This window comes from Phyllobates terribilis, unplaced genomic scaffold (assembly GCF_046119375.1).
Source record: "Phyllobates terribilis strain yellow unplaced genomic scaffold, ASM4611937v1 Scaffold_4__5_contigs__length_816908805, whole genome shotgun sequence".
Taxonomy (NCBI): domain Eukaryota; kingdom Metazoa; phylum Chordata; class Amphibia; order Anura; family Dendrobatidae; genus Phyllobates; species Phyllobates terribilis.
In genome coordinates, this window is record NW_027362764.1 from 784,016,335 (window position 1) to 784,160,513 (window position 144,179).

Consider the following 144,179-nt stretch of genomic DNA (forward strand, 5'->3'; position numbering starts at 1 on the left):
CTGTTAGTTTTTTTGTATTGTGTTTTGCGGTCACGTGACCATCTGCCTATATATTCCATCTCCGCCCTTCTGGCTTTGCTGGGCTTCAGTGTTGTTTGACTGTCTTGCTAGTGTAGCGCCCCGAGGGCTCGGTTGCTACAGGGGTATTGCACCTCAACCAGAGGTGTGATATTCCACTCCCAGGTAAGGATGGAGTGTGGACCAGGGCTCAGTTAGCTGCAAGCACACACTCACCCCATTTCTGGGGTACAGCTCGACGGTGCTCCCAGATGCGGGCACAACTGACCATGTCCCTGGCTGGAGTCGGGAGGGGGGAGAGAACCCAGTGCTGTAGGAGCAGAAAGGGGACGGTTTCTGGAGCATAGGAAGGAGCTCATTGGGTGCAGGTCACCTGAGCTCAGACACAGAGAAGCAGATAAAAGGTGGGAGCCATCTTAAGTCGCGGAGCAGAGCAGAGTAGCAGTTCAGTCAGAGCGGAAGGTAGAGAGAGCTGGCAGGGAGCCGCGGCTCAGCCTGAGCTCAGCTCCACGAGGCAGGCCTAGAGAGAAGGCCGGGGCCAGAGAGGAGAAGAGAAGAAGGAGAAGAAAGGAAGGAGAAGAGACAGAGGAGTGGAAGGGCTCCAGAAACAAGAAGGCAGAAGGGACCCTAAGAGTGCAGAACGGCCAGCAACCGTTGCAAACCCCATTATATCGGGTGGAAGGGTCAGGCTGTGAAAAGGTACCGGATCCCTAAGTTGGTGGAGGCGAATCTACCCTCAGCCAAGAACCGGAGGTTGTGACCATTTATTGGTGCGACCCCCTGCTAAACCTGCTAGGAAGGCACCATATAGGATAGCGGGAAGTGAAGGCCAACGCTTACCCGACACGGTCCGCGGTAGCCGGACAGAAGTCAGGACACTGGTGGGGCACAAGAGGCCAGAGAAAGGACAGAAGGGAGTCCTGTGCCATACTCCTGAATTGCCTGGGGGTTGACTGAACTCCTCACCTGGTGGACGCAGCGCGGCTCGGGCAGTCCTTGCTGACAGAAGTGACTTGAATAACAACTGCACCATCACCCCCAGCATCCACTTACACTGCCCTGAGGCTACACTCTTCCCGTGGGGAGTTATCCTACCCCTGTGCTGCACACCAACACCAGCCTCAGCGGTTTGCCTCACTGCGGCGGTTATCTCTGACCACAATCCACGGGTGGCGTAGTCGGATATTTAAAGCACTGATTGATAGACTGCCACAACTTGGTCTGACCACCCTGAGATTCGGGATCGGGTTGCCACTACTACCCCCAGCATCGTACAGAAGCCCGGTTCCGGGTACCCCACGGCCCAGGGGGCGAGTCACTAGCCTCGTGCTTCGGTGCCTATCTCTGTCAGTTCGCTTGGTCCTCTGGGACCTCTAGTACTTTTTGTCAGTTTGTCTTTTGTGTTCTACAACAACTTCTGTTTAGGAGGTGTCCCATTTTTGTTCCAGTCTTTAGTTCTTTTAGGGACCCCTCCCTTAACTCTATAGGTCTTCGTTCAGACTAGCCGAGGACGAAGGCGGGTTTGTTCACTAGGAACAGGCAGCCCGCTACATCGTAGGGATTCAGCTTAGTCTTACTGTAGGGACAGCTTTTCACAGGAGGTTTCCGGATAGGCCTGGGCCTGGAGGATCGGGAGGATCCTCATAAAAGAGGGGGTACTGTTAGAACCCTCCTGTTAGTTTTTTGTATTGTGTTTTGCGGTCACGTGACCATCTGCCTATATATTCCAGCTCCGCCCTTCTGGCTTTGCTGGACTTCAGTGTTGTTTGACTGTCTTGCTAGCCTGGTGCTTCGGTACCTATCTCTGTCAGTTCGCTTGGTCCTCTGGGACCTCTAGTACTTTTTGTCAGTTTGTCTTTTGTGTTCTACAACAACTTCTGTTTAGGAGGTGTCCCATTTTTGTTCCAGTCCTTAGTTCTTTTAGGGACCCCTCCCCTTATGCTATAGGTCTTCGTTCAGACTAGCCGAGGACGAAGGCGGGTCTGTTCACTAGGAACAGGCAGCCCGCTACATCGTAGGGATTCAGCTTAGTCTTACTGTAGGGACAGCTTTCCCCTATCTTTCCTTAGTTCTTGTTGCAGATCATAACAGATTCACCTGTAATTAATTGTCGGTGCCCATGTGACATGAATTAGCCAATGAATGATGACTTCAGTGTTTTAAAAAGCCACATGGTAGGCCCTGTTCCTTTGTCACAATGGTGAAGACAAAGAACCTGTCTGAGGACAACATAACTGCTATTATTAGCAAACACAAGACTTTCAAAGGATATAAGGCCATCTCCAAAGACCTTGGTATCCCAGTTTCAACAGTGCGCAATGTTATTAAGAAGTTTGCCAAGCATGAAACCATAAAAAACCTCCCAGAATGTGGGGGAAAGAGGAAAATTGACAAGAGATGTCTTCAAAGGTTTGTGCGATGGGTGGAAAAAACACCACGTCAAACATCCAAAAACCTGAAGGCCGTCCTGGAGCAGTCTGGGGTCATGGTTTCAACAAGTACCATACGCCGCACACTACACGAAGCAGAGCTTTATGGGCGAAGGCCAAGGAAGAAACCATTGCTGAAGAAAATACATAAAATGGAACGACTGATCTTTGCCAAAGAGTACCTTGATAAATCACAATCCTTCTGGGAAAATACTCTGTGGATAGATGAAACAAAATTAGAGCTTTTTTGGAAATGCAAAGCAACAGTTTGTTTACAGACGAAGCTTATAAGGAAAAGAACACTTTACCAACAATTAAGCATGTTGGATGATCCATAATGCTGTGGGGTTGCTTTGCTGCATCTGATACTACAAAGAAAAAACCTGGGAGTCTGAACTGAAACGTTCCAGGTTTTTTCTTTGTAGTCTAATGTGCATTAGTGCATATAAGGGTGTGGCCGCCCTTTTTCTGAGCTGGAAGGTTCATTCTGCCTCTCAGGTCCATGCTTCTACTAAGGGTTCAGTCTCTTTGCTCTTATCCATATGTATTTCACTTGACAAACGGTAAGGTTTTAATATTAGAGTTAGGACTGTCCCATAAGGGTTGCCGTGATATGGTGGGATGGCTTTTACATTATTTTGATCAAAATTTATGTTAACTAAATACCCTTTATTATTTATCATTATTTTTATGCACTTTGCGATTTATTCATTTACTTTTGGGTATTTGTGTATTGTGCTTTTTTCTTTTGTTTTTTTTCTGTCTAATGGCCATATGTGAACATGCATTTACATTTTGCGTGCACACCAATTTACGTTTCAGTTCAGACTCCCAGGTTTTTTCTTTGTAATTAATACAGCAGTCAGTGTATCTTATGTGATGTATATACAGCAGTCCCAGTGTATGTGATGTATATCCAGCAGTGTCAGCATCTCCTGTGATGTATATACAGCAATCTCAGTGTCTCCTGTGTGATGTGTATACACCAAACTCTGTGTCTTCTATGTAATGGACTCAGTATTAGGAACGTAACACTCACTCACAGGTAATGGACTGATGAGGCCACAGCTGCTTCCACTATTAGGCCGGTTTGTGAGGTACTCACAGTGAGCCTATGACATATGCACCTCTGAGTCCAACGCATGGAATATATGTATTTACCCCCGTACGGTATTGCCAACTTCACAATAACAAAAGAACTACTAGCTTCCACCACCAATCATTTATACAGGCTGATTGGACACCCTTTACAGGTAGTGTATAGCTTCAGGGGTGCGGTTTACAGAGCAAGGGGAACAGAGCTATTCAATTTTATATATTTAATCCAGAAAGATAGGCAGTGTTTATAAAAAAATATACAAGATGATACAAAATGGGAACAAAACAATACAATTACATAAAATAAAAAGGAATAATGAAAGAAAATTACTAAACCTGTGTCACAGAAATGGCTCAGAGCTTAGAGGAGGGAGGCGCCCCTTAGGAAAACGAACAGAACTACAGCAAGCTGTACCTTCCAGAACTGACAAATGACCTAATCCCAACTACTGCTTTCTATTAGCTCAAAGCTACGCCTACCCACCTTCTCTTGATGAGCTGAAGTGGGAGCTGATTGTGGGATGTGCCGGGTCTGTTAGAATTTTATGAAGCCCCCAACTTACAGGATATCTTTGCCCCCGGAGGTTCATATTTCTTATTGTGATTTTACCTTTATATAGGGATCAAACATGGTCTTGTTCGCACCATCTATCGGCCCGTTATTAAGTTGGAGGGGTTAGAATGGCTTTACAGTGATGTGATTGAATGCGTCATGTTTGTCCCTTCGCCACAAAGCTGAATATACATCTCCCGTAAATATCGGATCAATGTAAACCCCAATATTCATATCTGACCACTGGCACCGGCCAGGCTGCAAGAAATCCTTAGATCTAAGGAAGCTCTATCCTGAGGGGAAGCCTACTTCTCCTCCTATGCGTAAACAAATCTCAGCCTCATTGTCTGTTTTCCAAAGAATCTCCTGTTTAATTACCTGAACACTGCAGGGGACCATTCCTTCAGTGGAGCTGGAGGTGTCAGTTCTCTTTCTCATTTCCCTTGTTTTAATTAGTCCCTCTGTTCCTCGTTCTAATTAATCCCAGATGTTCAATGTGAAGAGGGATACATCCCCTCTCTGGAGATATCTTATGGTTTTTAAAATTTTTCTCTATGACATATACACCAGTCCCAGTTTATCCTATGTGGTTTATATACACCAGGCCCAGTGTATCCTATGTGATGTACATACAGCAGTCTCAGTGTCTCCTATGTGATGTAAATTCACCAATCTCAGTGTCTCATATGTGATCAAGTCAAAAACCGCTATGTGAACACAGCTTGTGGTGACAGCTCCTATGTAATGACGATTGGCAGTGCATTTACTCTTTTTATATTTCTGTATCAATTGGTTCCAGCTCCTGACAAGTGGTTGATTAATTGAAGGCGATGCAATCACACAGACACATTGCCCTTCTCTTTCCAAAAAGTTCAAGTGTTCAATTAATTTCCCCATCAGACGGCAGTAATTCCTCTCCCCGGGGAAAAAAGGGTCAAAGGGAAATCGCTAGGAGATATTTTCTTTTTTTGGCCAAAAGAACGTAAAGTATTTGTGATGTAAGTAGTGAGAGACTGAGGAAACTGCAGATGAAACTGCTACAACTTATGTATATTCCGCTATGTAATTATATATGTATATGCTATATACTACTATGTATATCATATATGTACAGCCGGTATATCCTGCGCATCTTAAATATATACAGCAGATATAACCTGGGTATATTATGCATATAATTACATATATAGAGCTGGTATAACCTGGGTATATTCCGCATATAATTACATATATAGAGCTGGTATAACCTGGGTATATTCCGCATATAAGTATATATGTACAGCTGGTATAAACTGAGTATCTTTTGTATATAATTATACATGTACAGCTGGTATAACCTGGGCATCTCCTGCATATAATTATATATGTACAGCTGGTATAACCTGGGCATCTTCTGCATATAATTATATGTGTACAGCTGGTATAACCTGGGTATTGTCTGTATATAATTATATATGTACATCTGGTATAACCTGAGCATCTCCTGTATATAATTATATATGTACAGCTGGTATAACCTGGGCATCTCCTGTATATAATTATATATGTATAGCTGGTATAACCTGGGCATCGTCTGCATATAATTATATGTGTACAGCTGGTATAACCTGGGTATTGTCTGTATATAATTATATATGTACATCTGGTATAACCTGAGCATCTCCTGTATATAATTATATATGTACAGCTGGTATAACCTGGGCATCTCCTGTATATAGTTATATATGTACAGCTGGTATAACCTCAGTATCTTTTGTATATAATTATACATGAACAGCTGGTATAACCTGGGTATCTCCTGTATATAATTATATATGTACAGCTGGTATAACCTGGGCATCTTCTGCATATAATTATATGTGTACATCTGGTATAACCTTAGCATCTCCTGTATATAATTATATATGTACAGCTGGTATAACCTGGGCATCTCCTGTATATAATTATATATGTACAGCTGGTATAAACTGAGTATCTTTTGTATATAATTATACATGTACAGCTGGTATAACCTGGGCATCTCCTGCATATAATTATATATGTACAGCTGGTATAACCTGGGCATCTTCTGCATATAATTATATGTGTACAGCTGGTATAACCTGGGCATCTTCTGCATATAATTATATGTGTACAGCTGGTATAACCTGGGTATTGTCTGTATATAATTATATATGTACATCTGGTATAACCTGAGCATCTCCTGTATATAATTATATATGTACAGCTGGTATAACCTGGGCATCTCCTGTATATAATTATATATGTATAGCTGGTATAACCTGGGCATCTTCTGCATATAATTATATGTGTACAGCTGGTATAACCTGGGTATTGTCTGTATATAATTATATATGTACATCTGGTATAACCTGAGCATCTCCTGTATATAATTATATATGTACAGCTGGTATAACCTGGGCATCTCCTGTATATAATTATATATGTACATCTGGTATAACCTGGGCATCTTCTGTATATAGTTATATATGTACAGTTGGTATAACCTCAGTATCTTTTGTATATAATTATACATGTACAGCTGGTATAACCTGGGCATCTCCTGTATATAATTATATATGTACAACTGGTATAACCTGGGCATCTTCTGCATATAATTATATGTGTACATCTGGTATAACCTGAGCATCTCCTGTATATAATTATATATGTACAGCTGGTATAACCTGGGCATCTCCTGTATATAATTATATATGTACAGCTGGTATAAACTGAGTATCTTTTGTATATAATTATACATGTACAGCTGGCATAACCTGGGCATCTCCTGCATGTAATTATATATGTACAGCTGGTATAACCTGGGCATCTTCTGCATATAATTATATGTGTACAGCTGGTATAACCTGGGCATCTTCTGCATATAATTATATGTGTACAGCTGGTATAACCTGGGTATTGTCTGTATATAATTATATATGTACATCTGGTATAACCTGAGCATCTCCTGTATATAATTATATATGTACAGCTGGTATAACCTGGGCATCTCCTGTATATAATTATATATGTATAGCTGGTATAACCTGGGCATCTTCTGCATATAATTATATGTGTACAGCTGGTATAACCTGGGTATTGTCTGTATATAATTATATATGTACATCTGGGATAACCTGAGCATCTCCTGTATATAATTATATATGTACAGCTGGTATAACCTGGGCATCTCCTGTATATAATTATATATGTACATCTGGTATAACCTGGGCATCTCCTGTATATAGTTATATGTGTACAGCTGGTATAACCTGAGTATCTTTTATATATAATTATACATGTACAGCTGGTATAACCTGGGCATCTCCTGTATATAATTATATATGTACAGCTGGTAGAACCTGGGCATCTTCTGCATATAATTATATGTGTACATCTGGTATAACCTGAGCATCTCCTGTATATAATTATATATGTACAGCTGGTATAACCTGAGTATCTTTTGTATATAATTATACATGTACAGCTGGTATAACCTGAGTATCTTTTGTATATAATTATATATATATACAATTACAGCTGGTATAACCTGGGCATCTCCTGTATATTATTATATATGTACAGCTGGTATAACTTGGGTATCTCCTGTATATAATTATATATATACAGCTGGTATAACCTGGTCATCTCCTGTATATAATTATATATGTACAGCTGGTATAACCTGAGTATCTTTTGTATATAATTATACATGTACAGCTGGTATAACCTGAGTATCTTTTGAATATAATTATACATGTACAGCTGGTATAACCTGAGTATCTTTTGTATATACTTATACATGTACAGCTGGTATAACCTGGGCATCTCCTGTATATTATTATATATGTACAGCTGGTATAACCTGGGTATCTCCTGTATATAATTATATATGTACAGCTGGTATAACCTGGGCATCTCCTGTATTTAATTATATATGTACAGCTGGTATAACCTGGATATCTCCTGTATATAATTATATATGTACAGCTGGTATAACCTGGGCATCACCTGTATATTATTATATATGTACAGCTGGTATAACCTGGTCATCTCCTGTATTTAATTATATATGTACAGCTGGTATAACCTGGATATCTCCTGTATATAATTATATATGTACAGCTAGTATAACATGGGCATCTCCTGTATATTATTATCTATGTACAGCTGGTATAACCTGGGTATCTTCTGTATATAATTATATATGTACAGCTGGTATAACCTGGGAATCTCCTGTATATAATTATATATGTACAGCTGGTATAACCTGGTCATCTCCTGTATTTAATTATATATGTACAGCTGGTATAACCTGGATATCTCCTGTATATAATTATATATGTACAGCTGGTATAACCTGGGCATCTCCTGTATATAATTATATATGTACAGCTGGTATAACCTGGTCATCTCCTGTATTTAATTATATATGTACAGCTGGTATAACCTGGGCATCTTCTGTATATGGTATATGATTATATGATATATATATACAGTATATATACACTATTGCTATTTATTTATTTATTTACCGCCGGGTATTTGCTCATTTTGTTTTTCTCTTAAGTTTTGCCTGTTTAGTGGCTAGTGTGAACATGCGCCTACACGCTGCGTGCACACCAACTTATGTTCCAGTTTGTTTCTTTAGGTTTTTGTTTCAGGTTTTTGCACTTTGTGCAAATAATGGTGTGGCCTCTCTTTTCCTTGAGCTGGACATTACATCACAGATATATCTAGGTTTTCTGGCACCCGGGGCAAGAATTCAGTTTGGCGCCCCCCCCAAGCACATAGGGGATTTGCACACTTAGTCACGTGCCCTCAAGCTGCTCTCCCTTAGGCTGTGTGCCCACTATGCATTTTTTAAATGTTTCCGCAGTGGCAATTCCGCTGCAGAAACGCTTAAAAAACGCTTGGTAGAAGGCCTGCCATGTTCCCCAATGATAATCCGTATGTACTGTGCACATGCTGCGGATTATCATTGTGGAAAAGAACGCAGCACTACCAATTATTTTGCGGAATCACAGCGTTTTCGCCGCCATTGACTTGCATTGGAACGCATGACATCTGCATGACTGGATCAGTAGATGCGGAATCCATGCGTTTCAATGTGCGGATGGTACCCGGGTCTGGAGGACAGGAGACTCTCCTCCAGACCTGGGTAACATAGTATCTGTAAAAAAAAGAATGAAATGAAAAATATACATTATACTTACCTTCTGATGGGCCCCGATGTCCTTTTCCGATCCGTCCTGGCTTGCCGGCAGCTCGCGATGGTCTAAAAAGGACCTGCCGACGTCAGTGGTCGCATGACCTGTCACATGACTAAAGGACATCGGGGACCATCAGAAGGTAAGTATGATATTTATTTTTTTATTTTTTACCATTCTTTGGATTTATATAGTGTGACCAAGTTATTAAGCACTTTTCCAAGTGATGCTAAAATCGCTTGGAAAAGCGCTTGATAACCCGCATGCGGAAATGCATGTGAAGAACGCTTCATTTCCGCATGTCCCTGGCAGAAAAACGCATGTACAATCCGCATGTACAATCTGCATGTACAATCCACATGCACAATCTGCATGTACAATCCGCATGCACAATCCGCATGTACAATCCGCATGTACAATCCGCATGCACAATCTGCATGTACAATCCGCATGCACAATCCGCATGTACAATCCGCATGTACAATCCGCATGCGTTTTTTTCTGCCAGGGAGATGCAGAAACGCTCAGGAAAAAATCTTGAGCATTTCTGCATCGTGGGCACATAGCCTAATTCTCTCAATGTTCAGTGAAAAACAGAGAAGCAGGAAGAGAAGCTCGTTGTCAGGTGACCGTAAGATTGAAAATCTTATCATATGTGAAGTGGCCGTGTGATGACTGCTGGAACCTGCAAGCAGAGCTGGATCCTGACAGTGAGGATATTACACGCTGTTAGGATTGGCTACAGGGCTTCATTTTATAATTAAAGGGCTCGTCCAGGTTTGAGATGAAAGTCTCCAGTCACTCTAGGTGACTGAGGGATTCTGAATTCTCACAACGCATGCACTGCACACTTTTAGGATTCTCCCTTGCACAAGTATGCAATCTGTATACATCTGGCCACATTCTGACTAGACTTGTCCAGCCTCGCTCAATTCAGACATGTCTAGTCGGCATGTGACCGCATGTATGCAAATCGCTGGCACCAGAGAATCCTGACAGCGTGCAGTGCGCACTGTGAGAAGTCAGAAGTCTACAGTCACATAGAATGACTGCAGACTCATCACAAACCTGGACAACCCCTTTAATGCTCCTAACATAAATAAAAATATGAAAATTAGTATCACAAAAAAAATTTACATCCAGGTATCTTATAGATGATGTTGTCTCTGGAGTTGTTCTCTTTCTTTTCTTCATCTAGTCCAGACGCCATGATGACTTTTCTCATCCACAGCTCGTCTCTACAGCCTTCCATTTTCTCGGGTCTTCTGCAGCACATCTCGACACAATGCCCTTAAAGATACAGTGTCAGTATAATGCTCCTGAATAAAAATATTTGCCCTATGCTGAGCCCCTGAATAAATAATTGCCCCTCATTATATTCCCTGCAGAAAATATGACCCCCGCACGGTCCTTCTTATGGTACATGCCCTCCTCACTGCCCTCTCCTTACCATAATGGGCCCCCTTTTCACACTATCCTCTCACACTGGATCCCCCAATAGGGCCCAGTCTAAACTGTGCCCCCTCATCACACTTCCCCTCCTTGGTATACTGTCCCCTCCTGGCTGTGCCCTTACACTGGCCCCCATTCTGCTTACCCCACACATTACTCAGTCTCTATTCTATGCTCACTCACACTTTTCTCTCCTCATACTGTCTCCTCACACTATTCCCCTCAATAGTTTCCATACTGCCTCCTCACACATTCCCCCGACTCCCCATACTGTGTCCGCACTCATCCCATCACCCTCACTCCCCATACTGCGTCAGCATACATTTTCCCCTCGCTCCTCATACTGTGTCGGCACCCATACCCACACTCACCATACTGTGTCTGCACCCATCACCCCATACACGCCCCCATCTCACCCCTTGCTCCTCATATTGTGTCTTCAAATTTCTCCCGCTCCCCATATTGTGTCTGCACCAGTCCCTTCTTTGCTCCCCAAACTTGTGTCCTCAAATCATCCCCGTTACACTGAATCTCCCCCACCACAATAAATACCCCCCTACACACGCAGTAAATACCCCCCCAACTAGTAAATACTCCCCCTGCAGTAAATACACCCCCCTTCAGTAATTATATACCCTCTGCAGTAATTATACCCCCACTGCAGTAAGTACACCCCCCTGCAGTAATTATATCCCCCTGCAGTAATTATACCTCCCTGCAGTAAATACACCCCCCTGCAGTAAATACACCCCCTGTAGTAAATACCCCCCCTGCAGTAATTATATCCCCCAACAGTAAATACATCCCCCTGCAGTAAATACACCCCCCTGCAGTAATTATACCCACCTGCAGTAAATACACCCCCCTGCAGTAATTATATCCCCCCTGAGGTAATTATACCCCCCCTGCAGTAAATACGCCCCCTGCAGTAAATACACCCCCCTGCAGTAATTATACTAGTAGTGGGGTCCCCGCCTGGGGTACTGCTGATTTTTACCGGACCCAGCCGGGCCATACGGTATGTCCTTCGGGGGTGTGTCCTCGATGACGCGGTACACTTGCAGGGCGTACCACCCGCGCTCCCCGTGGTGACGTGTATAGGTGACCCTGTCACCGGGGTATAGATTCCGGTCGGGATGGCCCTGTTCCAGCTCGGGCTCCACATCCCGCCGGTTTGCGAAAATGTCGCGGGCAAAGTTAGGATCTCTGATAAAGCCCCACCCAGCCTTCAGGTCAAACTTTACCACGAGTCCTTCCTCGCGGGGGCTGGGGTGGGCAGACTCCGCCTGATGAACCTGAGCCTTTGCGGCCTTGTTCCGGGCCTCCAGACGCTCACATCGCACCTGCCGTGCGTGCCGCTCCTTCTCAAGCTGCTGGACCTCCCGCCTGCAGAATTCCTTCCTCTGCAGGGCTTCGGCCTGGGTCTCCCGCGGGAACCCCATCAGGTCCCCCCCCCCGGTTGTCCCAGCAAAATTCCACTCCGCTGGAGTAGACAACCGGGGGCGCTGGTGTCGGAAGTAGCAGGCACGGCTGCTGGTCCTCGAACCGGGCGGACCAGTCGAAGGCCGGCGCGCCGTACACCCACCGGGTGCCGGAGGGGGAGGCTCTGGGATGGCGTCAAGTAGAGGGCCCCTGGCTTCGGCGCCTGGGAGTGGAAGCTCCTGGAGGGCAATAAGTGGAAGGTCCTCAGGGTCAGCGCCTGGGGGTGGAGGTTCCGGGCAAAGCAGCTGCTCCAGAGATGGCATGGCGGAATACGGGGAGTGTTGGTGAAGGAGGCCCAGGAGTAGGTCGGCGCTTGCAGCGCCCGGGACTGGGGAACTCTTCCTACCTGCTCCTGTGCTGTATCTGGCCTCCTGGTGCTCCTCTGGCTCCGCCGGGGCTGGGGTGCTGCTGCAGGCATCCGGTGCTGCTCTCCGCCGTGCTGCCAAATTCTCTAGCAGCTCGCTCCTCCATTTAATGACCGCTGCTTGCTGGGCCCGTTCCACTTGTTGGCTCAGCTCCAAGACTTCACTCTGGAGGAACTCCGTGTCCTCCGGGGACAATTTTCCGGCTTCTCCCTCCTGGGTGAGGGGAGTCGCTTGCCACTGCAGCAGGCCAGAGGCGGAGGTTTGGTCCTGGCGTCCGTCCATGCTGGCTGCCGGGTGCTGTCTGTCTAGACTGGTTAAGACCACACCCTGTCTCCATTCCTTCTCTCCTCCTCCTCTCCTCTTTCGGGGGCGGTCCCATGGCAATCTGCTGTCGGTCACTCCTTGCGACGTCCTCCTTGCCTTGACAGACACATCTATGCGGACAGTTACTGTTGCAAGAGGCAGGGTGTGCTTTTGGTGCCATTCTGGGACCCGGCCCACGATGGGAGGTACCATATTGTTGTCTTTGATCACGCACAAAATGGCGCCCGTTCTTCTGGGTCGGGCGCCACATTCAGTATCATAACACAGTTCTTTAGGCACACTTTACCCGCCGATAACGGGTTGGTCACGTATCCAGAGGTGACGTGCCCCCAGGGCCGTGGGGTACTCGGCAGCCGGGCCTCGGTGTATGCCGGTGGGGGTTATCACGGTGGCTGGTCCAGTCCGTGACCCAGGGCGGTCAGTAAAAAGGGGAATTTATAGGGGATTTGGAAAGTTTGTGACGCCACCTGTGGAATGCGGCAAAAGGGTGCCGTCACTGCGGAGCAGTCCTCTGGAGCTGGTGTTACGGCAGCAGGGGTGGTGTGGCTCTCCACAGGTAGAGCTAGCTCCAGGGCAGTGTAAGGCGGTGTAGGTTGCGCTGGGTGTTGTAGTGTGATGCCTCTACTCGTAAAGCCCGTGTTTTACCCTGGGTGTTGGGGGACTCGGTGTCGGGCCCCGTGATGGAGAGGTGGGATGCAGCCGTGGCCCAGGCCCGACCCATGCTCAGGGCCGTCACATTAGAAAGAGATGGTATGGGCTTGTCCGGGTTGAGAGGCTGATTAACGACTACGTCACCTGTGTAGCCTGGTGAAGGGTCACCAGCGCCGCTACAGTCCGCTGAGTCCTGGTGGTACTGCAGCCAAAGTTCTTACTACTCCCCACAGGCGGAGCAAGGCCTCAGGGCAGAGGGACAGGAGGATGGGGGGGAGTAGTAGTAGAGGAAGAACGGAGGCCGCGTCGTGCGGTGTGGCGCAGGAATAACAGTCCGGAGGCCATAGGGGTGAACTTCCAAGGCTTTACTCACATAGCTGGCAAAGGAAGGCGACTCCCTGCTCCCCGCGGAGTTCTGCGGTCACCAGGGACGGGGGTCTGACAACCTCCGGGTAAGTCCAGCATTCAGTCGGGACCCTACACCAGAGTGTTCCAGAACTACAGACTGAATCCTTTCCTGTCCGTGTGTGTGCGCAAATAGGCCGGGTCTCCCTCTGAGCTCCTCTCAGAACAAGGGTACGGGTGGCAGCTCCGCTCCGTCCGTTACCCGGTGGGATCCTCTGGGCCTAACCGGGCTTTCCCGTCCAGGATGTAGAGTAAGAAGGTCGAGTGTCGGGGGCCGGTACCCCTCTTGCAGCCGGAGTCCCTCTGAATATATCAGGTTCGCGAGGACAGGTGGCGTACACCGCTCCGTCTGCATCCTGCCTGGAATCCATTTGCTACGGAGCCACGCTCTTCTTGATCATGGTCCTTGGCCGGGTTGAGACATTCCTTGTCTACAACCTACCTCTCGTCCCAAGACTAGGGTACGAGGGCTGTGTCCCTTGCCGGCGCAGGCCCACACAGGATCTGCGCTCCCGGAGGGAGGTCACATTACACACAGTAGTCTGACAGCACAGTACGACCAAAGACCAAAAGAACTTGACTAACAAGGACGAAGGACGAAGGGCCAAGATCAAAGATGGCTTTGAATTAAATATGAAATCTAAAGTGTAACTAACTTGTAAGTCCTCCACCCTCACCCACTAACTGGTTCCTACCACTTTGTGTTCCCCAGTCTCCCTGTAACCAGGGGAGCAGCACCTAGTGCACACTAGCTCCCTCTGGTGGAGAAGTGTAGTGTTGGATGCAAAAGGTTGGGTCACGACTATCACACTGGCCTTACCTCAGAGGAGGAACACCACACTCCATTGAAGAAGTGCAGAATCCCTGTGGCCGTCGAACCCTCAGGGGCGCCACAGTAGTGCCGGGAGGGAGAGATGGCACAGATGAAAGAAGGGACGGAGGCAGTACGGTGCAGTCATCCGAGTCTTTACTCACAGTTCTCATGACAGTTCCACTGGTGCACTGTACAGGTGTCAGCCTCCCACGTCGCGCTGCGTTCACCAGGCCGGGGTTCAGCACTTCCTCAGGCAGATCAGGAGTACCTGGCAGAACCCCACTTTCTTGTGTTCCTAGCTAGACCGTCTTCACGCTGGGTCTTTCTCCCTCCTGCCCTGCGCTTCCCACTCTCAATCCTTCTCGGGTGCTCTGAAGTCCCTCCTGTCTCGTCGGAGTTCCCGGACCTGCTTGACCCTCACGGGGATTAGAATGAGGCTTCAGCAACTGACTATATAAGCCAGAAGCCTCCGGTTTTCCCAGCTGAGACGTAGAGTAGCACGGCTGGACCAGGGGCCGGTCCCCTTCTTGCGGCCTACGATCACTCTGTCTTCTGACAGATGCGGGGCGTACAGGTGCACTCGCGGTACCCCCTAGGATCCCTTCTTAGAACGGAGCCTACTCCTCTGCTCCCCACCTGGGCCTCTAGGACTGGGACCTACTTGTGGAGCAGAGCTCCTAAGGATACTCTGCTCCCTGACTGTTCTCCACTGACTCACCTACTAACCCGCCACCCTAAGATGGCTTCCCTTTATATACCTCCTTCTATAGTGCTCCCTCAAACTTCTTCCTCCACCCGCAACCACTACTAGTTCCCCCTACCTCTGGGGTCCCCCCACTCCAGCCAGGGACAGGGCTCAGCAGCTGCGCACATGCATGTTGCCCTTCCAGCCGACCTGGAGCAGTGTAGTGTTGAATGTGAATGTTGGGGTTCCGGGCAGCACTCCCTCCTTATCTGAGAGAAGGAGACACCACACCTCTGGGTGAGGTGCAGTACCTCTGTGGCGACTGAACCCTCAGGGGCGCCACAATTACACCCCACCTGCAGTAATTATATCCCCCTGCAGTAAAAACACCCCCTTCAGTAATTATACCGCCCTGCAGTAAATACACCCCTCTGCAGTATATGTACAGCTGGTATAACCTGGGCATCTCCTGTATATAATTATATATGTACAGCTGGTATAACCTGGGCATCTCCTGTATATAAGTATATATGTATAGGTGGTATAACCTGGTTATCTCCTGTATATAAGTATATATGTATAGGTGGTATAAAATGGGTATCTCCTGTATATAAGTATATATGTATGTGGCGCCCCTGCGGGTTCAGTCGCCACAGAGGTACTGCATCTCACCCAGAGGTGTGGTACCCCACTCTCAGGTAAGGATGGAGTACTACCCGGGACCCACACACTTGCATCCATTACACTCCACTTCAGAGGGAAGGGCGAGATTGCTCCTAAGGGAGAGCACAGTCCCTGGTCCCTGGCTGGAGGGTGGAACCATGTAGTGGATGTGGGTGGAGGAAGAAGTACATGGGAGCACTTCAGTAGGAGTATATAAAAAGGGGAACCATCTTGGGAGAGAGAGTCCAGTCAGAGAAGACAGCCTGAGGAGAAGGAGTAGGAGCAGGAGCTCTACAGGAGCTCTGCTCAGAGGAGCGGGCCTAGTGAGAGGCCCAGGAGGACTGGCAGGACGAGGAGGGGAGCAGAGGAAGGCTCCAGAAGTGAGGGGATCCCAGGGGCACGGGAAGTTCAGGAAGCCACCTTTGCGCCCGAATCTACAGGAACGTGGAGGGATCAGTCCGCAAAGGGCACCGGCCCCTAACTAGTGGAAAACTACAAGGCTCAGCTAGAAACCGGAGGCTTCTGTACTTTCAGGGTGCAGTTGCTCACAACCGCAACTACATCGCTAAAAAGGTAGCCACATAGGATTCAGGGGACTGCAGCTTGCCCGCCAAAATCCGAGGTTACCGGCTTGGGACACTGGTTGTGAGGTGCAGAGCAGGAGGGTGAGAGCCAGCGCAGGAAGACGACCGAGGAAGGCACACAGAATGGGGTCCCGTTATGTACTCCTGAAACACCTGGGAGTTTGCTGAACCCCTGCCTTGGTAAACACTGGACGGCGTGGGAAGTTACCCTGGTACTGGGAACCTGGAGTTCAACAACTGTGAGTAAACCTTGAAGACTGCACCCCACTGTGTCCTAGAATTATTATCTGCACCATCCCATGCACTACACTTCACAGCAACATCTACCTCATCAATCATCACTGCACTGCCCTGGAGCTTAGCTCTGCCTGTGGAGAGCTGAACCAACTCTGCTGTGTCACCATCAGCTCCAGAGGATCTGCACCTCAGCGGCGGCTCCATATAGCCGCATACCACAGGTGGCGTCACGAACATTATGTATAAAAACTTTATTCCCCTTTTACTTTTCCCCTTTTAATGACCACCCTGGGTCACGGACCGGGTCACTGCCACTGTGACATCCCCCAGCATCGACCGGCCTGGCTACCGAGTACCCCACGGCCCAGGGGGCGCCTCATGTACAGCTGGTATAACCTGGTTATCTCATGTATATAATTATATATGTACAGCTGGTATAACCTGGATATCTCCTGTATATAATTTTATATGTACAGCTGGTATAACCTGGGCATCTTCCATCCCCAGGAATAATCCCCAGGAATAACCTGTAAGAAGATGCATCAGATAAAGAGATACTTTCTGTTCTGTACAAGGAGTTTTTCGTTGTAGACTCCATCATTTTTCCCTCCAGGACAATTGCCATTTTGTAATAAGAGCAGAAAACTCCTTTTTCTGTACTCTCGATGTCGAGCTTGATACATGACAGAGGATAAGAGGTGACTCGTTCGCTGACTATGATAACAAAACCCGGATTTGTAGAATTTAGGCTTGCCAGCTGCAGTCAGTCATCTGTAAGCAACGGAGAGAAAAAAATAGACATTTTCATCTAGAGGCCAAAAGGCATCTTGTTTCTGAAGCGTCCTCCAGCGTTCTGTAAAAAGAAACATTTATTGGCAGGACGGTTTGTTGAAAGTCTATGGAAAGGCCATTGCCTCCATTATTCCCAGCCTCTCATATGATGACATCCCGGATTATTCCACTTCTCCATGTATGGTCACAGACCCAGGAGCCAAGGACGAGATAAAAGATCTTCCATTCACACTGGGGTGATTATGGAGATTTTAGGAGCTTCTTGTGTTGATTTCGTGAAGTCGAGATGCATAAAGCCCATAAGGTGGGAGCTCGTTCATTAAAGGTTTCCAAAAATAGAGAAAAAATTGCAAAGGAAATGTCATCAAACGATGCCACTTTTTGAGCTTAAAAAGCACCATAGTGTTGGCCAACATCTTTCTGGATACGAGAGTGTACCTTAGCTCGTAAAATTACACGGTTGACTCTGTAAGATGAAAGACTATTACTGGACATCTCTTCTTAGAAGTTATCTCCCATCATCTGATCATTACAGGTCTGACTCCTGTAAACCCTCATCAATCAGCTGATGTGGTCGGGTCAAGCTCTGTGTAGCCTCTCGTTTCTACTGCTCCATTAAATGGTGTCCGTTCATTACATGGTCAAGTTTACTCTGCCAAAGTAGAAGTTGCTCTTTTTCCATCAGCTATTTGTTTTGGCTCTTAGATGGCACCATCTTCTATATAATCTAGAAATACGAGTAGGCAAGATGGAAATTGGGTTCTTCACCCTTTCGTAAGATTATGTCCATACTGGTACAATTGAATTCCGCCATTGACTGCAGTGGTACTTTTTGGGTTTGTCAAATTTCTATTGTGTCTGATAATCTGCCTTGAAATGCCTCTCATTGAGGCGTTTTTGAAACCATTAGGTTTTATTTTGATCCAGTAAGTTAATCCTTCATGACTTGAGATAAGTGTCAGCCTTGATCCAGTTGACTAAAATATAGACATCAGTGTGTGACAATGTTTCCAAGCCTCCCTACCATTTTTCACCCATCTGCCCCATAGTAAACTTGAGGTGAAGTTTTGAGGAACTAGCAAAGTTCATTGGCGTATCTACCATGGCAGCAGTTATAGTAGTTGCTATGAGGACTGTGATCTCAGGGGGACGCACAGGACCACTGGGGGACATGCCCAAGATTTTTTTTGCGTGTTGCCCCAGTGAGCAATGTCTTCAAGATACTGATATAGCAAAGAACATGGGCAGAGAACCATCGATTCCCTTCCCCAATTTTTTGTCTTGTAGACCACAGGCTGGTTTGGAGCTTATGGGAAACTGGGAACAAGCTGAAGATGTACGCGACCCAACAAAGACAGCACAATGACGTCACTGCATCCCATTGCCTGCGCCTCGTCGCTGATGGTGCAGACATCTTCTCGTCACGGTAATACGGCTTGGTAAGTATAGTAGTAGTTTAGAAATAGCAAAACAACTTTTCGTGAAAATTTAAGTTGAAATTTCCTTATAAAGCCAGACGTGTGTTTGGGATAAATCTATGTGTCTCGTACTGGCAAAAAAAATTACATGACCTGATATCATTGACTTGCCCCCCTGGGTCGTGGGGCACTCGGAACCGGGCTTCAGTGTGATGATGGGGGTAGTAGTGGCGACCCGGTCCCGTGGCTCAGGGTGGTCAGACCAGTGGTAGTCTATTATGTGCTTTGCAGTGTCCGACTACGCCACCCGTGGATTGTGGTCAATAAGAACCGCCGCTGCTGAGCAGACCTCTGAGGCTGATGTTGTGAGGGCAGCAGAGTGTAGTATAACTCCCCATGGGAGGAGTTTAGCTTCAGGGCAGTGTAGAGTGATGATGGTGGTTGTGGTGCGGGGCGCCCCAGTACTAGTAGTGCTGACGTGGTGAGAAAGCACAGAGACAAGGTGTTGCAGTTCAGGTTCTTTACTCACAGTTCTCATCCAGGTCACTTGTGCACAGGTAGTACCGTCAGAGCCGTGCTGCGTCCACCAGGCAGAGGGCTCGATCAACCCCAGGTAATTCCGGAGTGTGGCACAGGACTCCCTTCTATCCTTTCGTCGGCCGTGCCCCACCAGTGACACTACTCCTGTCCAGCTGCCTCAGATCTTCTCCTGGGAGGGCTGGGTGCCCACTTTCCTGACTCTATGTGGTGTGCCTTCCTAGTAGGTGTAGTGGGGGGTTGCACCAGTAAATGATCACGACCACCGGTTTTTGGTTAAGGATTAGTCACCTCCACCAACTTGGGATCCGGTACCCTGTTCTGCCAACCAGTCACCCGCAATCTCCTGGGTCCTTAGGGTTCCTTCTGCCTTCGTGTCTCTGGGCCCTTCTACACTTTGGGTACTTCTCTTTCTTCGCTGTTCCTTTCTGTTTCTGTTCCTTTCTGCTGGCTCCGGCCTCCACCCTAGGCCTGCCTCGTGGAGCTGGGCCCAGACTGAGCCACAGCTCCCTGTCAGCCCTCTCTGGCTGAACTCCTTCTCTCACTCCACTGACTGAACTGAACTTCTTCTCCTTGAACCAAGATGGTGCCCATCTTATATACCTTCCCCTAGTGTGTGAGCTCAGGTGACAAGCAACCAATGAGCTCCTACCTATGCCCAGAAACCGTCCCCTCCTGCTCCTACATCACTGGGTATTCCTCCCCCCTCCCCACTCCAGCCAGGGACATGGTCTGTTGTGCCTGCATTACTATATAAATGGGAGCACCGTTGAGCTGTCCCCCGGAAATGGGGTGTGTGTGATGCATGCAGCTAACTGAGTCCCGGTCCACACCCCATCCTTACCCGGGAGTGGAATATCACACCTCTGGCAGAGGTGCAATACCCCTGTAGCGGCCGAACCCTCGGGGCGCTACATTCCCCCCTGGTAAACCACAGCACGTCCTCAGGCTGGAAAAGAGTAAAGACACTTGATTACCAGACATGCAAAACTTTTTCAAAACATTTCTACATTAGAAAACGGACGACATTGTTCAACTCCCTTTATGGGAAACACTTTCCTCTTTTTCAACAATTTTCTTTCATTAGATATTGTCAATACTACCGGAACTCTTTTGTCATATAAAACATCATATAAAACATTTGTATTATCACCTAGCAGCATATAAAACTTTTCCATATAAAACATTTTTAAGTAAAAGATATTCTTGGATCCTGGCCGCGGTGCAACTTGCGACCGGGTGTTAATTTTTCTTTTAAGTGCAAAAACGTCAGCAAACTTTTAAACGTGAGGGACTCTGTGTCCCGAGGTAGACGTTGCAGTTTTTTTATAAAACCAGTAGGGGGCGCTTTAGGAAGCGCAACTATTTACAGGGACGGCCGCTCTCAGTCCTCGGCCAGTTTGGGAAGGGAACGGCTGTTCTCAGTCCCCAGCCAGATTAAGAAAGAGGGATGGCTGTTCTCAGTCCTCAGCCTGATTTAGGAAAGGCGGCAACTTCGACAGGTAACAGTCCCAACGGGGACCACACTCTCAGTGGAAACAGTCCCACAACAGTCCTTATACGCTGACGGGTAACTATTTACATAGGCACATTTTCTCCTCCTTACTACTGACGGTGTCCTCCGTATGCGCCTTGTTCCTCCGGGTAATCTTCTGGCCCGTCCGGACCCTCTTGACTCTCTCCGTAGTGGTATTACAGCTCCTCCTCTGTGAGCCGGTGGACGCGGAGGGCGTACAACCCCTTTGCGCCGTTGTGCCGGGTGTAGGTGACCACGTCACCAGGGTACAGATCTCGTCCGTGATGTCCCTCTGGCAGGTGGCTCTCGACGTCCCTTCGGGTCACAAAGATGTCGTCTGTGGTCTCAGGATCTCTGATGAAGCCCCAGCCGTGCTCCATTTGAAACTTCACCACGGTCCCGGTGGCTTGGGGACTGCGGGCGGCTTGGGGGTCCTGTCGGGCTCTCCTCTTTTGCTCCGCACTCCGTGCTTGGAGCCGCTCCTCCCTGATAAGCCGCTCCCGCCGCTCCCTCTCAAATGTCGCCAACTGCTGGCGGCAGGACACCAGTCGACGGGCTGCGTCCGCCCAGGTTTCCTGAGTGAACCCCATCAGGTTTTCTCCAGTGGGGTCCCACTCGAACTGGGCGTCCTCCAGCGGGGGGATGGGTTATCTTTCTGGGCTCCGGAGCCGGTATCAGGGGTTCACGCGGGGGCTGGTCTCTCCATGGGCGGCTGCTGATCAGGTCGGCCGGCCATACCAGGGGCAGTCCATCCGGGCCGGTGTGCTGGGCGAACAGATCCGCGCCCAGGGGTAGTATGGCAGGGGGCCCCGGTTGGGGAGCAGCGCCCGGGGGCACTCGGCCTTGCAACCAGGCCGGTGGTCTTCCGGTCGTGCCCGGGAGTGGCGCAGTCAAGGAAGGGGGCGCTGGTGAGGCAGTGACGCCCGGTGCACTAGGCCTTGCGACCAGGCCTGTGACGTCTGTCTTTCGACCGCGCCCGAGGTTAAAGGGCGCGGGGCGGGGCGTAGCCACGGCTCTTGCCGCCTGAGGCCTAGCCGGGAGTAGCGGAGGCGCGGTGGCAGGTACGGTTCCAGGGGCTTCGGGTCCCGCTACAGGAGGCGGGGGCAGGCTTGCGGCCTCAGGGCTTAGGGTGATGATGTCCCCATTACTTGCCTCGGTCTTTGTGGCCTCCTCCGCGGCTTCGTCCTCGGCCACCGGTCCACCTTCACCGCCCTCGGAGGCAGGCGTGCTGCTCGGCCCTGGTGACGCCTCCTGCTGGTGGGTTACAGGCTGCCGGGCCAACTCCTCCTTCCACCCAGCAAACACATCCCACTGCGCCCGGACCATCCTCCGGTCCAAATCCTCCAGCGCAGCTCGCGCACACTCCAGGTCCCTGGGGAGCTGTGCCAGCAATTCTGTCAAGCTGCATGGCGGTTCAGCCTGCAACAGGCTACGGACCAAGGTGCTGGTGGTGTTCGGTGCTCCTTCCATTCCCGGGTGCGGTATGTCCAGACTGATCCAGACCGCACCCTGCCCCACAGTTTTCTTCCCTGTCCGCCCCCATTGGGGGTGGTCTTGGGGCCATCTGCTGACAATCACTTTCAGGGGCAGCCCCCCCACGTTGATGAACATCTCTACAGCCGCACTCACGGCTGTTGGGGGCGGGCTCCTTCTTTGGCGCAATTCTGGGACCTGGCCCACGATGGGAGGTGGCTTCCTGTTATCTTTTGGCGCGCACATAATGGCGTCCGTTCTGCTGGGGCGGGCGCCACCTTTAACACAGTCAACTTTCAATAAAACAGTCTCTTTCTCTTCAGGCACGCAATACCCGTTTGTGGCGGGTTGGTCGCAATCCTGCCGACTACGCCAAAGCTGACTTGCCCCCTGAGCCGTGGGGCACTCGGAACCGGGCTTCAGTGTGATGATGGGGGTAGTAGTGGCGACCCGGTCCCATGGCTCAGGGTGGTCAGACCAGTGGTAGTCTATTATGTGCTTTGCAATGTCCGACTACGCCACCCATGGATTGTGGTCAATAAGAACCGCCGCTGCTGAGCAGACCTCTGAGGCTGATGTTGTGAGGGCAGCAGAGTGTAGTATAACTCCCCACGGGAGGAGTTTAGCCTCAGGGCAGTGTAGAGTGATGATGGTGGTTGTGGTGCGGGGCGCCCCAGTACTAGTAGTGCTGACGCGGTGAGAAAGCACAGAGACAAGGTGTTGCAGTTCAGGTTCTTTACTCACAGTTCTCATCCAGGTCACTTGTGCACAGGTAGGACCGCCTGAGCCGTGCTGCGTCCAGCAGGCAGGGGGCTCGATCAACCCCCAGGTAATTCCGGAGTGTGGCACAGGACTCCCTTCTATCCTTTCGTCGGCCGTGCCCCACCAGTGACACTACTCCTGTCCAGCTGCCTCGGATCTTCTCCTGGGAAGGCTGGGTGCCCACTTTCCTGACCCTATGTGGTGTGCCTTCCTAGTAGGTGTAGTGGGGGGTCGCACCAGTAAATGATCACGACCACCGGTTTTTGGTTAAGGATTAGTCACCTCCACCAACTTGGGATCCGGTACCCTGTTCTGCCAACCCGTCACCCGCAATCTACTGGGTCCTTAGGGTTCCTTCTGCTTTCGTGTCTCTGGGCCCTTCTACACTTTGGGCACTTCTCTTTCTCTGCTGTTCCTTTTCCTTTCTGTTTCTGTTCCTTTCTTCTGGCTCCGGCCTTCGCCCTAGGTCTGCCTCGTGGAGCTGGGCCCAGACTGAGCCACAGCTCCCTGTCAGCCCTCTCTGGCTGAACTCCTTCTCTCACTCCACTGACTGAACTGTACTACTTCTCCTTGAACCAAGATGGTACCCACCTTATATACCTTCCCCTAGTGTGTGAGCTCAGGTGACAAGCAACCAATGAGCTCCTACCTATGCCCAGAAACCGTCCCCTCCTGCTCCTACATCACTGGGTATTCCTCCCCCCTCCCCACTCCAGCCAGGGACATGGTCTGTCGTGCCTGCATTACTATATAAATGGGAGCACCGTTGAGCTGTCCCCCGGAAATGGGGTGTGTGTGATGCATGCAGCTAACTGAGTCCCGATCCACACCCCATCCTTACCCGGGAGTGGGATATCACACCTCTGGCAGAGGTGCAATACCCCTGTAGCGGCCGAACCCTCGGGGAGCTACATCATCACTGTGGGGCAAGCAGAACTTAATGTCTCCATGCTGCCTTTGGTTCCTGAGCTTTTTCTGTTGGTGGCTTTCACATTTCCAGCCCCGATTGTGGTCAAGTCTCCTGTGTGGATCCTCCGGCTGTAATTCTGGTTCCAGGTTTGATCTTGGAGTCAAGGCTTCTTCTCATTGGGTTTGATATTGATCCATCTCCTGGCTTTAAATAGTTCTGAATTGGTGAATCCAGTCTGGCACCAATTATTCCCAATAAGGATTCTGGTTCTACCTACTTACCACCATCACTGTTGGTAAAATATGAGATGTCAAAACCCTTCCCCGGCAGGAACACTAACTGGCGATCATCAATTTTTGGGCAGGGTTATACAAAACCCATTTTTTTCAGACTGGGACATTCCCGAATATATTAGGATTGTTTCCAAAAAATTCAGGACTCTTTGAAATTACGGATTGACCTCACACAACTTTATTATGTCATCATGATGGATGAGTGACTACTAGATGTTTGTGTAGCTGGCTGGGTGGTTGTCTCGATGTTTTGGTGGATGCTGACTGCCAAGATCGATGACTGTGAAAGTAAGCGAATAGTGAATTGGTGGATACTTGAATGCAAGATCCAGTGTGTGGCAAGTGCCTGACAATAGGTGTTTGGATGACCGAGACTTGGTATATGGATTAATGAGATTAAAATATGCTATTAGGAAAATGTAGCATCACACTCAGATTTCAGGAGTCTGACGTCACTCTTTCCTTGTCTGTAAATTTCAAGGAACATCTTCAGCGGCTAAAATCTGTCCAGTTGAGTACAGTAAACGGACATGGAGGAGAGATGCAACTGCAGCTTCTCCCTCTCTGCATTCTGTGAGAAGGGAGTAAGGTGGAGACGTCTGATTGGCTCAGAGCACAGCTCTGACATCACAGCACAGCTCTGACATCACAGCAGGAAGTGCTCGCCTACACAGCACACATGGAGAGAGAGAGTATGCATATTTAAAGGGAGAGGAAGACCCCAAAACACAGGATAGACACAAGACCCCAGGAACTGCCTGTCTCATCTTACCCATCTAGTGCACAATGTTCATTTACCCCGGAGGAACGTTACACAGCGAGCCACAAATAACTTCTTTTTCCTTGCAAACATCTAATTTTTAGCATGTCAGAAATGTATAATATACGAGCCAAATAAAATATCCAACGGTTTATTGATTCATTACAAAAATAGTAATGTGTCCCCTCCGGTAGCCAGGCGAGAGCATTGGGAAACAATGGCAGAGGAGGGGACATGACATTCATTAATGATCCATGACTTTTCTCTAAAACTATCCCAAAATAATGTCTTTTCCCATAAGATTCTGTCGTCCAAGCTGTAGATGAGGAACGCTTCATCTGGTGTCTGAGGTATACAGGGAGCGTGTGCCTATGTATATTGTAGGTGGCTGCTATAGGAGACTTCCCATCCATCACGATGAACGCCGACAGATGGCACACAACAGCCGAGGCCACCATTTGTTTCCAGAGGTTGTCATATGTCTAAGCCGAGTCCTTCCATAGTCCTTTTCACATAAAACCCTGCCCTGTAGTAAAGCAGGGTCTAGTTGCCCTTATCCCCCACAAGGTAAAAATATTTTTCATGCACAAACCAATCAAATCCCGAAACTGCTGCGACTTTTATATTTTGTAATTTGCCATCTACTCTTTCTGATCTATAGGTTCCCCTTCATAAGCATTCTGCCAGCATCATAGGTGCAGAAACTTCCTTTCCCTCGCTTCCCCAGCATGCATTGCTACCACTATTGTCCAATAGCTTCCCTATCTTTAAAGGGAGTCTCCATCAGTGGAAGTCCAACACCGGCAACCCCTTCCTGATCAGCTGTTATTTGTTCCGACTGTTACTGGGTGTAAACCCTTTGAATGGTGCTGGAAAGCTCAGCTCCGCTCAATGTGTGGTCGCAGCAATGACTGCAGAGCAGCTCCAATGCAAGAAAACGGACAGCGTTCTGAAGTACCCGGACATGACTGACTGAATGGAGCTGCGACGTGCAACTCGTCCAAAGTGTTTGCAACTGGCAGATGCCAGAGAAAATAAAAGCTGAGTGGGAAGGGGGTAATGTGGGTGTCAGAGCCACCACCAATATGATATCGATGACCTATCAATATATTCTGACCGGACGATCCCTTTAACTGAAAGCGATTAGTTATGACTCCATGCACTGTGATAGCCAAGAGATCCGGAGCAGAGAAACACTGACTTGTCCCATTACCGGCAGAGAAAGAAGATGCCTCCACTCCATGTCGTCCTCCTCGCTGCCTCTGCTGAAGAAGGATTACACTTTACAACAGGCAGTGACCACCTGTGGCTGCACTTAAGGGTTAAGACAACGTCATATTGAAATTGTGGGATTTGCAAATTGTACGTTTATCACATTATCCATCAAATTAGACTAAATTGTCTGTACCGGGTCCATTCAAGTGCTAATGTGCATTAAATATTATGTGATGAGACCAACTTCTATGGGGGCTTAATAGTAGTCGCATTGTCTGAACTTGACCATATGTTAGACCATAAATGTAAAAAAGTAAAACGGGAATATTCAGTTCAATATACAATATGTGGAGAAAAGTATCAGGGCACGTGTTAATAAATTAATTCAGGTTTCTCATTCTTAGTCCCATTGTCTCCGGTGTATAACATCAAGCCCCTCCCCCCGATGTACAATATCCGGCCCCTCACCCCCCAGTGTATACCATCCAATCCCATTGCCCCCTGGTGTATAACATTTGCCCCCTTGTCTCCAGTGCATAATATTCAGCCTCCTGTCCCCAGTGTATAACCTCTGGCCCTCCGCCATGCCGTCTGCCGTTACTACCATGTGACAGCGGCCGGTGGTGCACAGCTCCCTGATACCAGCGCGGTCATGTGATAGGAGCCACCGGGGTAACAAGTCCGTCCATGACATTTCTATCTCCTGGATCTTCCCCCATCACCTGTGAGTGATATTACTGAGGAGTGGAAGGAACCGCAGCAACTCAGCCACGAAGTGGAGACCTCGTAATATTACAGAGCAGGGAGGCCGAGTGCTGAGGAACAGAGGGCAGAAAACTCACCAACGCTCTGCTGACCCCATAACTGCAGAGTCCACACCTCCTCTGGTATCAGCACAAACCCTGCGCCCCCGCCGGGAGCTTCATGGTCGAGCAGCTGCATGCAGCCGTACATCACCAAGCACAATGCCGAGCGTCGGATGGAGTGGTGTAAAGCCACCACCACTGGACTCTGGAGGAGACGTGTTCTGTGCAGCTACGGATCACACTTCTCTATCCGGCGTCTGATGGAGGAGTCTGGGTTTGGTGATTCTAGGAGGACGTTACCCCCTGACTGCATTGTGCCACTGTACAGATGGTGGAGGAGGATAACGCTATGGGCTGTTATCAGGGGGCGGACGCGGACCCTCAGCTCCAGGGAAGGAAATCGTAATCATCAGCACAAGACATTGTGGACAATTGTAGCTTCAGCTTTGTGGGAACAGTTTGGGGAAGACCCTTATCTGTCCCCCATGACGGTGCCCAGTGCACAAGCTCCATACAGACACGGCGGGGGAGTTTGGTGGAAGAATATGAGCGGTCGTCTCACCCAACAACTAGAATGGAGATTATAAGCCCAATCTCTCCCCAACATCAGGGTCTGACCCCACAAATGATCTTCTGGATGAAGACATAAAAATCCACACAGACGCCTCCAAAATCTTGTAGAAATCCTTTCCAGAAAAGCGGGAGTCGTTATATCTGCAGAGGAGCAACGCCATATTTATGGATGTAGGATGGGGGTCCCAGAGGAGGATGTGGAGGGGGCAAATGCTCTATATGCGGAAAAGTATGTTGCAGGCAACTGTCTTCATGGGCTACAGCTTCTCCTGCTGATGGACCTATGCCTCATGGATCTCTGTTTTCAGGATGTTCATCCCATGTGTAGGAAACTTGGGAAATGTGATGGAGGGACTTGAGTTATTGACTACACGGTGCAATGTGTCCATTCTGTTGCTCAGTCAGTGATTTGTTGTTGGTTTCCATGATGTGAGGCATGATGGGTCTCCCCGGACTCGTCACTCCATCTGTCTGACCCTTCAGAGATATAAATCGCACCACTACAGCGTGCCAGTCTATAATCTCATCCACATGTATGGGGCCCGGAAATGGATGGCTTCTGTGTATCTCACCTGCAGGAAGGAGAGAGGATTAGATACATTCCCATATTTATACCTGTGTTCTCATGTGTCCTAATGTATCAATGTGTATAGCCATAGGGAAATGTGGGGCAGCAGGACACCCCCACCTGGGCAGCAGGACACACCCCCATCTGGGCTGGGCAGCTAAGGACACCCCCCCCATCTGGGCAACAGGACACCCCCCCTCCCGTCTGGGCAGCTAAGGACACCCCCGCCGTCTGGGCAACAGGACACCCCCCCCGTCTGGGCAGCTAAGGACACCCCCCCCCCGTCTGGGCAGCTAAGGACACCCCCCCCCCGTCTGGGCAGCTAAGGACACCCCCCCCCGTCTGGGCAGCTAAGGACACCCCCCCCCCGTCTGGGCAGCTAAGGACACCCCCCCCCCGTCTGGGCAGCTAAGGACACCCCCCCCCCCGTCTGGGCAGCTAAGGACACCCCCCCCCCCGTCTGGGCAGCTAAGGACACCCCCCCCCCCGTCTGGGCAGCTAAGGACACCCCCCCCCGTCTGGGCAGCTAAGGACACCCCCCCCCCGTCTGGGCAGCTAAGGACACCCCCCCCCCGTCTGGGCAGCTAAGGACACCCCCCCCGTCTGGGCAGCTAAGGACACCCCCCCCGTCTGGGCAGCTAAGGACACCCCCCCATCTGGGCAGCAGGACACACCCCCATCTGGGCTGGGCAGCAGGACACCCCCCCCCGTCTGGGCAGCCTAAGGACACCCCCCCCGTCTGGGCAGCTAAGGACACACCCCACATCTGGGCAGCTAAGGACACACCCCACATCTGGGCAGCTAAGGACACACCCCCCCACCTGGGCAGCTAAGGACACCTCCCCCCCGTCTGGGCAACAGGACACCCCCCATCTGGGCACCGGGACACACACTGTCTGTCTGTCATTTTTCCATCCAGGTGTAATTTTTGTACGTGGCTGCTCAGTGTTTTGATGTGAAATGAGAAAAGCAGATGTTAGATCTCCAGGGATCTTAGAATTACTAATACACCACCCTAGACCACCATTAATATTAAGTATTATCTGCTAAGACCTCCAGAAAATTTACATGAATGATGGAAAAACAGTATGGGTGGAATACATGTACAAAGTTGGCAACATTTGTATAATTAGGGATGGAGGATGATCTCGATCGTGGGCCCCAACACACCTAGAAGCCCCATGGATGGACGGAAGGGGTTGGTGAAGCACTGAAGACTTGAGCAGTTTGGGGAGTCTACTTAAAGTGTTTTGACTGCTCATATGAATGCAACCTATTATTCTCTGTTATCAGCCATATTAGGCTGGGGAGAATAATTCCCAGTGAAACTAGGGCAAAATCAATAGCAAAATCTATGTATAACCCAAGCCATGGAACCATGAGATGCCAGGTGGAGTTTTACATGTGGGCATTGACCTCAATCGAAAAAAAGTGTGACTTTTTTTTTTGCCCCCAAAACAGCTCCACAATTGTCTATTGGTTGTGTGAGATTACAACACAGCCCCCTAAATTGTAATAGAACTAAGTTGCAATACCAAAACACAACCCGTTGACACCCTATAAGTGGACAATCATAGGTGGAATGTGGAGTAGACTGAACCGAGTGGGAACTGCTTTTTCTTGGTGGTCCCCCACTCTATTACAATCCAAGACCATCCACCCAAAAACAACTAACCATTGGTGACCAGTGGAGTTTGTGCGCTTCAGATTTGCAGGACCAAATTTATCGGTCACATCAGTAATCTGTGGTCGCCGGACAGGAGCCCTAAGAATTGTCTTCTACCTCCCGGCATCCGCAGCTTTTCTTTTGATTAGTCGTCCTGCCACAACATCATCATTGCAGCGTGATGGACATGTGATGTCAGGCCAGGCCATCTAATCTAAAGAAAAGGTTTTTTTTTGGGGTGGATGGTCTTGGGACTTAATAGAGTGGTGGTCCACCAAGAAAAAGCAGTTCTTACTCTGTTGGAGTCCGATTGGGTCCAAAAAAAATCGATTTGCACCAATTCTAGTATCAGGTGAAGGAAGATTTTAAAACCAAAAAAACGTCAACAATCCATCAGATGGATCACCAGTTTCATATTTATTCATTTATAGTCACCACTGCATTGCACATCATAAGTGTAGCGTCACCGCATGGACAAAAGAAGATCTTGCCATTTCAGGACAGAAGCCCGACAAGAGAAAAAGATGTACTTTATAAAATCCATTTCCGCATGAAAGTAAAAGAACGTGTACCCAACGTAGGATTTCCTTATTAGCCACTGCAGAAAGTAGGCTGTAAAAATTTCTGAATCAGAAAGGTGTAATACTCCATTATCCCTGCGGGGGCACTGCAGGGCAATTTGAGTACTTTCCGCTTTTTTCCAGCTGATCGCTGGAGGTCCAAGGAGACAAACTAAGATCAGTTTATGGTCTGGGAAACTTTCTAACAAAAAAACAAACAAAACTGCTTCTTTAATTTTTGCAAACTAGTCACAGGAAACTCAATGAAAAGCTTAACTGCAGTAATTCTGCGATGTGTCATCACTTATTATAATCAGATGACAAGTATCTCTGCTGATCGCGTAGACGCTGATGCCGGGCGTGCTGCTGCCTCCTCGGGTCACATAATTTAAAGCTTTGCTGAAAACTCATAGGGAATTCCTCTCCACTCGTCGCTCATGAGTTTTCCATATTTGTCCAGGCTGTAGCTTATATAATCCTCGTAATAGGCAGTAAAGGTTAGAGCAACCTGACACCACAGCCGAGCGATTTATTGACTTATTTGGCGCAGTGATTGCGATATATGTAGATCCTTCATCAGGCTCCGAAACCAAACACAACTCAATAAGTTACGGATAAAGTTCTCGGTGTCCTCAGTATTATAAAGACTTGGATAGAGAGTTTGCCGATTAGTGACCATCTTAGAAGGAGTTTCCACCTGACTTAGAGACCTGTCAGGTGTTTTCTAGCCCCAATCCATACAGTTCTGCCCCAATTCTTTCTATGTTTCTAAGCCCCAGGGGGTGGCCTAATTTTGCCAAAACAGCAGGTATAATGCAGTCTGCACCAAAAGCAGATTACCATTCTGAAGTCAAGTAGGTGGAGACATGCCGAGAAGTCAAGCTTGGCATGCCCTAATTCCTCCCCAATCTTACCCTGAAGTCAGGGTACATCATCTTCAACCTTTCATACAGGGTCTACTCTCCTCGATTCCATACTCTACATGTCCTGGAATTAGACTTCAACGCGGCATCGCGAGGTGACAATGGAAGAACCAACCGCTTAGATGCTGCAGCCAGTTTTGACCACGGCATCTAGGGGGTGAAAATGCCGGGATCGGAGCAGCTTTGCTTCCACCATGGTTTATCGGGACACTTGGAAGTGCACACAAGAGCAGTATGATGGACATATCTCCGACCCACTCATTGAGGATAAGTCCCAATCTCAGATCATCAGGCAGCAATTTATTTCTTGGAGACTTCAGTTGACAGTGGAGAACTTACCTTCTGGTGATACCTGCATGGTCCTCTTGGCAGTTGTTCGTATCCACCCAAACGATGAGTGGGCAAGGAGGTCAATGGAGCGAGTGTCGGAGAAGCCATCCATATCCTCCTCATTCATTAGAGTCCTGGCGTTAGAAGAACACATCTTACCTGTAATAGAATTAGGAATAAGAAATACATTTCTAAAGTTGAGGTGACGCTAAAAGATGAATAGAAGTTGACGCGCGCAGAGCCAAAATGTGAAGGGTATCCAGTTTCTCCTTGTGGAAACCACCAAGCTGGTGTAGGGAGACTTAAAATGGAAGCATTCATCAGAAAATGACTGTGAAGACACGGGTCGTCACAATGACCTATTGTTTTGAATCAAGATTTTGTGTTACATGTAGTTCTTAAACATTTTTGGCCTTTTTTTTATATCATTATCCTTATTGGAAAAAAAACAAAAAAATACAAAATAAGTTATGTTGCATTTTTCACATTTTCCACTGGAGCTTTTTAGACTCTTACATTCTGTTCAGGAAATGCACATGTATATTAGCTACAATATACTGACTCTGCCACTAACGTTTATATTGAAGCATCTAATGAGCGTGTGCAAAAGGACATTGTGAAAAGAGGGGGAACTGTGACATCACATATTGTGATTGCTGGATCCTTTGTTATTAGCGATGTTCACATGAAGTTTTTTGATAATTTTTTGGAAAAGGAGCTCTTTCAAATTCCTCCGCAAAAACCACAAAACTAATCAAAAATGTGGAGTTTACACTTCAAAAACTCAGCAAAAAGACTCAGTGGGGACACATTTTAAGACCTTATGCACATAGATTTTTTTTAAGTGGATCCTCTCCAAAAAGTGCTTTATAAGCTCTTGGAAAAAAAAATCTTCCAGTTGATTTCCATTTAGCTTTATATTTTTTTTCTGAAGAAGTTTTTTTTTTAAAAAAAAAAAAAAAAACACCTGGTGGAGAAAAAAAGAAAGTGAATGTCACCTCTTTGAAGTGGATTCTGAAATCAAAGTGGATTCTCCAATCAAAAGGCTGCACAGAACATTTCAGGAGAAAAAAAAACTCTTCCAAAAACCTCTTCAGAACAGTTTCAGGAAACAAAAAACTCCAAAATCTCCCCCCAAAAGGATAGTTTCCTGAAGTGGTTTCGGCTTGGAAGAAGTGTGTTTTTTTTAACTCCTCAAAAAATTTTGTGTGTTCAGAGCCAAATCCTGCCTCTGATAAATGAGCCTGCTGAAAAAGTTTCCTGGAAAGACAGGAAGTATAAGGCTAAAATAGTCCCAGTGGCCAATGTGAAAATTGCAAGATTACCAATTTTGTTTTTTAATAAAGATCATTAGATGAAAAAAAATATAGCCAACAGGTTTTTTTTTGACAGTACATGTAACTCAAAAACCTGATAAAACCAATGGGTCATTTTATGATTATGTTTCCCTTGAAAGCCAGACAGACAATTCCGCAAATGAGGACTCTCTAATAAGCCTTGCCATATCATTTAGGAGTTTTAGCTACAACAGAGCCTTCCACCATGAGGCAAGGCTCGTAAAAGGGTCTACAAAAGTACTGAGCTTTTGGAAATCTGTGGACCACCTGTAATGTTTTTCAGAAGATAGGACAACCTTCTTTTTGGGTTGTCCAAGAGTTGGGTCCTCATCTTACAAGTGTTGACTATTCTACTATTTCTCAGTGTAAGACTCTGATCACATCTGATTTGGTGGCCTCGTTAGGACATTGACAGAACCAGAGTTAATATCTTTTTGACTTTTGCTAATTATCGCTCTTACCTTTATATTTGCATAGCAGTTTGATGTAGTAAAATAGGTTGATGAAGAGGTTGAAAGGAGAAGGTGTCCCGGGTTTCCTGGTCATATCTCTTATTAAAGTTGCCCTTCCGAATTTCCATTCCATGTCTGATTGAGCTTGTATGCGTTGGTAGGTATCACTCATCATAGCGATCAAGAGATTGATAAGGACAATTAAAGTAACTACTAGATAAACTCCAAACACAAAGCGGATGATGACAAAGGTGAACTGCGGAGTCCTGCTCAACGATGGAAGACAATCAGGTTCCACCAAGCCAAAGAGTGAGAAGAACAAGAGGACAGTGATGTCTATGGGATCCTGGATATCGTGCTCATTTTTGTTGGCACTCGTTCCGTTGACTGACTGATTGGCTCTGGATTCTGGATACACCGGCTGATAGACCGCTGATAGTTGCATCGTGAAGGCCATGTGAAACAAGGCGAGAATTACAGCAAATCTGGTGAGGTCCTTGATCAAATCTCTTATAATGATCGCCCATGGTCCAAAGAGGTGATGGAAGGTGAGGAACTCCAAGAACTGGACGAATGAGAGAGTCATGGCAATGCTAAGAAAGATGTTCCTGGCAAATAGGCAGTGTAAGCGATCGATATCTGTAAACAAGAATGCAAGTAGATGGCAAAAAAAGGCGACGGCAGAAAATCCCAAGACAAATACACGTATCCAGGCAAGACCTGCCCTTTCACCTTGATGGGTAAGCTCTGAAACCAATGTCCCCGACAACCAAGTGAGCAGCAACCACTCATTCCAAGATGGGATCATGCGTCCTTCATAAATTGGATTCAAAGGAGGGTAGACAATGGTGATGATGAAGAGTACCAGCAAGAATATGTGTGATGCCAAGTAACTCATGAACTTCATGATGGGGATTTTGTTAAATCTATGCTTGAGAGGTAGAGAGAACACAAACCAAACTGGAGGGCAAGCTAAGAAGGTAAAGAAGAGAAGGACCAGTCTAGATTTCCGTACCAGACCTCAGTCAAGTATTTTTGAACTGCAGGATGGGCAACCACATTTTTCTGCTCACACTCAATTAAACAGTCCAATATGGTGGTGTCACGGTGGTCTATAGCTCGGAGAATGTATCCAGCATTTTTACTACCAGATGCCAATGTCAAAAGTTCAGTGGCCATTGTTTCAGTGTACTTGGCAGCATTGAGTAGGTCGATTGCCCTCTCTTTCTCTTTCAGGGCAGTGATGGTAAACGCTCTGGAAAGTTTCACGGCAGTGTCGAGGGGAGCGGAAGAATTCAGTATGTACTCTTCTATAATCCTGTTCCTATTCAGCTTCCCACAAACCATTAAGTCAAAAACAAACTGTAAAACAAATAAAAAAAGTGAAATTCATGAATGCTCATGTAAACCATAGCGTTAGAGATACAGATCATTGGAACCTTGTTTAGAAAGGCTATTGATAGCTTTGCCATCGCTTATTGGACCATAGAATTTTTGGATATGACTATGGAAAGTAGACAGACAATTGAGAGAGTGTGTTCATGAAATACTCAAAGCTAAACCAAAAAACATCTCTCTCTTTTAAATCGACCAGTACCCTGCTTTGTGCTGATGATGGGCAAGATCCCCGAAACAGCAGTCTACAAATGGGTTTGGCTCATATTTCTAGTCCTGTTAGAAGGCCCAAAATAGGGTCCGACAAGAGCACCCCTTCTATTTATGGTTCACGCCCTACACCAGTCCACATGTCACCTCTTGAGGAGAATTACCTTCCTGTCTTCGGTTAGTTTGAGGGTATTATGGCTTCTCTTCAGTAAGAAACTCACTACATCTTGGTGGTTGTCACCAGCAGCGTACTGGATTGCTGTCTTCCCATCATGACACTCCAATGTGGGGTTGGCACAACATTCAACAAGAAACCGAACGGTTTCTAAAAAACCAGACTTGGCTGCGAAATGCAGAGGAGACCACCCGTTCTGCCCAAAGAACAGACACAAATTTATATAACTTACATTTATAATTTCTTTAAAGTTTATTCTTAGGTCTATCTGGCCTTTGAAAACAAAAGAGATTATATATATATTTCTCAGTACAAATAATATTATATATATATATATATATATATATATATATAATTTTATTTGTACTGAGAAGGAACCATTTGAGTGATAATATACATGAAAATTTAGTTGGAAATTTTATATATTGTTCCTCATCTGACTTTATACTCAACCAATTGTGTAAATGTAATACATTCCAAAGCACCAAGCCCCGCCCCCGAGGAGCGCATGACGTCCAAATCACTTTATTAAAAGGAAATCACCTTGTCAGTCACATTAATCTCTGCTCCTTGTCCAATAAGGGCTCTCATCATCTCATTGTGACCATTGGCAGCTGCTAAGTGGAGACACGTCCTTCCTCTGTTGTCTTTTACATGCAGCTGAGAGGTAGATTTACTGAGAAGGAGACCTACGACGGCTGTGTGACCATTCTGTGCTGCAAGGTGTATCGGAGTCGAACCCTATGGAAGAGAAATTTTGATTGCATTGTACACGTGAAGTTCTAGAAGACCAGAAGTAGAGGACTTAGAAAGAAATCATTCGTTTCTTAATTGTCAAAATGCCAAAACAGAGTAGTAACAAAATGAAAATAGTCACCTGGCGCCTGGTGGCCGCATCTGCCTGCACTCCCGGGTGGTTAAGTAAAAGGCGTACGAGACTTTCATGACCGGATTGAGAAGCCAGATGCAAGGGTGTGTAACCAGACTGCATAAGAAGAAGCCTTATTGATACATAGTACCTGTATAGAATCCTATACATTATATACAGTGGGGGAAATAAGTATTTGATCCCTTGCTGTTTTTGTAAGTTTGCCCACTGACAAAGACATGAACAGTCTATAATTTTATGGGTAGGTTAATTTTAACATTGAGAAATAGAATATCCCAAAAAATAATCAAGAAAATCACATTGTATAAATTAGATAATTTTTTTTGCATTTTGCAGTGAGAAATAAGTATTTGATCCCTCTAGCAAACAACACTTAATACTTGGTGGCAAAACCCTTGTTGGCAAGCACAGCAGTCAGACGTTTTTTTGTAGTTGATGAGGGTTGCGCACATGTCAGGAGGAGTTTTGGTCCACTCATCTTTGCAGATCGTCTCTAAATCATTAAGATTTTGAGGTTGTCGCTTGGCAACTCTTCACTCGTCCTCTTCCCTCCGTACCATTCTATCAGTTAGTTTGCTTATTGTAAGTGATATCTGTATTTGGTATGTAACCCCTTCTTATGTACAGCGCCATGGAATCAATGGCGCTATATAAATTAATAATAATAATAATAATAACAACAACAACAACTCGGAGCTTCAACTCCCTCCATAAGTTTTCTATGGGATTAAGGTCTGGAGACTGCCTATGCCACTCCATGACCTTACTGTGCTTCTTTTTGAGCCACTCCTTTGTTGCCTTGGATGTATGTTTTGGGTCATTGTCCTACTGGAAGACTCAGCTACGACCCATCTTCAATGCTGTTACTGAGGGAAGGAGGTTGTTGGCCAAAATCTCACAATACATGACCCCATCCATCTTTCCTTCAGTATGGTGCAGTCGTCATGTCCCCTTTGCAGAAAAGATTCCCCAAAGTATAATGTTTTTCCCACCATGCTTCACGGTTGGGACGATGTTCTTAGAGTTGTAATCATCCTTCTTCGTCCTCCAAACACAGCGAGTTGAGTTAATGCCAAAGAGCTCAATTTTTGTCTCATCTGACCACAGCATCTTCTCCCAATAACTCACAGAATCATCCAGGTGTTCATTAGCAAACTTCAGACGAGCCTGCACATGTGCCTTCTTGAGCAGGGGGACCTTGCCGGCACTGCAGGATTTTAAACCTTTAAGGAGTAATGTGTTACCAATGGTTTTCTTGGTGACTGTGGTCCCAGCTGCCTTGAGATCATTAACAAGTTCCCCCTGTGTAGTATTAGGCCGATCTCTCACCTTCCTCATGATCATGGATACCCCTCGAGGTGAGATTTTGCATGGTGCCCCAGATCGATGTCGATTGAAAGTCATTTTGTATTTCTTCCATTTTCTTACTATAGCACCAACAGTTGTCTCCTTCTCACCCAGCGTCTTACTTATGGTTTTGTAGCCCATTCCAGCTGTGCAGGTCTATGATTTTGTCCCTGACATCCTTAGAAAGCTCTTTGGTCTTGCCCATGTTGTAGAGGTTAGAGTCTGACTGATTAATTGAGTCTCTGGACAGGAGTCTTTTATATACAGGTGACTATGTAAGACTATGTAGGAGCGTCTAACTGGTCTGTAGGAGCAAAAAAATATAACTAATTTATACAACAGCAAGGGATCAAATAATTATTTACATATATATATATATATATATATATATATATATATATATATACACATACATACATATATATATATATATATATATATATATATATATATATATATATATACATATATATACACACACACACACACACACACACACACACACATACATACATACATATATACATATACAGTACAGACCAAAAGTTTGGACACACCTTCTCATTTAAACATTTTTCTGTATTTTCATGACTATGAAAATTGTACATTCACACTGAAGGCATCAAAACTATGAATTAACACATGTGGAATTATATACTTAACAAAAAAGTGTGAAACAACTGAAAATATGTCTTATATTCTAGGTTCTTCAAAGTAGCCACCTATTGCTTTGATGACTGCTTTGCACACTCTTGGCATTCTCTTGATGAGCTTCAAGAGGTAGTCACCGGAAATGGTTTTCACTTCACAGGTGTGCCCTGTCAGGTTTAATAAGTGGGATTTCTTGCCTTATAAATGGGGTTGGGACCATCAGTTGTGTTGTACAGAAGTCTGGTGGATACACAGCTGATAGTCCTACTGAATAGACTGTTAGAATTTGTATTATGGCAAGAAAAAAGCAGCTAAGTAAAGAAAAACGAGTGGCCATCATTACTTTAAGAAATGAAGGTCAGTCAGTCCGAAAAATTGGAAAAACTTTGAAAGTGTCCCCAAGTGCAGTTGCAAAAACCATCAAGTGCTACAAAGAAACTGGCTCACATGAGGACCGCCCCAGGAAAGGAAGACCAAGAGTCACCTCTGCTTCTGAGGATAAGTTTATCCGAGTCACCAGCCTCAGAAATCACAGGTTAACAGCAGCTTAGATTAGAGACCAGGTCAATGCCACACAGAGTTCTAGCAGCAGACACATCTCTACAACAACTGTTAAGAGGATACTTTGTGCAGCAGGCCTTCATGGTAAAATAGCTGCTAGGAAACCACTGCTAAGGACAGGCAACAAGCAGAAGAGACTTGTTTGGGCTAAAGAACACAAGGAATGGACATTAGACCAGTGGAAAGATCCTAGTTACTTACCGGTAGCGGGATTTTACAGAGCCCATGACAGCACCACCTCAGAGGGTATCCGCCCACCAAGGACAGGAACCTACTGAATAAAAAGGCGGTACCTCTCCTCCGCATCAGTTTTTTGTTTCAGAGCATGAGAGGGCCTCCGAAGACAGGTTAATACATAACCACCACCTCAACATATGTACTAAACACCTTAAAAAAAGTGCACACCACAGTGATAAAGGGGAGGGAATTAATAGGGTGCTGTCATGGGCTCTGTAAAATCCCGTTACCGGTAAGTAACTAGGATCTTTTCCCCTTCTCCCATGACAGCACCACCTGAGAGATTTATAGAGATTAAATACCAGAGGGAGGGATCACCGCTTGCAACACCCTTCTACCAAAGGACAGATCAGTAGAAGAGGAAAGGTCAAGACGGTAATGTTTGTAAAATGTAGCAGGGGATGACCAAGTTGCCGCCTTACATATAATGTCGATGGGCACATCCGCCTTCTCAGCCCAGGAAGCAGCTACCGCTCTGGTGGAATGGGCCTTCAGGTTCTCAGGAACCGGCAGATTGCTAGAAGAGTAGGCTAAGGTAATAGTATCCCTGACCCATCTAGCTATGGTCCCCCTTGTAACCTTAAGTCCTTTCCTAGCCCCCTGAAAGGATATAAATAAAGCATCACTCTTTCTCCAGGCTTTTGTCACTTCCAAATACTGGACTAACACCCTCCTAACATCTAAGGTGTAAAGCTTATATTCCTCAGAATCCCTAGGATTAGGATAGAAGGAAGGGAGAGTGATTACTTGCGTCCTATGGAACTTGGAGGCTACCTTTGGAAGATAGGCCGGGTCTGGTCTTAAGATTACTCTATCCATACATACTTGAGTGAATGGATGGTTAACGGATAGTGCGTGTAAGTCACTGACTCTACGAGCTGATGTCAGGGCCACCAATAGCGCAGTCTTTAAAGTTAAGATTTTTTCTGAAACCTTCTCTAAGGGCTCGAAGGGAGGTTTGGTTAATGCTTCCAGAACTAAATTAAGGTCCCAAGGAGGCATTCTTGGAACAGGAATAGGTCTGGATCTATGACAGGCTTTAATAAATCTAATGATCCATCTATTTGCTGCCAAGTCATAATTATACAGTGCCCCCAGAGCCGATACCTGTACCTTAAGAGTACTGGTGGCTAGTTCCATGTTTAACCCCTTCTGGAGGAATTCTAGTATGGCCTCAATAGGAACCCTCCCTTTGGCAGACTGACCCGAGGTAGACAAGAACTTAGCCCAGGTTCTACCATAGATTCTAGTTGTTATCGGCTTTCTACTTGCTAGAAGGGTAGTAACAAGATCTGGAGAAAACCCCCTTTGCGTCAATAGCGACCTCTCAAAATCCAAGCCGTCAAATGCAGGCCCGCTCTTTGGGGATGACAGACTGGGCCCTGCCTGAGGAGATCCGGGATGTCCGGAAGAACCCATGGATCTGCTTGGGACATTCTCTTCATCCAAGTGAACCATGGTCTCTTGGGCCAGAACGGGGCGATCAATATAACCCTCGCCCGTTCCTCTCGGATCTTCCTCAGGATAGTAGGGATCAGTACTAAAGGGGGAAAGGCATAAGCTAGAGTGAAATCCCACTGAATCTGCAGCGCGTCCACCGCAAACGCCCCCTCTTTTGGATTCAGGGAGCAAAAGGTTTCGGTCTTCCGATTGTGTCTGTTTGCAAACAGATCTATCTGGGGCTGTCCCCACCGATCCACAATCTGCTGAAAAACGGCTGGATTCAACTCCCACTCTCCTTGTTTCAAGATGTGACGACTCAAGAAATCGGCCTTTATGTTCTCTTCCCCTTTTATATGCAGTGCCGAGAGCGTAACCAGCCGACTCTCGGCAAACCTGAAGATCTGATCCGCTATTAACATCAGAGGGAGAGACCTGGTACCCCCCTGATGATTGATGTAGGCGACTGTTGATCTGTTGTCTGACATTATCCTGACGTGAGGACCCTGAAGAACAGAACTGAATTCTTTTAGCGCGTTTCTGGCTGCCAACAGCTCTTTCATGTTGGAAGAGAGGCTTGTCTCGCTGTCCGACCAGAGGCCTTGTACAGAACGATCCCTTAGGTGAGCTCCCCAACCTTCCGCACTTGCGTCTGTTGTAATTGTATCCGACACCTGGAAGGTCCAAGGAACCCCCAAAGATAGGTTGACCGGAGATGTCCACCAGTCCAGGGAGTTGATCACAACATCTGGAAGAGATATTTTCCCATTCAGGCGACCTTTGAGCCGCCTGTCCGCTGCCAGAATCTCCTGTTGAAGACATCTGGAATGGTGCTGGGCCCACTGAACCGCCGGAATGCAAGACGTCATTGTACCCAACAGAGACATTGCACTCCTCAGGGTGATGGTCGGATTGCTGACAATCTGAGATGTTAGGGATCTGATCTTCAGTTTCTTTTCCTCTGGCAGAAGACAGGTTTGGTTTTCCGAGTCCAGAATGAGACCCAGGAAAGACTGAACCCTCTTTGGTTCCAGCCTTGACTTCTCCAGATTTAACAGCCAACCTAGGCGTCTTAGACTGGCCATGACGTCCGCCAGGGCTAGAGCACAGAGTTGACTTGATCTGCCCACTACTAAGAAGTCGTCCAGATAAGGGATGACTAAAATATCTCTTTCCCTCAAGTGCGCTGTGACCTCCAGAATGATTTTTGTGAAGACTCTCGGCGCCATGGAAATGCCAAAGGGAAGAGCTGCGAACTGAAAATGCCTTACGTGCCTGCCGAATTGTACAGCTACTCTTAGAAACTGTTGATGATCTGGCAAAATCGGGACGTGGTAGTAGGCGTCCTTCAGATCGAGGACGCACATAAAACAGTCCGGAAATAACATCTTTATGGCTGATTTTATTGTTTCCATCTTGAAAGGCCTGTAGATTAAATGGTCGTTCAGTCTCTTTAAGTTCGCAATGGTCCTGAAGGAGCCGTCCGGCTTCTTTATTAGGAAGAGGGTCGAATAGAATCCTCTTCCTTGCTCGGGTGCAGGTGTTTCCACCAGAACTCCTTTCCTGAGCAGAGAGAGAACTTCCTGCTGTAGGGCTATCTGTTCCGCTAAACCTCTGGGGGCTGATATTTTGACAGTGTTCTTGGGCCTGCTCTTGAACTCTAGTGTGAGCCCCCTCCTGATTATCCCTAAGATCCAAGAATTGGATGAAATTTTCTTCCAGGCAGGCAGGAAGTGGGACAATCTTCCTCCCACCTGGGGGGAACTATCACTTAGGGGCTTTCTTATTCTCGGAGGAGGGACCCCCAAACATGAAGCCTCTGCTATACGGCTTTCGGTCTTTCCAGCTACCTTGGTCTCTGGGAGCTTTACTGCGGCTGTATTTTCTCTTCCGAAAGGAACTGTTAAATCGGGAACCAGACACCGTGGGAAATCCATGTTTTTTGTCTGCGGCTTTATCTAGGATGTCATCTAGACCTTTGCCGAACAAGAAGTCCCCCTCACAAGGGATTGAGCACAGTTTAGACTTTGACTGCACATCTCCTGGCCAGCTCTTGAGCCATAGCGCCCTACGGGCTGCATTAGAGAGGTTTGCAGACCGGGCAGCCAGCCTAACTGAATCTGCCGATGCATCTGCCAGGAATGCAGCCGCTCCCTGCACAAGAGGAAGGTCTGATAGAATTTTCTCCCTGGACACATTCCCCCTGATCTGGTCTTCCAATTGTTGAAGCCAGATCATCATAGATCTAGCAGTGCAGGTCGCTGCTACTGCCGGTTTAAGGGCCCCTGCTGACGACTCCCAGGTTTGCTTAAGGAAGGACTCCTCTTTTTTATCCAGCGGGTCTTTTAAGGCTCCTAAATCCTCAAAGGGCAGAGTGGATTTTTTTGAAGATTTTGTAATGGCCACGTCAATCTTAGGGGTTTTGTCCCATTTAGCCGCATCCTCATCCTCAAAGGGGTACCTCCGCTTGGAGGATGACGGCAGCTGACCCTTCCTCTCCGGTTTCTTCCATTCCCTTTCTATCAGAGATTTAATCCTGTCATTGACCGGGAATGAGAGTCTCCTCCTTTGGTCTAAGCCCCCGAACATAACATCCTGGACTGTTCTGGGCACTTTGGTATCGGTAATACCCATAGTCCCTCTGACGGCTTTAACTAGTCTCTCAGTATTATCAACCGAAAAACAAGGTCTGCCCCCCCCATTATCATCCGAAGACTCCGATGACGATGAGGAGTGATTAGAGGAGGAAGGCAGTTCTCTCGTAAAACGGGACTCCACTGATTCCTCTGATTCTGAAGAAACTAGTTTTTGCTTCTTCTTTTTGAGTGAGGTTAAGCCTCTTAAAGACTCTCTGACCTCTGTCTGGATTAGATCCTTTAATTCTAAAGAAAACCTGGGGGACTCCTCTGCAATGGTTTTCTGAATACAGTCTGAGCATAGGTTTTTGGCATAGGAGGTGGGAAGACCGATTTTGCATAAAGCACACTCCCTGTTTTTATTTTTAGCACTACACTTCTTCGCCTCCGGAGGCGGTGGTTGCCGTTCACATGAGGGCTCCCATCTGGCGGAGGTGGACTGACGAAGTCTTTTCTGACCAGTCTTGCCGGAACTCGTACGCCCCTCACTGCTGTGACTTTGTCGATGGGAAGATTCCCGTTCCATTTGTTTGAGCTGCTTGCGCTGCTTTGATGGCTGTGGCTGCTGCTGTACTTCCTGTGGCGGTGACAGCTGCTGCCCAGGTGACTGCGGTTCCTCATTCATCATGGCGGGGATGCAGACACCGCCATCCTGATTGCTCCCCATCCTTAAAAGCAGTAGGGCTCCACCTCCTTTAGGCTCCTCCCCTTCCGGCAGCGTGCTCATCTCTCTTTTTCTTTTTTTTTTTTTTTTTTTTTAAATTTTAGCCAGCTGGCGCGCTACCCGCAGATCCACCTGCCTCTACGCGTGCGCAGCCCAGCGGCACCCGGCGCGCTTGCAGCGGGATGACAGCTTCCCACCCGCGCATGCGCAGACCCGGCTTCCGGCGCACTCCGTGATAGGGCGCGTCAGCACCCCGCGCGTGCGCAGCCCGGACTTCTGGCGCGCTCCGTCACAGGGTGCGACGCGACCCCCACGTGCGCAGCCCGGAAGACCTGCCGGCCGGCGCGCTCAGTTCATCTTTGCGAGGCGCAGACCCGGCCGCAGGCCCCTGCGCACGCGGGGAGGCATCCAAAGGAAAACAGCACCTCCTCCCCACACGCAGACCCGGGCAGCAGCCAGACGGGCTGGGAACAGGGACCATCTGCTGCTTCCACGGCCTCCAGGCCGCACCGTCCATAATCCAGGTACGTGAGGTACCACCTGGTGAGGCTCCCATCAGGGACAGGAACCAAAACTGATGCGGAGGAGAGGTACCGCCTTTTTATTCAGTAGGTTCCTGTCCTTGGTGGGCGGATACCCTCTCTCAGGTGGTGCTGTCATGGGAGAAGGGGAAAATCTGTGCTTTGGTCTGATGAGTCCAAATTTGAGATCTTTGGTTCCAACCACCGTGTCTTTGTGCGACGCAGAAAAGGTGAACGGATGGACTCTACATGCCTGGTTCCCACCGTGAAGCATGGAGGAGGAGGTGTGATGGTGTGGGGGTGCTTTGCTGGTGACACTGTTGGGGATTTCTTCAAAATTTAAGGCATACTGAACCAGCATGGCTACCACAGCATCTTGCAGCGGCATGCTATTCCATCCGGTTTGCGTTTAGTTGGACCATCATTTATTTTTCAACAGGACAATGACCCCAAACACCTCCAGGCTGTGTAAGGGCTATTTGACCAAGAAGGAGAGTGATGGGGTGCTACGCCAGATGACCTGGCCTCCACAGTCACCAGACCTGAACCCAATCGAGATGGTTTGGGGTGAGCTGGACCGCAGAGTGAAGGCAAAAGGGCCAACAAGTGCTAAGCACCTCTGGGAACTCCTTCAAGATTGTTGGAAGACCATTTCCGATGACTACCTCTTGAAGCTCATCAAGAGAATGCCAAGAGTGTGCAAAGCAGTCATCGAAGCAAAAGGTGGCTACTTTGAAGAACCTAGAATATGACATATTTTCAGTTGTCTCACACTTTTTTGTTAAGTATATAATTCCACATGTGTTAATTCATAGTTTTGATGCCTTCAGTGTGAATGGACAATTTTCATAGTCATGAAAATACAGAAAAATCTTTAAATGAGAAGGTGTGTCCAAACTTTTGGTCTGTACTGATATATATATATATATATATATATATATATATTTGACAGCAGAATGTTCCATACACTATATAAAAAGACACATCTGAATGTTTTTCTCAATATCTGACATGAAATCAGAATAAACCTTTCCCGTTTTAGGTCAATTAGGATTACCATCATTTCTAAGATTTGCCAAATGCCAGAATAATGAGAGAGAGAGAATGTTTTAAGGCATTTTTATTACTTACTGCAAAGTCAAACATTTCCATACATTTCATTAGTATTTGGTACCATCGCCCTTACACTGAATGACTTGGATGAAATGTTTGGGATATCCTTCCACAAGCTTCTCACAATAGTTGGTCGGAATTTGGGCCGATTCCTCCTGACAAAACTGGTGTAACTGATCCAGGTTTGTAGGTCGCCTTGCTCGCAGCCTTTTCAGCTTTGCCCATAAATTTTCAATTGGATTGAGGTCACGGCTTTGTGATGGCCGCTCCAAAACATTGACTTTATTATCCTTAAGCCACTTTGTTACCATTTTGGCAGTATGCTTCAGGTCATTGTTCACTTGGAAGACCCATTTCCGCCCAAGCTTTAACTTCCTGGTTTATGTCTTGAGATGTTGCTTCAGTATTGCCACATAATCTTCTTTTCTCATGATGCCATCTGTTTTGTGAAGTGAACCAGTCCCTCCTGCAGCAAAACAACCCCAACCCCACAACATGATGCTGCCACCCCTGTGTTTCACAGTTGGGATGATGTTTTTAGGCTTCCAAGCTTCTCCCTTTTTCCTCCATTATACCCAAAAAGTTCAATTTTAGTTTCATCAGACCACAGGACATACAGGTGCATCTCACTAAAATTAGAATATCATCAAAAAATTAAATTTATTTCAGTTCTTCAATACAAATAGTGAAACTCCTATATTATATAGAGTCATTACAGAGTGATCTATTTCAAGTGTTTATTTCTGTTAATGTTGATGATTATGGCTTACAGCCAATGAGAACACAAAAGTCATTATCTCAGTAAATTAGAATACTTTATAACAACAGCTTGAAAAATGTTTTTAAAATCTGAAATGTCCTACTGAAATGTCTGTTCAGTAAATGCCCTCAATGCTCCTTTTGCATCAATTACTGCATCAATGCGGCAATGTGGCATGGAGGTGATCAGCCTGTGGCCCTGCTGAGGGGTTATGGAAGCCCAGGTGGCTTTGATAGCCGCCTTCAGCTCGTCTGCATTGTTGAGTCTGATGTCTCTCATCTTCCTCTTGACAATACCCCATAGATTCTCTATAATAGATCCTCTATGGGGTTAAGGTCAGGCGAGTTTGCTGCCAATCAAGCACAGTGATACTGTTGTGTGTAAACCAGGTATTGGTACTTTTGGCAGTGTGGACAGGGGCCAAGTCCTGCAGGAGAATGACATTTCCATCGCCAAAAAGCTTGTCGGCAGAGGGAAGCATGAAGTGCTCTAAAATGTCCTGGTAGACTGCTGCGCTGACTTTGGTCTTGATAAAACACAGTGGACCTACACCAGCAGATGACATGGCTCCCCAAACCATCACTGATTGTGGAGCCTTCACACTAGACCTCCAGCAGCTTGGATTGTGGCCTCTCCACTCTTCCTCCAGACTCTGGGACCTTGTGGAGTCAGTCAATGACTGCCTTCTGGACATCTGTCAAGTCAGCAGTCTTCCCCATGATTGTGGAGCCTAATGAAACAGACTAAGGGACCTTTTTAAATGCATCGGAAGCCTTTGCAGGTGATTTTTGTTAATTATTCTAATTTACTGAGATAATGACTTTTGTGTTTTCATTGGCTGTAAGCCATAATCATCAACATTAACAGAAATAAACACTTGAAATAGATCACCCTGTTTGTAATGACTCTATATAATAAATGAGTTTCACTTTTTGTATTGAAGAACTGAAATAAATTAACTTTTTGATGATATTCTAATTAGTGAGATGCACCTGTATCTCCAAAAATTAAGTTGTTTGTTCCTGTGTGCATTTGCAAACATTAATTTGGCTTTTTTATGTTTCTTTTGGAGTAATGGCTTCTTCCTGGCAGAGTGACCTTTCAGCCCATGTAGATACAGTACTTGTTTCACTGTGGATATTGACACAATCTTACCAGCTTCCGCCATCATCTTCACAAGGTCTTTTGCTTTTGTCCTTGGGTTGATATGCACATGTTGGACCAAAGCACGTTCATCTATGGGACACAGAACCCATCTCCTTCCTGAGTGGTATGATGGCTGGACAGTCCGATCTTGTTTGTACTTGCGTATAATTGTTTGTACAGATGAACGAGGCACCTGCACCAAAGGATGAGCCAGACTTGTGCAAGTCCACAATTCTCTTACTGATATCTTGGCTGATTTCTTTAGACTTTCCCATGATGCTACACAAAGAAGCAGTGTGTTTCAGGTGTGCATTAAAATACATCCACAGATGTGTCTCTAATTAACTGAGATGTTGCCAAAAAAAAAAACCCATTAGAAGCTTCAAAACACATGACATCATCATATGGGCAGTCCAGAATTGTTTAAAGGCATAGTAATCTTAGTGTATGTAAACTTTTGACTTTGCAGCAAGTAATAAAAATGCCTTAAAACATTCTCTCTCTCTCTCATTATTCTGGCATTTGGAAATATTAATCCTAATTGACCTAAAACAGGAAAGGTTTATTCTGATTTCATGTCAGATATTGAGAAAAACATGCAGATGTGTCTTTTTATATAGTGTATGGAAACTTCTGGTTTCAACCAGGACTTTGGTCGTTCTACATACACAGACCCTTACCTCGCCACCATGTTCTTTCACAAGTGCCACGTCAGCCGTGGATTTTGGGACCTCACTGTGGATCGTGGCCGGGACCTTTGCTAACATCTCTCGGACAAAATCTGCTTGTCCAAAATGTGCGGCAACATGAAGTGCGGTGAATCCGGTCTGAAAAGTAATGTCAGAAATAAGGATGACTACAATTTTTATTGAGTTACAAAACCAGGAATTTTTATTGAAAGTGATCAAAAAGAAAAAAAATCAGATATCAAATAATATATAAAAATATATTAAAATATTTGTGATATGAGTAAAATATTCTTATAATGGGTGCTGAATATCACACAATGTATTCCTTAACCCCTTCACTAAGGGGCCATTTTCCGTTTTGTTTTTTTCTTTCATTTTTTTTTTTTTTTTTTAAATTCCCTTCTTCCGATAGTCATAACTTTTTTTATTTTTCTGTTAATATGGCCATATGAGGGCTTGTTTTTTTGTGGGATGAGTTGTACTTTTGAATGACATCATTAATTTTATCATGTGATGTACTAGAAAGCAGTACAAAAATTCCAAGTTTGTTGAAATTGCAAAAAAAGTGCAATTTCACAATTTTTTTTTAAATTATTTTATTTACCATGTTCACCATACAGTAAAACTCACCTGGCAATATGATTCTGCAGGTCAGTACAAGTACGAAGATACCAAACATGCATAGGTTTTTTTTTGTTTGTTTTTTTACATACATGCTGAAAAAAAGTTCAGGACCTTGTAAAATATTATATTATATTATATATATATATATTTTTTTTTCTTTCTTGTGTCACCATTTTCCAAGACCCGTAAGGTTTTCATTTTTTTTGGATATGGGGCTGTGAGGTCTTATTTTTTGCACTCTGAGCGGATATAATTTTGGGGTAGATACAATGTCTCGATCACTTCTTATTGCATTTTATTGTAGTGTTGCAGCGGCCAAAAAAAATAACATTGGCATTTCGATTTTTTTCCTCATTAGGCCGTTTACCGATCAAATTAAGTTACTTTATATTTTGATAGATTGGACTTTTACGAACGCAGCGATACCAAATATGTGCATTTTTTATTTTTTCAATTGTTTTATGGAGCAGAGGGGGGTGATTTGAACTTTTCGCTTTTTTAATTCTTTTCATATATTTAAAAACTTTTTTTTTTTTTTTTTTTTTTTTTTACTTTTTACTGCATTTAATAGTCCCCTTAGGGGACTTGAAGCTGCGATCATCTGATCGCTTGTACTATACACACCAGTGCCTCAGCACTGCTGTGTACTGTATGGCGAAAATCACGATCTCCTATGAACGCCGGCCACAGACTAGCTTTCATAGGAGGATCATAATGACAGCCAAGGGGGTCTTCAGCAGTCCTCTTGGCACCCTGCAATCAAAGTCACGGGCTTGCCGATGGGCTGGCATGTGTTAAATGCCACTGTCAGAGATTGACAGCGGGATTTAACAAGTTAACAGCTGTGGCTGTTAGAGGCACATGCATCATGTGCGGGGAAAGATGCGAGCTCGTCTCAAAGTCAGGAAGCCGGCATATGACATACCGGGATGTCATATATCAGTATGGGGTGTAAGGTGGCTAATGGTCACATAACCGATGGAAGGTATGTATCACAGAGATGGCTGTCCTCTGTGATGTTACCCAGAGTGTTTCTCTAGTGCACGTAAGCCTAAAAAGGACTGATTGGTGACTGGGACCGGGTTATGGGTAGTTTGGAGAGTTGGGCGGGTCCAGCTACCCACATACCTCACCTCTGGAGGCTGTTGTTTGGCACAGGGGCTGTGTGTTTGGAGGGAGAAGGCCTCCTGTGTGTTGTTGTCTCCAGATCGAGCAAAGATACTGGACGCTACCCAGCCTGTGTGCCCACAGGACTGGTTAAGCAGGGACTTGCTTAAAGGACACTTTACTTTGTTTGCCTGAACTAAAGGCAGTTTGTTTCCTTTTTGGTTTACGAAGTAATAAACCGATACAGACTTTTTAAAGGAACATGCCTCCTGTTTGCCTCCCGCTGCACCCAAGTGAGTAAAAACCCTACAGGGGTTAAATTTATCTGGCTTTGCAGCAGCTACCTGACATTGGGTGCTACATTTACAACATCCAGTAATACTCCCAAGACTCCTTCCATTAATTTCTTTGTTGTGCTAAAAAAATTAAAAAGGTGATGATGGAGGTGCTTGTAACTTGAGCAGTCCATCAGCCTCCTCTACTTGTAAAACACCTCACTTGGGAAAACTGTTTCTATTGGAGGAGTCGGGTCACATGCTTCTCCATGGACTGAAGTTCTGTGCAGTTTGTGAGGAAAACTGAACTAACAAGAGAAAGTTGCCATTCCCTTTAATATGTAATGGTGAAATAGTAACTTAATTTACTCAGAATTAAAGGGGCTACCTGGACAAACGGATTATTAAAAGCATTGTAAAATTTATTGGGGAATAAGAAACTTCATAATTTACATGCTGTTAAAATTCTGCTTTATTACTGAGCTGTAACATGCGTTGATGTGACCTCCAGCAACTTACAGCCTGCTGGAGTAAGTTCTTCAAAGTACAGAGTAGAGATTTCCTGTCTGTGCTTTGAATGGCTCAGCCGGGAGCTCTGCAATGCTTCTGAATGGAGAGGTCATGGCGGCATGTCCTATTACCTGCATCAAGTTTACAGTGACTGGGGATGTGCACAGGAAGAGCACATTGCAGGCTTCACACAGGACAAGTAATTTTATCAACTTGTGACCTTGGCCAGAAGGGATGGTGCTGGGCATTCCAGAGTGCTACATTACATTGTAATACAGGAATTCATTATATGACTTATTGCTCCTCGGCAGTATATCAAGTTTGTGTGGGACCAGAGTGAGCACCTGTAACATTACTGACTGCAGGAGAGTGTCAGGACAGCACATACCAGGTGAAATAGAGGGAATGTTAGGAAGTGCACATGATATATCCATCTTGAGACTGTGCAGGAGTCTCAGGATGGAGCTTTGTAGATAAAATAGTCAGGCACAGAGGGAATGTACACTGTGTGCAGAATTATTAGGCAAGTTGTATTTTAGAGGATTATTTTTATTATTGATCAACAACTATGACGCACCCCCTGGGCCATATTCTTTAGGGGAATACCCGGAGCCGGATCAGATGGGGGTTGTAGTCTCCGAGTGGCTGTGACCCGGTCCGTGCCCAGGGTGTCAAGCTCAGTGTGTGGCAGTCCTTACTGATGTTACTAAAGTTCTTTATGTCGACTACGCCACCCGTTGGATTGCGGTCACTTCGGCCGCCGCTGCAGCAGGGTCCACTGAGGCTGATGGTGTTTGTGCAGCTTAGGTAGTATAACCCCCAACGGGAGGGGTATAGCCTCAGGGGGTCAGGTGCAGAGGATGGTGGTTGTGGAAGTGCAGGGATGATGGTAATGAGAGTCAGAGTCGGGTTGTGCAGTTCAGGGTTCTTTACTTACTGCAGATGTTCCGGTCACTCCGGCCTTGAGTGACCACCCGAGCCGTGCTGCGTCCACCAGGTCCTGGACTCGGCCAACCCCCAAGTAGTTCTGGAGCGTGGTTCTGAGCTCCCGTTCTGTCCTGTCCTCGTCTCTGGCCTTCCCCACCAGGGATCCACCTATGTCCGGCTCCCTCGGGCCTCTTGTTGGCGAACCCTTGCCTCTGGGTTCCCTGACCCTATGCGTGGTCTGCCTTCTGGGTGGATATGGTGGGTGGCCGTGGCAGATGCTGCCCACGGCCTCCGGTCTCTGGCTGAGGTATGCTGTAGCCCCCACCAGTTTGGGATCCGGTACCCTGTTGCCAACTCTTCACCCTGTGATTATATTTGGGCTCTCAGAGTTCCTTCTTTCTCCCCCTCTGGGTCTTTCTTTCTCCTCTCTCACTTTTGGGCCTGGGGCTGCTCTGCTCTTCTGCTCTCTTCCTCTGCAAAGACTCACAGACTGACTGACTGTGGCTGACTGACCCTGATCTTAGATGGTGCCCACCTTAAATACTCCCTCTATGTGTGAGCTCAGGTGACCAGCACCCAATGAGCTCCTATCTTTACCCAGGCTGCTCCCCCTATCTGCCCCTACACTACTGGGATGTACCACCCCCCTCCCACTCCAGCCAGGAACAGACTCGGTCGTACCTGCACATTTCTAAGTGGGAGTACCGTTGGTCTGCTCCTCGGAAATGGGATGTGTGTAGTGCATGCAGCTAACTGAGCTCCGTTCCACACTCCATCCTTACCCGGGAGTGGAATATCACACCTCTGGCTGAGGTGCAATACCCCTGTAGCAGCCGAATCCTCAGGGTGCTACATTCCCCCCTGGTAAATCACAGCACGTCCTCGGGCTGTAAGATATAAAAACATCAAAACATACAATTTTTGCATAAACAACATAATAAAACATATAAAACAACATATATTAGCAGCATCATAAAACTTTTCATATTAACATTCTTGTAGCAGCATCATAAAACTTTTCATATTAACATTCTTGTCTTCTGGTACCTCCGGTCACGGTGCAACTTGTGACCGGGTAAAGTGCGACAGTCTCTTGAAGAAAAATCAGTTCTTCTATAAAACCAGTAGGGGGCGCTTTAGGAAGCGCAACTATATACAAAGGGAAGGTATGGCCGCTCTCAGTCCTCGGCCAGGTATTAGGAAAGGGATGACCGCTCTCAGTCTTCGGCCAGGTATTAGGAAAGGGAATAGGGACACACGGGGTTAACAGTTCAGTTCTCTGGTCCCAACAGGGACTTTATTAGCAGCAACGGTTCACTGTGCCCCGACGGGCAACTATATACAGCTTCTACTCTGCTGTACTCAACGACGACGTCCTCCTGCTCTTTCTTGTTGGTTGGTTTCAGTTTCAGACCCGTCCGGGTCCTCTTGCTCGATGGTCTCTGATAAAGCCCCATCCGTGCTGCATGTTGAATTTTATCACAGTCCCGGTGGAAGGGGGACCATGTGCTGCACGGGGATTCCTCCTGGTCCGGCTCTTCTGCTCCGCGCTCCTTATCTGCGCTTGCTGTTCCCGGACCCGCCTCTCTCTCCGCTCCCTCTCAAAGACCTCGAGCTGCTGGCGGCAGCACTCTGCACGCTCCGCTGCGGCTGCCCGAGTCTCCTGAGTGAACCCCATGAGGTCTTCTCCGGTGGGATCCCACTCAAACTGGGTCTCTTCTAGCGGGGGCGAGATCCTCTTTACGGGCTTCGGAGCCGGGATCAGGGGCTCACACATGGGCCTTGCCCTCTTTTGGAGCTCTTGTTCGTAGTACTCCCTGGGCCAGACAAAGGGCTGCCCGTCCGGCCATGTGTGTTGGGCGAACAGATCTTCTCCCAGATGCGGCACTCTTGGTTTTATGGGCGCGGTGGTGGTGGCGCCCGGGTTGCCCAGGCCTTGCGGCCAGGCCTGGGGCACCTGGAAAGTGAAGGGCACCGTAAGGACGGCGGCGCCCTGGGCTACTTGGCCCTGCGACCAGGCCGTTGGCTCCGCGGAGGTAGGGGGCGCTGTTGGTATTGCGGCGCCCGGGGGTACTAGGCCTTGCGACCAGGCCGATGGTACTTCCTGCTTGGCCACGCTCGGGGTCGAGGCGTGTGACGTCACAGGGGTCGCGGCTTCCGTTTGAGGCCTAGTCTGCGGCGGTGACGTTGCAGCGACGGGCACGGCAGGGGGTACTTCGGGCTCTGCGACGGGGAGCTGGGGCAGGCACGCGGTTTCCCGGCTCGGGGTATAGACGTCCCCTTTACCTGCCTCCATTCGTTCGGCTCCCTTCTCGGCGCCGTCTCCGGCCTTCAGTCCTCCTGCGCCATCCTCAGAGGCGGTCTGTCTCCTCGTCTCGGGTGGCGTGCTCCGCTGACGGGTTCTTGTCTGCTGGGCCATCTCACGGCTCCACTCCGCCAACGTCTCTCGTTGCACCCGGGCCATCCTCCGTGCGAGGCCCTCCAGCGCAGTCTGTGCACACTCCCGATCTCGGGGGAGCTGTGCCAAGACCTCCACTAAGCCTAGTGGGGTCGTTGCTTCTAGCAGGCTCCTGACCAACGGGTCGGTGCTGCTCTGCTCTCCTCCCGTTGTCTCCAGCAGGCCTTCTGGAGTGGCGACCGGCAACAGGCTCCTGACCACTGGGTCGGTGCTGCCTGGAGTGGCGGCCCGCATCAGGCTCCTGACCGCTGGGTCGGTGCTGCCTGGCTCTCCCTCCATCTCCGGGTAGGCTCTTTCTGGACTCTGCTCCAGGCTTCTTGTCTCCGGGTGCGCTCTCTCCAGACTGCTCCAGGCGACACCCATCTTTGTTCTCTTGTTCTCAGTCCTCCCACTTCGAGGGCGGTCCCGGGGCCACTTGGTGATTGTCAGCTCCAGGGGCAGTTCTTTCACGCTGACAGACACCTCTAGCATCACAGTCTCTGTTGGTGGGGGCGGTTTCCACTTTTGGCGCCATTTTCGGTCCTGGCCCATGATGGGAGGCGGCCTCTTGCCACCCTCTGGCACGCCCATAATGGCGTCCGCTCTTCCAAGGCGGGAAACCTTTGGAAATGGCGGGAATCGTCTCCCAGTGGCGGGAAACTCTGCAGATGGCGGGAAAAAGCTGTTAATGGCGGACAACCGGCGGGAATCGACCTGTGATGGAGTCCGATGGCGGGGACCCTCCGGAACCGGCAGGAGACTTCCTTTTGAGGTAAACTTGTTCTTTTCTTCAGGCACGCAGTACCCGGGTGTTGCGGGCACGTTATCCTGCCGACTACGCCAAAGTTGACGCGCCCCCTGGGCCAGTGCTGTTAGGGAATACCCGGAGCCGGATCAGATGGGGGTTGTAGTCTCCGAGTGGCTGTGACCCGGTCCGTGCCCAGGGTGTCAAACTCAGTGTGTGGCAGTCCTTACTGATGTTACTAAAGTTCTTTATGTCGACTACGCCACCCGTTGGATTGCGGTCACTTCGGCCGCCGCTGCAGCAGGGTCCACTGAGGCTGATGGTGTTTGTGCAGCTTAGGTAGTATAACCCCCAACGGGAGGGGTATAGCCTCAGGGGGTCAGGTGCAGAGGATGGTGGTTGTGGAAGTGCAGGGATGATGGTAATGAGAGTCAGAGTCGGGTTGTGCAGTTCAGGGTTCTTTACTTACTGCAGATGTTCCGGTCACTCCGGCCTTGAGTGACCACCCGAGCCGTGCTGCGTCCACCAGGTCCTGGACTCGGCCAACCCCCAAGTAGTTCTGGAGCGTGGTTCTGAGCTCCCGTTCTGTCCTGTCCTCGTCTCTGGCCTTCCCCACCAGGGATCCACCTATGTCCGGCTCCCTCGGGCCTCTTGTTGGCGAACCCTTGCCTCTGGGTTCCCTGACCCTATGCGTGGTCTGCCTTCTGGGTAGATATGGTGGGTGGCCGTGGCAGATGCTGCCCACGGCCTCCGGTCTCTGGCTGAGGTATGCTGTAGCCCCCACCAGTTTGGGATCCGGTACCCTGTTGCCAACTCTTCACCCTGTGATTATATTTGGGCTCTCAGAGTTCCTTCTTTCTCCCCCTCTGGGTCTTTCTTTCTCCTCTCTCACTTTTGGGCCTGGGGCTGCTCTGCTCTTCTGCTCTCTTCCTCTGCAAAGACTCACAGACTGACTGACTGTGGCTGACTGACCCTGATCTTAGATGGTGCCCACCTTAAATACTCCCTCTATGTGTGAGCTCAGGTGACCAGCACCCAATGAGCTCCTATCTTTACCCAGGCTGCTCCCCCTATCTGCCCCTACACTACTGGGATGTACCACCCCCCTCCCACTCCAGCCAGGAACAGACTCGGTCGTACCTGCACATTTCTAAGTGGGAGTACCGTTGGTCTGCTCCTCGGAAATGGGATGTGTGTAGTGCATGCAGCTAACTGAGCTCCGTTCCACACTCCATCCTTACCCGGGAGTGGAATATCACACCTCTGGCTGAGGTGCAATACCCCTGTAGCAGCCGAATCCTCAGGGTGCTACAACTATGTTCTCAATCAACCCAAAAGACTCATAAATATCCAAGCTTAATATTTTTGGAAGTTGGAGTGGTCTTTTTTAGATTTGGCTATCTTAGGAGGATAGCTGTTTGTGCAGGTAACTATTACTGTGCAGAATTATTAGGCAACTTAATAAAAACCAAATATAATCCCATCTCACTTGTTTATTTTCACCAGGTAAACCAATATCAGTGCACAAAATTTAGAAATAAACATTTCTGACATGCAAAAACAAAAAACAAAAAAATTAGTGATCAATATAGCCACCTTTCTTTATGATGACACTCAGCAGCCTCCATCCATAGATTCTGTCAGTTGCTTGATCTGTTTTCGATCAACATTGCGTGCAGCAGCCACCACAGCCTCCCAGACACTGCTCTGAGAGGTGTACTGTTTTCCCTCCCTGTAGAACTTACATTTTATGATGGTCCACAGGTTCTCTATGGGGTTCAGATCAGGTGAACAAGGGGGCCATGTCATTATTTTTTCTTCTTTTAGACCTTTACTGGCCAGCCACGCTGTGGAGTAGTTGGATGCATGTGATGGAACATTGTCCTGCATGAAAATCATGTTTTTCTTGAACGATACTGACTTCTTCCTGTACCACTGCTTGAAGAAGTTGTCTTCCAGAAACTGGCAGTAGGTCTGGGAGTTGAGCTTCACTCCATCCTCAACCCGAAAAGGTCCCACAAGTTCATCTTTGATGATACCAGCTCATACCAGTACCCCACCTCCACCTTGCTGGCGTCTGAGTCGGAGTGGAGCTCTCTGCCCTTTACTGATCCAGCCTCTGGCCCATCCATCTGGCCCATCAAGAGTCACGCTCATTTCATCAGTCCACAAAACCTTGGAAAAATCAGTCTTAAGATATTTCTTGGCCCATTCTTGATGTTATATCTTATGTTTCTTGTTCATAGGTGGTGGTTTTTCAGCCTTCCTTACCTTGGCCATGTCCCTGAGTATCGCACACCTTGTGCTTTTTGATACTCCAGTAACGTTGCAGCTCTGAAATATGGCAAAACTGGTGGCGAATGGCATCTTGGCAGCTTCACGCTTGATTTTCGTCAATTCATGGGCAGTTATTTTGCGCCTTTTTTGGCCAGCACGCTTCTTGCGACCCTGTTGGCTATTTGCCATGAAACGCTTGATTGTTCGGTGATCACGCTTCAAAAGTTTGGAAATTTCAAGACTGCTGCCTCCCTCTGCAAGACATCGCACAATTTTGGACTTTTCTGACCCATGTTGCCAAAGGAAAGGAAGTTGCCTAATAATTAAGCACACCTTATATAGGGTGTTGATGTCATTAGTCAACACCCCTCCTCATTACAGAGATGCACATCACCAGATTTACTTAATTGGTAGTTGGCTCTCAACCCTATGCAGCTTGGAGTAGGACGACATATAAAAAGTATCATGTGATCAAAATACGCATTTGCCTAATAATTCTGCACGCGGTGTAGTCTAAGGGGACAAAGGAAGAGCTGGCAGGAGGGGCAGCATGTAAACAAACAGTAACAGAACACAAAAATGGCAGCAGGGTGTGGGGGGAGAGCTAAAAACAAAAATAAAGGCAACAGGAGGTTTGGGGACTCATTACAGGGTAAGTCGGATTATTTTTTTTGTGTCTGGAAAACCCCTTTAAAATCTTTATTACTTTTTCATACAAAACATCCAACTTTTTCGAAAACCTAAATGTAATGAAATGGTCATATCCTCAATGATCTGTCAATATTTAGAGGCAGAATTCTCCAGATCATACCTTACTGCTTGTAATGTGAAGTGAGACGCTGCCTTTTAACACATCCAGGACAATGATGTGACCCTTCTTAGCTGCCAAGTGGATGGTGGTCATACCTTCCTAGAACACACAATGTCATAGGTCTAAAAAAAAGTGATTTATTGGCTCGTTGGAAAATTTATTGAAAAGGCAAAATCTTTGCATGCACAACATCCGGGTCAATTTTGCACCAAAACCCCCTTGTTAATCCCTGATAGTAGTGGTACTTGTTTGCCCCCATAAGAAAAGTTACAAATTCAGGCACTGATTAATAAATGCCAAAGCAGATCCCTTCCCCTCCGATAATTATAATCTTTCTACAGAATATTTGAAAAATGTTTTTTCTAAACCAGAAGAAAAAACAGAGCTTCAGTCTCCCGTCCAAAGGTGAACTTACCGCATCCTCATCCGACGCAGATGCTCCCGCTTCCAGCAAAACCTTCACCACCTCTGCGTGTCCCCCCGATGCCGCCAGGTGCAGTGGTGTGGAATCATTAGTCTGGAACCCAAATAGGAAAAAAAAAACGGAAAGAGATGGAAAAAATTTATGTTCTTAGCATTTGGCACACTCATCCACCCTGCTACAAGTCAGTGCCGCTCTCCTGCACCTCCACCGATCTCTCATCGGGTTTTTCTATTGTCCACGTCAGACTTTGGTGGCCATGACTTCACCATCGGTGGCCTATTTGAACATTTTCTAGACCTCGCTTGAACCTCATGTAAGAATCCCTGCAAAGTTTTCCGTGTCCTGACCTTCAGCCCTGCCTTGAACCTTTGGATGTTCGCCTGGTACCTGCTCCGCTAGACGCCCGTTATTGTCAGCAGCAGCTCCGTCTGCCGGATATTCCACAGGTTACCATTGGTTTTCGCTGTGTGTCTTGTGCCTTTACGTTTTTAAACCTGACAACAAAAGGCTATGTTTTTGGAGGAGTTTTTGGAGGAGTTTTTGGAGTAACAAGTGGCTACTCGCATACAGTCTTTTTTGCTGAGTTTTCAGACTAGAAATTTGTCGTTAACTCTTTTTTGAATAGTTTCAAGATTTGGGAGGAAAGTTTCCTCTGCTCTGAAAATTCCTGGAAGAACTCACATAGCTGGAGAGTTTTAGCTCAGTTTACACTCAGTAAATTCTCCTCTAATTTTCTAAATTTCTCAAAAATGGAGTTTCCAATCAGTTTCTGCTCTGAAAATTCAGGAAAAAGACTCTTTTTATATACATTCACATATAACAATCGATGATATGGAGGACGGCGAGTCCTGGATAACCATAGATTATAGAGCACATGCATCATCATTTTCAGGTTCCCGCCATATAGTGGATAATACTGTCCCTCTTATTCCTCTGCCGCAGGACAATGGAGAGCACCGGACATACTCGGGAAGTCTCATCACTATTGTGCACAGTTTACATCAAAGATCTTGTACAGACAAAAACATATCCGTCATTACACAAGGTGGGGGATGGGGAGTGGGCGATACAGTAACAACTTTGCAAACAATAGTAACTTATTTAAGGGTTGATGGTTATTAGGATGTCACAGACTAGGGTTTTACCCCAAGTAACTCTTTTATTGCCAGATGAAATCCAGTGAACATACTCATGTATACATAAGCGGTCAAAAGAACTCATGTACAATATGTAAAATATTTACTGTCTGTGTACATATATTCTACAATCTACTACTGATCCCTAGTTACATCCTGTATTATACTCCAGAGCTGCACTCACTATTCTGCTGGTGCAGTCACTGTGTACATACATTACATTACTGATCCTGAGTTACCTCCTGTATTATACTCCAGAGCTGCACTCACTATTCTGCTGGTGCAGTCACTGTGTACATACATTACATTACTGATCCCTAGTTACATCCTGTATTATACTCCAGAGCTGCACTCACTATTCTGCTGGTGCAGTCACTGTGTACATACATTACATTACTGATCCTGAGTTACATCCTGTATTATACTCCAGAGCTGCACTCACTATTCTGCTGCTGCCGTCACTGTGTACATACATTACATTACTGATCCTGAGTTACATCCTGTATTATACTCCAGAGCTGCACTCACTATTCTGCTGGTTCAGTCACTGTGTACATACATTACATTACTGATCCTGAGTTACCTCCTGTATTATACTCCAGAGCTGCACTCACTATTCTGCTGGTGCAGTCACTGTGTACATACATTACATTACTGATCCTGTACTGATCCTGAGTTACCTCCTGTATTATACTCCAGAGCTGCACTCACTATTCTGCTGGTGCAGTCACTGTATACATACATTACATTACTGATCCTGAGTTACATCCTGTATTATACTCCAGAGCTGCACTCACTATTCTGCTGGTGCAGTCACTGTGTACATACATTACATTACTGATCCTGTACTGATCCTGAGTAGAGATGAGCGTTGTTCTACTTGAACTGTTCGCCAATCTCAAATTCGAGCTGTTTTGGGCGGTGTTCGAGCCGTTCGGCGAACACGAACAATTTGAGAAAAATTCGGCTGTTCGAGGTTATGTTCGATAACTGTTCGTGCACCAAAATCATAACTGGATTTTTTCTCAGTAATGATGAAAATTAATGTTAATACGCAGTTTGAGTGTACAGCGGGGTGGGGGGAGGGGCAGGGGATGGATCTCTGCAGGAACAATGAAGATCTCCATTTTTTTTTCTCTTTCCCGCATTTGCAGTGTGGAGGTGCAATCTGTCAGCCTATCAGCAGCGCACACACGGAGCGAAGTGCTTTTTTTCACACAAGCAAGGGCATGTGTGATTGGCAGTGTATGTCACATGTCCTTGCCCTATAAGACCAAGCCATTTTCCCCGTCGCCACCATTTTCTCACTGCTGCAGCTGCGTGTTAGACGGCACCGCTGTTGCTGTGTGCGCTATACCTTGTTAATTTCAAGCCAATTTTCGCACAAATCTACAGATAGCTTGGGAGTAGGGAATAGTTGTGATTGCAGTCCTTTTAAGGACTAGGTTACAGCATTTCCTACGACTTTTATCAGGCAGGTCTGTGCTCTTAAATAGATAGGTTGTGGGAGTAAAGACTAATTGTAATTGGAGTCCTTTTCAGGACTAGGTTACATCAGTTCCTATCAGTTTTTGCCAGGCAGGTCTGTGCCAGTGCTGTGCAAGTTTTTTTCACAGCATTTGGCTGAATCTAGCAAAGCTCATCCTTTTTGGCCTATTGCAGAGTGTGTTAGTCAGTGGAGTAGCCTATCTGTGTTGCAAGATATACCACCTGTGTATAGAATACCAATTTTTTTACTGCACCTAGTGAAGTAAAATCTTTTGGGCATAGCATCATTCTATTAGTCCATCTATACAGACCTCCATCAGGTTGCAAACTGAATCTAATTTTTTTCTGCATCTAGCTCTGAAAAAATATTGGGCTTCTAGCTGTGTGTGGGACTTGGTCTATTAGTCCATCTATACTGACCTCCATCAGATTGCAAACTGAATATATTTTTTTCTGCATCTACCTCTGAAAAAATATTGGGCTTCTAGCTGTGTGTGGGACTTGTTCTATTAATCCATCTATACTGACCTCCATCAGGTTGCAAACTGAATATAATTTTTTTCTGCATCTAGCTCTGAAAAAATATTTGGGCTTCTAGCTGTGTGTCGGACTTTCTCTATTAGTCCATCTATACTGACCTCCATCAGGTTGCAAATTAAAAATAATTTTTATCTGCATCTACAGTACCTCTGAAAAAATATTTGGGCTTCTAGCTGTGTGTGGGACTTGTTGTATTAATCCATCTATACTGACCTCCAGCAGGTTGCAAACTGAATATATTTTTTTCTGCATCTACCTCTGAAAAAATATTGGGTTTCTAGCTGGGTGTGGGACTTGCTGTATTAGGCTATGTGCCCACGTTGCATTTATGAAGCAGAAAATTTCTGCTGCATAAATGCAAGTCCTCTCCCGGAAAAACGCATGCGGAATTCCGCACGCGTTTATCGCGCGTTTTTCGCGCGTTTATCACGCGTTTTCCACATGCGGAATTGCCTTGCGTTTTTTATGCATTGGACTATGGCAATTCTGCTTGCGGAAACGCAAAATTAATTGACATGCTGCGGATTTTTGAACGCAGCATAAACGCTGCGGAAAAAACCGCAGCATGTGCATAGAACTTGCGGAATCCCATTGGGACCATGGGGTGCGGGTTACCAAGCGTTTTACAAGCGTTTCCGCTGCGGAAATTCTGCATCAAAAACGCTTGAAAAACGCTACGTGGGCACACAGCCTTAGTCCATCTATACTGACCTCCATCAGGTTGCAAATTAAAAATAATTTTTTTCTGCATCTAACCCAGCCAATAGTTTTGGCCTAATACCACAGTTTGGCCACTCAGCTCTGCTCGGTTACCATCCATTGTTTTTTTGTGCAAACAACTCCAGAGTTGTGAATTAGTTAACCACCAAAATGAGTGGAAAAAGGCCTGCTGCTGGTGGAAAGGGGAATAGGCGTGTTGGGAAGGGGAAAAAAGGTTGTGTCCGTGGGGTAGGTGCAGAAGAAAGACCATCTTCCAGCCAAACTAAAATGTCTACTTCTTTTAGCGGACAATGTGATAAGATCCCTTTGTTACGGCCACGCCAATCGCTACAAATTCCAGATGAGGCACAAAAACAGCAGGTGCTTCAACGGATATCAAGGGCTCCTTTAAGTGGGCTCTCCTCCACATCAACTTCAACATCACAAATACTCCAGTCCTCAAAAGTGTCACCCAAATCGCACTTGCTTCCTCACAGCTCCCAAATCTCCAGCTGCCCGTCTGAGTATGAGGTAGAACAGATGGTTGAGTCTGCAGAGCTGTGTACTCATACTATAGCCTGGGAATCAGAGGTCGACTCCAGCGCTTCTGTGAATCCAGACGAGGAAATGATCTGCACTGATGCCCAGAATCTTTATGAGTCGGATCCAGGACCAGACGCAGAAGGTTCTGACCATAATGTAGACCCTCATTCCCAAACTGTAACTCCTGTTGGTGGAGACAATGAGGAAGACGATGATAAGACTCAAATACCTGATTGGAGCGACAACTTTAGTTTTTTGTCAGGGCAGGAACAGGTTGGCTCTGAGGACGACGGGTGTGATAACGCACAGGGTGATGATGATGAGGTTGGAGATCCCACTTACTGTCAACCCACAGTCAGCCAAGAGATGAGGTCAGCAGAGGAGGTGGAGGAAGATGCTAGTGACGACGAGGTCAGGTTGCGCCTTCCTGGACAGAGACGTAGTGCTGGAAGCACGTCAACAACTGCATCCTCAAACACAACTCTGCCTCTCACCACAAGTCGTGGTGGCTCTTCAGGTCGCATGGGTGCTAAGCCTTGCATAGCCTGGGCATTTTTTCAGATCGATAAAGATGACCCAACTCGTGTTATCTGTAACATTTGTCAGCAAAAGCTAAGTAGAGGCCAAAAAATACATAGTTTGAGTACTTCATGCATGAACCGGCACATGGACATGAAGCATAAGTTGCAGTGGGAAGCTCAGTGTGCTACAATGCGGTCTAGCCGGCCGGGCCAACCACCGTCTGCCATATCTTGTGCATCCGCGGCCTCTTCATCCTCTGTGACTGGGGGGACAGCAGTCACACCTGTTTTGGGGCGCAGACCTGCCACCTCTTTACCCGCAACAGCCAGCGTGATTGGCAGGTCATCATTTTCTTTGGAGGTGGGAACACCAGCTGTCGTTGAGCGCTGTCCGACATCGATAGCACCACCTTTGGATCAAGGCAACCTAACATGTCCGCCTGCATCTGCCTCACAGACCGGCAGTTTGCCGGGGACACCCTTATCAACCCCGTCTAAGCACAATAGCCAGCCCTCGGTCCCTCAGATGTGGACAAGTAAAAGACCATTTCCTCCTAGCCATGAGAAAGCTAAGAGGTTGAATTTCACCATCTGCAAGCTCTTGGCTACAGAAATGCTGCCTTTCCGTCTGGTGGACACAGAGGATTTTCGAGACCTTATGTCCGTCGCAGTGCCCCAGTACCAGATGCCCAGTCGGCACTACTTCTCAAAGAAAGGTGTGCCTGCGCTCCACCAGCATGTCGCACACAACATCACCGCTTCTTTGAGAAACTCTGTGTGTGACAGGGTGCATTTCACCACAGACACTTGGACGAGTAGGCATGGACAGGGGCGTTACATGTCGCTTACTGGGCACTGGGTAACTATGGTGACAGCAGGACAAGGGGCTGCTGTCCAAGTCTTGCCGTCCCCACGAGTTGTGCGTCAATCCTCTTTATGTCAAAGTTCCTCCACTGCTTCTGCCTCCTCAACCTCCTCTCGGTCTTCCACCTGCACCCAAAGCCTGTCTGGTCATGCCACAAGCTTTCTAACTGCGCAGAAGGGATCCTGCACACCTCCTTACTATGCTGGCAGTAGGGCTCAACGTCATCAGGCGGTTTTTACATTGAAATGTCTGGGAAATGTGAGTCACACAGCTGAGGAGTTGTGGTCAGCTCTGGAGAACCAATTTCATGAATGGTTGTCTCCACTGGACCTGAAACCAGGGAAGGCCGTGTGCGACAATGCTGCAAACCTGGGTGCGGCCCTTCGCCGGGGCAATGTCACACACGTGCCTTGTATGGCTCACGTGTTGAACCTGGTTGTCCAGCAATTTTTAGCCCACTATCCCAGACTAGATGGCCTTCTGCAGAGGGCACGGTCGCTGTGTGCTCACTTCCGCCGTTCGCATCCCGCAGCTCAGCGACTTACATCTCTACAGAAGTCGTTGGGCCTGCCACTTCACCGGCTAAAATGCGATGTGCCTACCCGGTGGAATTCAACTCTGCACATGTTGCAGCGACTGTGGCAGCACCGACAAGCCCTGGTGCAATACGTTCTGACGTATAGCCTGGGCCAACGAGATCCAGAGGTGGGGCAAATCACGCTGGAGGAGTGGTCTCAGATCAGGGACCTATGCACCCTTCTGCACAGTTTTGAAATGGCGACGAAGATGTTTAGTGCTGACGATGCCATTATCAGCATGACTATTCCGGTGATTTACATGCTGGAGCACATGTTAAACAGAATTCGGAGTCAGGTGGTGGCACAAGAGGAGGTGGAGGAAGTAGAGGAGGAGGAGTTGTATGCGGAAGGGCTAACATCTGCAAGGTCCAGACGGTCGGCAGCACCAAGGCGGCAGGCATGTGAGGGTGGGGGAGATGGTTTTACCAGGGCGCATGGTAGCAGCCAAACTAATGAGGAAGGTGCAGGAGCCCAGGAAGAAGTGGAGGACGAACTGATGGAAGACTCATCAGATGAGGGAGACCTTGATCACATTTCTGTTGTGCGAGGTTGGGGGGAGAGGACAGAGGAAGGAAGCATGATTGTTACCTCGCCACCAACACAACAGGGACTTGGTGCTCCTGGATGCGCAACACACATGAGTGCCTTCTTGCTGCACTACCTGCAACATGACCCTCGAATTGTGAGAATTAGAAATAATCCTGACTACTGGGTTGCCACACTGTTAGATCCCCGGTACAAAAGTAAATTTGCAGAAATTATTCCTGCCATAGAAAGGGATGCACGCATGCAGGAGTATCAGCAGAGACTGTTGCAGAATCTTACATGTGCTTTTCCACAAAATACCAGTGGTGCACGTAGTGAATCTCACAGTTCCAACTTGCCAACCGTGGGACCGTCAAGTGTTCAGCACTCAAACCGTAACAGAACCACAGTATCTGCTGGTAACATCAATTTTGCGGAATCATTTCACCACTTTTTTAGCCCATCCTTTGCAAGGCCACAGGAGACAAGAAGTCTGACACATAGTCAACGCCTAGAGACGATGGTACAGGAGTATCTCCAAGTAAACATTGAAGCCACGACTGTGTCACTGGACCCTTGCTCTTTTTGGGCTTCCAATCTGGATAAATGGCCGGAGCTAGCCACTTACGCCTTGGAGATCTTGTCATGCCCCGCAGCCAGCGTTCTGTCTGAACGTGTGTTCAGCGCTGCTGGTGGTGTGCTGACAGATAAGCGCACGCGGCTCTCCACTGATAATGTAGACAGACTCACGTTCATAAAGATGAACAAATCATGGATCCGAAACGACTTTTCTACCCCCGTGTCATCCTGGGGAGAGTAAAAGCTTGATGATTGGTTAAAATCACCCTACCAACCGTTTTAAGCTTTCAAATTACTAATCATGTTTATCTGTATCTTGACTGGAAAATAATTTGGGCTTTGTAGCAGTGTGCAGCACTGATCCTATTAGGCCATCTATAATAAGCTTCACCAGATTTAAAATTAAAAATAATTTTTAGCTGCATCTAGCCCGGAAAATAATTTTGGGGCTCCGAGATGCGCAAGACACATAAGTGCCTTCTTGCTGCACTACCTGCAGCATGACCCTCATATTGTCAGAATTCGAAGTAATCATGACTACTGGGTTGCCACACTCTTAGATCCCCCAAACTTTTCGATCAACCTTTTCATTTTAATAAAGACCAAAAAAATGGTCATTTTTGAAATTATAAGCATTAGCAGGTTGTTAGAAACTGAAATCAAACAGTTTTCAACTCAAAACTTTATTCTAGGTGATGTTACATTTTCACATAGGACCCCTTGTTCGAAAGGAGCTTCGGAACTCTCTCGTCCATTGAATTTGTCAGGTTTTGGATGGTTTCTGCTTCAGTTGTTTTGCATGAGGACAGAATACCCTCCCAGAGCTGTTGCTTAGATGTGAACTGCCTCCCGCCATCATAGACACTCCTTTTAATGATGCTCCAAAGGTTCTGAATGGGGTAGAGGTCAGGGGAGCATGGGGGTCACACCATAAGTTTGTCCCCTTTTATGCCCATATCAGCCAGAGATGCAGATGTTTTATGTGCAGCATGAGATGGTGCATTATCATGCAGAAAAATGATCTTGCTGTGAAATACACGGTTCTTCTTCTTGAACCATGGCAGGAAGTGCTGTTTGAGAAAATCCACATACATTATGGAGTTCATCTTTAGCGCCTTCAGGGATCCTAAAGGGGCCGACAATCTCTCTCCCCATGATTCCAGCCCAAAACATTACTCCACCTCCTCCTTGTTGGCGCTGTAGCCGTGTTTGCGTGGGGTGTCCATCAACCAGCCATCCTCCACTCCATCCATCTGGACCATCGAGCGCTGCACGGCACTCATCCGTGAACAAAACAGTTTTGAAATCAGTCTTCATGTAATGTTTGGCCCACTGGAGCCGTTTCTGCTTGTGTGAAGTGGATAGAGGAGGTCAACAGGATGGCGTATGCACAGCTGCAAACCTCTGAAGGACCCTGCATCTTGTTGTTCGGGGGACGTTGGAGGCACAAGCAGCTTCAAAAACTTGTCTGCTGCTATGACAAGGCTTTTTTGCCGCTGCTCTTTCAACCTGACGTAATTGCCTGTAGGAAAGAGTCCTCAATTTGCCCTTATCAGCACGCACACGTGTGTACTGTGAATCAGCTACATACTTCTTGATTGCCAAGACACTTCATCCTGATCATCGCACAATGTTGATTGTAGTCATGCCTTGACCTAAACACTCCACAATTTGTTGCTTCTCAGCAGCCGACACATCCTTTTTCTTTCCCATTTTGGCAGAAAATGTAGGCTGCTTAATAATGTGAGACAGCCTTCTTAAGTAGTCTTGCCTTTCATTGGACACACCTGCCAAACTAATTAGCACAGGTGTCTGCAATTGCTTACAGTGATATAAAGAGCCCTGACACACATCACCATCAATGAGTTTAACTGACAAACAAACAAATTCTTCCCTTATCACTCCTAAACACTTTTTGCATAATAATTTGGAACGCAGTGTACATGTGCTTTTCCACAAAACACCAGTGGTTCACGTAGTGAATCTTACAGTTCTAACTTGCCAACCGTGGTCTGTATGGAATTGTTCAATAAAGGGCCCAAAATTAAGATAACATAGATGGGAGAGGTCTCTATGAATAGGAATTCCTAAGTATTTGATACCCTGTGAGGGCCAGGCAAAGGGAAAGTTGGACTGGATGGAATCCTATATGGATTTGGGGAGGGAGACATCGAGGGCCTCAGACTTCGCTGCATTGATTTTAAAATTTTACCATGTAACAAAGTGATCTATTTCAGCCATAACAGCAGGGATGGATATATGTGATTGAGTGATATATACTAGGACATCATCAGCAAATAGAGAGCACTTGTACTCGGTGCCTCCCACCTCAATCCACCTAATATTGGGGTTATGGCGAATTGATGAGAGCAGGTGCTCCGTCACTAGGATGTATAAGAGAGGGGACAGAGGACATCCCTGCCTTGTCCCATTGGTGATTGTGAAAGGTGATGAAAATGTTCTGACGCACCCCCTGGGCCTTGGGACACCCGGAGCCGGACCCTTTTTGGTGGATGCTGGTGGTTGTAGTCTTCGTGGCGGCGACCCGGTTCCGTGGCTCAGGGTGGTCAAACCAGTGGCGGAACTATTTATGTGGTTTTGATGTTTAAATGTCCGACTACGCCACCCGTGGATTGCGGTCAGAGTGAACCGCCGCTACAGGGCAGACCGCTGAGGCTGGTGTTGTGGGTGCAGCAGAGCGTAGCATAACTCCCCACGGGAGGAGTATAGCCTCAGGGCAGTGTATGCGGAGGATGGGGGTGATGGTGCAGGGCAGCAGCAGTAACGACACGGAGTCAGTGATGCAGTTCAGGGCCTTTACTCACAGTTCTTATTATCCAGACCACGTCTGCAGGTAACGGCTGCCCACGTCGTACTGTGCTCACCAGGTGAGGGGCTCAGACAACTCCCAGATAACTTTGGAGCGCTTCACAGGACCCCCTTTGTGTGTCCTTTGTCTGGCCTTTCTTACCAACACTTCTGTCCGGCTGCCTCGGGCCTCCTCTTGGTAAACTTGGCGCCAGTTTCCCTGACCCTATGTGGTGCCTTCCTAGCGGGTGTAGCGAGGGGCTGCGCCACATAAAATGTCAGAGCCTCCGGTTTCTAGCTGAGGGTCGTTTCCTGCCTCCACTAGTTCGGGGACCGGTCTCCCCCTTTGGCCTGACCCCTCCACGCAGGTGGATTCGGGCGTGCGGTGGCGACTCGCCCGGCCGCACCCCTGGGATCCCTTCATTCCTCGTTCCTGGAGCCTTCTCCGCTCCTCTTCCTTCCTTCTCCCTCTTCCAGGCCTGGGCCTCTGTTACTAGGCCCGCCTCCGGAGCAGAGCTCATGCAGAGCCCCTGCTCCCTGCCACTTCTGCTCAGACTTCTCTGCACTGAACTAAGATGGTGCCCACCTTTTATACTCCCTTCTCAATGCACCCAGGAACTGCTTCCTCCCTGCTCCTGCACTACAGGGTTCCCCTTCCTCAGTGTTCCCTCCCCCCACTCCAGCCAGGGACAGGGACTGTCGTGCCCATCTCAGGGGCATATTGGTCGCCCTGCCCCACGGCAATGTGGTGTAATGCATGCAGGTGTCGGGTCCTGATCCACACTCCATCCTTACCTGAGAGTGAGATATCACACCTCTGGGTGAGGTGCAATACGTCTGTAGCAACCGAGCCCTCAGGGTGCTACAGTTCCATTTATCTTCAGCCTAGGTGACGTATTGCGATACAGGGCCGTGATTTTGGCTATAAAAGGGTCCCCTAGACCCCTACCCCAAGCTTTTTAAGAGAATCATATATGGCGTGCCAGGAGACTCTATGGAATGCTTTCTCAGCATCCAACGAGAGTATCTAATTACAAATTTTTAACTGCATCTAGCCCAGGAAATACTTTGTGCCTAGTAGCAGTGTCTGCTAGTCAGCGGATTATCCCGGCTGTTAAGCAAGCTACACCACCTGTAGTTTAGACACTTAATTTTTTCAAAGGAAATGATTCGCGATCCATGGGATACTTAGTGAAGAGCATCAGGAGGCACCCCAAGGCATAGGGGCTGGGACTGGCAGTAGGATGCCTTGCGGTGGACAGCCGAGCTCGATCCTTATAAAAGCTTTTTAACTGCAGCAGCTTTAGTGGACGCTACTGGAGCTGGAATTACGCGGCTGCTGGCATGAGACTTGCCCTCCAATAGATCCTTGTAAATGGATTTAAAGTGTATTCATTCAAATTAGAGGGACAATTTAAATTAAAAAGCTTAGAGCTGCCTCCACCACAGGGGGGCTCGCTCGACCCACCAGCGGACAGGCACCAGTATTGGGAGAGGGGGGCTGGCCGTCAGGGTTCACCGCGGCTCTGGCACAAACCCGGCGACACGGAGGTGGCACGGGCAGGAGCGGACTGAACGTGTCGGCTTCTCACTTTTTGGATTTTAGAAGGGCATGACATGCCTATATCTGTGTCTCCCCCTCCTTTTACTCCTCCACCTCTTTTCTTTTCGCATGACTATATGTACTTGTCACTTTTCCATGTGTTAGTTATGTCTTCTGAGCAGTTTGTCAGCTTTTGGACACCTTTGAAGCTGTGTTCTATGTGTTTCTATGTGTTTTTGTTTGCCTGCCATTGGTTTTAACGGTGTTCGAAGGTGTTCGACGAACAGTTCGACGAACAGTTCGGCGAACACACGGGTGTTCGACGAACCGAACCGAACTCGAACACTACGGGGGTGGCTCAACACTAATCCTGAGTTACATCCTGTATTATACCCCAGAGCTGCACTCACTATTCTGCTGGTGCAGTCACTGTGTACATACATTACATTACTGATCCTGAGTTACATCCTGTATTATACTCCAGAGCTGCACTCACTATTCTGCTGGTGCAGTCACTGTGTACATACATTACATTACTGATCCTGTACTGATACTGAGTTACATCCTGTATTATACTCCAGAGCTGCACTCACTATTCTGCTGGTGCAGTCACTGTGTACATACATTACATTACTGATCCTGTACTGATCCTGAGTTACATCCTGTATTATACCCCAGAGCTGCACTCACTATTCTGCTGGTGCAGTCACTGTGTACATACATTACATTACTGATCCTGAGTTACATCCTGTATATACTCCAGAGCTGCACTCACTATTCTGCTGGTGCAGTCACTGTGTACATACATTACATTACTGATCCTGAGTTACACCCTGTATTATACCCCAGAGCTGCACTCACTATTCTGCTGGTTCAGTCACTGTGTACATACATTACATTACTGATCCTGTACTGATCCTGAGTTACATCCTGTATTATACTCCAGAGCTGCACTCACTATTCTGCTGGTGCAGTCACTGTGTACATACATTACATTACTGATCCTGTACTGATCCTGAGTTACATCCTGTATTATACTCCAGAGCTGCACTCACTATTCTGCTGGTGCAGTCACTGTGTACATACGTTACATTACTGATCCTGTACTGATCCTGAGTTACATCCTGTATTATACTCCAGAGCTGCACTCACTATTCTGCTGGTGCAGTCACTGTGTACATACATTACATTACTGATCCTGTACTGATCCTGAGTTACATCCTGTATTATACTCCAGAGCTGCACTCACTATTCTGCTGGTGCTGTCACTGTGTACATACGTTACATTACTGATCCTGTACTGATCCTGAGTTACATCCTGTATTATACTCCAGAACTGCACTCACTATTCTGCTGGTGCAGTCACTGTGTGAATACATTACATTACTGATCCTGAGTTGCATCCTGTATTATACTCCAGAGCTGCACTCACTATTCTGCTGGTGCAGTCACTGTGTACATACATTACATTACTGATCCGGAGTTACATCCTGTATTATACCCCAGAGCTGCACTCACTATTCTGCTGGTGGAGTCACTGTGTACATACATTACATTACTGATCCTGTACTGATCTTGAGTTACCTCCTGTATTATACTCCAGGAGCTGCACTCACTATTCTGCTGGTGCAGTCACTGTGTACATACATTACATTACTTATCCTGTACTGTTCCTGAGTTACATCCTGTATTATACTCCAGAGCTGCACTCACTATTCTGCTGGTGCAGTCACTGTGTACATACATTACATTACTTATCCTGTGTTACATCCTGTATTATAATCCAGAGCTGCAATCACTATTCTGCTGTATACTTATGTGGCGCCCCTGAGGGTTCGGTCGCCACAGAGGTATTGCATCTCACCCAGAGGTGTGGTATCTCACCCTCAGGTAAGGAAGGAGTACAGCTCAGGACCCTATCACCTGCATTCACTACACCACATTTCCGGGGGACAGGGCGAGATTGCTCCTACGGGAGAGCACAGTCCCTGATCCCTGGCTGGAGTGGGGGGAACCACCTAGAGAGGGGGAACCATGTAGTGGATGGGGTGGAGGAAGTAGATCCTGGGAGCTCTTGTAGTAGAAGGTATAAAAGGCAGACACCATCTTAGATCAGTGGGGAGTTCAGACAGTCAGAGGAGGAAGGTGACAGGAGCAGAGGCTCTGCACGAGCTCTGCTCCAGAGGCGGGCCTAGCACTGATGCCCAAGTCTGAGAGGAGAGGGAGCAGGACGGCTCCAGGAATGAGGAGTGAAGGGACCCTAGGGGTACAGGCCGTGCAGCAAGCCACCCGTACGCCCGCTGCTACCAGGAGGTAGAGGGGTCAGGCCAGATAAGGGGAACCGGTCCCTCAACTAGTGGAGAAAACAACGAAGGCTCAGCTAGAAACCGGAGGCTGCAGCACTTTATGTACTGTAAGTCAGAAGTCCACGCCAGCTTCACTAAGAAGGTAGTAACATAGGACCAAGGGGACGGAACACACGTCGCCCGCCAAGGCCCGAGGGTACCGGATAGAAGTGTCACTGGGTGTGAGGTGCAGGGAGAAGGCCAGAGAAAGGACACACAGAAGGGGGTCCTGCTAAGTACTCCGGAGCTATCTGGGGGTGGACTGATACTTTCCCTTGTTTTGACCGCCCTGGGTCACGGACCGGGTCACCGCCACTGTGACTACAGCCCCCAGCATCTACCGGCCCGGCTCCGGGTATTCCCCACGGCCCAGGGGGTGCGTCACATACATTACTGATCCTGTAGTATACTCCCGAGCTCATTATCAGCACCGGTTTATATTCTCACCTTGTTCCGGGCTGTGGTCACGCTGCTGATATTAGATTTGAGAAGCTCTTTGATCACGGCGACGCTGCCCTTGGCGGCTGCAATATGAGCGCACGTTGAACCCTCCATGTTGGCTGACGTCACCAGCTCTGGCCGATGTTTCAGGAACAGTTTTACCACCTCAGAGTGGTCATTTTCAGCGGCGAGGTGAAGAGGGGTCTGTCCTTGCTGGAATAATGATAGAACACAAGGATCATTAATGATAATTAGCTTGAAATTGTTACAGATCAGGCTTCACCATATAATCCATAGAAAATACCGCCGCTTTCAAAATTCTGCTGGTTGCCCTTAGAAACAGACAACAATGCCGCTCCACTCTGTAGTCAGTCGATCTCCCTGCTGCCACCACTAGGTGGAGCAAAGTTATTTAAAGAGATTTTCCCAAAATCTCAGATTATCTTCTTATAGGATTTTGGGAAAACTCTTTAGATGAAAATGGATATATATATTACCAAGATACAATAAAATGTATCTAAAATGTGACTCAACAATTCTGGAATTTTTTTGTAGTCGTAGAAAAAAAAAAAAAAAAAAAAAAAAAAAAAAGACACTCTGCCCGGTTTTGATGGAAGTTTCAACTTTTTTTTATGTATAAAGAGAATGATGACAATAAATATTATACAAACTGATCAACATCGACATCTCCATTATGACTGCATCTCACCAAAATTAGGGTTTATGACCCACCTGGGAGGTCTACATCGAAAGATCCCCTCGTGGTGGATCATTGACAGTCCAGCAGATTGATCCACGAGAGGACCATCCAACATTGCATGAAAGTTTTCTTTTGGAGTGATGGCCAGCCGGCATAATATATGGTGGAAATTTAAAATCTGGTCTTCTCAAAGAGGTGGTCTTTTGGAGACTTTTCAAGGTAGAAACAATGCATCCTACTGAGACAATGCTACAAAACTAAAAAAGTGCGGAGAAAAGTTGTATTTTTCTTTTTCTTCTTAGTTTAGAATTTACCAAAACTTTGTAACAAGCTAAGGGATCAATGTGGTCTCCTGGGACTGTCTGTTTGGCAAACTCCTTCTGGTCAGTCCCAACTTTAGTCCGGAAGTTTGAGGAAATTCTCTCCACATTCCAGGCAAGGTCACAGCTTGAGTGTCATTGGCGATGGAGTAGGATAATTACTGGGAGGAAAGGGAGCAGCCCAAAAGGAAGTGTACAGATCTCCGACAGAGCAAGCCATCCAGGAAGAGATACTTAATGTGAGCGGCGGTCCAGCCTTTCATGTCTGATGTGACACTTGCGATAGAAGTGCCGCCTCTGATGTCAGAGAGTAAATATTATGTAGTGGACATGCGTCACACGACACGGGAAGCACAAATGTGTTATTATATACGTCTGACCACACCTCGGGCTCTGCTACCACACAAGAATTCCTACATGGCCCACAGAGGAACACCGGCTCCGTACTTGCTCCATTGTAAGGCGACGCAACACTTCCGTGTAGGAAGAGTTTGTATCTTGGATGATTCCTTTGCAGGCAGCTTCCTTGCTAATTTTTCCACTCTATTAATGCACAGTCCCTATAAAAGTTATTGGTTTTTAACCCAACTTAGGATAGGCCCATCGATATGTGATCAGTGCAAACGAAGCGGGTAACAGGTGACCATACAGAAAATAAAAATGCAACCAGCACCTGTCATATCAATGCAAATGGGATTTCTAATGACTCTTACAATATCGGCTGCGTAGACGTCGGCCTTCATGTTCAGTAAGCTTTTGCACACGTCCAGTTGACCGTTCAAGGCAGCCAGGTGAAGAGGGGTCCGTTTCGTCTGCAGCATCAAAAAATAAGTAAAAAAAAAAAAATAAAACAAAAAAAGTTTAAATCTCTATTAAAAGGGATTGTCCAGGTTTAACTTTTTTTATTCCACAGGCTCGGTCTTGGAAAAGTCAACATTGCCTAACTTACCAGGACTTCCTCTTCGCTGCTGTCCGAGGTCTTTGTTGACATGGCTGCAGGCAGTTCCTTGGATCAGCATTCTTTTGAAGTTTACTTCATTCCGACAAATGATTGGCTGCAGCGGTCACTTGCTGTCACTTGCCACTACAGCCATGTGAACAAAGACCTGGGGTCAGAGGTGGAGAGGCAATATTGGAGCATCAAACAAACCTTTGGAATAGAAAAAATGTGGACAACCCATGGAGAGAATTTAGTTGTGACCCTGAGGCCATTGCGTTCTCTGCCTGGTATTTACCAATGACATGATATCAATACTGGCCAGATGGGTTTCCACAAGTAATTTGACCAGATGGTTGAAGCCATTTTGGGCGCACAGGTGAAGAGGTGTCAGACCCAGCTTGGTTTTTGCATTCACAAAGGCTTTATGCCAGAGAAGAACATCGGCGATCTTGTCATGGCCGTTCTCACAAGCCAGGTGTAAGGCTGCTTTGCCATGCTGCAGATGAAAGGAGGAATAATGTATTATATATAATGAATTATGGAATTATCTTTGTGCTTTTCTTTAATTCATTGATCAGGTTTTCAGAATTCTCTATTCGGCTTCCTAACAAAATGTATCGCAAAATTCGGCAAAGTGATTGGACGTTAGAAACTAAGAAAACATTTATGCCCCCATAAAGTCTTACAAGCTTTAGTACCATGATCAATTAATAAGCTCACTTTATCAACTGTAAATTTATCTGTACACTTCTGGCCAAAATTAGGTTCAGAGAGGGATTCGGGAGGGCAGCATTCATCCAAAAAAGATGGACACTCCAGTTTCCATAGTACAGGTCAATCCATTTGTAGGTACAGCCAGAAGAGACAGACATAAGCAGTGGTCTTAAAATATTTAGTTTTGGTGGGGATAAACGAAGCAATGAATACTGTGCTTATTTCCCTAGATATCAGTGGGTGAAAAGTGTATCTAATGGACATCAGTACCAGTTCATCACAAATTGCATTACTGGTCACCATAAACTTAAAATGATCTGTGTGTTGTTAGTGTGACTATACATATTTTTGACACTTTTATTTAGGACACTGTTCTATAAAATTGCAAATGTAGAAAATCAGCCAGCCATAAAATACTCTTTTTGGCAGCTAAAATTTATACCATGCAAAAAAATGGGCAATTAATCTTCCCCAGTTTATATTAAGTCATTTGAGGGCTCAGGTATTAACAGCTATCACAGCAAACCTAGTTTTACAAGGATAAATGAAGCATGATTACTGTACTTATTTCCCTAAGTATCAGGGGGCGAAATATGTATTGAATGGGCCATCAGCACCAAATCATCAAAAATTGCATTGTACATATAACCATGATGACATTAGAGGGAACTTATTAAGGCTGTTTGCATGTTTACACCGCTCTTAAACACTTTAAAAAAGTAATAAGGGAAGTGGATGTGGTTAGTTAGGCAAATATGTCTAGGCAAGATATCTGACTTGTATCTTTGTGCAAAAAGTTTTGATTTTGACTTCAGTAAAAGGTGGCATAAAAAGTGGAAAAGCGGTACTAAATTTATCAAAAATTGTGCAACAATTTATATATTTCGTGTAAATAAAGGCAACATAAGCACAAGCAAAACTAACTATCCCTTTAGATAAATTTCTCCCATAAATTATAGGCTTGGTGGATACACATTCTTACACTGGCATACTATGTTATATAAAGACACAAATCAAAATATTAACTTCTCTAGTTTTCCCTAATTTTTACAATGTCTTATACAATTACAAATGTCCTAGACAACCAGCCATAAAAAAAAGTCTCTCTGACAGCTAAAACCTAAAGCATCCAAAAAAGACGGACGATTAGTTTCCATGATACAGTGGACAGATGAATGAAAGATATCGACAGAAGAGACAGGCACCGGAACACCAAAGTTTTGTCAGGACAATCAAATAATAGATACTATACTAATTTCCCTAAGTATCAGAGGGTGAAAAGTGCATTTAATATGACAAAAGCACCAGATCATCACAAACTGCATTGTCCATTTCACTACTAAGACATACAAGAAGTTAAACAGCCTCAAATAAACTACTGATATCCACAGTGGGCTTATGTATCATCATAGATAGACTTATTATTGGTTATTTGGCTCATAACAAAAAGAAAAACAAAAAATAAAAAGAGCTGATAGATCTCATTCAGTAAGACAAATGAATGCCAGAAATTTGAGGGGATGTAACATTTCAAAAGTTTTTACTTGAAGGGTTATTTTTGTTTGTTTTTGCTGTGGGGTTATTCCACAGTATATTGCTGCCATGTGGCATATCACCTCATCAAACACATCCACTCTCGCATGATTCTGCAACAGGATCTTCACAATGCCGATATGACCTCTCTCCGCAGCCACAAGCAATGGCGACCATCCGTTCTGGAACAAAACAGGCGTAAATTAAGGCTCTAATGTTGATATTTATTCCCATCCTCACTAGGTAGAGAAGTAACTGGAAATCAAGGTTTATTATTTCTAACATGTTCAGCTAGAAAAATAACCATGTATGAAATTGGAACAGTTGTGAAAATACACATCACTAACCTATAACAAAACCTTTCTTCATTTACTGCTCAGTACATAACAGAATCAGCGGCCAAAGATTTCTTATTATTATTGAGTTTCTCAAATTACAAAGTAACAGCATGAAAAAAATAAAAAATGTATTCATCTTTACTCCACAGTAGAAAAGTGATTGAACATAGTGATGGCACCCGCTGCAAGGCACGCCAGTATGCTGCAACCAAAAAACAGCTCTCCAAAAAGGCTAATAAGTACATACAGCACACCATAATTTACAACACTACTCATCCCCCAACATATTAGAAAGATACAATGTTTATATAAATGCTATAATACTGCATAATAATTAAAATTTGTACTACTACTCCCTGTGCGCAAAAATGTAACTACTATAATACTGCCCCCTATGTACAAGAATATAACTACTATAATACTGCCCCCTATGTACAAGAATATAACTACTATAATACTGCTCCTATGTATAAGAATATAACTACTATAATACTGCTCCTATGTACAAGAATATAACTACTATAATACTGCCCCCTATGTACAAGAATATAACTACTATAATACTGCTCCTATGTACAAGAATATAACTACTATAATACTGCTCCTATGTACAAGAATATAACTACTATAATACTGCTCCTATGTACAAGAATATAACTACTATAATACTGCCCCTATGTACAAGAATATAACTACTATAATACTGCTCCTATGTACAAGAATATAACTACTATAATACTGCTCCTATGTACAAGAATATAACTACTATAATACTGCTCCTATGTACAAGAATATAACTACTATAATACTGCTCCTATGTACAAGAATATAACTACTATAATACTGCTCCTATGTACAAGAATATAACTACTATAATACTGCTCCTATGTACAAGAATATAACTACTATAATACTGCCCCCTATGTACAAGAATATAACTACTATAATACTGCCTCTATGTACAAGAATATAACTACTATAATACTGACTCTATGTACAAGAATATAATTACTATAATACTGCCCCTATGTACAAGAATATAACTACTATAATACTGCCCCTATGTACAAGAATATAACTACTATAATACTGCTCCTATGTACAAGAATATAACTACTATAATACTGCTCCTATGTACAAGAATATAACTACTATAATACTGCTCCTATGTACAAGAATATAACTACTATAATACTGCCCCCTATGTACACGAATATAACTACTATAATACTGCCTCTATGTACAAGAATATAATTACTATAATACTGCTCCTATGTACAAGAATATAACTACTATAATACTGCTCCTATGTACAAGAATATAACTACTATAATACTGCTCCTATGTACAAGAATATAACTACTATAATACTGCCCCCTATGTACAAGAATATAACTACTATAATACTGCCTCTATGTACAAGAATATAATTACTATAATACTGCCCCTATGTACAAGAATATAACTACTATAATACTGCCCCTATATACAAGAATATAACTACTATAATACTGCCCCCTATGTACAAGAATATAACTACTATAATACTGCTCCTATGTACAAGAATATAACTACTATATTACTGCCACCTATGTACAAGAATATAACTACTATATTACTGCTCCTATGTACAAGAATATAACTACTATATTACTGCCACCTATGTACAAGAATATAACTACTATAATACTGCTCCCTATATACAAGAATATAACTACTATAATACTGCTCCTATGTACAAGAATATAGCTACTATAATACTGCCCTCTATGTACAAGAATATAACTACTATAATACTGCCCTCTATGTACAAGAATATAACTACTATAATACTGCTCCTATGTACAAGAATATAACTACTATAATACTGCCCCTATGTACAAGAATATAACTACTATAATACTGCTCCTATGTACAAGAATATAACTACTATAATACTGCTCCCTATGTACAAGGATATAACTACTATAATACTGCTCCTATGTACAAGAATATAACTACTATAATACTGCTCCTATGTACAAGAATATAACTACTATAATACTGCCCCCTATGTACAAGAATATAACTACTATAATACTGCCCCTATGTACAAGAATATAACTACTATAATACTGCCCCTATATACAAGAATATAACTACTATAATACTGCCTCCTATGTACCAGAATATAACTACTATAATACTGCTCCTATGTACAAGAATATAACTACTATAATACTGCTCCCTATGTACAAGAATATAACTACTATAATACTGCCCCTATGTACAGGAATATAACTACTATAATACTGCCCCCTATGTACATGAATATAACTACTATAATACTGCTCCTATGTACAAGAATATAACTGCTATAATACTACTCCTATGAACAAGAATATAACTACTATAATACTGCCCCCTATGTACATGAATATAACTACTATAATACTGCCCCCATGTACAAGAATATAACTACTATAATACTGCCCCTATGTACAGGAATATAACTACTATAATACTGCCCCCTATGTACATGAATATAACTACTATAATACTGCTCCTATGTACAAGAATATAACTACTATATTACTGCTCCTATGTACAAGAATATAACTACTATAATACTGCCCCCTATGTACAAGAATATAACTACTATAATACTGCCCCCTATGTACAAGAATATAACTACTATAATACTGCCCCCTATGTACAAGAATATAACTACTATAATACTGCCCCTATGTACAAGAATATAACTACTATAATACTGCCCCTATGTACAAGAATATAACTACTATAATACTGCCCCCTATGTACCAGAATATAACTACTATAATACTGCCCCTATGTACCAGAATATAACTACTATAATACTGCCCCTATATACAAGAATATAACTACTATAATACTGCCCCTATATACAAGAATATAACTACTATAATACTGCCCCTATATACAAGAATATAACTACTATAATACTGCCCCTATGTACAAGAATATAACTACTATAATACTGCCCCTATATACAAGAATATAACTACTATAATACTGCCCCCTATGTACCAGAATATAACTACTATAATACTGCCCCCTATGTACCAGAATATAACTACTATAATACTGCTCCTATGTACAAGAATATAACTACTATAATACTGCTCCTGTGTACAAGAATATAACTACTATAATACTGCTCCTATGTACAAGAATATAACTACTATAATACTGCCCCCTATGTACAAGAATATAACTACTATAATACTGCTCCTATGTACAAGAATATAACTACTATAATACTGCTCCTATGTACAAGAATATAACTACTATAATACTGCTCCTGTGTACAAGAATATAACTACTATAATACTGCCTCCTATGTACAAGAATATAACTACTATAATACTGCCCCCTATGTACAAGAATATAACTACTATAATACTGCCCCCTATGTACAAGAATATAACTACTATAATACTGCCCCCTATGTGCAAGAATATAACTACTATAATACTGCCCCTATGTACAAGAATATAACTACTATAATACTGCTCCTATGTACAAGAATATAACTACTATAATACTGCTCCTATGTACAAGAATATAACTACTATAATACTGCTCCTATGTACAAGAATATAACTACTATAATACTGCTCCTGTGTACAAGAATATAACTACTATAATACTGCTCCTATGTACAAGAATATAACTACTATAATACTGCTCCTATGTACAAGAATATAACTACTATAATACTGCTCCTGTGTACAAGAATATAACTACTATAATACTGCTCCTATGTACAAGAATATAACTACTATAATACTGCTCCTATGAACAAGAATATAACTACTATAATACTGCCCCCTATGTACATGAATATAACTACTATAATACTGCCCCCATGTACAAGAATATAACTACTATAATACTGCCCCTATGTACAGGAATATAACTACTATAATACTGCCCCCTATGTACATGAATATAACTACTATAATACTGCTCCTATGTACAAGAATATAACTACTATATTACTGCTCCTATGTACAAGAATATAACTACTATAATACTGCTCCTATGTACAAGAATATAACTACTATAATACTGCTCCTATGTACAAGAATATAACTACTATAATACTGCTCCTGTGTACAAGAATATAACTACTATAATACTGCTCCTATGTACAAGAATATAACTGCTATAATACTACTCCTATGAACAAGAATATAACTACTATAATACTGCCCCCTATGTACATGAATATAACTACTATAATACTGCCCCCATGTACAAGAATATAACTACTATAATACTGCCCCTATGTACAGGAATATAACTACTATAATACTGCTCCTATGTACATGAATATAACTACTATAATACTGCTCCTATGTACAAGAATATAACTACTATATTACTGCTCCTATGTACAAGAATATAACTACTATAATACTGCCCCCTATGTACAAGAATATAACTACTATAATACTGCCCCCTATGTACAAGAATATAACTACTATAATACTGCCCCCTATGTACAAGAATATAACTACTATAATACTGCCCCTATGTACAAGAATATAACTACTATAATACTGCCCCTATGTACAAGAATATAACTACTATAATACTGCCCCCTATGTACCAGAATATAACTACTATAATACTGCCCCTATGTACCAGAATATAACTACTATAATACTGCCCCTATATACAAGAATATAACTACTATAATACTGCCCCTATATACAAGAATATAACTACTATAATACTGCCCCTATATACAAGAATATAACTACTATAATACTGCCCCCTATGTACCAGAATATAACTACTATAATACTGCTCCTATGTACCAGAATATAACTACTATAATACTGCTCCTATGTACAAGAATATAACTACTATAATACTGCTCCTGTGTACAAGAATATAACTACTATAATACTGCTCCTATGTACAAGAATATAACTACTATAATACTGCCCCCTATGTACAAGAATATAACTACTATAATACTGCTCCTATGTACAAGAATATAACTACTATAATACTGCCCTCTATGTACAAGAATATAACTACTATAATACTGCCCCTATGTACAAGAATATAACTACTATAATACTGCTCCTGTGTACAAGAATATAGCTACTATAATACTGCCCCCTATGTACAAGAATATAACTACTATAATACTGCTCCTATGTACAAGAATATAACTACTATAATACTGCTCCTGTGTACAAGAATATAGCTACTATAATACTGCCCCCTATGTACAAGAATATAACTACTATAATACTGCCCCCTATGTACAAGAATATAACTACTATAATACTGCCCCCTATGTACAAGAATATAACTACTATAATACTGCCCCCTATGTGCAAGAATATAACTACTATAATACTGCCCCTATGTACAAGAATATAACTACTATAATACTGCTCCTATGTACAAGAATATAACTACTATAATACTGCTCCTATGTACAAGAATATAACTACTATAATACTGCTCCTGTGTACAAGAATATAACTACTATAATACTGCTCCTGTGTACAAGAATATAACTACTATAATACTGCTCCTATGTACAAGAATATAACTACTATAATACTGCCCCTATGTACAAGAATATAACTACTATAATACTGCCCCCTATGTGCAAGAATATAACTACTATAATACTGCCCCTATGTACAAGAATATAACTACTATAATACTGCTCCTATGTACAAGAATATAACTACTATAATACTGCTCCTATGTACAAGAATATAACTACTATAATACTGCTCCTATGTACAAGAATATAACTACTATAATACTGCCCCTATGTACAAGAATATAACTACTATAATACTGCCTCCTATGTACAAGAATATAACTACTATAATACTGCCCCCTATGTACAAGAATATAACTACTATAATACTGCCCCCTATGTACAAGAATATAACTACTATAATACTGCCTCCTATGTACAAGAATATAACTACTATAATACTGCTCCTATGTACAAGAATATAACTACTATAATACTGCCCCTATGTACAAGAATATAACTACTATAATACTGCCCCTATGTACAAGAATATAACTACTATAATACTGCCCCTATGTACAAGAATATAACTACTATAATACTGCCCCCTATGTGCAAGAATATAACTACTATAATACTGCCCCTATGTACAAGAATATAACTACTATAATACTGCTCCTATGTACAAGAACATAACTACTATAATACTGCTCCTATGTACAAGAATATAACTACTATAATACTGCTCCTATGTACAAGAATATAACTACTATAATACTGCTCCTATGTACAAGAATATAACTACTATAATACTGCTCCTGTGTACAAGAATATAACTACGGTAATAATTCAATCTCAGATCACTTACCAGACTTAGTGCTAAGCTTTGCATAGACAGGGGGCAATGGTCCTATAATGTACACTTTTCTATATGAGAAATTAAGTAGGTGGTGCACTTTTTAGAATATGAGATAAGGTTAGTGTCATAAATCTCTCAGTCACCTTTTCCTGTCTGTTCATGGTTTGTTGCATCTGGTTGGAGCCGATATGTTTAATTATCTCTAGTAAAATGTCTTCATTCCCCGTCCTGGCGCAGTAATGCAGTGGAGTCTCCCCTGTCTGCAGAGAGGAAACAAGACATTTTTACCACCATAAATGAAATCTACCATCAAATTTCTACATATCACTGACAGTATAAGAAGTTTCAGAACACTGATAAAGCAGATCTGATAATAAAAACAAGTGGTCGAGGAAATATACAGTAAGCAGGGAAAATTGTCCAACATATCTATTTATATTTGTCATTGAAGGTGCACATATATCTCATCAACACAATCTGCCGCAATGTACAAGGATTATCATTATCATTACTCCTATTCTTCTACAGGTGCAATATTATATTAACAAAAATCCCGCAACCATAATTGTTTCATCTAAGTTATATCACTGTGGATCATTAGTGCATGTAAAACACGTATTAGCACTCCAAAGAGGACATTTATAAACAGAAAGAACAAAAGTGTTTTCAAAAATATAAATTAAATTAAATACAGATTAAAACAAGAACAGACATAAAACAGGCTAAGTGGAAACGTGCAACCACAAGGGCAGGGAAAGCCCATGAAATATGGGGTAACTGGAGAAGGGTATTAAGAAGAACTAGTGGGAGTTGGCAACAGTGAACTCCATCCATAAACCATATACTTCATTATGAGGAACTTGCCTAAAACACCCACCAAAAAAGTGCTCATATAAGAAAATCCTTACCCATGCTGCAAGGAGAGCCCACCCCAGGGTTGTTGAGGCAAGTAGTGCGGCGCCCCTACGCGCGTTTCATATGCCAACCGCACGCTTTCCCTGCCCTTGTGGTTGCACGTTGCCACTTAGCCTGTTTTATGTCTGTTCTTGTTTTAATCTGTATTTAATAAAATGTATATTTTTTAAAACATTTCTTTATTCCTCCTGATTATAAGTGCAGTATTATAGTAGTTATATTCTTGTACATAGCAGCAGTATTATAGTAGTTATATTCTTGTACATAGAGGGCAGCATTATAGTAGTTATATTCATGTACATAGAGGACAGTATTATAGTAATTATATTCTTGTACATAGGGGGCAGTATTATAGTAGTTATATTCTTGTACATAGGGGGCAGTATTATAGTAGTTATATTCTTGTACATAGGGGGCAGTATTATAGTAGTTATATTCTTGTACATAGGGGGCAGTATTATAGTAGTTATATTCTTGTACATAGGGGGCAGTATTATAGTAGTTATATTCTTGTACATAGGGGGCAGTATTATAGTAGTTATATTCTTGTATATAGGGGCAGTATTATAGTAGTTATATTCTTGTACATAGAGGGCAGCATTATAGTAGTTATATTCATGTACATAGAGGACAGTATTATAGTAGTTGTATTCTTGTACATAGGAGCAGTATTATAGTAGTTGTATTCTTGTACATAGGAGCAGTATTATAGTAGTTATATTCTTGTACATAGGGGTCAGTATTATAGTAGTAATATTCTTGTACATAGGGGGCAGTATTATAGTAGTTATATTTTTGTACATAGGGGGCAGTATTATAGTAGTTATATTCTTGTACATAGGGGGCAGTATTATAGTAGTTATATTCTTGTACATAGGAGCAGTATTATAGTAGTTATATTCTTGTACATAGGGGTCAGTATTATAGTAGTAATATTCTTGTACATAGGGGGCAGTATTATAGTAGTTATATTCTTGTACATAGGAGCAGTATTATAGTAGTTATATTCTTGTACATAGGGGTCAGTATTATAGTAGTAATATTCTTGTACATAGGGGGCAGTATTATAGTAGTTATATTTTTGTACATAGGGGCAGTATTATAGTAGTTATATTCTTGTATATAGGGGGCAGTATTATAGCAGTTATATTCTTATATATAGGTGCAGTATTATAGTAGTTATATTCTTGTACATAGAGGGCAGCATTATAGTAGTTATATTCATGTACATAGAGGACAGTATTATAGTAGTTGTATTCTTGTACATAGGAGCAGTATTATAGTAGTTGTATTCTTGTACATAGGAGCAGTATTATAGTAGTTATATTCTTGTACATAGGGGTCAGTATTATAGTAGTAATATTCTTGTACATAGGGGGCAGTATTATAGTAGTTATATTTTTGTACATAGGGGGCAGTATTATAGTAGTTATATTCTTGTACATAGGGGGCAGTATTATAGTAGTTATATTCTTGTACATAGGGGTCAGTATTATAGTAGTAATATTCTTGTACATAGGGGGCAGTATTATAGTAGTTATATTTTTGTACATAGGGGCAGTATTATAGTAGTTATATTCTTGTATATAGGGGGCAGTATTATAGCAGTTATATTCTTATATATAGGTGCAGTATTATAGTAGTTATATTCTTGTACATAGGAGCAGTATTATAGTAGTTATAGTCCTGTACATAGGAGCAGTATTATAGTAGTTATATTCTTGTACATAGGGGCAGTATTATAGTAGTTATATTCTTGTACATAGGAGCAGTATTATAGTAGTTGTATTCTTGTACATAGGAGCAGTATTATAGTAGTTATATTCTTGTACATAGGGGCAGTATTATAGTAGTAATATTCTTGTACATAGGGGCAGTATTATAGTAGTTATATTCTTGTACATAGGAGCAGTATTATAGTAGTTGTATTCTTGTACATAGGAGCAGTATTATAGTAGTTATATTCTTGTACATAGGGGCAGTATTATAGTAGTTATATTCTTGTACATAGGAGCAGTATTATAGTAGTTATATTCTTGTACATAGGAGCAGTATTATAGTTGTTATATTCTTGTACATAGGAGCAGTATTATAGTTGTTATATTCTTGTACATAGGGGCAGTATTATAGTAGTTATATTCTTGCACATAGGGAGCAGTATTATAGTAGTTATATTCTTGTACATAGGAGCAGTATTATAGTAGTTATATTCTTGTACATAGGAGCAGTATTATAGTAGTTATATTCTTGTACATAGGGGGCAGTATTATAGTAGTTATATTCTTGTACATAGGAGCAGTATTATAGTAGTTATATTCTTGTACATAGGGGGCCGTATTATAGTAGCTATATTCTTGTATATAGGAGCAGTATTATAGTAGTTATATTCTTGTACATAGTGAGTAGTATTATAGTAGTTATATTCTTGTACATAGGGGCAGTATTATAGTAGTTATATTCTTGTACATAGGGGCAGTATTATAGTAGTCATATTCTTGTACATAGGAGCAGTATTATAGTAGTTATATTCTTGTACATAGGAGCAGTATTATAGTAGTTATATTCTTGTACATAGGAGCAGTATTATAGTAGTTATATTCTTGTACATAGGGGCAGTATTATAATAGTTATATTCTTGTACATAGGGGGCAGTATTATAGTAGTTATATTCTTGTACATATGGGCAGTATTATAGTAGTTATATTCTTGTACATAGGAGCAGTATTTATATTCTAATTTTGCCCACTTAATGCGCGGTTTATTGTGTTGCTCTTCAGTATTGTAACCACTTTTCCTTTTGTGTCCTGTGCAGTTTTCTCGCATTATCGCTGTCTGGAGTGGAGGACTGTGCCGGAGCCAAGTGCCGGATATCGTTTATATAGAGGAGGTTTCAGCATAAACATTGATGTGTATGAAGCTGGGGTCTATGTACTCAGTCAGCCCCTGAATGTGCCGCCGGCCCGGAGAGTGGCAGCTGATCCCTATGTATAGCCATAAATCTTTTCAGGAGTCAACAAGCTTTTCCGCACTGTAAACTGTGCAAATAAATATTATTATAACACTTAGCATTTATTTAAATTTCGCTTTGGGATGTGAGAGGTGCAGGAAACAGAATACATGACAGTAACACTCAGAACAGGAACATTGAGTATTTGGTCAAGTTTTCTTGTTTTGCAAAAAGTATTTAATTTAAAAAAATATATATATTAATTGATAACGTAACATTTGCTATTATTGGAATAATTCAGGATTAGCAAAAGCACAAATTGGGCTATAATTAAATGTCAATGTAGGAATAGCAGCTTGGGAATATCCAATAATTATTATTTAGCTAGATATGGATGCATTAAACAATCACAGATATAACAAATGTTTCGCCGACTTATCGGCTTCATCAAGGGATGGGACAATAGGGTGAATGGCAAAACGCTCATAGACGCAACCTATATAAAAAACTGTGAACCATGTTGTCACAATGAATGATGACCACCACGTCATCGCTAAGTGTCATCACATAGGAAGTCACAAAACAGGCGCATCATCTGGCGACGTAGTGCTATATCACCATGGCTTGGCAGCGTCAGATCCCAGCTACATCGTCACTTAGGAAGTGATAGAACACATACGAATTGTCCAATCGTGCACTAAGTAACGACATTTTATAAGTGTAGTCTACATTGCATGTGATGCAGTTTAATATTCATATCCCCAATGTTTGCATCTGTCTTGGTGGACAAAGTTTTGGTGCACTCTTGATAAGAGTAAGGAAGGGGTTAATGTTTTTAGACCTGACAAATCTCATGAGATCTGTTCAGAACTAAAAAATGATGAGGGTTGTGACTAAGCCGGTGGGGTGCAGGGAGGGTCTTTTACTAATTATGCTGCTATGAATTCTGCTACTTTCTATGAATTGCCTAAATTTATGGACAGAACGTCTATATTCAGGAGGGGTATAAAATAAAGAACACTCCGGTAAGCACTGGAGATTATTGGAATCACAAGCTGAGCATTTCTTATTCTCGTGTAAATGTTGCGACTGACAATGGACATTCAGGGTGATCTTCACCTGAGTTGTGGAGGAAATATCAGCATCATGATCTAACAGGAGTCTGATGATCTTCACAGCCTCTTCCTCACGGTGGATCATGTCTTTAGCCACGGCTGCTGCTAAATGTAGAGCGGTTTCCCCTTCCTGGAAATAAGATATCAGGCATCACCATGTACTGAAAATACCTTTACTTTTTCCATAGACAGGACCCACCACCCACCAGTATCTTCTCTGAAGACTGGAGATTTACCAGCTGTGACATACCTGGTTGGGTTTCCGAACAGTGGCCATGGCATCAGCCGGGCTGCGCTCGCTGGTCAGGTAGTTAAGCATAACATCCACAATAGGCAGGTGACAGTGCCGGACGGCCGTGTGCAGGACGCTCTCTCCAGCCTGGGATGACAGGGTCATAGCTATATTAATACTGGGAAAAATCTGTGATGTTCCCCAAACACCCAAGCAATATATCCCCATGACAGAATACGAGATTTTCAACAATATTTGCACTGTTAGATTTAGCCCAGTCATCTGGAACCAGTGAGGTGCTGGTCCTGGCCATACAAGGCCATAGAAGAGCACCCTCAATGGTGAAGGGCATAGCCGGTGAACTGTGACATTGTTCTCATTTTTTAAAACTACAGGAAAAAAACAGCTCATCCACAGCTTCATGGATCAGTGCATTAACTGCTGATACAACCAAACCTGAAGCATAATGCCAGGAGGCAGCTGAAATCAAGTAAAGCTGGAACATAATTTTTTTTTATAAAGCTGAACGACAATGGAGTAGAGAAATCGCTGAATATGAAGCACCTTTGACTGCCACGTGACCTCTCCTCCCTCCTCCATCAATGTTCGGATCATCTTTATGTTGCCGTATTGAGCGGCTACATGCACTGCAGTTTCACCGTTCTGAGAAGAAGAAGAAAAAAAATGTCACTAATAAGACTGGAGATAAAAGAGCTAGGAAGAACAAGACTTATTTCTGAGTTCAATGGGAGCCGTGTGAATTCACATGTAGTGTGCTTACCTCTAGTGGTGGCTGTATACATCTGTATTCAGTGAGCTCCCCCTAGTGGTGGCTGTATAAATCTATCCAGTGAGCTCCCACTAGTGGTAACTATATAAACATTTTTGTAGTGGTATCGGTATACATTTGGATTCGGTGACCTCCCCCTAGTGGTGTCTATATAAATCTGTAGGAAGTGAGCTACCCCTTGTGGTGGCCATCTAAATCTGTATTCAGTAAGCTCCCTCAAGTGGTAGCTGAGTAAATATAAAAGTAATATGCCCCCCTAGTGGTGGCTGTATAAATCTGTATGTAGTGAACTCTTATTATAAAAATACAAAACTTACAATCAATAAATAGCAAAATCCAAACCCCAGCAAAAGCAAAAAAGTCCAAGTCCAGCATTACCCGTCCCCCAGTCATCTGTATTTAGTGAGCTCCCTCTAGTGTTGGCTGTGTAGATCTATGTGTAGTGAGCTCCTCCTAGTGGTGGCTGTATAAATCTGTATGTAGTGAGGTCCCCCTAGTGATGGCTGTATAAATCTGTATGTTGTGAGCTCCTCCTAGTGGTGGCTGTATAAATCTGTATGTAGTGAGCTCCTCCTAGTGATGGCTGTATAAATCTGTATGTAGTGAGCTCCCCCTAGTGGTGGCTGTATAAATCTGTATGTAGTGAGCTCCCCCTAGTGGTGGCTGTATAAATCTGTATGTAGTGAGGTCCCCCTAGTGATGGCTGTATAAATCTGTATGTAGTGAGGTCCCCCTAGTGATGGCTGTATAAATCTGTATGTAGTGAGCTCCCCCTAGTGGTGGCTGTATAAATCTGTATGTAGTGAGCTCCCCCTAGTGGTGGCTGTATAAATCTGTATGTAGTGAGCTCCTCCTAGTGGTGGCTGTATAAATCTGTATGTAGTGAGCTCCTCCTAGTGATGGCTGTATAAATCTGTATGTAGTGAGCTCCCTCTAGTGGTGGCTGTATAAATCTGTATGTATTGAGCTCCCTCTAGTGGTGGCTGTATAAATCAGTATGTAGTGAGCTCCTCCTAGTGATGGCTGTATAAATCTGTATGTATTGAGCTCCCCCTAGTGGTGACTGTATAAATCTGTATGTAGTGAGCTCCCTCTAGTGGTGGCTGTATAAATCAGTATGTAGTGAGCTCCTCCTAGTGATGGCTGTATAAATCTGTATGTATTGAGCTCCCCCTAGTGGTGACTGTATAAATCTGTATGTAGTGAGCTCCCTCTAGTGGTGGCTGTATAAATCTGTATGTATTGAGCTCCCTCTAGTGGTGGCTGTATAAATCAGTATGTAGTGAGCTCCTCCTAGTGATGGCTGTATAAATCTGTATGTATTGAGCTCCCCCTAGTGGTGACTGTATAAATCTGTATGTAGTGAGCTCCCTCTAGTGGTGGCTGTATAAATCTGTATGTATTGAGCTCCCTCTAGTGGTGGCTGTATAAATCAGTATGTAGTGAGCTCCTCCTAGTGATGGCTGTATAAATCTGTATGTAGTGAGCTCCCCCTAGTGGTGGCTGTATAAATCTGTATATTTGAGCTCCCCCTAGTGGTAGCTGTATAAATCTGTATGTAGTGAGCTTCCCCTAGTGGTGGCTGTATAAATCTGTATGTAGTGAGCTCCCTCTAGTGGTGGCTGCAAGCAGAGAGAAATGTACAGCAACATGTAACTCCATGGCGGCATGAGGGAAAGCAGGAGCTACATCTACACTAGACTTAAATGGCAAAGACCTTGCACAACGAGCAATTTCAATGGGAATTTGGAATGACATTGAGTGGTGTCCTACTCACCGCTCGCTCCATGTTGACATCAGCTCCGCTCTTCAGCAGGATCTCGGCCACTCTCTCCCCATCTTTTATCCGCGCTGCAATGTGTAATGGAGTCTCCTGGTCCTATTTGATAAATGCTGAGTTAAATGGACCAGCCACCGTATATGAGACAGTCTGCACGTTTCTAATGGACTTTCAGTCCTTCACCGACTTCTAGATCTCTTTTTGCTTTCAATGAATGGAAACCCTCTTGATTAAATCTAGAGCAGTGGCTTCCTCAGGACCACCTTTGGGGGGGGGTCTCTGTTTTTGGCAGATTGTCCTACTAATCACAATTAGGTAGTGAGTGCCCGATACCTGCGATCCCTGGCATCAGCTGACGGATGCCACGTTGGCAGCACCTTTTACCTTCCGATGCAGAAGTGAGGGGCCATTGATACCCCCTTCTAGCGACACATTACTGCAGACCAGTCTACCTTTCTAGTCTTAACATGAAGGCACATTGGTCTTCATAGGAGCTGTATACACAAAACGGTGGGAGATAGTGTAATCAAGACTTTGCAACACTGCATCATTTTTATTTGGCATTGGATTGATAAATAATGATTGTAAAAGTATTTATACCCCGGTGATTAGTGATCATTCATATTCCCGTGACAGAGTAACCAAATATCAGGATGGAGAGCTCTTGGCCGATATAATGGGATTCTCGGGGGTCTCTTGTTACCCCAGATTTAAATCAGAGATATTATTGGGGGGATATTGAAAGCAGTTTGCGCCCCATAGCAGTATGTCTACCCAACTGTCCACATTTCGAGCCTGGGTTGACAACCTTTTGACTTTTTGGGTTTTGCAAAACTACTCCAGAGGTTGTCAGGGTACGATGAGAGTTGTTGCTTTGTAATAACCGGAGGCTGAAGAACACGGACTTAGATGACAAATGCAGCTGAGTAGAAGTGCAGCGAGAGATCCTTGTAAAGTTCTTACTGTGCTTGTAATAAAAAAGAAGCAAACTTTATTTTATGGATCGGGGGGCACAGAAAATAAATCCCTGCTCCCGGCAGAGATGAGTCACGTCTTTGACTTCATAATGTGTCATAAATGGAAGACGTAGCACAAAGTGATTTCACTTTCTGATGGATCGAGTCCTATAAAACAGTCAGTGGTACATTCATGGATACATTGTATCAGCAAGCGGGACTCTGTCGCCATCCTGTGGCCGTATGAAGTAATAGGCATGGGAAGCAACATGGATATTGAATTTCAGCTATTTGTAGGGGCTCCTGCACCCTCCTCTATTAACTAAACAATTACTTTATAGGGTAAAAAAAAAAAGAAAATAAATGAAACAATGTTTTTAAGTTTCACATGGGCCTTTATGCTCTTACCTTCCCTCCTTTGGGTTGTACTTGTGCTCCGAAGCCGAGCAGGGTCTGGACCACCTGTGGTTTGCAGTTCTCCACAGCAATGTGAAGCGCGGTGTAATTCTCCTTGGTTTTAGCATTGACTTGAGCCCCCTTCTGTAACAACGCTTTTACCACAGCAGTGTGCCCCCTCCTGGCTGCTGCATGGAGGCACAATGCCCCTGACTGCAGGGTAAGGAAAACATAATGAATTCGCACAATACAACACCATTATCAATAATAATATTCATATACAGGGGCCTAGAGACTGTTTCCATTATTAAATATCATATCTGATGTACAAATGTGCTACCCATTAATAGAGACAGCCTTTAAAATAAGTGTTGTTTTCCCAGGTCCTCATGGGCGGGGCTTATCAACTAGCCCCTCCCCTGAGCAGATTATTTTCACTGAATGTAAAAATAATACAATCTGTTTTTCACTTCAATGAAATCCGCTGTAAGCAAACTTGTGCCCTCAAGATTTGGAGTGTTGGTGTCCACATGATAACATAGTCAAATAAATAGTGAGGTTGCAAAAAAGACACAGCTTCATATCATCCAGCCGTGCTATAAAACGGAAAAACAACCTGTCAAGAACTCACAGCGACGACTCTGTCAAGAATTCATAGGATTGAGCAGGAATTCGCGAGCACACGATCCAGATTGCTCACTACATAGCTATCGGCAAGCGAGCAGAAAGTGTATGGTATCACACCTCCAGATTCCAACGCATGGCGTGTATACACCCCGTACGGTTACTGCCAGATTCACGATAACCCAATTATTAGTATTCGCTGCCACCACCGGCCAGTTTGAAACATAATACAGGCCTGGTCGGACGCCTGTGTTCTGGTAGCGTATATGGCTTTGGGGGAGGGAACGATTGCAGAGCAAAAGAAACAGGACTATCAAATTTTATATTTAATCCAGAAGGGAGGCAGTGATCATGAAAAATAAACATGAATTTACAAATGGAGACAACACAATACATATGCAGTTACACAAAATAAGCAGGGTTAGAGAAGAAGCAGAGACGACTCAATATAGCTGGAGGGGAGTTCTCCTATGACCTTTCAGAGAACGCGACCCCTTGCTTATGATACATATACTCTCGGTAATGAGTACTGATCCATCCTCAGTGGATTCTTTTATGCTGAAGGGAGAGACCTGCCCCCACCCACCTGTGCCGACATCACGTGGGCTGGTCTCTAGCCTTCATAATTTTATTAGAATCTCCACTTCTGGGATAATTTCTCACTGGTTGACCGCAGCAGCCCGAAAATAATACCATATTTTCCGTTATTAATTTACCTTTCTCCAGAGACCACACACGTTATAGCTGCGGTCTGTTATTTTGTTATTTTTGCGCCGCAGCTCCTCGGAGGGGCTTACGGCTATGAAAAAATAAGCATATTGTTCCTTGGCTGACCCTGCCACTAAAAATATAGGCCCCATTATTATCCGAAGTATGGAACTTTAGTTATTCCATATTTCATGTTGACTCCGGCCTGGTTACAGACCTCTGTTAAATTCTCTTTGAAGCTCTGGGAATACAACCTTCTCAGTTAGCTGTAAATTTATCACAAGCCTGTGTTATTTGGGTTTGGTAGCACCTTAGGGCTAGCATTTGCTTACAAGGCATTTCTCATGTGTGTGTTAATTTGCATAGACGCCACCGGCCAAGTGTCAGCTCTTCTCTTTTGACAATTACTATAGGGGAGGAGGGAAGATTGGTCTGGGAGAGAGACTTCTTAATATCTTCTTAATATTTTTCTGACACAACCACTGATGATGTTTATGCCCTCATGTTAGTGGTAAAAAAAAATCCCTTGATGGAGAACTTATCTGTTGTCACTTTATTTAAAGTTTCAAGTTCTCTGTGTAAAGCATATAGGATTTTTTTTTATTCTGTTTTCCACAGCCATGTCCTCCAAATTGAATGCATCACATGGACTAAGAAGAACAGGAGCTAACATGCTTAAGAAGCTTCTACAGTATATATAAAACACAACTTTGTAATCAAAACCGCCATTCTTTACACTGCAGGCTGTCCCATTTATTTCTCTAGTATTAAAGCAGCATTTGATCTTGGCGAGTCCATTAGGTGGCACATAACACTGGCGGTAATCTCATACACACCTTATTGGGCATATGTAGCAGGACGCCCTTTTTCAGGAAGGTGAGCGCAGTTTCTGAATGTCCACACTGGGAGGCGATGTGCATTAGAGTGTCGCCGTCCTAGGAAGCAAAGAAGAGGAACATGAGGAAATAGAAAAAGGATTTGGGGAAGGATTTGTGGTTACAGGGGCTTAGCCTGGGGGGCAGGAGGACTGTGTGACATCAGCTCTGGTGCGCCTCCTTGTGGTTACTGGGTAACATTGCAGCTCCTCCTGGAAATAACGTGCAGGAGCAATAGACTTTTGTTATGCAGCTTTTTTTTTTAATGTACTTTTTTTTTTAGACAAAACAGGAATAATTTGAAAAATAAAAGGCAAAGTATAAAAGGCTGAGATGTCTCTGTTTTGTATCCGCTTTTATGTTTCGCCCCAAAAATGCGCGAGAGATGGAGGTTCAAGGATCTGCTCACCTTAGTCCGGGCTAAAACATTGGCACGAAACTTCTCTGTGAGTATTTCCACAATCCCGGTGTGTCCTCTCTCTGCAGCAATGTGCAGGGGAGATCTGTCCATCTGCAGAAAACAGAAGCGAGGAACCCCATCATGTATCCGAGCACGTCATGTGCGATACTGCCTGCTGAGCTCTGTATCTGAGCACGTCATGTGCGATACTGCCTGCTGAGCTCTGTATCTGAGCACGTCATGTGTGATACTGCCTGCAGTGTCTGTATCCGAGCACGTCATGTGAGATACTGCCTGCAGAGCGTCTGTATCTGACCATGTCATGTGTGATACTGCCTGCAGAGCTCTGTATCTGAGCACGTCATGTGTGATACTGCCTGCTGAGCTCTCTATCTGAGCACGTCATGTGTGATACTGCCTGCTGAGCTCTGTATCTGACCATGTCATGTGTGATACTGCCTGCTGAGCTCTGTATCTGAGCACGTCATGTATGATACTGCCTGCTGAGCTCTGTATCTGACCATGTCATGTGTGATACTGCCTGCTGAGCTCTGTATCTGAGCACGTCATGTATGATACTGCCAGCAGAGCGTCTGTATCTGAGCACGTCATGTGTGATACTGCCTGCTGAGCTCTGTATCTGAGCACGTCATGTGTGATACTGCCTGCTGAGCTCTGTATCTGAGCACGTCATGTGTGATACTGCCTGCTGAGCTCTGTATCTGAGCACGTCATGTGTAATACTGCCTGCTGAGCTCTGTATCTGAACACGTCATGTGTGATACTGCCTGCAGAGCGTCTGTATCTGAGCACGTCATGTGTGATACTGCCTGCAGAGCGTCTGTATCTGAGCACGTCATGTGTGATACTGCCTGCAGAGCGTCTGTATCTGAGCACGTCATGTGTGATACTGCCTGCTGAGCTCTGTATCTGAGCATGTCATGTGTGATACTGCCTGCTGAGCTCTGTATCTGAGCACTTCATGTGTGATACTGCCTGCTGAGCTCTGTATACAAGATTGTGGTGTATGGCAATTAACATTGGGGTTAAAGCCACCCTTTATCTCTTTTCGGTAGGAGCACAGGCTACTTTCCTACACATAAAGCAGTGAATATTGGGCAGAGAGTTTCTCAGTGAAGGCAGTGCTGCCCGGTAATGTCCACTGTGTGTGTTGTGCGCCTCCTCTGGACTACAGTTATTATTGCTGCCATAATGAGAGCTCCTTCAATAGAGGCGCCTCCTGATACTGCAGGCTGCTGCGGATGTTCCTGTAGCTGCTGGAAACCATCAAAGCTCTGGATCACGGTTCAGTGTGTAACTGCCAAGTACAATCGCCAAACTCAGTTCCTAACTCTGATGTGTAACCACCAAGCTCTGTACCTAAACTTTCATATGTAACCACCAAGTTCTGTGCCTAAACTTTCATATGTAACCACCAAGCTCTGTACCTAAACTTTCATATGTAACCTCCAAGCTCTGTACCTAAACTTTCATATGTAACCTCCAAGCTCTGTACCTAAACTTTCATATGTAACCACCAAGCTCTGTACCTAAACTTTCATATGTAACCACCAAGCTCTGTGCCTAAACTTTTATATGTAACCACCAAGCTCTGTGCCTCAGCTCTGATGTGTAACCACCAAGCTCTGTGCCTCAGCTCTGATGTAAAACCACTAAGCTCAGTGCTTCAGTCTGATATATAATCAATAAGAGCTGTGTCTAAACTTTAGTAACTGCAAAGCTCGGTGCCTCCCTGGGAGACTGACAGCTGTACTAGTGGCTAAGTAAACGTGTTCCCGGTGAAGCCTGTGGTAGCAGATCACTCAGCCAGAACTGACCTTCTTACAAGCGGACATCTTTTCCCTTGGATATTAATATCTATAAACCCAAATACAAGATGAGGAAAATACAATCCCTCATAGCAGGAGCGGCCACAAGTTACCATGTCAGTGAGGTTCGGGTCGGCTTTACTTTGATGAAGGAACTTCACAGTCATCTCATCACCTTCCCAGGCTGCAACGTGGAGCGCGGTCTGACCGTCACCCTGTGCCAGATGATCTACTATTAGTGAGCAGATAGATAGATAGATGATAGATGATAGATAATAGATAGATGATAGATAATAGATAGATAATAGATAGATAATAGATAGATAATAGATAGATAATAGATAATAGATAGATAATAGATAGATAATAGATAGATAATAGATAGATGATAGATAGATAATAGATAATAGATAGATGATAGATAGATGATAGATAGATGATAGATAGATGATAGATAGATGATAGATAGATGATAGATGCTCACATTTTGACAATCCACAGAAGCTCCATATTCCACCAGGATCTTGACCACGTCCACGTCTCTCTTTCTGCAGCCGGTGTGGAGGGCGCAGTCCCCAGATCTCTGCAGTCAGGATAGAAACATGTTACATGCAAACGTCACAATGTATCAGGGCAGCAAACATGACAGCTCAGAGTCCCTACTGATCGGATTGGCGCAGACCTCCCCCGGATCAGAGCGGCGCTGATCACCTTCTCTACAATCTGTAATGTCTTCTATCTGCTACATGGTGCAATGTTCTGCAGGTTGCAGCCACTTTGCCCTTTCTTACTTTGCTTCTAGCTTTGAGCTGGGCGTCTGCGTGAGACGAGAGCAGTTCTTTACATATCCCCAGGTTGCCGGACTCGATGGCCAGGAATAGAGGGATGCAGCCGTCCTGGGGGGAAACATTACAAGTAATGAGCCAGGACGAGGGGTAGGGCGAGCAGGCTCCTGCCTGGGGCATCATTGTGAGGGGGGAGACAGGGGAAGACACTTCTGTAAAAGGTCCATGTTCATTAGATCCCAATGTCTGTGTTATTACATGGATCTTGGATCGATATAATTCCTCGCACCTTGTCTTGGATGAGTCGGGCGTCCTTGTGGGAGGCTCTCAGCAATGTCTGGATGACACTGATCGCCCCGGTGGGTCGCTGGGCCGTGTAGTGCAGCGGAAGCTGCTCTTTTAGCTGTGAAACAGCAATGGACAATAATGTAAATACTGTACACATGTATCAGCCAGGAATCATATACTGGAATATGACGGATTGGTATTGTATGTATTATGCAAAAGTTTTAGGCAGGTGTGGAAAAAATGCTGCAAAGTAAGAAGCTTCCAAATATAGAAGCGTTAACAGTTTTCCACATTTCCACATTCATGGGTGAAATTTCATAGAGTGGGGTTTGTGAGGACGACACAAGTCTGCACAATGCCAGGTGTCTGCAGGAGGAGTGTAAAGCCACCACCATTGGAGCACACATCCTCTGAAGTGAGAAAGGGAAAACTTAAAAGGTATTATCATATAGGGGGTTCACATACTTTCTGGTCATGTATGTAAATTACTCCTGTATAAGATATCATGGTGATTGCTTACCCCTCCAGGAAGGTTTGGTTCTGCTTTTTTCACCAGAAGAAGTCGGACAATCTCGTCCTTAGAGCTGGCTGCGGCGACGTGCAACGCTGAGCGACCGTCCTACAAAGCAAGAAGAAGAAGACGGCTGGTCACCCCGATGGTGTAATAAAGTGGTCAGAAGTCTCTGCCTTCCCACCTGTCGTGATCAGGCACATCGGCCGGAGAAGCGGGAGGCAGACCGCCAGGAAATGATGGCAGCACGGTAAGAAGTGTGGGGCATTATCAAAGTGGTGCGGCTAGATAGGACCCCCGATGGGTAAAAAGAGCCAGGAAATTCTGAGGGGTCCCCAAATGTTGGGTGGAAATTTTCATTCTTATTTCCTTCTTCGAAGAACCATATCTTTTTTCTGTCAACATTGCAATATTAGGACTTGATTTTTGCATGACACCGGTGACAAAGACAGAAGATGAATATATGGGCCCTTTGCTGTTCAACAGCCCATTAGGGGGCGGTAGTGGCCCCCTTACCTCTTGGGCCCCTAGACTGCACCAATGGTATGCCCGCCCCTGGAAAAATGGGTGAAAACAAAAAGTACTTTCACCAAAGTTTTTAGAGTTTCATTTTTATACTGTTCTTTACATAATAAAAATAACCTGGCAACATGATTTTTCAGATCATTAAAATTACGACGATACCAAACTTCTATAGTTTTTTTTATATATATGCAGTATTTTAATAGTTAAAAAAAATTCAGAACTTTGTGAAAAACAAATGTTTGGGCTTGTGTTGCCATTTATTGAGTTCTGTAACTTGCTATTTCTTTATAGAGGCTTTCTCCTGGAAACACCTCTAATAAAGCCAGGCTTGTAAAGTTTTTTGCAATTATACGTTTAAGAACTTGAATATTTATTGTAGAGACCTTTAGAGTCTGAGCCGTAGCTCTTGAGTCTTTTTTTGCATTTTCTTTAAGCATTACCTAATGAGAATAAATTTGTTGGGATGTCCACTCCTGAAAAAAAAATTGTCAACTGCCTTGAATGTTTCCCACTTGTGAATAATCTTTCTCACTGTAGAATGAAAGAATCCAAATTTTTGGGAAGTGGCTTCATAAGCCTTCCATGATTGATAGGCATTAGGCAGGCAAAAGTGCTTCTCTAAGATCAGTGCTGATGTTAGCACATGCCTGAATGCTCCAGATCAGCAAACTGCCAAAACTTCTGCTCTTATAGTTGTGGTCACACTTGCTGATGAACATTAATCAAGAATAGATACAGTAGATAGATAGATAATAGATATATGAATGGATGGATGGATATATGAATGGATGGATATATGGATGGATGGATATATGGATGGATGGATAGATAGATATATGGATGGATAGATATATGGATGGATAGATATATGGATGGATGGATGGATGGATATATATATGGATGGATGGATATATGGATGGATGGATGGATATATGGATGGATGGATGGATATATGGATGGATGGATGGATATATGGATGGATGGATGGATGGATGGATGGATGGATATATGAATGGATGGATGGATGGATGGATGGATGGATATATGAATGGATGGATATATGGATGGATGGATATATGGATATATGAATGGATGGATATATGGATGGATGGATATATGGATGGATGGATATATGGATGGATGGATATATGGATGGATGGATATATGGATGGATGGATATATGGATGGATGGATATATGGATGGATGGATATATGGATGGATGGATGGAAATATGGATGGATGGATATATGGATGGATGGATATATGGATGGATGGATGGATGGATGGATATATGGATGGATGGATATATGGATGGATGGATGGATATATGAATGAATGGATGGATGGATGGATATATGGATGGATGGATATATGGATGGATGGATATATGGATGGATGGATGGATATATGGATGGATGGATGGATATATGGATGGATGGATGGATATATGGATGGATGGATGGATATATGGATGGATGGATGGATATATGGATGGATGGATGGATATATGGATGGATATATGAATGGATGGATATATGAATGGATGGATATATGAATGGATGGATATATGAATGGATGGATATATGAATGGATGAATGGATATATGAATGGATATATGAATGGATATATGAATGGATATATGAATGGATGGATATATGGATGGATGGATATATGGATGGATGAATGGATATATGAATGGATATATGAATGGATGGATATATGGATGGATGGATGGATATATGGATGGATGGATGGATATATGGATGGATGGATGGATATATGGATGGATGGATGGATATATGGATGGATGGATGGATATATGGATGGATGGATGGATATATGGATGGATGGATGGATATATGGATGGATGGATGGATATATGAATGGATGGATGGATATATGAATGGATGGATGGATATATGAATGGATGGATGGATATATGGATGGATGGATATATGGATGGATGGATGGATATATGGATGGATGGATGGATATATGGATGGATGGATGGATATATGGATGGATGGATGGATATATGAATGGATGGATGGATATATGAATGGATGGATGGATATATGGATGGATGGATGGATATATGGATGGATGGATGGATGGATATATGGATGGATGGATGGATATATGGATGGATGGATGGATATATGGATGGATGGATATATGGATGGATGGATATATGGATGGATATATGGATCGATGGATGGATATATGGATGGATGGATATATGGATGGATGAATATATGGATGGATGAATATATGGATGGATGAATATATGGATGGATGAATATATGGATGGATATATGGATGGATGGATATATGGATGAATGGATGGATATATGGATGAATGGATATATGGATGGATATATGAATGGATGGATATATGAATGGATGGATATATGAATGGATGGATATATGGATGGATGGATATATGGATGGATGGATATATGGATGGATGGATAAATGGATGGATGGATATATGGATGGATGGATAAATGGATGGATGGATATATGGATGGATGGATGGATATATGGATGGATGGATATATGGATGAATGGATATATGGATGGATGGATGGATATATGGATGGATGGATATATGGATGGATGGATATATGGATGGATGGATATATGGATGGATGGATGGATATATGGATGGATGGATGGATATATGGATGGATGGATATATGGATGGATGGATATATGGATGAATGGATATATGGATGAATGGATATATGGATGAATGGATATATGGATGAATGGATTTTACTACTTGCCTCAGTCTTCTCTTGGAGATTCGCTCCCAGGTCGAGGAATCGTTCCACTATGGACAGCCGGTTCTCTCTCACTGCGATCATGAATGGCGTTAGACCAGATTCCTGTTGATGTGAAGAAGAATCAGTAGTATTAAAATACCCCCTGATTAAAGGGGTTGTCCAGTACTTTGACATTGGTTGGTGGGGGTCCGACACCCAGTACCCCCAACATTCAGCTGTACAGTACTCAGCGCCATACACTGTGCCGTGGCTGGATAGGTCATCAAACTGCACCATGGTGGTCTACGTGGATATCCACTAAGAAGAGGAGGGTCCCACAGTGTAGTGGAGCCCCCTAGTGGTGCCGTCTGGATGAGAAACTCGTTGCAGATTGTGATGTAACCGTTGGACATGAGTCACTGGGAGATGAGGAAACTCGCCGTGTTGCAGCACCGGGATGTGCACGCCGCTGGCTGGGGGCCACACACAAATACTTTGGGTGTCAGGTCCGGTTACAGTGACTCAGTCGGTTTTTGTTTCATTGTATTTATCTCAGTCATCTCCTCTCCAGAGAATAATAGTCGGCTTCCAGGAATGTTTGCTGGGGATACAGGACCTCACCATGAGCCGCCTGGAGGCATGAGCGATGCGGGGAGGAGAAGCTGCTGTACAACTTAGGAGACTTTCATAGACTTTATATGGGGGTATTAATCAGGCGTTGTATGGCGGTGGTATGTCACTGTCACTTAATGGTGGCTTTATGATAGAATACTATGGCAGAGTAATGTCATATTAACAGACTGTATAGCAGTAGTATTAAAACCGTACAGCTGTATATTTTTGGCACTTTATGGTGGTGTTGTGCAGGAACTGTACAGTGGGGTTAAATGGATGCCGTATGGACGAGGCAGAATTATTGGGCTCTATATGGCTGTATAATATGAGCACATTATTGAAAAGTGGATGGCATCATTATTTGGGAAATATCTATCACTGTTATTTGTGCTAATATTATTGAGCACTTCATGGCTGCATTATTTGAGCACTTTATTGTACTCAGGCAATGTTTTGTAGTATTTGGGCACTGTATGGCAATATAATTTAAACACTATACAGCAGTATTTTTTGTGCACTGTATACTGGTATTACTTGGCACAGTTTGGCAGCATTATTGTACTACATTATGGTATTATTAGTGAGACATTGCATGGAGGAATGTGGCACTGTATGGCAATATGATTTGCATACTATGCAGATGTATTTATGTACTCTATAGCAGTATTACTTAGCGCTGTATAGCGGCATTTTTTGACCACATCATGGTTTTATTCAACCTTTGCTTAGCGATATTTGGCCTTGGCAATATTATTACAGAAACGGGTGTGCGGTATTGCATTAGTTCCTAGAAGCTGAGTTGCAATTCCATACACAACCAACGGTCAAAGGTGGCGCTGTTTCTTAACGAAAGCAGCCATGTTTTTGTAATCTTGGACATCCCCTTTAATTAATATATTACAGTATGGCATATACAGTAACTAAATTATTAAATGTTAATGTTATGCCAGGAAATTGCAATTATGAATATTAACACACCCCCCCCCCCTCCTAATACCTTTTATAAGTGGTATCGCTCACACATTGAATTAAAAATTAAATGACATAAAGAGGAGTAATGTTTACAGCTAGAAATATTTGATATAATGAAGATTTAGCATTGTTGTCACCCACTGGGTCGGTTTCAGAGGCTCCCAGATCCCCTTTGTCGATCCCTTTCAGTGTCTGCTCCAGGGTGATCCACTCCCCTCTGGTGGCCAGCGGCAGGATCCTGCTGTCAGCCTGTGCCATGCTGGGTGTCTGACATGTATGTGCAGTGTGTGCCCAGCACCAGGAGGCTTAGCAGGAGGTAATGACCCCTCCACATCCTCCTCTATTGACACAGACTCCCAATCACAGGCGCTGACCCAGCCCGGCTCTATTAAACGCCTCCTGTGTAGCTTGGTTACCTTGGCACTGGACTCATTAAATGGGGGGGTGGAGGAATTTGGCATTTTCTCGCAGAAAGAAAGAGAAAGAAACAAAGTATCTCTTACTTTCGGAACTTTCTTACAAAGTATCGTTTATTTATTTTTATACTTTAATAATAATAATAAATAATACAGTTTTGTAACAACACAAAAAAACAAACAAACAGGCAAATTGGACACAATTTCACACAATATCCCAAAAATGGGCCGGACAAAATAGTTGGTAAACAACTTTGTTTGAAGCATGTGATGCTCGTTCACACTCACCTGTGGCAAGTAACAGGTGTGGGCAATATGGAAATCACACCTGAAAACAGATAAAAAGGGGAGAAGTTGCCTCAATCTTTGTATCCTTCCTACTTTTTTTTTTTTCCTTGTTTTTATTGTAATTAATAAGGATTTATATTATTTACATTGAACAGCTTCCCAGCACATTTTTTTCTTTCTTTGGTGTTCATATCAATTCAGTGCAAATGAGACATTTAACCTGCCTTAGGTTATAACCTTTATTATTATTAATATTATTATTATTATTATTATTACTTTCAGGAGTTTGTTACAAAGTATCATTTACAATGGATCCACAAATCTTCAGGTCTTCGGATTTATTGCCTTTCAGTAATATTATTTTTGTTTTTTTCTCAGCAATGAGTGACTTCCTTAGGCCGCATTCACACACAGAAAGTGTTAATGTGTGTATATGTGCTTTAGCGGCATTTGCCAATGAACGAAACATGAAGAAGATGCATTTCTTCTGTATAAGACACTGGTAAAGGTGAAACGCTGGTCCCGTCATTTCCTATATAGTAATTATTTTTTTTCATCTTCAAATGTACTGCCCCTTTAAGAATGTGTCTTTTATGTACATAGATTTAAGTCCTTCCAAGAACTTATGCAGAAATCCGGATCAGCAGACGTCTGTGGACGGTTTTATAAATAATGATGATAATGAGACATAATTACCCGGTGATCACATGACATAAAGGGGGGGGGGGATTCCCATCACGCTGGTGTTAGGTTTCCATTATATTGGTGCAGCAGAGATATTGCTGAATGGTCTCATTGTGTCACATTTATCTCCATTTCATCAGAAATAATAATTACTGGAGACACAGACACTCTGGTGACCGGTCTGTACTGATCGCTTATCACAATGTTTCTGTAATAAGAGGAAAGCACTCACTTTTATTCAGAGATTTACTTTCCCGGTAGTTGTTTTAATGACTATAATGACTACATTTAATTGCAGCCCCCATAGACTTAGGACTGACGATTCAGGGATACATCACTAGGGGGAGCTTAGGAGCTTGCTGCATATGACTCCCGTTGATCTTACTACTGTGTCTTCAGTGAGCTCCTCCTAGTGGTGGCTGCAAGTATTTACAGCTTTATCATTATAAGACATTGTCCAGCTGGAGAATAAAATGTCTCTAGATGTGTTTAAAAAAAGAGGCTTTTCTCTTCCCACTATGTGTTGGTGACATTCTTGCAGAGGGCTGGTTGTTGAGCTAATTTTAATGGCTAAACCAGCCCCCTCCTGTGCCACAGTTGATACCGAGACAGAAAAAGTTGCTAGTTTACCAAGCCTTCTTTATTTTGCTCCCCTGGGGGCGATCATGGGAATCTAAAAAGGGAACCTGAAAGCTGCCCCAACCTTGTACGACTAAGACCAGTCTAAGAGGCAGGTCCTTGGTGGCTTCTCCTTGACCCACTCCCCATAATCGACAGGTCTCGCGGTGTACGGTGGTAATAACAGAGTCGGTCTCTGGTTCACGATGTTCATGTTTTGGTGGGAGGAAGCAGTTGTTAGGATGAATTTACTGGAAAAACTAAAAATAGATGATACAAGTAAACTGAAGCAAAACTTTCTACCACCGTCACCGTGACTCAAGTCTAAATCTAAGATGGTACAGAGACTTGGTGGTTACAGTATATGGTACAGAGGCTTGGTGGTTACAGTATATGGTACAGAGACTTGGTGGTTACAGTATATGGTACAGAGACTTGGTGGTTACAGTATATGGTACAGAGGCATGGAGGTTACAGTATATGGTACAGAGACTTGGTGGTTACAGTATATGGTACAGAGGCTTGGTGGTTACAGTATATGGTACAGAGACTGGGTGGTTACATTATATGGTACAGAAACTTGGTGGTTACAGTATATGGTACAGAGACTTGGTGGTTACAGTATATGGTACAGAGACTTGGTGGTTACAGTATATGGTACAGAGACTTGGTGACAGTATAAGGTACAGAAGCTTGGTGGTTTCAGTATATGGTACAGAGACTTGGTGGTTACAGTATATGGTACAGAGACTTGGTGGTTACAGTATATGGTACAGAGACTTGGTGGTTACAGTATATGGTACAGAGGCATGGAGGTTACAGTATATGGTACAGAGACTTGGTGGTTACAGTATATGGTACAGAGGCTTGGTGGTTACAGTATATGGTACAGAGACTTGGTGGTTACAGTATATGGTACAGAGGCATGGTGGTTACAGTATATGGTACAGAGACTTGGTGGTTACAGTATATGGTACAGAGGCTTGGTGGTTACAGTATATGGTACAGAGACTTGGTGGTTACAGTATATGGCACAGAGGCTTGGTGGTTACAGTATATGGTACAGAGGCTTGGTGGTTACAGTATATGGTACAGAGGCTTGGTGGTTACAGTATATGGTATAGAGGCTTGGTGGTTACAGTATATGGTACAGAGACTTGGTGGTTACAGTATATGATACAGAGACTTGGTGGTTACAGTATATGGTACAGAGGCTTGGTGGTTACAGTATATGGTACAGAGGATAAATGGTTACAGTATATGGTACAGAGGCTTAGTGGTTACAGTATATGGTACAGAGGATAAATGGTTACAGTATATGGCACAGAGGCTTAGTGGTTACAGTATATGGTACAGAGGATAAATGGTTACAGTATATGGTACAGAGACGTGGTGGTTACAGTATATGGCACAGAGGCTTGGTGGTTACAGTATATGGTACAGAGGATAAATGGTTACAGTATATGGTACAGAGACGTGGTGGTTACAGTATATGGTACAGAGGCTTGGTGGTTACATTATATGGTACAGAGGCTTGGTGGTTACAGTATATGGTACAGAGGCTTGGTGGTTACAGTATATGGTACAGAGACTTGGTGGTTACAGTATATGGTACAGAGACTGGGTGGTTACAGTATATGGTACAGAGTCTTGGTGGTTACAGTATATGGTACAGAGGCTTGGTGGTTACAGTAAATGGTACAGAGGCTTGGTGGTTACAGTAAATGGTACACAGACTTGGTGGTTACAGTATATGGTACAGAGACTTGGTGGTTACAGTATATGGTACAGAGACTGGGTGGTTACAGTATATGGTACAGAGTCTTGGTGGTTACAGTATATGGTACAGAGGCTTGGTGGTTACAGTATATGGTACAAAGACTGGGTGGTTACAGTATATGGTACAGAGGCTTGGTGGTTACAGTATATGGCACAGAGGCTTGGTGGTTACAGTATATGGTACAGAGGCTTGGTGGTTACAGTATATGGTACAAAGACTGGGTGGTTACAGTATATGGTACAGAGGCTTGGTGGTTATAGTATATGGCACAGAGGATAAATGTTTACAGTATATGGTACAGAGGATAAATGGTTACAGTATATGGTACAGAGACTTGGTGGTTACACTATATGGTACAGAGGCTTGGTGGTTACAGTATATGGTACAGAGACTTGGTGGTTACACTATATGGTATAGAGGCTTGGTGGTTACAGTATATGGTACAGAGGCTTGGTGGTTACAGTATATGGTATAGAGGCTTGGTGGTTACAGTATATGGTACAGAGACTTGGTGGTTACAGTATATGGTACAGAGGCTTGGTGGTTACAGTATATGGCACAGAGGCTTGGTGGTTACAGTATATGGTACAGAGGCTTGGTGGTTACAGTATATGGTACAGAGGCTTGGTGGTTACAGTATATGGTACAGAGGTTTGGTGGTTACAGTATATGGTACAGAGACTTGGTGGTTACAGTATATGGTACAGAGGCTTGGTGGTTACAGTATATGGTACAGAGGCTTGGTGGTTACAGTATATGGTATAGAGGCTTGGTGGTTACAGTATATGGCACAGAGGCTTGGTGGTTATAGTATATGGCACAGAGGCTTGGTGGTTACATTATATGGTACAGAGGATAAATGGTTACAGTATATGGTACAGAGGATAAATGGTTACAGTATATGGTACAGAGACTTGGTGGTTACAGTATATGGCACAGAGGCTTGGTGGTTATAGTATATGGCACAGAGGCTTGGTGGTTACAGTATATGGCACAGAGGCTTGGTGGTTACAGTATATGGCACAGAGGCTTGGTGGTTACAGTATATGGCACAGAGACTTGGTGGTTATAGTATATGGCACAGAGGCTTGGTGGTTACATTATATGGTACAGAGGATAAATGGTTACAGTATATGGTACAGAGGATAAATGGTTACAGTATATGGTACAGAGACTTGGTGGTTACAGGATATGGTACAGAGGCTTGGTGGTTACAATATATGGTACAGAGACTTGGTGGTTACAGTATATGGTACAGAGGCTTGGTGGTTACAGTATATGGTACAGAGACTTGGTGGTTACAGTATATGGTACAGAGGCTTGGTGGTTATAGTATATGGCACAGAGGCTTGGTGGTTACAGTATATGGCACAGAGGCTTGGTGGTTACAGTATATGGTACAGAGGCTTGGTGGTTACATTATATGGTACAGAGGATAAATGGTTACAGTATATGGTAGAGAGGATAAATGGTTACAGTATATGGTACAGAGGCTTGGTGGTTACAGTATATGGTACAGAGGCTTGGTGGTTATAGTATATGGCACAGAGGCTTGGTGGTTACAGTATATGGTACAGAGGCTTGGTGGTTACAGTATATGGCACAGAGGCTTGGTGGTTACATTATATGGTACAGAGGCTTGGTGGTTACATTATATGGTACAGAGGATAAATGGTTACAGTATATGGTAGAGAGGATAAATGGTTACAGTATATGGTACAGAGGCTTGGTGGTTACAGTATATGGTACAGAGACTTGGTGGTTAGAGTATATGGTACAGAGGCTTGGTGGTTATAGTATATGGCACAGAGGCTTGGTGGTTACAGTATATGGCACAGAGGCTTGGTGGTTACAGTATATGGTACAGAGGCTTGGTGGTTACAGTATATGGCACAGAGGCTTGGTGGTTACAGTATATGGCACAGAGGCTTGGTGGTTACAGTATATGGTACAGAGGCTTGGTGGTTACAGTATATGGCACAGAGGCTTGGTGGTTATAGTATATGGCACAGAGGCTTGGTGGTTACAGTATATGGTACAGAGGAAAAATGGTTACAGTATATGGTACAGAGGATAAATGGTTACAGTATATGGTACAGAGCCTTGGTGGTTACAGTATATGGTACGGAGGCTGGGTGGTTGCAGTATATGGTACAGAGGCTTGGTGGTTACAGTATATGGTACAGAGGCTTGGTGGTTACAGTATATGGTACAGAGGCTTGGTGGTTACAGTATATGGTACGGAGGCTGGGTGATTACAGTATATGGTACAGAGGCTTGGTGGTTACAGTATATGGCACAGAGGCTTGGTGGTTACAGTATATGGCACAGAGCCTTGGTGGTTACAGTATATGGTACGGAGGCTTGGTGGTTGCAGTATATGGTACAGAGTCTTGGCGGTTACAGTATATGGTACAGAGGCTTGGTGGTTACAGTATATGGCACAGAGGCTTGGTGATTACAGTATATGGTACAGAGGCTTGGTGGTTACAGTATATGGCACAGAGGCTTGGTGGTTACAGTATATGGTACAGAGGCTTGGTGATTACAGTATATGGTACAGAGTCTTGGTGGTTATGACGCGCCCCCTGGGCCAGTGCTGTAGGGGATACCCGGAGCCGGATCTCGATGGGGGTAGTAGTCCTTGTGGCGGTGACCCGGTCCGTGCCCAGGGTGTCAAACTAAGTGGCAGTCTATGGCAGTAGATGTTTAACTTGATTGTCGACTACGCCACCCGTTGAGTGCGGCTTTGAAGCCGCCGCTGCAGAGCAGTCCACTGAGGCCGGTGGTATATGTGCAGCAGTGATGGTATAACCCCCAACGGGAGGGGTATGGCCTCAGGGCAGCAGGTGTAGATGATGGGGGTTGTGATGATGCAGAAAGAAGATTCAGAGTCAGGAGATGCAGTTCAGGGTTTTTACTTACTGGTGTTCTTTTGGTCACTCTGGCCTTGAGTGACCACCCGAGCCGTGCTGCGTCCACCAGGTCCTGGACTCGGCCAACCCCCAGGCAATTCCGGAGCGTGGTCCTGAGCTCCTTTCTGACTCTCCCTTCCTCTGGCCGTTCCCACCAGGGATCCACTTTTGGCCGGCTCCCTCGGGTCTCTTGGTGGTCAAGCCTCCTCTGGGCTCCCTGACCCTATACTCGGTGTGCCTTTCTAGTGGATTTGGTGAGGGTCGTGGCAGATCCTGACCACGACCTCCGGTTCCTGGCTAAGGTTCGTTTTGGGCCTCCGCCAGCTTGGGATCCGGTACCCTTGTCCGCCAACCCTTCACCCTTCTGTCCTTATTCTGGGATCTTGGGGTTCCTTCTTGTTTCCTCTCTGGGTCCTTCTCACTCCTCTCTCTCTCTCTCTGCAGGCTCTGCTCTGGAGCTGGGCCCAGCCGGAGCCACAGCTCCCTGTCAGCCCTCCTGGCTGAGCTCCTCTGCTCTGCTTCTCAGGCTAAACTCTGACTCTCTTCTAAGATGGTGCCCACCTTATATACTCCCTCTATGTGTGAGCTCAGGTGACCAGCACCCAATGAGCTCCTATCTTTACCCAGACTACTCCCCCTATCTGCCCCTACACTACTGGGATGTTCCACCCCCCTCCCACTCCAGCCAGGGATAGACGCAGTTGTACCTGCACATATACTGGTGGGAGTACCGTAGTTCTGTCCCCCGGAAATGGGATGTATGTAGTGCATGCAGCCTACTAGCTCAGTTCCACACTCCATCCTTACCCGGGAGTGGAATACCACACCTCTGGCTTGAGGTGTAATACCCCTGTAGCAGCCGAGTCCTCAGGGTGCTACAGTTACAGTATATGGTACGGAGGCTTGGTGGTTACAGTATATGGTATAGAGGCTTGGTGGTCACAGTATATGGTACAGAGGCTTGGTGGTTACAGTATATGGTACAGAGGCTTGGTGGTTACAATATATGGTACAGAGGCTTGGTGGTTACAGTATATGGTACAGAGACTTGGTGGTTACAGTAAATGGTACAGAGACTTGGTGGTTACAGTATATGGTACAGAGGCTTGGTGGTTACAGTATATGGTACAGAGACTTGGTGGTTACAGTATATGGTACAGAGACTTGGTGGTTACAGTATATGGTACAGAGGCTTGGTGGTTACAGTATATGGCACAGAGGCTTGGTGGTTATAGTATATGGCACAGAGGCTTGGTGGTTACATTATATGGTACAGAGAATAAATGGTTACAGTATATGGTACAGAGACTTGGTTACAGTATATGGCACAGAGGCTTGGTGGTTATAGTATATGGCACAGAGGCTTGGTGGTTACAGTATATGGCACAGAGGCTTGGTGGTTATAGTATATGGCACAGAGGCTTGGTGGTTACAGTATATGGCACAGAGGCTTGGTGGTTACAGTATATGGCACAGAGACTTGGTGGTTATAGTATATGGCACAGAGGCTTGGTGGTTACATTATATGGTACAGAGGATAAATGGTTACAGTATATGGTACAGAGGATAAATGGTTACAGTATATGGTACAGAGACTTGGTGGTTACAGTATATGGTACAGAGACTTGGTGGTTACAGGATATGGTACAGAGGCTTGGTGATTACAGTATATGGTACAGAGGCTTGGTGGTTACAGTATTTGGTACAGAGGCTTGGTGGTTACAGTATATGGTACAGAGGCTTGGTGATTACAGTATATGGTACAGAGACTTGGTGGTTACAGTACATGGCACAGAGACTTGGTGGTTACAGTATATGGTACAGAGGCTTGGAGGTTACAGTATATGGTACAGAGGCTTGGTGGTTACAGTATATGGTACAGAGACTTGGTGGTTACAGTATATGGTACAGAGGCTTGGTGGTTACAGTATATGGTACAGAGACTTGGTGGTTACAGTATATTGTACAAAGACTTGGTGGTTACAGTATATGGTACAGAGGCTTGGAGGTTACAGTATATGGTACAGAGGCTTGGTGGTTACAGTATATGGTACAGAGACTTGGTGGTTACAGTATATGGTACAGAGGCTTGGTGGTTACAGTATATGGCACAGAGGCTTGGTGGTTATAGTATATGGCACAGAGGCTTGGTGGTTACATTATATGGTACAGAGGATAAATGGTTACAGTATATGGTACAGAGACTTGGTGGTTACAGGATATGGCACAGAGGCTTGGTGGTTATAGTATATGGCACAGAGGCTTGGTGGTTACAGTATATGGCACAGAGGCTTTGTGGTTACAGTATATGGTACAGAGGCTTGGTGGTTACAGTATATGGCCCAGAGGCTTGGTGGTTATAGTATATGGCACAGAGGCTTGGTGGTTACAGTATATGGTACAGAGGATAAATGGTTACAGTATATGGTACAGAGGATAAATGGTTACACTATATGGTACAGAGGCTTGGTGGTTACAGTATATGGCACAGAGGCTTGGTGGTTACAGTATATGGTACAGAGGCTTGGTGGTTACAGTATATGGTATAGAGGCTTGGTGGTTACAGTATATGGCACAGAGGCTTGGTGGTTACAGTATATGGTACAGAGGCTTGGTGGTTACAGTATATGGCACAGAGGCTTGGTGGTTACAGTATATGGTACAGAGGATAAATGGTTACAGTATATGGTACAGAGGATAAATGGTTACAGTATATGGTACAGAGGCTTGGTGGTTACAGTATATGGTATGGAGGCTGGGTGGTTTCAGTATATGGTACAGAGGCTTGGTGGTTACAGTATATGGCACAGAGGCTTGGTGGTTACAGTATATGGTACAGAGGCTTGGTGGTTACAGTATATGGCACAGAGGCTTGGTGGTTACAGTATATGGTACAGAGGCTTGGTGGTTACAGTATAGGGTACAGAGACTTGGTGGTTACAGTATATGGCACAGAGACTTGATGGTTGCAGTATATGGTACAGAGGCTTGGTAGTTACAGTATATGGTACAGAGACTTGGTGGTTACAGTATATGGTACAGAGACTTGGTGGTTACAGTATATGGTACAGAGGCTTGGTGGTTACAGTATATGGTACAGAGACTAGGTGGTAACAGTATATGGTACAGAGGCTTGGTGGTTACAGTATATTGTACAGAGGCTTGGTGGTTACAGTATATGGTACAGAGACTTGGTGGTTACAGTATATGGCACAGAGGCTTGGTGGTTACAGTATATGGTACAGAGGCTTGGTGGTTACAGTATATGGTACAGAGACTTGGTGGTTACAGTATATGGTACAGAGGCTTGGTGGTTACAGTATATGGTACAGAGACTTGGTGGTTACAGTATATGGCAAAAAGGCTTGGTGGTTACAGTATATGGTACAGAGGCTTGGTGGTTACAGTATATGGTACAGAGGCTTGGTGGTTACAGTATATGGTACAGAGGCTTGGTGGTTACAGTATATGGTACAGAGACTTGGTGGTTACAGTATATGGCAAAGAGGCTTGGTGGTTACAGTATATGGTACAGAGGCTTGGTGGTTATAGTATATGGTACAGAGACTTGGTGGTTACAGTATATGGTATATAGGCTTGGTGGTTACAGTATATGGTACAGAGGCTTGGTGGTCACAGTATATGGTACAGAGACTTGGTGGTTTCAGTATGGTATAGAGGCTTGGTGGTTACAGTATATGGTACAGAGGCTTGGTGGTTGCAGTATATGGTACAGAGACTTGGTGATTACAGTATATGGTACAGAGTCTTGGTGGTTACAGTATATGGCACAGAGGCTTGGTGGTTACAGTATATGGTACAGAGGCTTGGTGGTTACAGTATATGGTACAGAGACTTGGTGGTTACAGTATATGGTACAGAGGCTTGGTGGTTACAGTATATGGTACAGAGACTTGGTGGTTACAGTATATGGCAAAAAGGCTTGGTGGTTACAGTATATGGTACAGAGGCTTGGTGGTTACAGTATATGGTACAGAGGCTTGGTGGTTACAGTATATGGTACAGAGGCTTGGTGGTTACAGTATATGGTACAGAGACTTGGTGGTTACAGTATATGGCAAAGAGGCTTGGTGGTTACAGTATATGGTACAGAGGCTTGGTGGTTATAGTATATGGTACAGAGACTTGGTGGTTACAGTATATGGTACAGAGGCTTGGTGGTCACAGTATATGGTACAGAGACTTGGTGGTTTCAGTATGGTATAGAGGCTTGGTGGTTACAGTATATGGTACAGAGGCTTGGTGGTTGCAGTATATGGTACAGAGACTTGGTGATTACAGTATATGGTACAGAGTCTTGGTGGTCACAGTATATGATACAGAGGCTTGGTGGTTACAGTATATGGTACTGAGGCTTGGTGGTTACAGTATATGGTACAAAGGTTTGGTGGTTACAGTATATGGTACAGAGTCTTGGTGGTTACAGTATATGGTACAGAGACTTGGTGGTTACAGTATATGGTACAGAGACTTGGTGGTTACAGTATATGGTATAAAGGCTTGGTGGTTACAGTATATGGTACAGAGGCTTGGTGGTCACAGTATATGGTACAGAGACTTGGTGGTACAGTATGGTATAGAGGCTTGGTGGTTACAGTATATTGTACAGAGGCTTGGTGGTCACAGTATATGGTACAGAGACTTGGTGGTTACAGTATGGTATAGAGGCTTGGTGGTTACAGTATATGGTACAGAGGCTTGGTGGTTGCAGTATATGGTACAGAGACTTGGTGATTACAGTATATGGTACAGAGTCTTGGTGGTCACAGTATATGATACAGAGGCTTGGTTACAGTATATGGTACTGAGGCTTGGTGGTTACAGTATATGGTACAAAGGCTTGGTGGTTACAGTATATGGTACAGAGTCTTGGTTGTTACAGTATATGGTACAGAGACTTGGTGGTTACAGTATATGGTATAGAGGCTTGGTGGTTACAGTATATGGTACAGAGGCTTGGTGGTTACAGGATAAGGTACAGAGACTTGGTGGTTACAGTATATGGTATAGAGGCTTGGTGGTTACAGTATACAGGGCAGATGCTTTGTGGTTACAGTATATGGTACAGAGGCTTGGTGATTACAGTATATGGTACAGAGGCTTAGTGGTTACAGTATATGGTACAGAGGCTTGGTGGTTACAGTATATGGTACAGAGACTTGGTGGTTACAGTATATTGTACAGAGGCTTGGTGGTTACAGTATAAGGTACAGAGGTTTGGTGGTTACAGTATATGGTACAGAGACTTGGTGGTTACAGTATATGGCACATAGACTTGGTGGTTACAGTATATGGTATAGAGGCTTGGTGGTTACAGTATATAGTACAGATGCTTTGTGGTTACAGGATAAGGTACAGAAGCTTGGTGGTTACAGTATATGGTACAGAGACTGGGTGGTTACAGTATATGGTATAGTGGCTTGGTGATTACAGTATATGGTACAGATGCTTTGTGGTTACAGGATAAGGTACAGAGGCTTGGTGGTTACAGTATATGGTACAGAGGCTTGGTGGTTACAGTATATGGTACAGAGACTTGGTGGTTACATTATATGGTATAGAGGCTTGGTGGTTACAGTATACAGTACAGATGCTTTGTGGTTGCTGGATAAGGTACAGAGGCTTGGTGGTTACAGCATATGGTACAGAGGCTTTGTGGTTACAGGATAAGGTACAGATGCTTGGTGGTTACAGTATATGGTATAGAGGCTTGGTGGTTACAGTATATGGCACAGAGATTTGGTGGTTACAGTAAATGGTACAGAGACTTGGTGGTTACAGTATATGGTACAGAGGCTTGGTGGTTACACTATATGGTACAGAGGCTTGGTGGTTACAGTATATGGTACAGATGCTTTGTGGTTACAGGATAAGGTACAGAGGCTTAGTGGTTACAGTATATGGTACAGAGACTTGGTGGTTACAGTATATGGTATAGAGGCTTGGTGGTTACAGTATATGGTACAGAGACTTGGTGGTTACAGTATATGGTACAGAGGCTTGGTGGTTACAGTATAGTGTACAGAGGCTTGGGGGTTACAGTATATGGTATAGAGGCTTGGTGGTTACAGTAAATGGTACAGAGACTTGGTGGTTACAGTATATGGTACAGAGACTTGGTGGTTACAGTATATGGTACAGAGACTTGGTGGTTACAGTATATGGTACAGAGGCTTGGTGGTTACAGTATATTGTACAGAGGCTTGGTGGTTACAGTATATGGTACAGATGCTTTGTGGTTACAGGATAAGGTACAGAGGCTTAGTGGTTACAGTATATGGTACAGAGACTTGGTGGTTACAGTATGGTATAGAGGCTTGGTGGTTACAGTATATGGTACAGAGACTTGGTGGTTACAGTATATGGTACAAAGACTTGGTGGTTACAGTATATTGTACAAAGACTTGGTGGTTACAGTATATGGTACAGAGACTTTGTGGTTACAGTATATGGTACATAGGCTTGGTGGTTACAGTATATGGTATAGAGGCTTGGTGGTTACAGTATATGGTACAGAGACTTGTTGGTTACAGTATATGGTACAGAGACTTGGTGGTTACAGTATATGGTACAGAGGCTTGGTGGTTACAGTATATGGTACAGAGACTTGGTGGTTACAGTATATGGTACAGAGACTTGGTGGTTACAGTATATGGTACAGAGGCTTGGTGGTTACATTATATGGTACAGAGACTTGGTGGTTACAGTATATGGTACAGAGACTTGGTGGTTACAGTATATGGTACAGAGGCTTGGTGGTTACAGTATATGGTACAGATACTTGGTGGTTACAGTATATGGTACAGAGACTTGGTGGTTACAGTATATTGTACAGAGGCTTGGTGGTTACAGTATAAGGTACAGAGGTTTGGTGGTTACAGTATATGGTACAGAGGCTTGGTGGTTACAGTATTTGGTACAGAGACTTGGTGGTTACAGTATATGGCACATAGACTTGGTGGTTACAGTATATGGTACAGAGGCTTGGTGGTTACAGTATATAGTACAGATGCTTTGTGGTTACAGGATAAGGTACAGAAGCTTGGTGGTTACAGTATATGGTACAGAGACTGGGTGGTTACAGTATATGGTATAGAGGCTTGGTGATTACAGTATATGGTACAGAGGCTTGGTGGTTACAGTATATGGTACAGAGGCTTGGTGGTTACAGTATATGGTATAGAGGCTTGGTGGTTACAGTATATGGTACAGAGACTTGGTGGTTACAGTATATGGTATAGAGGCTTTGTGGTTACAGTATACAGTACAGATGCTTTGTGGTTGCTGGATAAGGTACAGAGGCTTTGTGGTTACAGTATATGGTACAGAGACTTGGTGGTTACAGTATATGGCACAAAGACTTGGTTACAGTAAATGGTACAGAGACTTGGTGGTTACAGTATATGGTACAGAGGCTTGGTGGTTACACTATATGGTACAGAGGCTTGGTGGTTACAGTATATGGTATAGAGGCTTGGTGGTTACAGTATATGGTACAGAGGCTTGGTGGTTACAGTATATGGTACAAAGACTTGGTGGTTACAGTATATTGTACAAAGACTTGGTGGTTACAGTATATGGTACAGAGGCTTGGTGGTTACAGTATATGGTACAGAGGCTTGGTGGTTACAGTATATGGTACAGAGACTTGGTTACAGTATATGGTACAAAGACTTGGTGGTTACAGTATATGGTACAAAGACTTGGTGGTTACAGTATATGGTACAGAGGCTTGGTGGTTACAGTATATGATACAGAGGCTTGGTGGTTACAGTATATGGTACAGAGGCTTGGTGGTTACAGTATATGGTACAGAGGCTTGGTGGTTACAGTATATGGTATAGAGGCTTGGTGGTTACAGTATATGGTACAGAGGCTTGGTGGTTACAGTATATGGTACAGAGGCTTGGTGGTTACAGTATATGATACAGAGGCTTGGTGGTTACAGTATATGGTACAGAGGCTTGGTGGTTACAGTATATGGTACAGAGACTTGGTGGTTAGAGTATATGGTACAGAGACTGGGTGGTTACAGTATATGGTACAGAGGCTTGGTGGTTACAGTATATGGTAGACAAGTTTGGTTACAGTATATGGTACAGAGGCTTGGTGGTTACAGTATATGGTACAGAGGCTTGGTGGTTACAGTATATGGTACAGAGGCTTGGTGGTTACAGTATATGGTACAGAGGCTTGGTGGTTTCAATATATGGTACAGAGGCTTGGTGGTTACAGTATATGGTACAGAGACTTGGTGATTACAGTATATGGTACAGAGACTTGGTGGTTTCAGTATATGGTACAGAGGCTTGGTGGTTACAGTATATGATACAGAGGCTTGGTGGTTACAGTATATGGTATAGAGGCTTGGTGGTTACAGTATATGGTATAGAGGCTTGGTGGTTTCAGTATATGGTACAGAGGCTTGGTGGTTACAGTATATGGTATAGAGGCTTGGTGGTTACAGTATATGGTATAGAGGCTTGGTGGTTACAGTATATGGTACAGAGGCTTGGTGGTTTCAGTATATGGTACAGAGGCTTGGTGGTTACAGTATATGGTACAGAGACTTGGTGATTACAGTATATGGTACAGAGACTTGGTGGTTTCAGTATATGGTACAGAGGCTTGGTGGTTACAGTATATGATACAGAGGCTTGGTGGTTACAGTATATGGTATAGAGGCTTGGTGGTTTCAGTATATGGTACAGAGGCTTGGTGGTTTCAGTATATGGTACAGAGGCTTGGTGGTTACAGTATATGGTACAGAGACTTGGTGGTTACAGTAAATGGTACAGAGACTTGGTGGTTACAGTATATGGTACAGAGGCTTGGTGGTTACAGTATATGGTACAGAGACTTGGTGGTTACAGTAAATGGTACAGAGACTTGGTGGTTACAGTATATGGTACAGAGGCTTGGTGGTTACAGTATATGGTATAGAGGCTTGGTGATTACAGTATATGGTACAGAGGCTTGGTGGTTACAGTATATGGTACAGAGGCTTGGTGGTTTCAGTATATGGTACAGAGGCTTGGTGGTTACAGTATATGGCACAGAGATTTGGTGGTTACAGTAAATGGTACAGAGACTTGGTGGTTACAGTATATGGTACAGAGGCTTGGTGGTTACACTATATGGTACAGAGGCTTGGTGGTTACAGTATATGGTACAGATGCTTTGTGGTTACAGGATAAGGTACAGAGGCTTAGTGGTTACAGTATATGGTACAGAGACTTGGTGGTTACAGTATATGGTATAGAGGCTTGGTGGTTACAGTATATGGTACAGAGACTTGGTGGTTACAGTATATGGTACAGAGACTTGGTGGTTACAGTATATGGTACAGAGGCTTGGTGGTTACAGTATAGTGTACAGAGGCTTGGGGGTTACAGTATATGGTATAGAGGCTTGGTGGTTACAGTATATGGCACAGAGACTTGGTGGTTACAGTAAATGGTACAGAGACTTGGTGGTTACAGTATATGGTACAGAGACTTGGTTACAGTATATGGTACAGAGGCTTGGTGGTTACAGTATATTGTACAGAGGCTTGGTGGTTACAGTATATGGTACAGATGCTTTGTGGTTACAGGATAAGGTACAGAGGCTTAGTGGTTACAGTATATGGTACAGAGACTTGGTGGTTACAGTATGGTATAGAGGCTTGGTGGTTACAGTATATGGTACAGAGACTTGGTGGTTACAGTATATGGTACAAAGACTTGGTGGTTACAGTATATTGTACAAAGACTTGGTGGTTACAGTATATGGTACAGAGACTTTGTGGTTACAGTATATGTACATAGGCTTGGTGGTTACAGTATATGGTATAGAGGCTTGGTGGTTACAGTATATGGTACAGAGACTTGGTGGTTACAGTATATGGTACAGAGACTTGGTGGTTACAGTATATGGTACAGAGGCTTGTTGGTTACAGTATATGGTACAGAGACTTGGTGGTTACAGTATATGGTACAGAGGCTTGGTGGTTACATTATATGGTACAGAGACTTGGTGGTTACAGTATATGGTACAGAGACTTGGTGGTTACAGTATATGGTACAGAGGCTTGGTGGTTACAGTATATGGTACAGATACTTGGTGGTTACAGTATAAGGTACAGAGGTTTGGTGGTTACAGTATATGGTACAGAGGCTTGGTGGTTACAGTATTTGGTACAGAGACTTGGTTACAGTATATGGCACATAGACTTGGTGGTTACAGTATATGGTACAGAGGCTTGGTGGTTACAGTATATAGTACAGATGCTTTGTGGTTACAGGATAAGGTACAGAAGCTTGGTGGTTACAGTATATGGTACAGAGACTGGGTGGTTACAGTATATGGTATAGAGGCTTGGTGATTACAGTATATGGTACAGAGGCTTGGTGGTTACAGTATATGGTACAGAGGCTTGGTGGTTACAGTATATGGTATAGAGGCTTGGTGGTTACAGTATATGGTACAGAGACTTGGTGGTTACAGTATATGGTATAGAGGCTTTGTGGTTACAGTATACAGTACAGATGCTTTGTGGTTGCTGGATAAGGTACAGAGGCTTCGTGGTTACAATATATGGTACAGAGGCTTTGTGGTTACAGGATAAGGTACAGATGCTTGGTGGTTACAGTATATGGTACAGAGACTTGGTGGTTACAGTATATGGCACAAAGACTTGGTTACAGTAAATGGTACAGAGACTTGGTGGTTACAGTATATGGTACAGAGGCTTGGTGGTTACACTATATGGTACAGAGGCTTGGTGGTTACAGTATATGGTATAGAGGCTTGGTGGTTACAGTATATGGTACAGAGGCTTGGTGGTTACCGTATATGGTACAAAGACTTGGTTGTTACAGTATATTGTACAAAGACTTGGTGGTTACAGTATATGGTACAGAGGCTTGGTGGTTACAGTATATGGTACAGAGGCTTGGTGGTTACAGTATATGGTACAGAGACTTGGTTACAGTATATGGTACAAAGACTTGGTGGTTACAGTATATGGTACAAAGACTTGGTGGTTACAGTATATGGTACAGAGGCTTGGTGGTTACAGTATATGATACAGAGGCTTGGTGGTTACAGTATATGGTACAGAGGCTTGGTGGTTACAGTATATGGTACAGAGGCTTGGTGGTTACAGTATATGGTATAGAGGCTTGGTGGTTACAGTATATGGTACAGAGGCTTGGTGGTTACAGTATATGGTACAGAGGCTTGGTGGTTACAGTATATGATACAGAGGCTTGGTGGTTACAGTATATGGTACAGAGGCTTGGTGGTTACAGTATATGGTACAGAGGCTTGGTGGTTACAGTATATGATACAGAGGCTTGGTGGTTACAGTATATGGTACAGAGGCTTGGTGGTTACAGTATATGGTACAGAGACTTGGTGGTTAGAGTATATGGTACAGAGACTTTGTGGTTACAGTATATGGTACAGAGACTTGGTGGTTACAGTATATGGTACAGAGACTTGGTGGTTAGAGTATATGGTACAGAGACTTTGTGGTTACAGTATATGGTACAGAGGCTTGGTGGTTACAGTATATGGTACAGAGACTTGGTGGTTAGAGTATATGGTACACAGACTTTGTGGTTACAGTATATGGTACAGAGGCTTGGTGGTTACAGTATATGGTAGACAAGTTTGGTATTGATGATATATAGTTCAGAGGGTTAGACATAGTGAGGACTGTATATGGTAACCATTTGTATATGGTTACAGTATAGACACGGAGCCTGACCATGGGAAAATAAAGAATATGACTTATTCTACACAGCCCATCTGTATTTATTCCAGTCTTCATCATTACTAAAAAAGTCACAATATCTGGAAAGGAAGACAGGTGAACAATATACAGAAAATAGACGCACTGGCACAAGATGCTCCGAGAAAACACAATGTAGCATAAATGTCTCGTTATTCTCGCTGGTGTCTGAAGAGGTCAGGTGCAGATTGATAAGAATATTTAGTCTGGGGGTATGTGTGCGAGGGGCTGCACATGCATTACGGCCCTCATTCATCAAAGTGATGTTTTGTGAGCAAATTCATCAAGAAACGAGCGCTTCCCCATGAATTTGGCTCTTCTTTCAGCCCCTCATGCAAGAAATCTCCTCCAGTCATTCCCTTTTTTGGTGTAAATTATGATGAATTTGTTAGTCGCTCTCTCGGCTAAACATCAGACACTTTTTAAAAAGTTGGTGGATGAGTCTGATATAAAAATGCCAAAATTTGGAAACTTTTTGTGCAATTTTGAGTTGTGCATAAATTTTGCAACATTTCAAGCAGTTTTACACCAGAAAATGAAGTGGGGCTTCAGTGCATTGTGCCGGAGGTGCCCCTTATTTGATGTTCTGATGAAAGCAGTTTTGGTGACCCACATGCACGTCTCTTTATTCCCCACCAGGGGGCAGCCTATGACCAGATTTATATCTGCACAATAGTCTGAGGTTACATAAGGCCTTGAGGGGATGCTCATGGTCCCCACAGGACGTCCACAGCGACAGATGATGCATCAGACCCTCACGTATCAGGACATTGATATGGTAATTGTGTAATCCACCAAAGCACTGGCTGCTCCAAATCACTCATCATGGACACGGCACTATCTGATCTGGCAGCACTCACCATGTCTGAGCCTTGTAATGTATCCGCCATAGTACGGCGGGGACCATTCGGCTCATTGTGTAATTAGCAGGACACAATATGCTTTATGGCTCCAATAACATTCATTGTTTTCTTTCCTAAGGTGTATGTTCACCCCCCATGATCGCTGGCTTTTTTTTTTTCAAATAGTTCAAAAGTTTTGAGTTGATCTAATTCTGAATATAATTGTTTTTATCAACAGCAACATCCTATATTTTTTTCATATAGCTCCAAATCCAGTGTAAATAAATACACGTTACATGTAGTCACCACTAGAGGGAGCTCAGGAGCTTACTGAATACTGTTTGTTACTCACCTCTCTCAGTTTCGGCACCAACTCTCTCTGTTCCTCAGCAGCTCAGATTGTTGTCACAACCCGTCACGTAACTCCGATGTCCCACTTTGAGGCTTTATTGGCTGGCTCAGGTGAAGAGACACTGCCTGAGTATTCAGGTAGTTGATGTCCACACTGCTACAGTAGACTGCCTTCCTGCTTTGTCTAAAACTCTCTGACAAACCTAGCTTTGCTACACTGCTGGGTATCTCTGTTACACTACTGACCAGCTTTTCCTTAAATGTTTTAGACAAACCCAGTTTTGTTTCAATGATGAGTAACTCTACTGTATCATTGATCAGCTCTGCCTTGGAATTTGTAACAAACCCAGTTGTTACTTCTGATACTTCACTGGATATCTCTGCTATATGTATATACAGTTCTGCATTGGACTCTGTTACAAACTCAGCTCTGCATTATTCACCACTGTGTTAGTTCTGCATTGGACTCTGTGACAAATCCAGCTGTGATAATTCTATCACTTCGCCATCTGGATATAAGGTTTCCATAGTAAGCTGCAGTACCCGGGCCCTCGTGTCTAGGGGTGTCCCTCATTCACATAAGGAAACACAAATATTATTAATGTGTTATCCACCTGTCCTAGTTCCAACTGTGACCACCTGTCCTGTTTACTCTGCTGTGCATCAGGTAGTTGCGGCAACCAGATGTCTCCGGTGTTGCCATCTGCCTCGGTCTTTTTAATCGGCTCAGATGGCAGGATACCACCTGGGCGCTCAGGTAGGTGTTAGCCTACAGCTACAACACTCCATATTCCATTGCTTAGCACAGCTGTTCCAAGTCTTTACTGTTCCATCTCTTCTATATCAGTTTCCTCTCTTTCAACTATGTTACATCTATCATTGCTGTTCCAGCTCAACTACATCAGTTTCCGCTCTTCTAGCTATGTTACATCTGTCTTTGCTGTTTTTGATCAGCTACATCAGTTTCTTCTGTTCCAGCTATTCTGCATCTATCATTACTGTTCCATCTCAGTTACATCAGTATCTGCTGATCCAGCCACGCTACATCCATCATTGCTGTTCCAGCTCAACTGCATCAGTTTCCGCTCTTTTAGCTATGTTACATCTGTCATTGCTGTTTATTATCAACTGAATCAGTTTCTGCTGTTCCAGCTATGCTACATCCATCATTTCCGTTCCATCTCAGTTACATCAGTATCTGCTGATCCAGCTATGCTACTTTCGACATCACTGTTCCCGCATTTGTCTAGATCAGTTTCCACTTTTTCAGCTCTGCTACATCTGTCATTGATGTTCCAGCTCAACTACATTAGTTTCTGCTCTTTCAGCTATGCTACATCCATCATTGCTGTTACAGGTAAGCTACATCAGCTTCCACTGTTTCAGCTATGTTGCATCCATCGTTACTGTTCCAGGTCAGCTACATCAGTTTCCACTGTTCCAGCTAGGCTGCATCCATCTCTGCTGTTCCATTTCAGTTACATCAGTTTCTGCTGTTCCAGCTATGCTATATGTATCATCTCTGTTACAGCTCTCTGCTACATCAGTTCCTGTTGTTGAAGCTATGCTACATCCATCATTACTGTTTCAGCTCTCTGCTATGTCAGTTTCTGCTGTTCCAGCTAAGCTACATCCTTTGTTGTTCCAGCTCAACTACATCAGTTTCCGCTGTTTCAGCTGTGATACATCCGTCATTGCTTTTGCAGCTCTCTGCTACATCAGTTTCTGCTGTTCCAGCTATGCTACATCCGTCATTGCGGTTGCAGCTCTCTGCTACATCAGTTTCTGCTGTTACAGCACGATACATAATAATAATAATAATTTTTATTTCTATTGCGCCAACATATTCCGCAGCACTTTATATTTTAGAGGGGACTTGCCCTGCTGCATAAGACCTGCTTCATCCATATCAGAGGCAAAACAGTACATGGTAGGTGTCGGGCGATGTTACAGGTTGTACGTTAGCTTTCAGGTACTCCTCTGTCTGAGAGTGCGAGGTTATGGGAGGGATAGTCTGTGCAGCTGACAGTTGGGTGTATGTAGAGCTGGCCTCGGGTGATATGATGATACCCAACTATTATTCCAGATTGTCCTAGGGGCAACTAATGGATGCAGAGGCAGCAAGGTCTCCTTCCATCTCATGGTCAGGGCTGTATCATGGCTGTAGAGCAGAGCTACTATATTACCAGGACTTAGACCAGTTCATTTCTACATCTATATCATGGGTGCAAATCCTAGCCCCGCCGGGGGTCTAATCACCCAAAATTGAGATTATCAAGACCCTACATTATTATTAGTTCCCATCGTTAGACCTTTGGTCAGGCGAAGATAGGGGTACTGAGATGCACCCATATTGCGCACCTGTAAAACTGTTATTAAAGATCCATTAACCTATTTCTGTGCAGCAGGAGAACAACTCACTGGGCTATTTCCATCATAAGACTGACCCTGTCTTCTGTATTGAAACATCTAATGGTGATTGTGACGGGAGGAGGTGAGCTGTGACATCACCTATTGTGAATGGTGGATTCTGTGTTTTCTACTGTATATAGAGGTGTTATCAGTCATTGTACAGGAGGAGGAGGAGGTGAGCTGTGATATCACCTATTGTGAATAGTGGATCCTGTGTTATCCACTGTATATAGAGGTATTATCAGTGATTGTACAGGAGGAGGGGGAGGTGACCTGTGACATCACCTATTGTGAATGGTGGATCCTGTGTTATCTACTGTATATAGAGCTGTTATCAGTCATTGTACAGGAGGGGGAGGAGGTAAGCTGTGACATCATCTATTGTGAATGGTGGATCCTGTGTTATCTCCTGTATATAGAGGTGTTATCAGTCATTGTACAGGAGGAGGGGGAGGTGACCTGTGACATCACCTATTGTGAATGGTGGATCCTGTGTTATCTACTGTATATAGAGGTGTTATCAGTCATTGTACAGGAGGGGGAGGAGGTGAGCTGTGATCTCACCTATTGTGAATGGTGGATCCTGTGTTATCTACTGTATATAGAGCTGTTATCAGTCATTGTACAGGAGGGGGAGGAGGTGAGCTGTGACATCACCTATTGTGAATGGTGGATCCTGTGTTATCTACTGTATATAGAGGTGTTATCGGTCATTGAACAGGAGGAGGAGGAGGTGAGCTGTGATATCACTTATTGTGATTGGTGGACCTTGTGTTATCAGCTGTGTATAGAGATGTTATCAGTTATTGTTATCCTGCCTCTGCTGATAATGAGCCTGTTGAAAACTGTTCGTGAAAGGGCAGGAAGCAATAGCCCCAGTGGCCAATGTGAAAACTGCAAAAAAAGGCAAAAACAGTAAGGGTAATAAAACATTTTGTAAAAGTTATAATATATATAAAAAAAAAGACAAAAATTAAAACCTGATGTAAACAAAAAGTAATTTTCTGATGACACTTTTCCTTACAGTCTGAATGGCTGACAGCAGGGAGCAATAGACTGTATTCACCCGTCCTATGGTTATTCTCTCTCAAACCTAAATTGGCTGATAAAAGAAAGACAATAACGCGCACTCCCAGGACGACCATTAGAGAGGCTGATAAATAACATGTAATATCCAGAAATAGTCAATGTTACAAGCGGAAGTGAAAAGCCTGATGATATCATTTGCAGATTTCATGTCTGACATTGGAATAATAGTGATCTGTTCAGGCCCCCCGGAGCATCGCCCCCCGCGCTCCGCCATGATGTCAGGTGCAGAGCGTCGGCTCGTTGCTGGTTTTCAGCCCAGGAAGGAAGTAGGAAATGAAAATAAGGAAACAGATTGTTCCCCCGAGTCAAAGCCGCGTCTGTCAGAGGCATAACTGAGCGCAGAAGGGACGGGGCGATTATAAGCGTTATAACAGGACAGGCCAGCTGTGCCCTATAGGGGGATTCATCATGAGTGACAGCTCCGGGTCAGATATTCTGGACGCTGAGTCGCCGTTATTTATGCACAATTTGGTGCATCAGTTTATATAACTCTTCCGTCTACAGTTGTTTCTCGCCCCTTTAAACTGGAGCAAAAATTGTGACTATTTTGCACCTTTTTTAAAAGTTGCAATTAATAAATGAGACTAGTGCTGATAGATGGGGGGTGGGGGGATATATAAATTGCCAGAAAAGCAATAGCAACTAAAAAAAAGTGCATAAAAGAAATGGCGCAAGAAGAATAATAAATTCCCCCGCACCATTGTGTATATTATAGGACTTGTATATAATGATCCCACGATAACGGCACATCGCTGAGGACTGGAGGAGGGGGATGCGGCTGCAGTATTACTCAGGACAAGGACAAGTGTGGCACCCCAGGGGTCTGGTTTCCACAGTAATAGCAATATTACGTCTGTGAGCAGGTGGGAGGTCTCCTGGGCAGGAATCCTAAGCATGCCACACCTCCTGCCCAGTCCTGGGAGGGGAAGAACTTCCCCTACATAAACTGGGGCTGAGGCAGGGTTAGAGACGGAGTCTGGTCTGGACACGCAGAAACAGGGACAGATAGACATCAGGAGCTCTGTAGGAGCCAAGGAGAAGCGCCAGGGGCTGGAGCTGTGCAGAGCTCGCCCTGGGAGAAGGTACTAAAACCGGACACAGGAGTCCGAGGCTGTGGGGACTAAGATATACCCAGCAGCAGAATCCATCCGGCAGGGGATTCCAGGTCCTCTGGCCATAAAAGCCCGGAGGCTCAGTCACAACGAAGGGACCAGCACCGCCATCCCGGAGCGGAGGCTAACAGGAGGCCCCAGGTCACCAGCCATACGGGTGAGCACCACACGGTATACCCAGGGACGTGGGCTACTTGTAACCGCCGAAAGCAGGGTAGCCAGGAAGGGTACAGACTAACGGGAAGGCCTACAACTCCACCTGGCCAGGGGAACTCCGGCTTACTCGCAGACTAACCAGGCCCCAACTACTAGCCAGTACTCCCGGGGGAATTTGCCTTGTACCATCAGTAAAGACCCTGAACTGTACCCTCACGTCTCCGTGCTTCCTTGTCGCACCATTAGTGCTGGGACATCCACACCATCACTCCCAACATCAACCTCATCCTCTGCCCTGAGGCCATACCCCTCCCGTTGGGGGTTATACCATCCACGCTGCACATCCGTACCACCGGCCTCAGCGGACTGCCCTGCAGCGGCGGCTTCATAGCCGCATTCAACGGGTGGCGTAGTCGGACACTAATACCATCATACCAGTAACTGCCACTTAGTTTGACCACCCTGGGCACGGACCGGGTCACCGCCACACGAAGACTACTACCCCCATCGGATCCGGCTCCGGGTATTCCCCGCGCGCACGCGCGCCGCACTACAGCACTGGCCCAGGGGGCGCGTCAACTTTGGCGTAGTCGGCAGGATTACGTGCCCGCAACCACCGGGTACTGCGTGCCTGAAAAAAAAAGAGACTTTTATACTTACCTGTGGTGAAGTTTCCCGCCGTCCGGAGTCGTTTCCCGCCATCTGGAGCCGATTCCCGCCATCCGACGCCATCTTCTGCCTTCTTCCCGCCATCCGTGGAGTTTTCCCGCCATTGGACGCCATCTTGAGGGCGCCGCGCGGGAAGAAGAGGGGCGTGGACTCCGAAAGCCCGCGAGAACTGAAGCCCCGCCTCACGTCCGGACGTTGCGTAAGGTCCTGGAAGGAGCCCAGCAGACGCCGACGTCACAGGAGCGCGACGGAAGGTCCTCAACCCTGACGATCCACTGCGGAGCCGCGGCCTACGGAAGAGGATCATCGCAAGGTAGGCCACGGTCCACTAGGGGGGAGGAGAATGTCGGATACGGAGGAGAGCTTCACCGCCACAGCCGCCGCCAGCGCCACCGCTGCTGCGGTCATGCCTTTCACCATGCCCTATATCCCGGGGGCAGCCTGGCTACCCCAGTACTCAGGGGAGTCACATACCCTAAATGACTTCAGAGAAAGGCTGGATAGCCTCTTCCAGGTGTATCCCCTCACGGAGGTGCAAAAAGTGAGCATCCTGGTGGCCCAATTAATCGGGGCAGCCCAAAGGGAGGTAAAGTCCTGGCCACCTGGGAGGAAGAGGACTGTCAGAGACATACTAACCCGGCTGAAAGACACATTTGACACCCGCACCTCAGCCGAAATAAAACTAAGATTTTATGGGTGCAAACAACGGGCACATGAGAGTATAAGAGACTATGCTCTAAACCTACAAGAGGCCCTGAGAGCCATTAAGCAGGCAGACCCTGACAGCGTGGGAAATGAAGATAAGCTGTTGACTGAACAATTCATTGAGGGTCTACTGTGCAATGCCCACCGAACCCAGTTGCGGGCAATGGCCTTACAGGACCCTGACCTGGACTTTGCACAGTTCAAGGACAGAGCCATCCGGGTGCTCCGAGAACCGGCACCAGGTGGCGCTGTGACCCACAGGCGCCCTGCTATCACTTATCACCAGGAGACGGCGCCCTTGTCTGCAGGGCCTGTGGGAGCTGATGCGCAGGCTTTAAACAGTGACCCGGCTACAGACCTGCACCATCAGGTCCAAGAGCTAACTAAAAGCATTGCCGCGCTAACCCGAACTGTGCAGTCTTTACAGGTTTCTACTGCAGGGAAGATCGAGCTGGCATCCGGACCGGAGGACATCCCGTGGCGCCGACCAAGGAGGACCCCACCGGCCAGAGGAAGACCCAGCGATCGATACAACGAGGACGGACGACCTATTTGCCGCCGCTGCAATCAACCCGGACATATGGCAAGGTACTGTCATTTAAACGGGCACAACCTGGGGTAGAGGGCCAACCCCCAGGCATAAGACCATCAGGCCCATCAAACTGGCGTGATAAATACGTAGGGGGACGTCCAATCTTGCCTGTGGTACTGGATGGCATTCCTATGAGTGCCCTACTAGACACTGGGTCACAGGTCACCACCATCCCGTACGTGCTCTTCAAGCAGTACTGGAATGATTCGGACATAACCCGCTACCCAGACGACGACCTGAGTATCATCGCCAGCAATGGTCAGCCCGTGCCGCAGGTGGGATTCAAGGAGGTGACCATTAAAATCGGTAAAGTCGAACTGGCGGCACAAGGACTGATTATAGTGGACATAGACCGTCATGAGAGTCACCCTAGAATCACCCTGGGAACCAATGTAATTGAAAATTGTCTTGCAGAGGTGATTCTCATTTTACAGCAGGTTGCCAAGAACGCCAGTTCCGGCCAGCAGCGTGTGCTCCAAAAAGAGATCCGGGCACTGATGAAGCGGCAACAGGTGGAACTCTCCGGTGGTGAGATAGGTAGCGTGAGAATGTGTGACCCGTTCCCTATTGCCATGCCCCCAAAAAGTGAGATGATGATTTGGTGCCGGGCATCTATTGGTCTGAGAGGTAGAGACTACCAAGCAATGGTAGAACCCGTCTACTCAGACAGTAGGCCCACCATTTTGACAGCACGGGGGGTGGTCGATGTACGCCATGGGAGGGTGCCCGTTCGCATCATAAATATCGGAGAGAGAGAAGTACACCTGCCCCGGTATGCCACGCTAGCTAAATTGTTCACCATAAACCAGAATTCTGTACAGGCCGTGGAACCCTTGCCTCCATCTCAACCAGAGGAAGGTAACGGCTCTAAGAAACCAGTGGGGGACTGGTGTCAGCAACTACATCTGGGTACTGACTCCACTCCCTCACACCAGAAACAAGGAGTCTATCGGGTGGTTCAAGAGTACGAGAGAGTGTTTAGTAAACACCCGTTAGACTTCGGGCGAGTAAAGGGGGTAGAACACCACATCCCCACGGGAGACCATCCTCCCATAAAGGAGAGATACCGACCCGTACCCCCTGCACACTACCAACACGCCAAGGGGATGCTTAGAGACATGAAGGAGGCTGGGGTAATCAGAGACAGCTGTAGCCCCTGGGCAGCTCCACTAGTCTTAGTGAAAAAGAAGGACAACACTATGAGGATGTGTGTAGACTACAGGAAGGTCAACCGTATCACACACAAAGATGCGTACCCGTTACCAAGGATAGAAGAGTCCTTAGCTGCATTAAAATCTGCTAACTTCTTCTCTACTTTGGATCTCACTAGCGGGTACTGGCAGGTTCCTGTAGCAGAGGCGGACCGGGAGAAGACCGCATTCACCACCCCGATGGGTCTCAGCGAATTTAACTGTATGCCGTTCGGGCTCTGCAACGCACCAGGAACCTTCCAACGGTTGATGGAATGCTGTCTGGGACACCGGAACTTCGAGACGGTCCTGTTAAACCTGGACGATGTCATCGTCTATTCCAAGACCTACGAGGATCACCTGAAACACCTGGCGGAAGTGTTTGAAGCTCTGGCGAACTACGGCCTAAAGGTGAAACCCTCCAAGTGTCACCTCCTGAAACCAAAGGTGCAATACCTGGGACACGTGGTGAGTGCTGACGGAGTGGCTCCCGACCCTGATAAGATCACCGTAATTAAGGACTGGCCAAGACCCTCCAGCATAAAGGAAGTGCGACAGTTCCTCGGGTTGGTAGGCTACTACCGAAGATTCATTCCCAGTTTCACCAAAATGGCAGCCCCTATGCAGGACCTCCTGATAGGTCAATCTCGAAAAGCCAAAAACCAGAAGCCGCCCTTCAGGTGGGAAAAGCTGGAAGAGGAATCCTTCTGCCAGCTGAAGATGGCCCTCACGGGGGATGAAATCCTGGCATATCCAGATTACAGCCAGCCCTTTATCCTCCACACGGACGCAAGCAACATCGGGCTAGGAGCCGTACTGTCCCAGATCCAGCAGGGGAAAGAACGGGTAATCGCTTACGCCAGCCGAAAGCTACGGCCCACGGAGAGGAACCCTGAGAATTATAGCTCATTTAAGCTGGAGTTCCTGGCAGTAGTGTGGGCAGTGACCGAACGTTTCAAGCATTACCTTGCCTCCTCCAAATTCATCGTGTACACGGATAACAACCCGTTGACACACCTGGACACTGCAAGGCTCGGTGCCCTGGAACAGAGATGGATGGCCCGCCTGTCCAACTTTGAATTCACCATCAAATACCGGGCAGGACGCTCAAATGCCAACGCGGATGCCCTGTCTAGAATGCCGAACTTACCGGACGTAGGGGAAGATCCAGAAGATCTGGAAGAAGTTGAGCTCCCTGCGTTCCACCGTCATGGGATTACCCTGTATTCCAGCCGTGTGAAGGACAGGCGCTCCGCGACGTTCAATCCCTTGCCCCACTACAACTGGGCGGAGACGCAAGACAGTGATCCCGCAGTCCGTCTGGTGAAGGAAATGCTGACCCAAGCCGATGCCAGTCTGGACCCAGACGCCCCAGAGGAGACTAAGCAACTGTGGAAGGAGAAAAGTAGGCTGTTCCTCTACAGGGAGAAGTTGTGCCGGAGAATGGTTAACTCTCGAACGCATGAGTTGACCTGGCAGGTAGTGGTCCCCAGACGAGACGCGGCTATGATTCTGGAGGCGTACCACAACGGAGCAGGACATTTCGGGTGGAAGAAGCTGGAGTTCTTATTGCGTGAACGGTTCTACTGGGTAGGCATGAGAGGAGCCATCGAGAGGTGGTGCAGAGACTGTGGACCGTGCCACCTAAGAAGGAAGGACCGTGCCAGCCAGAAGACTCCCTTGCAGCCCATCATCACCCGACAGCCACTGGAACTGGTAGCCCTGGACCATGTGAAACTGGCTCCAAGCAGATCTGGGTATGTCTACGCCCTCACAATCGTAGATCATTACTCCCGGTTCCTGGTGGTGGTCCCGGTCAAGGACTTAACGGCTCAAACAGCAGCTAGAGCCTTCCAGCAGCACTTCTGCCGTCCACACGGGTACCCGGACCAAGTGCTGACAGACCAAGGGCCAGCCTTCGAAGCGGAAGTCTTCCAGGAGTTCTGCAACCTGTATGGCTGCACGAAGATAAGAACAACGCCCTATCACCCACAAACTAATGGACTCTGCGAGAAGATGAACCAGGTGGTGATAGACCTCCTGAAAACATTGCCCCTGGAAGAACGCAGTATGTGGCCTGAGAAGCTGCCTGATCTGGTGGACCTATACAACCACATCCCTGTAGGTTCTACCAACTGTACCCCGGCTTACCTAATGAGAGCGAGACCTGGTAAGCTGCCTATCGACCTGGATATGGGAGTCCTGACGCCCGAGGACACCTCGCCAGAGGCAGACTGGGATACAGGGCGGCAGCAGCAGTATCGGAAAGTGCAGGAGAGCGTGGAGCGAAGTCTGTCTCAAGCTAGAGAAAGGCAAGAGAGGGCTTATAATCAGTATGCTCCCGCTGTTCCCCTGGTACCTGGAGAGCAGGTCTTGAAGAGGAAAAGACGGCTCCACAAGTTGGACGACCAGTGGGAGAAGGACCCGTACACCGTACTGCCATCAAGCCATGAGAGCCCAAAGATTTGCGTGATCAGTAAGGATGGAGGAGAAACCACAGCCGTTGTCGCCAGAGACCACCTGAAGAAGTGTCCCGAGCAGCTGCAAAGCCCTGAAGAAGAAGATCAAGAAAACCCTCGACCCGCAGAGGAAAGGGAAGAAATGATCAGGACTGTACTCGGAGACTTCCCCCGGTCTTGGACACAAGTAAACGGTGCTGTCGTGGTACCCGTCCTCACCTTTCTCCAGCCAACCCCGCAAGTGCCTACAGAAGAACCAGTAGAGCTGGAAGAGCAGCCGGCCCAAGAGGCAGAAGAGTCCACACCAGCAGTACAGGAGGATCAACCCTCTGCTAGTAGTGAGCCTGCCGTGCCCCTAGTGAGCCAAAGAGTGCGCAGAAAGCTGCCCAGCCTGCCCATAACACCTCCTACACCCTGTAGTGCAGGACCAGTTAGTGAGCTCCGTAGGTCCACTAGGGTTACCAGAGGCCAGATGCCCGTACGTTGGAGAATCTAAGTTGGCTAATTGCTTTAACTATTTTATGTTTACCTGTTTTGTTGTAGCCGTTGCTAATTATGTTTTTCAGTTACAGATTTCTTTATATGGACTGACAGGTTATGGACAGTGAGTAACCGGAACTCTGTTGTAAATATGTTTGGAGCGTAACCCAGGAATGGACTAAAGACTGTTAAAGACTTGGGGCAGGACAGACCCCTACCTGGTTACGGCTCCCTGTTCTTTGGTGAAATGGACACCCTTATTGCTTCCCGGTTACGGACACGCCGTGACCATCTCATGTATTTAATTGTTCCTGTTTATACCCTGTTATGTTTTTGAAAAAAAAAAAATATATATATATATGTTTAGTCCGGGAGTACTAAATTTCACTAGGGGGGAATGTGGCACCCCAGGGGTCTGGTTTCCACAGTAATAGCAATATTACGTCTGTGAGCAGGTGGGAGGTCTCCTGGGCAGAAATCCTAAGCATGCCACACCTCCTGCCCAGTCCTGGGAGGGGAAGAACTTCCCCTACATAAACTGGGGCTGAGGCAGGGTTAGAGAGAGGAGTTCCAGACAGAGACGGAGTCTGGTCTGGACACGCAGAAACAGGGACAGATAGACATCAGGAGCTCTGTAGGAGCCAAGGAGAAGCGCCAGGGGCTGGAGCTGTGCAGAGCTCGCCCTGGGAGAAGGTACTAAAACCGGACACAGGAGTCCGAGGCTGTGGGGACTAAGATATACCCAGCAGCAGAATCCATCCGGCAGGGGATTCCAGGTCTTCTGGCCATAAAAGCCCGGAGGCTCAGTCACAACGAAGGGACCAGCACCGCCATCCCGGAGCGGAGGCTAACAGGAGGCCCCAGGTCACCAGCCATACGGGTGAGCACCACACGGTATACCCAGGGACGTGGGCTACTTGTAACCGCCGAACGCAGGGTAGCCAGGAAGGGTAAAGACTAACGGGAAGGCCTACAACTCCACCTGGCCAGGGGAACTCCGGCTTACTCGCAGACTAACCAGGCCCCAACTACTAGCCAGTACTCCCGGGGGAATTTGCCTTGTACCATCAGTAAAGACCCTGAACTGTACCCTCGCGTCTCCGTGCTTCCTTGTCGCACCATTAGTGCTGGGACATCCACACCATCACTCCCAACATCAACCTCATCCTCTGCCCTGAGGCCATACCCCTCCCGTTGGGGGTTATACCATCCACGCTGCACATCCGTACCACCGGCCTCAGCGGACTGCCCTGCAGCGGCGGCTTCATAGCCGCATTCAACGGGTGGCGTAGTCGGACACTAATACCATCATACCAGTAACTGCCACTTAGTTTGACCACCCTGGGCACGGACCGGGTCACTGCCACACGAAGACTACTACCCCCATCGGATCCGGCTCCGGGTATTCCCCGCGCGCACGCGCGCCGCACTACAGCACTGGCCCAGGGGGCGCGTCACAAGAGCTGGGAGCACACCGGACATGGAGCTGAGCTGCAATACCAGTCACAGCCTGTAGATGGAGGTGGCGCTGTTTTTTTCCCCCACCCATTTATTAATCATTTTGCGTTCGTTACTAACAAAACTGATTCCGAACCAACGATGGAAACTTTGTCTCAGTAGGGGAGCAGCAAAAGTTTTGCAGTTGGATGACATAATAGAGGGGGCACTGCCTCCGTCCGACAGCCATAATTGAATCTCAGAGATGCGAGTAGATCGCTGTGCCATGTTTCTCCTGCAGGTGGCAATACAGCACAAAAAGAATAAACAGTTTTGAGAAACATCTATAATGTGACCCTGTAATAAAAAAAAGGGGGTCTTCGCAAAACGCAGCAATGTCCGTATTTTGTTCTGAAATATGCGCGGCTTTTTTTTTTGGTCCCAGCTGATAACTTTTTTAGCGCTTGTTAGGCTATATTCACATGTGTGATTTGGCTGAAAAATCCACATATAAAAATTGCTTCTAAAAGACTTTTTGGCGTGATTATGTAAGAACATGCCATTTTTGGCGCTTTATCAAAAATTGTAATAAATATGCAACACTTGCCACAATTTACACATGAAAAAAAGTCACCAACGAATTAATGTAATACAAAAAAATGTGCGAAAAAAACCCGCAACCTGTGCGCTGTAGACAGGTTTTCTCATTTAAATGGATGGAAAGATTGTCGTAAACGGAGTAGAAGCGTTTTCTTAATGTGGATTTTGGCGTCAAAAATGTGAAAAAAATTCCACAATAACATTCCTTTAGAAATGTCTATTTTTTGGCACATTTTCCACACGTAAATCGTAACAAAACGTGCACTTTGGTTTTTTATATTGTTTTTTTTTCTTAGTTTTTGCAGTGAAAACCGCAAAAAACACACTTACATCACATATTGCAAAGGCATTAAAGACCAAGCTCAAAAAACGCATCAAAACAGTGTAAAAAAATGTGCAAAATACTCCAATTTTATTTAAAGCCATTTTTAAGAGTGGATTTTTTAGGTTAAAAAAATCCATGTGCAAAAATAAACTTTGTGTGAACGTACCCCAATGCTTGGAGAAGCTTGCAATAAAGAAAAGTGAAAAAATCTCTCATGTTGGGGGAAGTAATGAATGGTGGCCGTGGTCTTGTGATGCTAAAGGGCACGATGGCGACAGGAGACCACAGATGTCTTCCATTAGACCTTATTATTATTTTTTACATTTTATTTTTGGAGAGAGTAAAAGAAAGGGTCACAAACCTTTTCCTTCGAAGCTGCACTTCCCCTGTAACAATTGTAACATAAAAAACAAAAACATTGGTAGAAAATTGTAACAATGTATTTATTCTATTCTTCTGAAAGAAACTTTTCATAAAACTCGAGTCCGTCCATGACACAATAAAAACGGTATAAAGGGCGAAACGAGAGCAGAGAAAAAAGTCTCAGCTGAAACAATCAAGAGGCGAGAAGTGAATTTCCATCAGATTAGAAGCTGAAGTATCAGGACGTTGTTCTCGGTCTTGGACAATGTTGACAACGTCACCATCCCGGACCCTTCATAGGGATATTCCCATCTTATAGAGTGATATCTCTAGGACATGCCATCACTTTATGATCATCATCCAAACCATCGTTCATCCAACAGCCATCTATTGTGTCTGGGGCCCCCAATTGTTCATCCGGCACCTGTCTCTTCCAAATCCTCCACTAAGCACTTCCCTGTTCTCTACGATAGAGCCGCTGCCGGACTTCTTTGATGGCGGCTTATCTTGAAGAGAACCAAAGGATCCGCAATCTGAATTTGGACACGTCGGATCCTTCTTTTCCTCAACATAATCTGCCGGAGGAAAGTCTCGGGACCCCAATCCATATCAGGCTGTCAGTTTAGCTTGAGGACACCATCAATCTTGACCAAATCCACAACCTGCAGGAGCCTCCACCATGCTTCACTGCTCCTGCAGACCCTCAATATTGTGCCGCTCTCCAGCCCTTCGGAAACAAACTCTTTACTGTTCCAGCCAAATATTCCATATTATGTGTAAGATACCTGGCGGCGTCTTTGCATAGTGGTCCATCTCCCACTGTGCAAGAGCGCGCACTTGAGAATGTCTCTCTGGCTTCCCTCCATGCTGTCTGTTTGTGTCTGTTTCTGCTGCTTAAGGGCGGCGCCCGATCACTTCCTGCTTTTTTGTACCTGCTGTGGGTCACACCCCTTGTGCGTCCTCAGCCTATTGCTGTCTGTCACCTGGTATTTAACCCAGCTGCTCCAATCAATCCCTGCCTGAGCATCTTGCCCTGTCAATTGGCTTTTGTCTCTGACATGCCAGGTCCTGTCTATGTTACCTGTCTTTCAGTATCTGTTCCCATGTCTGTACTGTGTCCTATCTGTGTACCCTAACCTGCAGTCTGTACACGTTCCTTGCCTGTTTGTTCCGCCTTCCTGGAGGCTGTATTCCAGGCCAGTCTGAACACGCTCCTTGCCTGTTCGTCCCGCCTCTCTGGGGGCCGTATTCCCAGACCCGCTCCTGTATCCCGCTGCAGTGTCGGTCTCCTCCGTACACTCAGTTCCAGTCTGAACTCTCTACTATCTTTTACCTGTTTTGCCTCTATGTCCGTCCCTACCCTTTTCCTGCATTGTCTGAACCTGTACCTAACTCCCTCTTGTTGTCGCTGTACTTCAGTTGTGAGTTTTGTGCTCTCTCGTTACTTCTTTGTAAGTATCTAGTTTGTTTCTGGTTCCGCCTTTCCCTTCCTGCTTGTCCTGTGTGAACAGTGTCCTGTCTCCTCTGCCCAGCTCTGACCCTTTGCTTGCTGCTCCGGCAGTCTCGCTCTGCTCCCTCTTTCTCACTGCTCCGGCAGTCTCGTTCTGCTCTCTTCCTTTTCCTCACTGCTCCGGCAGTCTCGTTCTGCTCTCTTCCTTTTCCTCACTGCTCCGGCAGTCTCGTTCTGCTCTCTTCCTTTTCCTCACTGCTCCGGCAGTCTCGTTCTGCTCCCTCTTTCTCACTGCTCCGGCTGTCTCGTTCTGCTCCCTCTTTCTCACTGCTCCGGCTGTCTCGTTCTGCTCTCTCCTTCTTTCTCACTGCTCCAGCAGTCTCGCTCTGCTCCTTCTTTCTCACTGCTCCGACAGTCTCGTTCTGCTCTCTCCCCTTTGCTCGCTGCTCTGGCAGTCCCGCTCTGCTCCCTCTTGCTCGCTGCTCCGGCAGTCTGCTCTTACCCTTTGCTCGCTGCTCCGGCAGTCTCGCTCTGCTAAGATCCTTTGCTCGCTGCTCCGGCAGTCCTACTCTGCTCTGACCCTTTGCTCGCTGCTCTGGCAGTCCTACTCTGCTCTGACCCTTTGCTCGCTGTGACGCACCCCCTGGGCCATATTCTTTAGGGGAATACCCGGAGCCGGATCAGATGGGGGTTGTAGTCTCCGAGTGGCTGTGACCCGGTCCGTGCCCAGGGTGTCAAGCTCAGTGTATGTGGCAGTCCTTACTGATGTTACAAAGTTCTTTATGTCGACTACGCCACCCGTTGGATTGCGGTCACTACGGCCGCCGCTGCAGCAGGGTCCGCTGAGGCTGATGGTGTTGGTGCAGCTTTAGATAGTATAATCCCCAACGGGAGGGGTATGGCCTCAGGGGGTCAGGTGCAGAGGATGGGGGTTGTGGTGGTGCAGCGTAGATGATAATTAAAGACAGAGTCGGGTTGTGCAGTTCAGGGTGTTTACTTACTGCAGATATTCCGGTCACTCCGGCCTTGAGTGACCACCCGAGCCGTGCTGCGTCCACCAGGTCCTGGATTCAGCCAACCCCCAAGCAAGTCCGGAGCGTGTCCCTGAGCCCTCCTTCTTGTCCTTTCTTCTGGCCGTCCCCACCAGGGATCCACCTAGGTCCAGCTCCCTCGGGCCTTCTGTTGGGAGACCCTTGGCCTTGGGTTCCCTGACCCTACACGTGGTTTGCCTTCAGGGTGGATGTGGTGGGTGGCCGTGGCAGATCCTGCCCACGGCCTCCGGTCTCTGGCTGAGGTATGCTTTAGCCCCCACCAGCTTGGGATCCGGTACCCTGTTGCCAACTCTTCACCCTGTGTTTGTATGTGGGTTCTCAGAGTTCCTTCTGTCTCCCTCTCTGGGTCTTTCTTGCTCCACTCTCACTCTCTCTGGGCCTTCTCTGCTCCTCTTCCTCTGACTTCTCACAGACTGACCCTGATCTTAGATGGTGCCCACCTTTTATACTCCCTCTATGTGTGAGCTCAGGTGACCAGCACCCAATGAGCTCCTATCTTTACCCAGGCTGCTCCCCCTATCTGCCCCTACACTAATGGGATGTACCACCCCCCTCCCACTCCAGCCAGGAACAGACTCGGTCGTACCTGCACATTTCTAAGTGGGAGTACCGTTGGTCTGTTCCTCGGAAATGGGATGTGTGTAGTGCATGCAGCTTTCTGAGCTCAGATCCACACTCCATCCTTACCCGGGAGTGGAATATCACACCTCTGGTTGAGGTGCAATACCCCTGTAGCAGCCGAATCCTCAGGGTGCTACATTCCCCCCTGGTAAATCACAGCACGTCCTCGGGCTGTAAAAGAATAAACACCACAAACATACAATTTTTGCATAAACATATAAAACATCATATAAAACTTTTCATATAAAACTTTCTCGTAGTCGTTTCTTGCTTCTAGCTCCTCCGGTCACTGTGCAACTGGTGACCGGGCAAAGCGCGACAGTCTCTTTTCTTGGAAGTGGTTTTCCTGTAAAACCAGTAGGGGGCGCTTTAGGACGCGCAACTATATACAAAAGGGGATATGGCCGCTCTCAGTCCTCGGCCAGGTATTTAGGAAAGGGATGACCGCTCTCAGTCCTCGGTCAGTGGGATTAAGGGAAATACGGGTAACACTTCAATTCTCTGGTCCCAACGGGGACTATATTAGCAGCAACGGTTCACTGTGCCCCGACGGGCAACTATATACAGCTTCTACTCCGCTGTACTCAACGACGACGTCCTCCTGCTCTTTCTTTGTGATTCACTTTAGCTTCAGACCCGTCCGGGTCCTCTTGCTCCTCCTCACACCGCAGCTCCTCCTCCGTCAGACGATGCACATTGAGGGCGTAGGGTCCTTTGGCACACTTGTGCCGGGTGAAGGTGACCTCGTCCCCTATATACAGGTCACGTCCTCTGTGTCCCTCCGGTAGGTGGGACTCAGCGTCTCTTCTTGTCACGAAGACGTCGCCTGGGGTGCGGTGATCTCGGATGAAGCCCCACCCGTGCTGCATATTAAACTTGATCACAGTCCCGGTGGAAGGGGGACCATGAGCTGCACGGGGACTCCTCCTGGCCCGGCTCTTCTGCTCCGCGCTCTTTATTTGGGCTTGTTGTTCCCGGACCCGCCTCTCTCTCCGCTCCCTCTCAAAGACCTCGAGCTGTTGCCGGCAGCACTCTGCACGCTCCGCTGCAGCTGCCCGAGTCTCCTGAGTGAACCCCATGAGGTCTTCTCCGGTGGGGTCCCACTCAAACTGTGCCTCCTCTAGCGGGGGCGAGGTCCTCGTTGCGGGCTTTGGAGCCGGGATCAGGGGTTCGTCTAGGGGTCTCTCTTTCCGGAGTCGGGGATGGTGAAACTCCGGTGGCCATATAAAGGGCTGCCCATCCGGGCACGTATGTTGGGCGAACAGATCTTCTCCCAGATGCGGCACTCTTGGTTTCATGGGCGCGGTGGTGGTGGCGCCCGGGTTGCCCAGGCCTTGCGGCCAGGCCTGGGGCACCTGGAAAGTGAAGGGCACCGTTAGGACGGTGGCGCCCTGGGCTACTTGGCCCTGCGACCAGGCCGGTGGCTCCGCGGAGGTAGGGGGCGCTGTTGGTATTGCGGCGCCCGGGGGTACTAGGCCCTGCGACCAGGCTAGTGGTACTTCCTGCTTGGTCACGCTCGGGGTCGAGGCGTGTGACGTCACAGGGGTCGCGGCTCCCGTTTGAGGCCTAGTCTGCGGCGGTGACGTTGCGGTTACGGGCACGGCAGGGGGTACTTCGGGCTCTGCGACGGGGAGCTGGGGCAGGTACGCGGTTTCCCGGTTTGGGGTAGAGACGTCCCCTTTACCTGCCTCCTTTCGTTCGGCTCCCTTCTCGGCGCCGTCTCCGGCCTTCAGTCCTCCTGCGCCATCCTCAGAGGCGGTCTGTCTCCTCGTCTCGGGTGGCGTGCTCCGCTGACGGGTTCTTGTCTGCTGGGCCATCTCACGGCTCCACTCCGCCAACGTCTCTCGCTGCACCCAGGTCATCCTCCGTGCGAGGCCCTCCAGCGCGGTCTGTGCACACTCCCGATCTCGGGGGAGCTGTGCCAAGACCTCCACTAAGCCTAGTGGGGTCGTTGCTTCTAGCAGGCTCCTGACCAACGGGTCGGTGCTGCTCTGCTCTCCTTCCGTTGTCTCCAGCAGGCTCCTGGCCAGCAGGCCGGTGCTGCTCTGCTCTTCTTCCATCTCCGGGTAAGCTTCTTCTGGACTCAGCTCTAGGCTTCTTGTCTCCGGGTGCGCTCTCTCCAAACTCCTCCAGGCGACACCCATCTTTGTTCTCTTCTTCTCAGTCCTCCCACTTCGAGGGCGGTCCCGGGGCCACTTGGTGTTTGTCAGCTCCAGGGGCAGTTCTTTCACGCTGACAGACACCTCTAGCATCACAGTCTCTGTTGGTGGGGGCGGTTTCCACTTTTGGCGCCATTTTCGGTCCTGGCCCACGATGGGAGGTGGCCTCTTGCCACCCTCTGGCACGCCCATAATGGCGTCCGCTCCCCCAAGGCGGGAAATCTTCGGAAATGGCGGGAATCGTCTCCCAGTGGCGGGAAACTCTGCAGATGGCGGGAAAAAGCTGTTAATGGCGGACAACCGGCGGGAAACGACCTGTGATGGGGTCCGATGGCGGGGACCCTCCGGAACCGGCAGGAGACTTCTTTTTAAGGTAAACTTGTTCTTTTCTTCAGGCACGCAGTACCCGGTTGTTGTGGGCACGTAATCCTGCCGACTACGCCAAAGTTGACGCACCCCCTGGGCCATATTCTTTAGGGGAATACCCGGAGCCGGATCAGATGGGGGTTGTAGTCTCCGAGTGGCTGTGACCCGGTCCGTGCCCAGGGTGTCAAGCTCAGTGTATGTGGCAGTCCTTACTGATGTTACAAAGTTCTTTATGTCGACTACGCCACCCGTTGGATTGCGGTCACTACGGCCGCCGCTGCAGCAGGGTCCGCTGAGGCTGATGGTGTTGGTGCAGCTTTAGATAGTATAACCCCCAACGGGAGGGGTATGGCCTCAGGGGGTCAGGTGCAGAGGATGGGGGTTGTGGTGGTGCAGCGTAGATGATAATTAAAGACAGAGTCGGGTTGTGCAGTTCAGGGTGTTTACTTACTGCAGATATTCCGGTCACTCCGGCCTTGAGTGACCACCCGAGCCGTGCTGCGTCCACCAGGTCCTGGATTCAGCCAACCCCCAAGCAAGTCCGGAGCGTGTCCCTGAGCCCTCCTTCTTGTCCTTTCTTCTGGCCGTCCCCACCAGGGATCCACCTAGGTCCAGCTCCCTCGGGCCTTCTGTTGGGAGACCCTTGGCCTTGGGTTCCCTGACCCTACACGTGGTTTGCCTTCAGGGTGGATGTGGTGGGTGGCCGTGGCAGATCCTGCCCACGGCCTCCGGTCTCTGGCTGAGGTATGCTTTAGCCCCCACCAGCTTGGGATCCGGTACCCTGTTGCCAACACTTCACCCTGTGTTTGTATGTGGGTTCTCAGAGTTCCTTCTGTCTCCCTCTCTGGGTCTTTCTTGCTCCACTCTCACTCTCTCTGGGCCTTCTCTGCTCCTCTTCCTCTGACTTCTCACAGACTGACCCTGATCTTAGATGGTGCCCACCTTTTATACTCCCTCTATGTGTGAGCTCAGGTGACCAGCACCCAATGAGCTCCTATCTTTACCCAGGCTGCTCCCCCTATCTGCCCCTACACTACTGGGATGTACCACCCCCCTCCCACTCCAGCCAGGAACAGACTCGGTCGTACCTGCACATTTCTAAGTGGGAGTACCGTTGGTCTGTTCCTCGGAAATGGGATGTGTGTAGTGCATGCAGCTTTCTGAGCTCAGATCCACACTCCATCCTTACCCGGGAGTGGAATATCACACCTTTGGTTGAGGTGCAATACC

The 144,179-nt window shown here is 45.5% G+C and overlaps 1 pseudogene; it reads right to left on the bottom strand.

Annotated features, from left to right (window-relative positions):
- Positions 1 to 27,095: 27,095 nt before the first annotated feature.
- LOC141266071 (uncharacterized) lies at positions 27,096 to 104,284 on the bottom strand (annotated as a pseudogene).
- Positions 104,285 to 144,179: the final 39,895 nt, after the last annotated feature.